Source organism: Rattus norvegicus, chromosome 5 (genome assembly GCF_021556685.1).
Source record: "Rattus norvegicus strain SHRSP/BbbUtx chromosome 5, alternate assembly SHRSP_T2T, whole genome shotgun sequence".
Classification (NCBI taxonomy): domain Eukaryota; kingdom Metazoa; phylum Chordata; class Mammalia; order Rodentia; family Muridae; genus Rattus; species Rattus norvegicus.
This window is the reverse complement of record NC_141538.1, coordinates 103,431,742-103,571,982: the sequence shown is the minus strand read 5'-3', so window position 1 is coordinate 103,571,982 and position 140,241 is coordinate 103,431,742. Positions and strand designations below refer to the sequence as shown.

Genomic DNA, 140,241 nt, shown 5'->3' with positions numbered 1-140,241 from the left:
ATTGAAGAGTTTTGGATTTATAGCATTAGCAGAGATTTCAAGACAGTCTAGTATTGGCTGTGTTCCTTGGGTATTGGTAGTCACTCTTATGCAGATCTACAATGGAAAGGGGCAAATGGAGCCAGGAGAAATACAGAACGTAGAGCTCAGGAGAAAAGGAGTGCAGGGAAAACTAGTGCTGGAGCCAAGACCAGTGGTGGAGATGAAGGTTAATGAAAAGTCTGATGCGGGCTGGAGAGAGGGCTCAGCCGTTAAAGGCTAGGCTCACAACCAAAAATATAAGAAAAGCCTGATGCTAAGTGGAATAAAAGGAGTGGTGGCCTCAGGGCAAGACCGCATCAGCTAAGCTTCCAACTGGGACAAAGGAATTAAGGGAAACCAGAAGCATTGAGGGAACCATCAGCCACAGACAGCTGGAGCAGATGTCATTGAAAGAGGGGCCAAGAGACCAAGGGCTAAAGCTGCGACATTGAAAAATGCAGACCGCCAAGGCACTGCTCTGTTCTCCAGTTCTGATCCGGTCCTGTACAAGGGGTCTAATCAGCCCAGTGTTTGCCTCCCTCCTGGGTAGACCAGAGGCCCTATCTAAAAGCCTTCCTGCCTCAGCTCCCCTCTCCAGGTGGCCAGACAGGAATTCCAGACCTGTGCTATTTCCTGGGACAACGACATAGCAGCTGAGTTTATTGGTCCTGGGGCTGCCACAGTTGGTGTAGCTGGGTCAGGGGCTGGCACTGGCACAGTATTTGGTAGCTTGATTATTGGCTATGCCAGGAACCCGTCTGTCAAGCAGCAGCTCTTCTCCTATGCCATCCTGGGTTTTGCCCTATCTGAGGGCGGAGGGAAGGGGCAAGTTCTGGCCTCAGGAAGCAGGAGAACCTGGCAACTTCAACTACATGTGGTTCTGGCTTTAGATGCAAGGATACAAGAAAGGGGCTGAGAAATCTCCCTCTATGGTGAAGGAAAGCCGCTGAGGCCAGAAATGTGTCCTTTCACGAAGGCCCAGAGAGACCATTATGTAAAGCTGTGAAGGTGAAGCCTTGGAGACACGAAGATATTGGAGATGCCAGATTCAAGGGATACTGTCCGGTAAAGCTGCAGACTGGGTGTGGTACCAGCTCAAGAGGGAGACGTGTGTTGCAGTCAACAAAGCTGAAAGGAGCTAGAGATCTGAAGAGTGCTTTAATATCAGCCGTGGAGATGTGCAACACAGAGTTTGCCCAGCTCGTTTTCAGTCTTGCTTTGGTCCGGTATTTCCTTCCTCACTTGTACGGAGCCATATTGGATTTGGGCCTAGATGCTTTTTGACTGCATGGCTCAAAGTGGCTAGGTGACTCTGGGCTCTTTGGCCACAGATATTCACCCCTAAGATGACTGCCATAAGTCTTAAGATTGTTGGACAAAGCCTCTCCCATGAATTTACGGCACAGGAAGATAACATTCAAGGGATGCCTCAGCTCGAGCAGATGCCAGTTATCTCCTGAGTCAACACCCGGTGTCTCCATCGCCTGACCTCTACTGCCTGACCTCTTTGCCTCCAGCTATCACTGTCTATATCTTCATCTCCCCCTCCTCTGTGTTTCACAAAGGACACTCCCCCTACCTGAAAGCCTTAAAAGTTGTAACGTTCACTCCAATAAACGAGACCTTGACAACAGAACTTTTGCTTGGTCTCCTTCTTCTCTTCATCCCCATTTTGGCCCACAGGTAGAAAGCCTCTTCTGGACCCTGAATAACTGGGTCCCGGCTGGCCGGGACACTCACTATGCTTCCTTTCTTCCCTTTCAGAATGGTAATGTATATACTGTGCCATTTGTATGTTAGAAGTATGTGAACCGTAGTCGTACTTTTCAGGCTCCTTATTTGGGTTCTTATATCTACCACCCTTTCAACCTTTATTCCGCCCTAATCCCTTCCAAACCGCCAGCACTAGGTAGGAGAGAGAGATTAGAACAGAATGGATCTTTTTAGACTATTTCCTGCTGACTAGGGGCATCAAGCTCCCTTGGGCAAGTCCAATCTTCATCATCAGAATAACTCCAACCAGCAAACCAACAAGCAATCCAGCAATTCAGTCATATGGAATAGCAGCAGTGGCAGGGACCGGAAGCAGCAGCAGCACCAGCAGCAGAAGCCAGGACCACCAGCAGCAGGGGAAGCAGTAGCTGCCACAGTCCCTCTTGAGGCTCTCCAGTTTATACCTTCTCAAGAGTTCCCGGAATTCTAAACTATCTGCAGCTGGCAAACATCGCATCCCTTCTAGAGCATGAGACAATCATAGTTAGAGGTTATAGATCTTCTCAATCAGCCCCGTATTCCACACCTGGGATTAAAACAGAACCATAGTCACACAACACAACTGGGTTTTTTACATTGATCTGCTTTTTAATTTTTATTTTACATGGAGTTCACAGTTAAGAGACTGCCCTGAGTCTCAGAAGAGACTTTGGACTTTTAAACTGTTGAGACTGTTACAGACTATGAGATTTTTGAAGTTGGACAGGACGCATTTTGCATTATGTTCTGGCTATAAGACTATGGGAGCAAAGGAGTGGAATGTGGTGGTTTAAATAAGATTGTCCCCCACCCCCCAAGAAGCACTTAATGAAATGTTCAAATTCCTTAGTCATCAGGGAAATGCAAATCAAAACAACTCTGAGGTTCTTTCTTACACCCAGAATGGCTAAGATCAAACAGTTAAGAGATAACATAGCAGACGCTGGCAAGGATGTGGAGCAAGGGGACCACTCCTCCATTGCTGGTGGATAACAAGGGGACCACTCCTCCATTGCTGGTGGATGTGGAGCAAGGGGACCACTCCTCCATTGCTGGAGGATAACAAGGGGACCACTCCTCCATTGCTGGTGGATAACAAGGGGACCACTCCTCCATTGCTGGTGGATAACAAGGGGACCACTCCTCCATTGCTGGTGGATGTGGAGCAAGGGGACCACTCCTCCATTGCTGGAGGATAACAAGGGGACCACTCCTCCATTGCTGGTGGATGTGGAGCAAGGGGAACACTCCTCCATTGCTGGAGGATAACAAGGGGACCACTCCTCCATTGCTGGAGGATAACAAGGGGACCACTCCTCCATTGCTGGAGGATAACAAGGGGACCACTCCTCCATTGCTGGTGGATAACAAGGGGACCACTCCTCCATTGCTGGTGGATGTGGAGCAAGGGGACCACTCCTCCATTGCTGGTGGATAACAAGGGGACCACTCCTCCATTGCTGGTGGATATGAAGCAAGGGGACCACTCCTCCATTGCTGGAGGATAACAAGGGGACCACTCCTCCATTGCTGGTGGATAATAAGGGGACCACTCCTCCATTGCTGGAGGATAACAAGGGGACCACTCCTCCATTGCTGGTGGATAACAAGGGGAACACTCCTCCATTGCTGGTGGATAACAAGGGGAACACTCCTCCATTGCTGGTGGGAGTGCACACTTGTACGACTACTTTGGAAATCAATTTGGCATTTTTTCAGGAAACAGAATAGTTCTACCTCAAGACCCAGTTTACCACTCCTGGGCATATACTCAAAAGATGCTCCAATATCTCACAAAGACACTCGCTCGACTGGTTGGTTTTATTTGTAATAGCCGGAAGCTAGAAACAACCTAGATGTCCCTCAGTGAAGAATGGATACAGAAAATGTGGTATATCTACTCAATGGAGTACTATTCAGCCAAAGACCAAGATATGATGAATTTTGCAGGCAAATGGATGGAACTTGAGAATATTGTCCAGAGTGAGGTAACCCAGTCCCAAAAGGACACGCATGGTATGTATTCCCTTATAAGGGATATTAGCTATAAAATACAGGCACCATGTTACACTCCACGGACCCAAAGAAGCTAAACAACTGAATCTCATTTAGAAGGGGGAATAGCATAGTCATAAGAGGCAAATGAAGGGAGGGAAGAAGGAGGAAGGGGGCAGGGAGGGGAATGGAGGACGCAGGGTCAGTTTTAGGGAAGGAAGGAGAGATGGCCAGACGCCCTGAGAATAAATGGAAATCTGCAGCCGACAGGGTGGGGAGGTAAGGGGCATCTCCAGGATGAGACATGACCTGGGACAAGGGAGGCTCCCAAGAATCAATGGTTTGACCTTAGCTGTGACTCACTACATTGGGAATATGGAACCTGAAGAGGCCATCTCCTGTATCCAGACAAGAACCCCAGTGGAGCAATAGAGACACCAACCCACACTCAAAACTTTCAGCCCTGTTCACAAGGATAAATGCAGGCAAGGGAGAGGAAGCAGAAACTGGGGGAATGGCCACCCAATAACCTGCCCAACTTGAGACCCTTCCCATGGGCAAGGACCAATCCCTAACACTAATAATGGTGCTCTGCTGTGCTTGCAGACAGGAGGAAGTTGTCCTCTGAGAGGCTCCACTTAGCAGCTGACTCAGACAGATGCAGACACCCACAGCCAAACAGAGGACGGTGCTTGGGGACTCTTATGGAAGAATAGGAAGTGTTGTGGGTCCCGAAGGGGACAGGAACCGCACAGGAAGACCAACAGAGTCAACTAACCTGGACCTTTGAGGGTCACAGAGTCTAAACCACCAACCAAAGAACATACAGAGGCTGGACCTTGGCCTTCCCCCACACATGTAGCAGATGGGCAGCTTGACCTTCCTGTGGGTCCGAACAACTCTCCAAAGCTGTTGCCTGTACTGGGATGTGTTCTGCTTTGTCTGGCTTCATCGGAAGAAGCCCCTGACTTCACAGGCCCAGCTCGCTCTCTCTCTCTCTCTCTCTCTCTCTCTCTCTCTCTCTCTCTTTCTCTCTCTCTCTTTCCTTCTCTGCTTTGAGATACGGTCTTATTATATAGCCGCTTATCTGGCCTCAAACTCATAGAAATCCTTTTGCTTAGCATCCCAAGTACTGGGATGACAGTGGCCATGCTGCTTGGCTCTGTATCTCTGTTTGTTGTTTGTTTTGCTTCTTGGCAACCATGAGGTGATCAGTACTCCAACATGCATTCCTGTCATGCTACTTTGTGTTTTCACTGGCCAAAGCAAGATGACCAAGTGATCATGGGCTGGAATCTCTGAAATCAAGAGCCAAAATAAACCTTTTCTCCTTGTAAGTTGATTGTCAGGCTGGAGTGATGGCTCAGCAGTTAAGAGCACTGACTGCTCTTCCAGAGGACCTGAGTTCAATTCCCAGCAACTACATGGTGGCTCACAACCATCTGTAATGAGATCTGATGCCCTCTTCTGGTGTGTCTGAAGATAGCCACAGTTACTTAAATGCATAAAATAAATAAATAAATCTTTAAAAAAAATACGTTGACTGAGACTGATTGTCTCAGTCATTTTGTCAGAGTGACTGAAAGCTGACTACCACAGTGGGAATGGTAAAGAGACTTACAATAGACAAGTTTTCTGTACTTCACTTGGACCAGTCAACGTCAACCAAATAGGCTATCATGACTAACGTGTGTGAAGCATAACTCTAGTGTAGGGTAGAGAGGAAGGAACACATTCTACTGCCTCCTTTGGTACCGCAGTGTGGTCAGGCTCACAAACTAAACAAAGAGAATTACAGCTCAAGGACAGACCGAAATGGAATACTGACAGAGAAATGACATGCAGGAAGGTAGGACAAAAGCAAATAATGGAGACAAGAGAAAGAACAGAGAAGAAAAGGCAGTATTCCAAAATAAAGTCCTAAGTCATCAATGACGACATTAGATATAATCCATTTAAATACATGGACTAAAGGACAGAGAGGTGCATTGTACATAAAAAAATATGACCCAATTATACAGTGTGGTTCTAAGAGATACCTCAAATGTATAAACAAGTTAGTTTAATAAGAGGGATAAGGGATAGTGGGGGTAAGGAATATGGTCAAGCTCTCTCTCTCTTTCTCTCTCTAATACACACACACACACATTAAGCAAATTACACACATACCTACATACACACACATTAAGCAAATTAAAAAATAAACAACTAGAAAAGTCCTATCATCGCCTGCATATTCCTACGACTTCTCAGAGTCCTGTGGACCGTGACTGAGGAGACAAACCTGCAGGAAACAGTCTTAAATCGCAATCTGGGGGTGGGTCTGCATACTTTAAGCGTTTAATTTACTGACGGAGTGTCTTCTATTGCAGAATTGATGAGTGATCCCAAAGAACTCATTGAGGAAAGAAGAGGATCTATCTGTACAGGTGCCTGTTGATTTACTTGATAAAAGGCTTTGAGGCCTTTTAATTATATGCAGCTTGGTGAAATCTTGTCCATATTATGGCCTCATCCCTTGGAAGCTGGACAAGCTTTTGTGCCTACTCAATTCTGTCTGGCAATTACATTTTCCATACAGGTTGTGTCTAGATTTGTGAAAATGAAGCATGGTTCTCCTTTTTGAGGTCCAGGAGGTTTCCCCAGGACCATGTTATATAAACTTTATACTTTTTGTTCCCATGTTCTCTGTAAGATTGTAGCCATGAGTTCAGATCCAGAATGGGTTATGCGATCCAGTTGTAATCTATGAGTCTTTGTGATATGCCTGACAAGTTTGAATTAAAGCTTTTTGAATGCCAAAAAAAAAAAAAAAAGTCCTATCATGCAAGTGTTTACCAGAAATAAGCAGGAAGGCCAGGCACGATGGCATGTGCCTTTAATCTCAGCACTCCGTAGGCAGAGGCAGGCAGGTCTCTGAGCTTGAAGCCAGCCTAGTCTACAGAGGTAATTCTAGGACAGCCAGGACTACACAGAGAAATGCTACCTCTCAAAACAACAATAACAACAACAACAACAACAACACCCAAACAAACAAAGGAAAAAACAAAAAACGTAATCAGAAAGCTGGAGTCAGTGGCCAAAGCCTACTACCCAAGCCGCACAGTGGATTGAGGCAGAAGGACCACAGGCCTGTCTGGGGTGGAAGAGAAGGTTCAAGACTAGCCTGAGCAATTTACTGAGACTGTCTCAAAATAAAAAACGTAGACAAAAGGGCTGAGGATGCAGCTCAGTGGTAGAATGCTTGATTAGCACACGCAAGGCACCAGATTTACTTCCAAGCACCACAACACAAACATATACAGTGATCAAAACAGCCAAATTACTAGATAAGGCAGGTCTCAAAGGGGAACAACAACAGTGAAACACAACAACAATAAGGACAAAGCACACACACACACACACACACACACACACACACACACACCCCGTAAGACAGCCAGGGCTAGGGGGTGAACTGTCTCAAAAACAAAACAACAACCTTGCACCCCCCCTTCCCATGAATCTGATACTATCAACCGGAAATTGTAATTGTTGAATATTTCACTTAATTAAATCATTCCCTTAAAAAATTCCAAATGTCAGTGGTGGTGCTTCTTACTTTCATCGCTTTTCCTAATAAGATTTTAAAATGTATAAAAAAAAATTTTAAAATGGAAAGAATGCTCATGCGCGCAGGGCGGAGGGAGGAATCGCAGCTCCCTCTGCCTGACGCTCCGCTGCAGCCCCCCCCCCCCCCACCGTCGCTCCCCCTTCCCCTTCAGTGCTGCGGTGCTCCCTCAGTGAGGACCTCCAACCTCTTTTGTGAAGCCGCAGCTGAGGATACTCTCAGCTATACAAGAACCCTATGGGAGGAGCGGAGACTGAGAACAACGATCATATTATTTTGAAGGTAGTGGGGCAGGATGGTTCTGTGGTGCAATTTAAGATCCAAGAAGCTTGAACCACTTAGTAAAGCAATGAAAGCCTATTGAGAACGACAAGGTTAGTGAACTCGGCCTCTCAGGTTCCCGTTTGATGGACAGCCAATCAATGAAACAGACACGCCCACTCAGTTGAAGCGGAGGATGAAGACACAACTGACAAGTTCCTGCAGAGGACAGGGGCTGTTTCCTGAAAGTGGAGACTGCTACTTTATTCCAGAATTTCGTTGCTGATCAAGAATCCTTCTCAGCTAGAAAGTAGCAACTTGGTTCCCCACAAATCGGAGTACAGTCCTTTTTATTCTTTCATTTTTCCATTTCTCTCTCCTCTCTCTCTCTCTCTCTCTCTCTCTCTCTCTCTCTCTCTCTCTCTCTCCCTTCCTCCCCGCCCCGTGGGGTGTGTGTGTGTGTGTGTGTCTGTGTGTGTGTCTGTCTGTCTGTCTGTCTGTATACAAAGTGCACATTGAGCCTTAAGGAAAAAAAAGTTGCCAATGTTATCTTTTAGCTGACATCAGATGGAGTGGTATGGGGAAAGTCTTGGTTCTGGGAAAACATCCTTTTGTCATAAACTAAGATCAAAGTGGCGCCTGGAGAGATGGCTCAGGAGTTAGGAAAGAGTACTACTCTTGCAGAGGATTCAAAATCAGTTCCCAGCTCCCACATCAAGCAGCTCACAATGGCCTATAACTGTAGCTCCAAGCTCTGGCCTTAGCAGACACCTACCTTCGTGTGCACAGAGACACACATGTGCAAAAACAAACAATTAAAAATAAAAGGAGGAATGGTCCGTTGAGTATAAGCAGAGCTCAGTGGGAAAGCAATAGGATATTTTATTGAGTTTGAATTGTCTATACTTTTGTTGTTGTTTTGTTTGGTTTGTTTGAGACAGGGTGTTTGTGTGTAGCCCTGGCTGTCCTAGAATTCTCTCTGTAGACCAGACTGGCCTTAAACTCAGAGATCTGTTTGCCTCTGCCTCCAGAGTGCTGAGATTAGAGGTAAATCCCCACCCCACCCCCGGGGAACTGCCTGTACTTTGACCTGAAGGTGAGAAGGCTTCTGCATGTATTCGTGCACACATAGCCTACTGGCTTCTCATGAACTTCTAGAAGGAAGAAGGGAACCTCACAGTATGACTGAATTTCCTGCAGTCAGTATTGTTGGAGTCAGAGTAACTTGTTTTATGTGGGTTTATTCTCTATTTGTTTTAAAATACAGTCTCTTCCTTATATCGCAGGCTGGCCTACAGTTCGTGATCCTACCACCATCCTCAGTGCTGGGATGGTGGACAGAGGCCACAACATATCTGGCTCCAGACGTTATGTTATGAAAGTTTGTAGAACTGGGAATGTAACTGGGTCAGTAGAGTTCCTGTAGAGAAGGCAAATGAAGCCCTGGGTTCCTTTTCTACCACAGCATGAAAAAAGTGCCTGTGTGGCCTTATGCCTGTAATCCCAGCATTTGGGAAGTGGAGGGAAGAGGAAAGATGTTCAAGGTCATCCCTGGTGACATATCAAGTGTGAACAAGTCACCCTGGGTTACATGAGACCTAGTCTCAAAAAATCTAAATTGTGAAATCTAGGCTGACAGTATGAATTGGACTTTTACTTGTGATTTTTATCTCTTTATCGGCACTTACGGCCTAACAGGACAGCAGATCATGGCCCAGTAGTCTCTTCCATCTCTCGAATTCTGTAAGAGGAGTAGAACAAAATAGACACAGCACGGACAAGAAATCCAGACTATTAGAGTGTTTCCTCGCTCCTTTTAAACAAAGAATTCTTCTCATGATCCTATTTTAGGTGTTATGGTCATTTTGCACATGCATGCCTGGAGCCTGCAGGGGTCAGAAGACGGTATCAGACCCCCTGGAACTGGAGCTGCAGACAGCTGTGGGCTGCCAAGCAGGAGCTGGGAACTGAACCTGGGCGCTCACCAGCCCTCCGTGTTCTCTTTACTCAGCGCTTTGATTTCTCACTTAGCAAACTGTGACTCTAACACATATTTGGGAAGTTTCCAGGATTACTATTTCCAAATATGTCCATTCAAATCAGGGTAAAAACGTGGTTCTGTCAAATGAAATGTATTGTAAAATAATAATATATTTCAAACTTATAACATATTCTAGCTAGCCTTTAGATTACTTTTATCTTGCAACATGTTAAAACACTTCTAATATGTGGTAAAAAATTGAAATATATGCTAACTGCTAGGCTGAAACACACACACACTTTGCCTTTAATTAAATATATGGACAATATAAAATTTATATTTTTAGGACTTTTGTTTAAAGTTTATGTATGTGTCTATGTGTCTTCATATGTATGTGTCTGTCATATGTGTGCAGTGCCTGTAGAGGCCAGAAGGTATCGGATTCTCTGGAGCTGGAGTTATAGACACTTGTAAGCTGCCAACGTTGATACTGTGAATTAAACTGGGTTCCCTAGAAAAGAGCAACTGCTCTTAACTGCTTAGCCATCGCTCCAGCTTCCCACACTCTTTAGCAAATGACTGGTACAGATGAAAAACTGTATTTTGATTCAGTTTCTTAATATTATTCACTGGTTCCAACACAGCTATTGAACAGAAGCAGTTTCAATGGCTTTATCAAAGTCTATTACATATGTTATTTGTCTTAGTTGCTGTTCTATTGCTATGAAGAGACACTATGACAATGGCAATTTTTAAAAATATATCTTTATTTATTTTATGTATATAAGTACACTGTAGCTGTCTTCAGACAAACCAGAAGAGGGCATCAGATCTCATTACAGATGGTTGTGAGCCACCATGCGTTTGCTGGGAATTGAACTCAGGACCTCTGGAAGAGCAGTCAGTCTGACAATGGCAACTCTTATAAAAATGGAAAAAAAAAAAAGCATTGAACTTAGGGCTTGCTTACAGTGTCAGAGGGTTAGTCCATCATCACCATGGCAGGGAACGCTGTATGTACTACAGAGTCACTGAGAGCTACATCCTGATCCGCAGGCAGAGAGAGAGAGAGAGAGAGACAGAGAGAGGGAAGAGAGAGAGACAGAGAGACAGAGACACAGAAAGAGTCAGAGACAGCAGACGGGAGAGACAGAGACAGACAGGCAGACAGACAGAACTGAGTCCGACGTGGGCTTTTGAAACCTGGAAAACCACCTCCAGTGACACACTTCCTCTGTCAAGGCCACACCTCCTACCTTGTAGTCCGCCCAGAGTTCCAATCCCTGAAACATTCAAATACAGGAGGCTATGGAGGCCACTCATTCAAACCACCACACTACTTGATTAGTTGTATATGGCTAGGTGTTATTGAGAACCCACCTGAAGGACTGGGGAAATGGCTCAGGGGGGTGACATTCCTGCCACACAGACACAAGGATTTGAATTCAGACCCCTAACACACATGCAAAACAAAACGAAGGTGGGTAAAGTGCATCTGGAATCCCAGTGCTGGGCACACCAAACCAGAGAAGCCCTGCAGGTTATTGGCTAGCTAGCCTAGTTCATGAGCTCCACATTCAGTGAGAAATCCTGTCTCAGAAACTACGGTGGAAGGCACAGTCTTCCATTGTCTCAGTGGGAAAGGCACTTGCTGCCAAGCCAGACAGCCTGAGTTTGAATCCTGGGACCCACTGACTTTCACAGTTGTCTTCTGACTGCAATATGCTGGTGCTCGCAGACACACACACACACACACACACACACACACACACACACACACACACACGGAGAACAATATAGAAAGACACCTGAAGTTGACCTCTGGCCTTCATAAGCCATATGTACCGGAACCCTCCCTCATGAACATGTATGTACATTTGCATATAGTACCCATATGCTCATACACAAAACCCATCTGAAAGTAGAGGAGTTAGAAGAGGCAGGAGAAAGGTAAGAAAGGGGTATGGGATAAAACGGGACCAGTGTGTATAGACATATGAACACGGCACAGTGAAATTCACTTTTGTGTACAGAGAAGAGCATGCTAATTTTAAAATAACGAGGAAAACCTACGCTTTATTATCACAATATAATATGTATTGTTACAATAACAAAAATATGCAAAACTACACAGGCACTCAAGAGGTACCAATACTATATTTAATTGTGGTCCTGGAGGATAGAACCTGTCACTGATACTTTAAAACACAACATTGTGGGTGTACGCGCGCGCACACACACACACACACACACACACACACAAATGTAGGTTTAAGAACCCATCTACTGGGCTATGTAGACGGCTCCGTGGTTATAAGCACGTGCCACTCTTAGAGAGAACTGGAGTTTGATCCTAGCGGTCATATTGTAGATTACAACCGTCTACAACACCAGTTCCTGACACCTGAAACCCTTTCTAACCTCCATGGACCAAGCACACATGTAGTACACATACATGCAGCAAAACTCATACACATTAGAAAATAAATATTTAAATAAAACAGAAATGCCCACCTGTCTGATTATAAATTGCAAAACACCCAAATTAGGTAAGAAATTATAGAGCACCTAAATGAGTTTCACTTAATATTTTTATTTAAAAAATTTTTTTTAAGCTGGCACATGCCTTTGATCCCAGCACTCAGGAGGCAGAGGTAAACAATCTCTTCAAATTCAAGATCTGCTTGGTCTACAGAGTGAGTTCCAGGGCAGTTGAAATCCTGCCTTGGGAAAAAAAAAAAAGACAAAAAATTCTTATTAAAAAAAAAAAAACAAAACAAAAAACCAAACCACTGAGCTGTCTCTCCAGCCCGAGAATGAAAATGTCATTCAGAAAGAAGTGAAGTTGTAGGACCAGTGATATGGCTCCAGGTGAAGGCACTGCCCACTGATGAGTATCTGATCCCTAGCCTCGATTTATGGAAGACGAGACCCCACCCACTCCTGAAAGTTGGCCTCTTTTCTCCACTCATTTGAAATTGTGTCTAGGAGTCATTATAAATGTTCAGCACCCAGGGAGAGTCATAAGTACATTTTCATTCTCACCAAAATTTTCTATGCACATAAGCACCCTCCTACCTACATTCCCACCAGAGTGTTTACTAATTATGATTGCTGACCCGACGCTCACACACTACTTATGACTCTCCCTGGGTGCTGAACATTTATAATGACTCCTAGACACCATTTCAAATGAGTGGAGAAAAGAGGCCAACTTTCAGGAGTGGGTGGGGTCTCGTCTTCCATAAATCGAGGCACACACACAAGGACAATTTAAAAGTAATAAATAAAAACAGATAATCTCTTAAAAATCCGTTGCTGTGTATGGTGATAACATGCCTATAATCCTGGTTTTGGGAGGTAGAGGCTGAAGAATCAGGAATTCAAGCTCATCTTGCCTCTGGGCATAAGGCTAGCCTGGTTTATTTGAGAGCTTGTCATAAAACAAATGATAACAATAAAAATAAAACCTTCCTTCTTTTCCTCCCTCCTTCTTTCCTTCCTTCTTTCCTTCCTTTCTTCCTCCCTTCCTTCCTTCCTTCCTTCCTTCCTTCCTTCCTTCCTTCCCTCTTTTGCCCCAAACTACCCCCCAAACAATGACTCATCAGATCCTCGTCACTCATCGGGCTCAGTGGGCAGTGCCTTTACCTGGAGCCATATCACTCACTGGTCCTACAACTTCACTTCTTTGCGAATACATTTTCATTCTCACCAAAATTTTCTATGCACATAAGCACCCTCCTACCTACATTCCCACCAGAGTGTTTACTAATTATGATTGCTGACCCGACGCTCACACACTACTTATGACTCTCCCTGGGTGCTGAACATTTATAATGACTCCTAGACACCATTGCAATACCACAGAAACTGTCACTGCCCTAAAAATCCTGCATTCCCTGCTCATCCTTTATTTCTATAGCTGTGGACCATCATGGATCTTTCTTTACCGTCTCCAGGGTTGTTCTTTTTAACACCCCCCCCCCAGAACATCACATAGCTGAAATCATGGTATACAGCCCTTAAGATAGGTTTATTGTGCTCTCCTCTTCAAGATGCAATAAACGCTTTGCTGCAGAAGGAAAAAAAAAAAAAGATAGGTTTATTGGGATGATGATGGAGTTCATTGGCCTAGTATTCCTAGTCCCTGGGTTTTGTTCTAATTAAAGAAGGGTCAAGATGCTGCCTTCTTTCACTTCGTAACTGATGTTGGTTTTCTCTGTCTTTTCACTGATTGATAGCTCATTTCTTTTCAGCATTAAATGGCATTCCCTCATGTGGACACAACACAGTTTATTAATCTGGTCACCTAATGAATTTACCTAAGAGGAACAGGGTCTTTCTACTTAGCTGGCTGTCCTGGAACTTACTCTGTAACCAGGCTGGCTCTGAACCCATAGAGATCCATCTGACTCTGCCTCCTAAATGCTGGGAGTGCTGGCGTGTGCCAACACACCCTGAAAAAACATTAAAGATCTAAAAATTACGTAAAGCTCTTTGTGTTCAGCTACAGAAGCTCAGAGGTCTGTGTCCTATGTATCACCAGGCTAAGAAGGCATATCACCAAAATGTACTACAATATGCCGTTCCTTCAGTGAGGGTGACAATGTGCTGTTCCTTCAGTGAGTGGTGACAATATCCTCTACCCTCAGTGAGGGTGACAATGTGCTGTTCCTTCAGTGAGGGGTGACAATGTGCTCTACCCTCAGTGGTCCTACAGGAAAGTTCCCAGGAAAACAACAGAGGTCTACTATTAAGGGACTAAGAACTAGACCAGGCACAGTGGTGCGTGCCTGCCATGCTAGCACTCAGGAGGTGAAGGCAGGAAGATCAGAACTTCCAGGTTATCCCTAGCTGCATCGTAAGTCTAAGGCTACCTTGGGACACGCAGACTTTGTCTCTAAAACAAATATAAAATCACTGGATGGATGACCACAATCTTCCCTGAAAAAAATACTATCTTAATAGCTTTTTAAAGGTTTCCTATGGTTAAAATAGTTGTGTAACTTCGACTCACCATTTTTCAGATTCACCTTACTCAATTCACACATTTTTAATTTGTGTTATCGGAAAACACACGGACTTAGGAGACTTTGGAACAAGAACTTAATGAGAGACGTCATCAGGCTAGCAGACTATGGAGCAGACTGGAAAAAGACTCTACTTCTAAAGCGAATTCTCAAGTATCAACATTAGGAAGCCAGTGAGGACAGGAGAAAGGCTGCAGGAACCAAGGGGGGAAAAGACCGGAGGGAATCATTACTTGCAGCTGTGGGTGGAGGTGAAGGCAAGAAATCGTTAAGTGAAGTTGGACATGGAGAAGCAAGGGAACAAACCCAAAGTCTGAGACGAGAGTGCTCCGATTAATTAATTTTGAGGTATGGTCTTGCTATGCAACCTGGGGTGACCTGCAACTCCATTTGTAGACCAGGCTGACCTTGAACTCACAAAGATCTCCTGCGTTTGCCTCTACAGTGCTGGAATTAAAAGACACGTGCCATTTATACCTGGCCCAGGTTATTAAAAAAAAAACCCACTGGGTCAGCTGCAGAGCTTACACGGCCTTCGTAGTAGCTCCCACAGGTGACCTGGTAACACCTGTTCAGTCTAGCTTCTTTTCAGCCTATCACTGAGCATCTAGACCCCTCCCCACCGTCTCTTAGCCATCCCTCTACAGGCATCTGTCTTCTGATCATTATTGGCCCATCAGCTCAGTGTCAGTCGTAGGCATTGCCTACAAGCTAATCCATTTTAGTTTTTCTCTACCCAAGGGTGAACTTCCAAATTTGTCCTTAAGAGGGAGAAAAGCCTCTCCTACATCTAGGGCATCTCTGACTAACTACTTAGCTGGTTGTTTAAAATAAAGGGCGTTAAACTAATACTGTATTTGCTAACTTCCCATTACAGTCTTGACACGAGATTGACACACCATGCATAATGATGACCCAGTCTGCATCTGTCTTAGACTTTAAAGCCATCTCATAGGAGAGACAGCTTACGCTCATTCCTAACGTGATTAAACCTTAGGATGTATGATTATGATTAAACCTGTTTCTCAAGGATTGTGATAGGTCCCACCTGTGACTTCAACTACGAGTGGTTCTGTACTGCCTGCTCCAGGAAACCGCAGCCGTGGTTTTAAAACATTTTTATTTATTTATTTATTATATATAAGTACACTGTAGTTGTCTTCAGACACACCAGAAGAGGGCATCAGATCTCATTACAGATGGTTGTGAGCCACCATGTGGTTGCTGGGATTTGAACTCAGGACCTCTGGAAGAGCAGTCAGTGCTCTTAACCATTAAGCCATCTCTTCAGCCCTAAAACATTGTTATGACCATCTTACAACCCTACCTTTGTTTCAAAAAGTTATTATAACCATGCATTGTTATGACTACCTTACTGTGTTCTGCTTCTGTGACCCTGACATATATTTTAAGATTTATTTATTTTTTAAAGATTTATTTATTTTATGTATATGAGTACCCTGTAGCTGTTCTCAGACACACCAGAAGAGGGCATCAGATCCCATTACAGATGGTTGTGAGACAACATGTGGTTGCTGGGAATTGAACTCAGGACCTCTGGAAGTCCTAAGCACTGGAACTCAGTGCTCTTAAACACTGAGCCATCTCTTCAGCCCTACTTTATTTTTAGAATAGTATGTATGTATGTATGTATGTATGTATGTATGTATGTATGTATGTATATGTCTGTGTGTGCTTATGTGCATGTGCATGTACATGTGCATGTAGGTGCCTGGACTAGGTCCTCTGGGAGAGCAGCAAGTACTTTTAATCACTGGGCCATATCTATTTCTAATAAATGATTTGTAGAGGGAAAAAAAGTGTTTTTTTTTTTTTTCTTTTTTTTTTTTTTTTCTTTTTTTTCCGGAGCTGGGGACCGAACCCAGGGCCTTGCTAGGGCCTTGCTCCTGCTAGGCAAGCGCTCTACCGCTGAGCTAAATCCCCAACCCCGTTTTGTTTTTTTCTGGAGCTGAGGACCAAACCCAGGGCCCTTGTGCTTGCTAGGCAAACGCTCTACCACTGAGTTAAATCCCCAACCCCCAAAAAAGTGTTTTTAAAGGTCAACTTTTAAGTATATGATGAAAATATAAAATCAAATATGAACATCTTCATTTGGTTTTCTTGTTTCTGCCATGAGGGTTGAATCCCAGGCCTCTTGCCTGCTAAGGCTGCCTTCTAACTTCTGATCCTTCAGCCCAATAATTCTCCACCTTCTAATGCTGGGACCCTTTGGTACAGTTCCTCATTTTGTGATGATCCCCAGTCATAAAATTATTTTCTGGCTGCTGTTTCTTATATGCAGGATATCTGATATGCTATCCCTGTACATGCACCAAACCCACAGGTTGAGAACTGCTGAGGCCTCAACCTATTTGAGAAGCACATACCTCATGTGTCCTATAACCTGTTTCCTTTTCTTTTTTAAAATTTATTTACGTATGAGTGCTTAATTTGCATTTATGCCTGCATGACAGAAGAGAATATTAGATCCCACTATAGATGGTTGTAAGCCAACATGTGGTTGCTGGAAATTGAACTCTGGAAGAGCAACCAGTGCTCTTAACTACAGAGCTACCTCTCCAGCCCCTGACTTGTAAGGAATTAGAGCACTGTCAGGGTTCACCATCTGCCTATTTTTCTTTTTTTTGGTAAAGATATATTTATTATATATGAGTACACTGTAACTGTCTTCAGACACACCAGAAGACGGCATCAGATCTCATTACAGATGGTTGTGAGTCACCATGTGGTTGCTGGGATTTGAACTGAGGACCTCTAGAAGAGCAGTCAGTGCTCTTAATCACCGAGCCATCTCTCCAGTCCCTGTCTACTCTGTTTCACTCAGTAACTCCATCTTGGAAAAAAAAGTTGTTGAGTACCTGCACTGGTGAGGAAGACAGTGTTTGTTCTAAGTAGTTTAAAGACTAGAAGATTGTAAATACTAGGTGTGCTTTTCTGGGTCAGGTCATTTAGGCCCATGAAGAGTTAAACAGAGGGCTGGCTGGTAGAGAGGACCAGCATGTTTGGAGTGGGGTGGGTCTACGGAGATTGGTAGGGATTTGAAGCTGGAATAAGAGAACTAGGCAGTATCTACTTCCGGCATCTTTTCCTAATTACGGGCCGTTCTCATTCTTCTGCAGCCTCCAACCTTCCTGTGCAACCTAGGGCTTGTGAAAATCACAAAAGGGTGTAGTGCAGAGAACAGAAGGGCTGGAAGTTGGCTCGGGCCTCTTTACTCCAAGTGCCTGTGTCTCAGAGCTTACTGCCTCTGAGCCTGCTTTCTCATCTGTAGAATGGGAAGAGTGTAGCTTGGGGCAAACATTGAAGCTTGCCTGTCCTCTCTGGCTAGCTGGTTACAGTTCTAGAAAGTGTATTCCTTCTCCTGTGGGGGAGGAGCAAAGCTTTGCCAGTGACTTAAACACACCCAGCCATTTCCACCCCCTTCTCCCTTTCCCCCTTTCTCTCCTCCCACTTAGATTCAGGATTGTTGTTCCCTGGGACCCTGGCCTTTTGTTCTCTGGAGGCTTAAACCACTACCTGTTTTGCCTTGATATGTTTTGCCTTGATGTAAAAGGTGTTGCCAGTTGTTTCTGATGATTTCTAACTGAAATTGTGAGCTAGTGAGTATATCACATTGCCTCACCACTAATACATCAAGTGCATTTCCACTTTCCTTTTTAAGAAAAATGATTTCCCAGTTATCCCCACTCACAGTACCCATCTCTTTCAGTTGTTGGCATGGCCACTTAGCACTAACACAAGGTATCTTTTCATAGTAATATACACCTTCGTGTGATATCTCTCCCTCTCTATGCCTGTCTCTCTCTTTCAAAGAAGGCTCTGCCTACAGGTTGCTCTCTAGTTTTCTATCCTCTAGGCTGAGTTTTACTGGTGACCTGAATTTAATCGTGGGGCCCACATGGTGGAAAGAGATCCAGGTGTTGTTTCCTGATCTCCATAGGCAGTGCCCCCCCCCCCCAAGTCAACCTGGGGTATCTTTTTAAAAATGCGGATTAGTAGGTGGGGGAGGGGCTGAGCTGTTCACAAGGCCTCAGGTGAAGCCCATGCTATGGTGTCTGACCACGACTGGAGTTCCAAGGCCTTACTTAACAGAGTTGAGAACAATGGGAGGGACACACACACACAAAATGACAGCCAGGTGCTGCTTTGATATTTTTTACTTGGGATTAAAAACTTCCCTTTCTGACCTTTTTCTGCTCTTTCGGGTCCATGATGTAGCTGACCACTGTTTCTGTAATTACTTAAGTTGTGCTCCTCCACCTTTTTTCTTCTCTTCTTAAGAAATCAACATCACACAAAGGGCTCCTTCTGCTCATGTCTGCATTGAAATAGCAAGAATCCAGTTTTAAGTAGTCAGGTTACCCCCCCCCCTTTTTACCATGCAACCTTGGATAGCCCCCAAAGCATACCACCTCAAATACACAGTGAGAAGCTTGAAGACATATCACCAATAATTCCCTTTACTTCTTTTAGCTCCACGTGGAACCCCCTGCACAATGCAGCTCTACTGTGAACCCCCCCTTGCAGGGCATTTAACATTGGGGGTGCCAGACTTCCTTTTAAAGGCATGCAGTATTCCCTTTTTATAAAACCCTCAATGTCTGCCTATTCAAACAAAGCTCTTCTTAGTTCTCAGCTGTCTTTATAAGCATTAGATATTTATACTTACATATTTTAATATTCTTAGTATCTTTAATGTTTTTAGCTTGTTTTATATTTGAAATACCTAATCTTATTCCTGGCTATATACTCAACAGTGCTTCATTCTAAAAAGGGTTATGGAGAGATTCAGTGAGAGATGAAACAACAGATTTATTTTTTAAATACTTAAATATCTTCTAATTTACCTTATACTTATTGGGAACCTGGATATTAATGGATAAATAAAATTAGATAGTTCTGCTACAGTAAAGATCGTAAAATGCCAATCTATATCATAAGGTATATTACAAAATATTAAAAGCATGCACTGGCTAAAAGATTAAAAATAAATTCACTTTTAAATACCCTTTAAGAGTATTTACGTGACGAAATATTTAGGTGTAACACTTCTCACTTGTACCACCTACTACCATACCACTCTTCTACAGAAATAAACATTTAAGTGCAGGGCTAAAATTTAGTTTGGGCCCAGATCCACATCCGAACTAACAAGCTAACTGCGCTTTCTCTGTCATTGTCTTATACCCTTGACGTTTTGCATTCATTAGGATTGCATTTTTTTTTCTTAACGGTTCTCTGTGGTTGAAATATCAGGGAAATAATAAGGCTTTCTCATGCTTCAGTCCCTAGGAAAAGGAGACTGCAAAGCCCTTTCTGCGAGGAGTAAGAGGCCTACAAGGTGCACACCCTGCATCTGCTCCATATTCCAATTTCATCTCTGGGTTTTCGCACAGCTCTTCATTTTTGGGATGATGTAAACCGCGCAGGAGCATTACAGCACTCGCACCATGGAGAAGGATGGGAGAACAAGCACTTGGGCTGCCAGATTCTCTGAAACATGCAGCCGTGGGCTACAGGCCCGGATACCCGCCCCCAAACCGGGTCCACAACAATCGTTTCCTCCCTCCCCGCCTTTTACATACAGTACACATACAAATACACACACGCAGAGCAGCCAGCAGGGGCGGGCCGGGTGCGACCACTGTACCAGCTATGGGGGGGAGGAGGGGGACCGCTCCCGCGCGCCTCTCTCTAGGCCCTTCCCCTCCCTCCTCTTCCACGGCATCTGCTTGCAATTAGCCGTAAGGAGGGGCACCTGAGAGCTCGAGGGGCTTCAGGCCCTCAGTTCCTGAGCCGCGACGCTCTGCGGCGGCAGCGCCACCCGTGCCTGGGCGAGCACTTGGTACGGCCCAGCGCTAGCGGGCGCCGAGCGGGAGCCGCGCGGGAGCGGCGCAGCGACATCGGCGGCAGTGGCGGTGGCGGTTGCAGCTCGGAGCCGTTGAGACGCCTCTGCGGCAGCTGGTGGCGCAGGTGGCCGGCGTGGACGTGGGCAGAAGCGGCCAGCGCGCCCCGCAGCCCCAGCGCCACCGCCCGGCAGGTGAGAGCCGCCCCGCCCCCGCTCGGCGCGGGTGGGAAGCGGGGCGGCCGCGCTCGCAGCCTCCCTCCTCTCCCGCCGCGCCCCTCCCTCGTGGGCTGCGGCCCGTGGGAAAAGCCCTGGGAGCGCTGGGGTGGGAGGCCGGCGGCCGGGTGGCGGGCAGCATCCCTGCCTCAGGTGGCCGCGACCGCAGGCCGGGGCGCTGCTCAGGGCCGAGGCCGCGCTCTGAGGAGGCGCGCAGGCGGCTCCCCCTCCCCCTCGGCGGTCTCCCCTCCCCCTGCCCTCCTCCCCGCGGCCCCTCCCTGGGGTTTGCGCTTTAACCGCCCTCCCTGCTGTCCCTCGCAGGCGCGTCGGGACACCCCGAGGCATCCTCCCCCGCCCGCGGGCCCGCCAGTCCCAGCTCGCGTCGGTGCTCGCATCTACTGATCGCGGCTGCGCTGCTCCCCCTTCTGGTCTTGGGACTCCCGGCGTCGCCCCTCAAACATGACTCGCGATTTCAAACCTGGAGACCTCATCTTCGCCAAGATGAAAGGTTATCCTCATTGGCCAGCTCGAGTAAGTGATTTGTAGCCCCGGTGTAGCGGTGTGGCCGCCTTTCCTGAGGCCTGCTTCCCATCGTTTCTTCTCGGCTTCCTCTCAGTCCTTCCTCTCCTTTTCCCTTTACCGTTACTTGGAACCTTTCATTTTAGTTTTTTTCAGTACTCTTCCCATGCAATTGTAAAATTCTAGGTTTTCCTGCATACATGCCGCGGCGGTTTCCCTGGTTTTCCTGTGGCTTGCTTTTTGAGTCTCTGACAGGTGTTCTATATAGGACTATTTAGGGATTCAGTTAATGTTTCATTGAGGCGAAATCATCAAGTATAATTTTTGTGTTTAAAAAAATGAGTGAAATCATGACATTTTCTTAAATTTTGGAATTTTGAACAAAATACAAAATTTCAACGAAATATGCAAATACGCAAATCACAAGCCTGTCAGATGTAACTAAATTACTTAGTACAGGATTTGCAGTTGGTGATGCACGGGGACCTTTATGTTCACATTCTTTGGCTTATGACCTTGAAGATGTTGTTTTCCATTTTTTGTTCCCCATAGCCAAAGCGGGGAGTAGATCAGACACTGGGTTAACCTAACTGGAGAAGTCCTAAGGACTCAAGATATGACATTAAACACCCAAGCTCCATTTTTAGAAAAAAAAATATGGGGTTTTTTGTTGTTAGTTTATAATGGTGTCAAGGTTCAGAACATGATAGATAAGACTTATAAGAATGTTGATTAGATAAACTCAAAAAAATAGACTGATGTTCTAAAATTGTAATTATTGTTTTTATACAACTTATTTTTTTATTTTTATTTTCAAGACAGAGTTGCTCTGACTGTTCTAGAACTCACTCTGTAGACCAGGCTGGCCTTGAACTCAAAAGATCTACCTGCCTCTGCTTCTGGAGTGCTGGGACTAAAGGTGTGCACAACCACTGCCTGATTGTTTTTTTATGCACATAACTAACTTAATCTTTGAAAGGTATTACTTAAAAATAATAAATTCCATAGTGTTAGCTCTGGCAGCCATGTACGAACACTGATTCAGTCTGCTTCCCCAACTTCCCATCGGCCTCAGGTGTACTTGTTTGGTAGAGCCTTTCTTGGACAGCCCTTAGTCATAAAGCCTTGTCTCTCTATATAATTGGTGTTCTTGTTTTCCTATAGGAAAACTTTTTACTTACTGTTTTGTGTATGCTTTGACTGTTACATATGTTGCAAACGTCTTTTAGGGCAGTGACCTAAAGCTGCCTTTGTTTATCCTGTAGCTCTTAGTTATACAATCATGCACTTGTACAACACTGCATTTCAAACTTAGGTAAGGCCTGCTGGGCTTGGGAAGGTGTGAAGTCCCCCCAGGAGACACTTTATGATTCAAGGTATCCTTATTTTGAGGTGTTAAAAATCAGGGTTATCTGATACTCATATTCAAGAGTTCCGCGCCACAGTGTAGTTAGAGGCCAGGTGGAAATACTTTAGAAGTTTTCTATTTTTCATGGCTGGGGAAAAATGGCTCAGTGGTTAAGAGCACTTGCTGCTCAGTGGACCTAATTTCAGTTCCCAGCACCTATTTGAGACAGCTTACAACTACAGTGATCTGTCTGTGACTTCAGGTCAGTGTCAGCGCCAGTGCCTCCTCGTGTGCACACCCCCTTGTGCAGGTACACACACCTACAGTTAATTAAATAAGCTCTCTTTTATATTATTTTCCTACCTCTTGCAGTATGTTCCAGGTGACTAAGAGTTGGTGCTGGTAAAGGTAAAAATAGCCCTTGGAGAGTCATTTTTCTCTTGATTTAAACAAGTCCTTCCTTGTTTAAAGATTTATTTACTTATTATATATAAGTACACTGTAGCTGTCTTCAGAAGAGGGCATGAGATCTCATTACAGATGGTTGTGAGCCACCATGTGGTTGCTGGAATTTGAACTCCGGATCTCTGAAAGAACAGTCAGTGCTCGTAACCACTGAGCCATCTCTCCAGCCCCAAGTTCTACTTGTGATGAGTTCATTTGGATTGGGATAGGACATTTTTTTCTCCCTCATTTTCTTTTCTTTAGAAGCAGCTGAATTTGGTTTTTATATACTTTAAATTATTACAGAGTGAGTTCCAGGACAGCCACAGTTACACAGAGAAATGCTGTCTCCTATCTCAAAACCTGTCCCCCCAAACTTCAGTCTTAGATATTCTTTATCTTTGCTGTAGAAAATGTAAGAGTATTTAAATATTTAAGCTCTCAGCTGTAAGGGTCACATCACTTATCCAATTATTTTTAACTTCTACAAACTGAAGTAGAATTGTTAATGACACCTAATACTTTTCTTCCTTTCAATGTTCTTACAACATTGGGAAATATGCCTTAAATTTTGGATCCTGTGTGCTTTTATGTTACTTTTTTTCCCTCTTTGTGTATGTTTGCATGGTGTATGCTTGTATATCACGTGTATATGAGTTGCCCAAAAAGGTCAAAAGAGATGGTGGGTTCCCCCATGCCCACTCCAAGAGGCTGAGTTAAGTGACTGTAAGGGGCTTTGAGAACTGAACTCAGATTCTTGGAAGAGTTGCAAGTGCTCTTAACCACTGAGCCATTTCTCTTACCTCATTACTCTTGCTATTTGAACAGCTCTCCTGCAGGACTGCACACCACGTTCAGACTCCTTATGTGAAATGTTTGGTGTCAAATTTGGGTTTTTTTTTTTTTTTTGGTTCTTTTTTTTCGGAGCTGGGGACCGAACCCAGGGCCTTGCGCTTCCTAGGTAAGCGCTCTACCACTGAGCTAAATCCCCAGCCCCCAAATTTGTTTTAAAAAATTAAGTAACTGTGGGATTTAGAAATTGAAGCCAATTACAGTAGGTGTGTTTCAGATTTGCTTCTGGATGATTTTGAGTAGATAACCTTTGTATTTCTCCAGAGAAACAATGATAAAAATTTTAGATACATAGAAGAAAAGGGTCTTGATGTCAGGACAGATTTTGCCACCAAATGAATTCTGGGGAAAAGATCTTACTTTTTAGAACTTGTTTGAGATTGTGGGTTGTAGAGAGACTATCTTGTGTATAGTATGGATATATCACATGTCAATTAAAATACCTAAGGCCTATAGGAAATGGTGGGATAGAAGTGAGGCATCTGGAGGCAGAAAGAATGCTGGGATAGAACATGGGAGGAAGACCTGAGGAAGACAGACACAAGGCACCTGAGTAGAGGTAATCAGCCATGTGGCTGGACAGCGTAGATTAGTAGAGATGGTTATTTTAAATTATTAGCTAGTCAGGGAGCTGGCCTGAGTCGTTATTCTGGGAGCTGGAAGCTGGGAGGAAAATATCGATTGTAAAATGGTTTGATTTTGTATTAGATCCATTTGGGGTGCTTTATTATGAATTCACTCCAGTGTACTAAGGTTTGTAAGATTTAAAAAAAAAATGACTTTTCTTTCTTATAGGTAGATGAAGTTCCTGATGGAGCTGTAAAACCACCCACAAACAAACTACCCATTTTCTTTTTTGGAACCCACGAGACGTAAGTCCTACTGGCTTTAAGCTGAATTACAGTTAACTTGCAGAAGTTAGGTATAAAACAGAAAGCAGATTTTAAGGGGGATGTGACAATGAAATTAAAAACTCATTATTGTTAAGGACAGAGTCTCAGGTAGCCCTGGCTAGCCTGGGATGTTCGTGCAGACTAGGCAGGTCTGAGCTCATAGAGATCAACTTAATTGCCTCTCATGTTTGGAGAGAAAATGCCATGTACCTAGGTTGGAATAAAAAACTTTAAAAACCATTTTTTGGGGCTGGAGAGATGGCTCAGCGGTTAAGAGCACTGACTGCTCTTCCAGAGGTCCTGAGTTCAATTCCCAGCAACCACATGGTGGCTCACAACCATCTGTAATGGGATCTGGTGCCCTCTTCTGGCCTGCAGTCACATATGCAGGCAGAATGCTGTACATAAAATAAAATAAATAAATCTTAAAAAAAAAACATTTTTTGAATCTTAGAATAAGCCTTTTAAGTTTCATTTAAAAATTTTTAGGGGACTGGAGAGAGATGGCTCACTAGTTACGAGCGCTGACTGCTCTTCCAGAGGTCCTGAGTTCAATTCCCAGCAACCACATGGTGGCTCACAACCATCTGTAATGAGATCTGATGCCCTCTTCTGGTTTGTCTGAAGACAACTACAGTGTCTGTTCTGTTACTCCCTGTAGCCCAGGCTGGTCAAATTCAAAGAGCTCTGCCTATCTCTGCCTCCTAAGTGCTGGGATTAACAACACTCCCTCTCCCCAGTCCTCATTCTTTTTTTTTTTTTTTTTTTTTAAGAGAATACTTTATTAGTTTTTGTAATCAAACCCACGTAGATAAGACCTTACATATTTGATACAGTGCGTTACCCCTGTACAAATGGAAAAAACTTAAGTTCAACATTTCTAGACCAATATGGCTGTTAATTTCTGTACAGTGCCAACTCAACACAGTAAACGGGGATACTTTTTTCCAAAGTTGACAGCACAGCTAAAGTTTCCAAAAATTCAAATTATATATCTGTATATATATATTTATATTTATATAAAAAGACCAATAATAGCAGTGTGTTATGCATCAACAGCAGCAACAGCTTTTCCAGGTTCTGCGGTCATCTGAACAAAATTGTAGAGACATCCAGCACACTCCATTAAAAAAAAAAAAAAAAAAAAAAGTAAAAAAACAAAACCCCAGAAAACAGCACAGTTCTGTTACTCTTGTGGTACCTGGCACCATTTTTTTTTTTTTTTTTTAAATTACCCAGCCCTCATTCTTATTTAAAGCACTACATCTTGGGAGAATTAAAGGGAAAGTTGGAGGCAAGGGATGAGGGGTGGGTGTGATAGTTCAAAATATGTTGTGTACATGTATGAAGTTTTCAAAGGTTAAAAAAAAAGTTAAAAATAAGTTTATTTAATGGAATACATGCTTACATGATCAAAAAAGTTAGGCTTGAAATACTCCCAAGATTGATTGATGGCTGAAAGTAGCCAGGCATTGAGTATTCCTGTTGGTAAAATAAGGACTGCCTGCCTGCTGCTGTTTGAGGTTAGCCACACAGATGGTGGGAAGATCAGAAGAGGGAGCCAGACAGTGCCCTTTGTGTGTCTGTGGTGACTACCAGAGCCACCTGACCTGCTGCCCCAGGTGGATGTGCATAGTTAGAGAACTGACTGGCAGAGGTTAATCCTGTGTGCGATCACAGCTGCACATTGAGCTGCTTTGTTTCCCGTCACTACATGAAACTGCTTTGGAGGCTGTCTCAGCTAACTGCCAAAGCTTATATTCTTAGATACCCAGAATTGATCAGCTTCTGTGCACTGTATAATCCACGTGAGTTGGACTTAATGCAACTTCATGTTCAACTGACACATAGCAGAGTTGTGAATAACTCAATTTTCACTGTATTTTTTATTATATGTGTATGAATGCTCTTTCTACATGTATGCCTACATGACAGAAGAGGACATCAGATCTGATGGTTGTGAGCCACCATGTGGTTGCTGGAATTGAATTTGGGACCTCTGGAAGAGCAGTCAGTGCTCTTAACCGCTGAGCCATCTCTCCAGCCCAACACTGTATTTTTTGAACTTTCTTTTCTCATGTATTAATTTTATGTGTTTTGCCTGTGTCTTTGTCTGTGTGAGGGTGTCAGATCTGGAGTAGAGCTCCCAAGTGGGTGCTAGGCATTGAGCCTGGGTCCTCTGACAGAGCGTCCAGCTCTCTCTACCCACTGTCTACTTAGTTATTTTTCACTCTGTGTTCTTAAGAGTGATATAAAAGTGGCAGCATTTGGATTTGGTTTCATTTGTTTCCTGCTCTCTACCCCCTCTCCCCCCCCCCCCCCCAGAGCTGAGGACCGAACCCAGGGCCTTGCGCTTGCTAGGCAAGCGCTCTACCACTGAGCTAAATCCCCAACCCCTGCTCTCTACTTTCTTAACATACACATAATTTGGTAAATTTTCTGAGATGTGATTTATATATATTGCACAATGTTTACACAATTTGATTTTGGTATTTCATTGGATTTTAGTGTAATTGTTCCCTTTTCCACTAAGGTCACTCTCCATTTCCTAGCCATACACAGCCACTAATCTACCATCTGTGTAGTGTAGATTTGCCACTTACGGATATTTTGTGTTAATGATATTGTTTGACATTACATTTTTTTGTTGGTTTGGTTTTGTTGTTGAAGGTTTAAGACTGGGTTTCTCTGTCTGGAAATCACTCTGTAGGCCTGGCAGGCTTCAAACCATAGACATCCACCTGCCCCTGCTTCCTTAGTGCTGGCATTCCATACCTGGCTACATACATTTTTTATTTAGTTAGTTATTATTTATATTTTTGAGATAGGATTTCACACTGTGTAGCCCTGGCCATCCTGGAACTTGCTCTGTAAATCAGGATGGGCTTGAACTCAAAGAAATCCTCCTGCCTACAGAGTGCTGGGATTAAAAGCATGTGCCAACACTGCCTGGCCCATAGTTTTTAAAAAACAGTTTTGGATCTCAGATTGGATTGGTCTTCACAATATTCAGTTTGAGTTGGGTTCACATATATTTTGTATATGAAAATATGACTTTTAAGAAAAGCTCCCTAGATGGTGGAGAGATGGATGGCTCAGTGGTTAAGAGCACTGACTGCTCTCCCAAGAGGTCCTGAGTCAGTTCCCAGCACCTACATGGCAGCCTACAACTGTTTAATCTTGTCCCAGGGAATCTGGCGCCCTCATCAGACAGACATACATGCAGAATACCAATGCATATAAGATAAAAATAAACATTTGGGGAAAAAAAGACATTGTCAGTGTTGGGCTGGGAGTACAATTACTGGTATTTGCCTATAATGCAGGAAGCTATAGGCTCACTCCTAGCACCATACTAATAAAGGTGGTTAATGAAGAAAATGAGTTAACAGGAAAGAAACGGATATGTTTAATTAAAAGGCTTTTAAAGTTAATGATACTTTTATTTCAAAATGGATTTATAATATATTGATCCACAGTGGACACCCCATTTACCTTTAGAAAGACAACATTGCTTTATTACTATTGTTTGGTGATTTTTTTTTTTTTTTTTTTTTTTTGGAGACAGGGTTTCTCTGTGTAATCCTGGTAGGCTAATCTAGAGACCCATCTGCCTCTGCTTGGATTAAAGGCCTGCACTACCACTGAACTTTTTTCTTTTCTTATATCTGATATCCTGACTGCAGTTCCCCCTTCCTTCCTCTCCCCCCAGTCTCTCCCCACCACTCTTCCTCAGGTCCATCCCCTCAGAAAAAAGCAGGCCTCCCAGGTACATCAGCCAAACTTGGCATAACAAGTTACATTTAGACCAGGCACATAATGAAAAGGGTCCTATAAGCAGGCAAGAGTCCCAGATAGCTGCCGCTTCCACAGTTAGAAATCCCACAGAATCATCAAGCTATGCAGCTATGACATATGCAGAAGGCCTGGCCTAACTTTTTCAAAACAATGTTTTTTAATAAGTTATTGATAAAAATAGGTGTATGATGATCCTTCCTGTTCCCAAAATTTGGGAGGGGAATTATTCATTTGAATAAATTTGGATTTTTTCAAAGATGAAAGTCTATTGCAGTGATCAGGAGTTAGATGGGGAAGAAGGAATATGAAAAGTAGTAATTTGGAAAAGTATACTAATTCATAACTGAGTTATATTTGAAGTTTATTTATAGTTCTGGTTGGCCTGGAACTTGCTGTATAAACCAGGCTGATCTTGAATTCACAGTCCCCTGGCTCTGGTTCTGGTGTACTGGTATTAAAGTGCACCAACATTTTTGGCCTTAGATAAAAACTTTTGTGTATGTTCATTTAGAGTGGTGGGAGAGTAGGAAATGGTATTCTCTGAAAAAAAAAAAAACAATTAAAAATTGAGTCAGTTCTCATGTACTCCAGCCTGATTTTGATCTGGATGTATAGGCAGTGGTGACCTTGAATTTCTGATGTTATCTCCAAACTCCTGAGAGTAGCATTACAAGTTCATGCTACCAACCCTTTCCCCACTCTCCCACTCCCCCACCCCCTCCCCAGAAAAAGTTACAGCAGCTTTATTGAGAGATTCATTTCATATAGCTCACCCACTTAAAAGTTTAGAAATTCAGTAGTTTTTGCAGTTGTAGAAAGTAGTGGATACATTAGCACATTACATTATTATCATTTCAAAAGAAATGTACCCATTATGTACCTATTACATAATAACAGGTACCTTCTGTTCAATGTTTTTGCTGTAGCTGAAGCAACCCTTAAAGTACTTTCCCGAATGCTTCATAAAAATGAAACAATTTAATGATTTTTTTGTCACTTAATTTTTTTGTTTAACATGATATTTCAAGATTAATACTGTAGCATATGATAATGCTTCCCTTATTTGTGCCAGCTAATATTTCATTGTATCAATTTACCGTTTTGTGTTTATCACTTGGTAGACAGACATCTAGTTTCCCACTGTTGGCTATCATGAATAACATTGATCTGAGCACTTACACACAATTATTATTATTATTTTTTTTTTCCGGAGCTGGGGACCGAACCCAGGGCCTTGCGCTTGCTAGGCAAGCACTCTACCACTGAGCTAAATCCCCAACCTGCACAATTATTTTTTTGATGATGTTGGATCTAGCCCAGGGCTTTGCATAGCCTAGGCAAGCTCTCTACTACTGAATTACATACAGTCAGCCATTGTGTATGCTTTGTATGCGTAGATGGTTCCACCTATGTAGAAACAGAATTCCTGTTCAAATGACATCTTCTTGTCCAGTCACTGGAGAAACGTTATTGGTACTGGAACTGAATGTAGGACTTGCTGCATTGTAGGCAAGCTTGCTAACAACTGAGCTGTATCCCAGCCATACACTGTCACTCTTAGTATAGCTGTGCTGGTGGGTTGCAGTGATGTCTGTGCAGTTTTTATTTATGTTTCTGTGACTAGTTAGTGATGTTGAGTGTCTTTTGTGTGAATTAAAAAAGATCTTGGTGGGGTTGGAGAGATGATGAATCAGCAGTTAAGAGCACTGGCTGCTTTTTCAGAGGACCTAGGTTTAATTCCCAGCATCCACATGTCACCTTACAACTCCAGTACAAAGGATCTGGCCTCCATGCACAGACATACATGCAGACACAACATTAGTGCACATAAAAATAATCTTAAAATAAAACAAAATTTGGACCATGCCTAATGGGACACAGCTTTAATGTAACACTTGGGAGGCAGAAACAAGCATATCTGTGATTTCTAGGCTAGCTTAATACACATACAGAGTGCCAGGCCAGCCAGTGCTACTTAATGAGACTCTCAAAAGACAAAAACAAAATTTGTTTTGTTTGTGGGGTGGGGAGTGTTGGAGATACTCATCAGTGGTTAAGAGAACAATTGCTCTTCAAGTTACTTTCCACTGCCCACAAGTACATGCGTGTACTACATCTGACATCTTCTCTGGTCTCTGGGCACTGTACTCAGGTATATCCCGCCTCCCCCATATACACAGTACTAATAGAACAGAAGTCTTAATGTTTCGTATGGTTAGTATAAATTACTTAGGTTTATAAAGGTCTTGTTTGGTAGGAGGGCATAGTACTTTAGCTCTGTTACTTTTAAGATATATGAACTGGAAATCAGAACCAGACCAAAGCAAAACCAAGCACTCTTTTTTTTTTAAAGAAGAATTTATTTTATGTGAGTATACTGTAGCTGTCTTCAGACACACCAGAAGAAGGCATCAGATCCCATTACAGATGGTTGTGAGTCACCATGTAGTTGCTGGGATTTGAACTCAGGACCTCTGGAAGAGCAGTCAGTGCTCTTAACCACTGAGCCATCTCTCCAGCAGAAAAACCAAGCACTCTTATCAGACTTTTTTCTATCCCATCAAAGTTGTTCTCACTAATGAGATCACTGGGATTTAAAACTATTCTGTAATTTGAATGAGCTGGGTGTGGCGGGCCACAGGTTTAACCTAAGCACTCGGGAGGTAGAGACAGGCAAATCTCTGAATTTGTGGCCAGCCTGGTCTACAGAGTTCAAGGACAGCCAGGCTACACAGACAAACTGTATCTTAAAAAATAACACACCAAAAACTTTTTTGTTACATTTAATTTAATTGAGTTTGCTTTGCACTTAAATCTTCCCTTTCTCTTACAGTGCTTTTTTAGGACCAAAGGACATATTTCCTTATTCAGAAAATAAGGAAAAGTATGGCAAACCAAATAAACGAAAAGGTTTTAATGAAGGATTGTGGGAGATAGATAACAATCCAAAAGTGAAATTTTCAAGTCAACAGGTGAGTCCTTTTAGAAAATTTATTAATAACACTAGAGTAAAAATATTGTCATTGGAAAGTACATAACTAACTGAAGGACCTTACCAATATTAGGTTGTTGTGTTCTTTTTAGGTTGTTCCTTGACGTTTCTGTCTAAATGGTTATTAATGGAATGTCTAAAGAGATCTCAATAATTTATTTAAACTATTACTGAATTTAAAGCATAAGTACTGTCTTGTTAGATTCAGGGCCCTGAAATTTTTTTATTGTATGTTTGATAGGGGTGGGGACATATGTCATTCTCCATGTGTGTAAGTCAAGTACATCTTTGTGAAGTTAGTTCTCCATTCACCTTTACATGGTTCTGGGATAAAAATCAGGTCAGCAGGCTTGTATCACTGAGCTGAGCCATCTCAATGGACTAATGGTTTTGCAAATTTAAAGCCCTTTAGTTTGTTTTCTTTGCTTTTGGGTTTTTTTTTTTTTTTTCTTTTCCTGGAGCTGCGGACCGAACCCAGAACCCAGGGCCTTCGCTTGCTAGGCAAGCGCTCTACCACTGAGCCAAATCCCCAACCCTCCCCTTCCCCCCCCCCTTTTTTTTTTTTTTACAGATTCATTGAATGGTATTAGAATAGACCTCATTAATTAGATATATAACAGAAGTACTTACATCCTCAATAGGAATTCCACCTATTCTAAAGAGCCTCCTGCCCAGAGCTTTTAATTTATATATGGCATTATATTTTCAGAGTGGTCTGTTTTTACTTGGTTTGTTACATTTCTTTTTCTTTTTCTTTTTTTTTTTTTTTTAAGGCAGGGTTTCTCTGTTGCCCTGGGTGCCCTAGAACTCCCTCTGTAGACTAGGCTGGCTTCAAACTCAGATTCACCCACTCAAATGCTGGGATTAAAGGCATGAATGCATGCCCATGCTCAGCCTGTTTCATTTTTATTTTCTCCTGCTATTGCTAATAGTTTTTGCTGTATTTATTTTGTTTATCTGGGTGTGCATAACGTGTGCATGTGCTACAGTGCGTGTATAGTGGTCAGAGTACAACATCCTGTAGTTGTATTTACTTTTATCATGGTTGGTTTTTGAGTGTGCTTTTAGCAAGTGCTTTTACCTGTTGAGCCATCTTGTGGTCCCCTGATGATACTTTACTAATGTTTTTCTAATTGTGTCTTAGCTTTCTATATTGCCATTTGTACTCTTGAATGTATGAAAGTTCTAGAACTCTTAGATAAGGTGAACCCCTAGAGCAAGGCAATGGTAGGTACATGGACCTAAATTTGAGGCCAGCCTGCTCTATAGAGCAAGTTCCATCACAGCCAAGGCTACACAGGGAAACCCTGTCTGGGCTAGGGTGGAGATGAAAAAAAAAAAACCAAAATTCCTATGTAATGTCACAAGTACCATGCTGTTCTTGGCACTGACAGATGTTCTGTGCAATTGGAATCTTTGATACAGTGTGCAGCCTTGGATGATCTTCATGGTCCTCAGCATGGTGTACTGTTGGAACCGCCACAGTCTTCACCTACAGTGTGATCAAAGTGATGCCTGATGTGTTATTCCCAGGCCTGCACAGGTTGAAGAAACCAGTAATTGATTTTTTCAAATTAATTCAAAACAAATCTGGTCATTGTGATTTAAAACTTTTTGTAGTGTTAATAATATTAAAGATTTTTACATTTTTTTCCCTCCTTTACAAAAGAATAAAAGTTTTTTGGATTTTGTAAACATTTGACTTTTCTGATTAGGTATGTTCAACACTTAAGGTTATAACACTCCTCCAATCCCCATCTTTCTTACTTGGCCGATACCAAGCTCAGGCTGGCCTCAAATTCAGAACTCATCTGCCTCACTCTTCCTGAGAGGTACTCTATCTTGCCAAAACTGACTATTGTAATTTATGGCTTTAAAATTCCTTAAGGTAAGTGTTAACTACATATTCCAGCGTGGCTTATGCCTAGTTCTTTAGCTTAGGATTGCCTCACACTTGCAGGCATCCCACTACATAAAATGCTGGGATTACAGCAGCACCACTCCCTGGTTTAAAACTCTAACAATTCTATGTATTAAATGTCCTTTGCAACAGAAATCGGGGCACTCCCATATCTATCTATACATAACAAGCTTTTGATTTTACATGTGTAGAAAAATTTCAAGTTAGATAAACCATATCTTAAAAAATGAATAATTTATTCTTTATAGGTATCAACCAAACAGTCAAATGCATCATCTGATGTTGAAGCGGAAGAAAAAGAAACTAGTGTTTCAAAGGAAGATACTGATCAGGAAGAAAAAGCCAGCAATGAAGTATGTTTTGTATCTTTTCTGGTGTAAGAAGAAATGAAGAAACTGTATCTATAGATAGTAGTTGATTGAGTATACTGCAAGGGAGGAATAGGCCTTGGGTATCTTAAGTACTGCCTGTGAATTTCACAGTTACTGCAAGAAAGGAATTATAAAGTAAATTAACTGGCAAAGTAGGAGGTAATCTTTAAAATATTTAAAAGTGAATGAAAACATGCTAATTTTCTCAACTACTAAATAGGGTTTATACAGTTTGCATTTTTTTTTTTTTTTTTGGGTTCTTTTTTTCGGAGCTGGGGATCGAACCCAGGGCCTTGCGCTTCCTAGGCAAGCGCTCTACCACTGAGCTAAATCCCCAACCCCTACAGTTTGCATTTTTAAGATGCGTGGATTTAAAAAGTTTTTAATTTCCTGTATGTGTGCTTGTCTACTGAATGCATTCTTGAAGCCTGTGGAGGGCGCTGGACAGACACCCTGGAAATGGAGTTAAAAATGGTGGTGACCCATCATTTGGGTTCTGGAAAGCAAACATGGATCCTCTGTGCTCTTAACCCTTGAACTTTCCCTTTAGCCCTTGGATGGATATTTTATTTAAAATTGTTTTTATAAGCAAATCAGGTATAAGGTTAGTGTTTATTAAATAGTTGTTTAGAGTATTATGGGCTGGAAGTGCTTAAAAAGTATTAAACTGAAATTTTTTAAAGCTAGGCTTATTTCTCCTGTGTTATTCTCTGAGTAGAGATCCATTATAGGCTGCTTGGTCACTGATCTATTGGTTTGAAGAGATACCATGACCAGGGCAACTCAATTTAAAAAAAAAAAATATTTAATTGGGGCTTGCTCATAGTTTCAGAGGTTTAGCTCAGTATCACTATAAGGGAAACATGGTGCTGAAGAGTTCTAGGTCCAGATCTGCAGGCAGCAGGAGTAGAGAGACACTGGATCTAGCTGTGGGCTTTTGAAATCGCCAAGTGCACCCTCAGTGGTGCACTTCCAACAATGCCCCAATTTGTAGTCCTCCTCAGGTAGTACCAGTCCTTGATGACTGAGCACGTACAGATCGGAGCCTATGGAGGCCGCTCTTACTCACACCTGAAAGCAGCAGGCATCCCATAAGGCATCTTTGTCCTGAAGACACTAGTCGTTGCCTTCACTAGGTCAGCGTTAGAGACCTCTCCCAGCACTTTCAGTGAAGCGGGTATTAGGAATTTTTGTTTATGAAAATTTGTTTGTTTCTTGTATAATTTATTCAATTTCTTCTGTGACTTTTTTCTTGTTTTTTTTGTCTGCTGTTTTGCATTTTAGGATGTGACTAAAGCAGCTGACATAACCACTCCAAAAGCTGCCAGGCGAGGAAGAAAGAGAAAGGTAATTTCTTAAATATGGTATAGGAATTTCAAAGGAATTTTATTTAAATTGAGGAAGAACAGAGATATTATTTAGACTTGACCTCTACCCTTTAAGAATTAGAGGGTAAGTTGGTTACTTAGTAAAACATTGGTGATAAAGCTGTGGCACCCTCAAGTTAAGTGAATGATGAAGGGAAAGAAAGTGAACCAGTTTTTACTCCTGTCCACCTGCCTCATCTTCTCTATAAAATGAACAGTACATAATCAAACTGTTGATGATATAATACACGTGAAATCTTTATGGTAAATCTTGACTCCTCAATACTAGCATAGGCTGTTGTCCACTGTGCTAATTCAATGTTATGTGAGACAAGAGGGGCAGCGACAGTTTGGGCCAGGTATTTTGTAGGTTTTTAATTAATGTGAGTTTAGGTTTGTTCACACCTTTTATTATTATACCTAGTTATTATGTCCTAATCATTTGTATGCCAATGATAGAAATTAAGCCAATAACTTAATGTCTTATGAAGTAAAAGAAAACAATTGCAGTTGCTTTTTGTCCCCTGATGTATGTATGAGGGAAATGACCTTATAACTTTAACAGTGTTAAACAATGAGCAAGTAAAGGAGCAGGTCTGGTCATCTGAGGGCACACTCAGGCACAAACAGAAATGCAGAACACGATGATGCATTTCACCACTGATAGGCTTTAAGGCTGAAGGTTAGAGGGAATGTACAATGTTTTCTGAAGAACTGCTGGGGTGGGAGCTCACTGTTTTAAATGCTCTGACTCACGGCAGTGTGATGATGATGATAGGAGACTATTAGGACAATGAGAACAGATCAGTGATAAAGTCAGGATTTTAGAACTGACTGCACTGGCACAGGTAGACTTACTTGCACAGGGAGTAAAGCAGACAAGGCCTCCTGTTAATTTTTTTTTAACCACAATAGGAAAATACAGGAATGACTTATTTTCTTGCTTGTGTTGTACTCTGCAATACAACTGCAGCATTTTGGGGTTTTTTGTTTGTTTGTTTGTTTGTTTTTTTGGCTTGGTCTATTTGTTTTGAGACAGGGTCTCTCTATGTATACCACCAGGCTGTCCTGGGACTTATCATGTTGGCCTTAAACCGACAGAAATCACCTGCCTCTGCTCCCTGAGAGGTGGGCATTAAAGACAATATGCTCAGCCCACACAGTGTTTTACAAACTGAACATTTGTTAGTATTTATAAGAGTATGTATTTACTTTGTCACATTTTGTTAAATTTTATTATTCATAGATTTTGTTATATTAAGGTATTCTAATGGTTGTTGGTAATACTTGAGCCACCACAAACGGCTTACGTAGACAGCACCCTTAATTGGAAAATGTTCAGACTGCTCCCCTCTTCCACAGGCCATTCCCATTCTTAGGAAAATACTGGGATTAGTCAGTTTACAAAAGGCCTCTAGGTCTTCAGGTGGGAAAAGCCAGCGAGGCCTCTTTAAACTAAAAGGTATAAATGATTACCCTTAGAGGAGGGTGTGTTAAAAGCTGAAGTAGACTGAAAACTGAGCTGCTTGGGCCAGTAAGCCAAGGTGCAACTGCAAATACAGAGCGAAACTCCTGTACAAAATGGAGAGTGCTGCTCAAGTGAATCTGGAATGGTAAGAAAGTACAACAGATCCCTGCTGCTGAGGAGAGAGTGTTAGTGGTCAGTCAGGGCAGAAGTAAAGCCACTCAGAATGCTGCTGTAGTGTGAGCCCAAGCCCAATGCAGGCCGAGGCCCTGTCTTTAATTTTCTGAATGCTGAGAGAGGTTTTTTGTTTTGATTTTTAAAAAAGGTACAGATGGAGCTCTCCTGGGTCAACAGGTGAGGGTGCAGCAGGAAGCTGCAGGGAGTAGCATGTGCTGATGGAGAAGTTCTAGTAAGGTGTCCAGAGCTAAGGAAACTGAAGAATGTGATCACACTATGAAGTTTTCATTGCAGACAGCCTTACTTTGGAAGAAGCTGCAGCTAGGAATAGTCAGTTTCTATATTCAAAGCCTAGGGTCTGGAAACTACTAATGACTTGAATATGAACCCACTTTGGAAATCCTAGGACATTTAGGACTTACATTAAATGAACCCTGATGATGGCTGTTGACAGCATGGTTTAGGAGGAAGTCAGTCTTGCTGCCCAGGAAGACTCCTTTGTCCAGGTACCCATTGACTATCACCTGCTGCCAGGTGCTGTGCTGTGCTGGAAATGTACACGCATACAGTGCGGATAGTCATACCTGTGAGTGAAGCCATCAGCACTGGTGGATTAGCAGTCCGTGACTTTTTTTTTTTGACAGCCTCCTCCTGGTCGAAGGTACTATGAATATTGAAATGATATTAAAGGATTTCACATATTATGTAAGTGGCTGATGAAGAAGCATTGGATTTTGAGACATTTGACCCCAATTTTGAAAGAAATCTTAAAAAAACAAAATACTGCATTATACAACAGAACTTTCTGTGCATGGAATAAATCAGTTGATGGGATAGATTTCATTTTGTTTCCTTTTAAGAAATTGCCACAGGTACCCCTACGTTTAGTAACTACCATGCTGATAAGTTGTAGCCATCAACACCAAGGTAAGGCAACCATTATGTCTTACTGAAGGCATAGATGATTTTGATGTATGTGGGGTTTTTTGTGTTAATCAAACCTGGAGCTTTCAACGTGCTTTAAGCTAAGCCTTACCACTGAGTGAACACCCCAAGCTCAGTGTGCTAGCATTTTAAACAAGCAGTGTTTTGTTCTGTGGTGCTGAGGCTTTATCAGTACTTGCTTGCACATGCTAGGCAAGGTCCCAGGCTGAATTCCATGCCCTCCTAATTAAGTGCCCTAAACTGAGATATGTGCATTGTTCTTTTCAGACAATAGCGAGATACACATGTGACTTTGATATACACAGGGGAGCCAAGAGGCTTATTTGCTCCATTGCCTATGACAGTTAAGATGAGGGCTATCAGAGTGACCTAGTAATTGAGTAGGTCATGAAGGGCCTTAGGATTTACCATTAAATTCCAGGGACCCAGGCCTCACCTCAAGTTACTTATTTTGTTAGTGAGATAGAATTTAGAACACTTCAGTAAGTTGAGTTTATAACTGATTGATGCTAAAAAAGAGTGGAACAGAACATAGGAAGATGTCAAGTTGTTCAGGGACTGTATACTTGATGTGGGGATATAGAGCATGTTGGTTTGTGTTCAGAGGAAAAAGTTAAGTACTCTTGGGAATTATAGTGAAGATACCTGTGATTACAGTACAAAAGGGGGAAGAGAGACAACCACTGCTATAAAGGTAAGATGTTAGAGGAGATCAAGAGAATGTTTATAGATGCAGAAGCCAGAATTGAGACAGGATATAGTAAGAGATGAGAGAACCATACCTCTTTGAAATGTTGGCTTGGAAGAAGCATCAAGAGAGATGAGAAGTTATCTAGCTAAGAAAGGGGGGAGTTAACAGTACTGTTCCAGTGCAAAGAGTCCAGAAAGATACTTGATAATTAGTCTACTCAGGAGATTTTAGTTTTGTTTAGGCGTTAAGGACAGAAAAGAAGTAGATTGGAGAATAAATGTTTAATGATAGTTGCGGGTGTATTTTTTGCATTACATACATACAGGGAAACATTTAACTAGCATGAAAAATGATAGTTATGTAAGTAAATGTAAAAGCAATGCTCACTTTGAAGGGGTTGATTTAAGAAGGAAGAGATATATGACTCAGGAAGGGATTTGGAAATCAAGGCAATTCTTTCTGGCTATATTTCCCTTTCCCCATTCTGACTTTGGTTCAATCAATAAATGGATAAAAAGTATGTTAGCTACTCAGGACTTGGAGTAGAAGGTCAAAGGACTAATCATGTATTTGAGATTCCAATCTGAAATACAGAAAATGATTGTATATTTGTGTCTATCCCTCCTATCTTCCTGGTGCTTATCAACTTAGTCTTTGTTGGAGATTGTGAAACAGGTACAGCAGGGCCAGGATTGTGGGCTTGGCAAAGGATATATATGAACGGTGGTTCTCGGATGGGTATGGAAAGAGTTGAAAGGATAGAGTTGAAAAGCAGGGTAACAATGAGAAATAAATCCAGTCTTAACAGGCTTCAGTCAAATAAGTTACTTTAACAGTCAACCTATAATGTGAACATTAAATATATCCATGCATGTATTTCAAATAACTAGTCTTTACCCTGGATAAAATATTTTCATGAGTAAAGGCTTTTACTTAAATGATTTTGCAGTAATAGTCATAAACATGATCCATTGTAGGGCCAATCTTTATTTGATATTAAGTTGATTATTGTACTGTATTATTGATGACTGTTTCACTGTTTATTGGTATCTTCTCAAATGATCCACTGTACTTGTAATTCTTACTTGCTTTCGAATTATTTCCAAATGCAGAAAGGGTAAGTGAATAAGTTCTTTTTGCCCTGGAGCCGATCTGTTTAAACCTATATTTAAAGCACTTCTGACCTATTTATTAGTCATCAGGAAGAAAACCTTTGGCATCTCTGGGGCTTCATGGAAATACAGATGTCTGGCTCTTTAACATGGGGTTGCAGGTTCAGATCTGGAATTAGGGCAGCAGGATCTCATACATTCTTAACCTGAGATCTCCTGAGAAAGTTTATTTTGTTTCTGAGAACAGTCACATAGTAACCTTGACATTGTGCATAAATTCTTAGAGGCAGATATCTTTTTTTATCATCCTGGGCATCATTGATTAAAGGTAGATTGACCTGGGCCTGGAGGCATGACTATAATCACAATAGTTGGGAGGGACTCTCTGAGGCAGGAAAAGATAGTTTTAAGGCTAGTCTGGGTTGTCTACATGGAAAGATGCAAACTTCTGCCCCTCAAATAGCGAAGCGATGCTGTTTCTTGTAACTATGTTGACAATTTTTTTTTTTTACTTATTGAATGTGGTTCTGCATGCTTCTGTGAACATTCTTGCTCTGGTGGTGCATTAATACTGAAGTCCAAGTGGCTGTTTAATGTCCTTACATGCCTCAGTTGACATTCTTCAGTTTTCTTCATACCTTTGCAATTATAACCATTACCACTTATTTCCTGTGTTTTAATTTTATATCTGATTTCTGGTTCTTAATATTTTCCTGAAGGGCTTTAAGTCAGTAATAGCTGATTCTCATTTGGGGCCACTAACTTTTCAGCCTTGTAGTTTTCCATAACACTGCAAGTTTAAAGTTTATAAATAAAAAAGTACTAGCATCAAAGGCCAGTCTCAGTTGAAACATGAAGCAGAGTTAGAAGTGGCAGCGTGAGTTGTTAAAGTATATAATTGCATTATTCAGTTTTCCTGTTGTATCCAAAATGTTAGTCTTATTTTTTCAAATAATTGTTTTAGGTTAGGAAACTTTTGTTCTTTTTTTCGGAGCTGGGGACCGAACCCAGGGCCTTGCGCTTCCTAGGTAAGCGCTCTACCACTGAGCTAAATCCCCAGCCCCAGGAAACTTTTTAAAAGTGGGTGAAAACACTGAGATGATTTAATGTTATTGATCAAAAGTAATAAAAATACAGATTATGCTTTTATGCTTACAATTTTGCTAAATAAGTTAACTTTTTGTGATTCAGGCTGAAAAACAAGTAGACACTGAAGAGGCAGGAGTGGTGACTGCAGCGACCGCTTCCAATGTGAAAGCAAGTCCTAAGAGAGGACGGCCTGCAGGTAGGGTCATTCATGCCTAAGTACTTGTTTGGCCTGTGATTAATACTCCAGTCCATGAAAACACTGTGGGCTCAAATGTTTAGGATAATATTAACAGACATTGATTAAAGACATTACCACTGTGCTACAAGTCTGAGAAAAATGCCATGTAGGCCTCCGGCTATATACAAAAACAGTTTTAAAGGAGAATCGGTTTCTGCTTGTGACTACTATTAAGCTTGAAATAATTGTGGCTTTTGTCTCCAAGTTAAATTAAAATCTCTCCAAATACTTGAAAATTAATCTCCTGAGATTATAAATACTATGACTCGTGGGCTTATTTTACTTTTTTCACTTTCAGATTACCGCATTCTGATATTGCCTTCATAGTTTGTAAATAATACTGAGTTGTTCTTCCTAATACAGAATAAAACACTGAAAATCAACGAGAATATTTTTTTTCCTACATCACAATAGTATCCTTACTGAAAGCTGTAAAGAGGAATAGTCAGATAGGAAAGAAAGATGTATGTACATGTTTTATGGTAAAGATCTTTATGAATGCTAATAAAGTTCCAAAGATGTATAGTACACATTGGTGATGAGTGATACTATACATACATGTCTTCTTTCTCATACAATCCATCCCTACTGCAGTCACTCCCTCTACTCCTCCCACTTTTCAGTCTCTGTCAAACATAGGGACAAAGGGAAATTTTTTGTTAACCACTAAATAGTCACTTTGTTTGTCCCTGGGTCACACTAGTGTTTAGGGTGTATGTATCCTGTAACACTTGTATTCCACATGAGCCTAGCATTCAAGAAAAAAATCGTGCTTTTTTCTAGCTACTGAAGTCAAGATTCCAAAACCAAGAGGCAGACCTAAAGTGGTAAAACAGCCCTGTCCGTCAGAAAGTGACATGTGAGTTTACTTTGAATACAAAATTATTTGAGACCTGTGCATAGTAGAAACTAGTTTGTGTTTTTGAGGTTTTTTTCTTTTGTCTTATATGATACTTGTTTCTGTCACTGTTCTATTCTAAAACTGATGAGAGACTGGAGCAGCATTTGTGTGTAAGGGATTCAGAGTCCGCTCATTTGTGCTTTTTTGTGAACTTAGGCAAAGTTGCTAAAAAAATTTCTGTGCTGATTATATTTGAGTAGTGTCCAGAGACCTACTGTTCTGTGTAATAGGTTCTTTATACTATTTTAAAAATTAATTTTAAGTATTTTTAGAATGATACTTAGTTACCAAAGAAAGTATTGTTTTTCTTCTTATAAATCATTTTTACTACATTTTATTTATTTTGTGTATGTGTGCAAGGCCTATGGTCATTTTAAAGTTTGGCTCCTGGGAATTGAGATCCTGTAATTATGCCTCAATGGCAAGCATCTGTACCTGCTGAGCCATCTCCTAGGCTAGTTATCTTTTTCCACATAGAAAATCTGTTCACCTTGCATTGTTTTGAGAAACTTGTGGGGATATAAATCAGGAAAAGGAGAGACTGTTGTGTTGATTGTGACTTAGGAATGGATCTGTTGTGGTCATGTATGTGCACATGTACACCACAAATGCTCTTAGCGTCTAAGAAAGGTATGAGACCTGAAAGGCACAGTGGTGAACCAGCTGAGGTTAGCCTCAGGAAGTAAACTTTGGTTTTCTAAAAGAGCAAAAAGCACTTTTTCACCACTGAGCCATTTTTCCACACCTGAATTTGAAGGATTATTGATTATTGAAATACTGCTTGAGAGATGGTACTTTTCAACTAAAATAGAACTTTTCAAGAGCTTTTTTTCCAAGCTAATTGTTACAGGTACTCTCAAAGAGGAAAACCACCATCACCACCACCAAAACAAGATTTTTTTGTTTTGTTTTGCAAGACTGTTTACCTTTGGCATTTGCAGCCAGCATGGGTAACATAGTAAACCTTGTCTCTAAAAACAACAAAATGTAGATTTAGTAACAGTCACTAGACTGTAGCAGAGAAAACAGATTTGTGTCACTACTCTGAGTGGCTGCTACTTGATGGCTTGTATGGTGATTTGCTTAATGAAGGTAAACATTTATTTATTTAATGTTTTTCAATCCCTACAAATGACTGACAGGTTTTATTTCTAAAACAAATATTTTTATAAACATCTACAATGCAATTCTACTAAATGGGGTTCTTGGGTTATACTTCAGTGTTGGAATATATGCTAAATAGTTGCAAGAAACATCCAAAAATTGTACATAATGTAAATTCCATCTTATGGATGGCAAACTGTCTAAACTTTTATTTATTTATTTATTTTTGGTTCTTTTTTTCGGAGCTGAGGACCGAACCCAGGGCCTTGCGCTTCCTAGGCAAGCGCTCTACCACTGAGCTAAATCCCCAACCCCTAAACTTTTTTTAAACATAAATTTTGCCATGATTTTTACGGCTGGAATGCTTGTTTAGTAAAGGAGAGAGTGATGGTTTAGCAGTTCATAGCCCTGCTGTCCTTCAGTAGAGCCCAGTTTGGTTCTCAGCACCCACATCCAGCAGCTCACCTCCTCACACCCACGTGAATAAAGACTAGTAATTGTTTCAAAACAGTGTAAATGAATCTTCCACTGTTGCACTCTTAATATAGGGTTATTGATGAAGACAAAAGTAAAAAAAAGGGGCCAGAGGAAAAACCACCCAAAAAGCAGCTTAAAAAGGAGGAAGAAGGCCAAAAGGAAGAAGAGAAGCCAAGAAAAGAACCAGATAAGAAAGAGGGGAAGAAAGAAGTCGAATCTAAACGGAAAAATTTAGCTAAACCAGGGGTTACGTCAACCTCTGATTCAGAAGAAGATGATGATCAAGAAGGTGAAAAGGTAGAAAATTGACATTTCTTTCCTCTTTGTGTATGGAAATCAGCCCACTGGTAAAATGACCTCTCCCCATGTATTTCTGTATGAGGTGTTCATGTTCAGCATATAGTATGTAGAGGCCTAGGGTTGAAGTGTCTCTCAAGCAATTTCCTCATGTGGTGAATCCTGGTGGCAACTTTGATCTGGAGGCCATGTGTATTTGCCTACAATGGCTGAAATTATAGGTGGGCCACCACAATTATGTGTAATCTTTGAGTTTTCGGGATTCAGACTCTGGTCCTCATAACTGCTGAGCCCTCTTCCTCATGCTAATGTATAGACAGATGTCTTGGAACTGGAGATGGCCTTCCCTCCATGTGGGTGTTGGGAACTGAGCCTAAGAGATGTCATCTATTTGGCCCTGTCACATTTATGTTTTCGAGGCTCTCCATGAATATGAAGCTAGATTGGCTGGTTAGCTTATCTACCTGTGTTCCTACCCTCCATCCCTGCCACCCCAAAAACATACTCAACTTTTAGTAGGGGTGCTTGGGATCTGAAGGCAGTTCTTGGACAGGAAGCATTTAAAACACTGAACTATTTCCCTAAATACATTGTAAGTTTGTTTGCTAGATAGTTTAGGTACTTTTTAAAATCTTATTTAGTGAATGTTTAATATTTGTTAAAGGTTTATGGGTTTCTTTATTTTTCCTAATAGAATTCCAATTAAGGCTTGTTTGAAATGTTTTTTTTTTATATTTTGAATTTATCCTGCCCCCTTATAGTTAATTTCTAGAAACTAGATATACTTCCAGTACCCCTGCTATATAAACAATGGTTGTAGATAATCCAGATGACTGGGATCAAAGACAAGAGGTGCATTTATACATTAAACTTTAAATCTTTTCCTATTGTAATTTTTTAGTGAAGTATAACTTTATTTAGATGACATTAAATTTTATTAGCTTTATCTTTTTTGTGGAAAAATACATTTTTTAATAGCCTTGAGTCGTATATTTGGGCTTCTCTGATTATTTTTCAGTATTTTAGAAACCTAGCTTTGTGGAGGGATTTGAGACAGGGTCTAACTATTCATCATTGGCTGACCTGTAACTTGCTTTGCAGACCAGACTGGCTTATCTGCCTTTGCTTACCAAGTGCTGAGATTAAAGGTGTCTGCCACCATGAACTGCTCAAAGCCAAAAACTGTAATTGGCTAGCTTCTCAGCTCACTTCTAAAGGGGAGTAATGGACTCCTATGTACTCAGAAGAGTTAGATCTGTGTTCTTGTTTAAGCAAGCATGGGCTTAAGCTTAGTTGCTTTTTTTCCTACCTACCATAAGTGTAATTAGTCTCAAACCACTAACTTGAGAGTTAACAAATACATCCTCATTCTCAAGCAGAAGAGAAAGGGTGGAAGAAACTTCCAGGCTGCTCACAGGAGGAACATGCTAAAAGGCCAACATGAGAAAGAAGCTGCAGATCGGAAACGCAAGCAGGAGGAACAAATGGAGACTGAGCAGTAAGTATTCTTTTTAGTTTTCAGTCTGCATCCTTTTAAAGAGTAGTGGCCTTTAGCCTCTCACTTTCCAGAGTTGATGAAGCCTTTTGAAGTGAATTCCCATATTAAAAAACCTTACACACGTGCTATTTCATGCTCTATTCACTTTTCAAGAGGATGAAATTCACTGAGGTATCCTCTTGTGAACTGCTTTATAATATAAATGAAAGTACAATTAGGTTTTGTGTAACATGCTAAGCAGAATTATGAAAATATGCTGGTGGTGAAAGAGTGCAACCCCAGTTGGAAACCTGGAAGCCAGTGAGAGTAAACCCACGGCTGACAGGGCACCTTTGACACTCGGATATGTACATTTACCACGAGGATGTTCTTCCTCTTTCCTATACAGTAAATAGTTTATCAGCAAGGAATGGTCACTGCAGTGATTAGACTTCATGTCTCTTACACACTTGTTTTCCTAGTTTATCACTGTCACTTTTTCTCATTTTTAAAGTGTCCTACTCTAAACTTTTGTGGGCTTTTTATTGGTAGTGAGGAGACAGTTACTTATAAACATTTCTCTGCTTCTGTAGCTATTTGGAGGATACAGAGCAATTTAGCTGCTTGAGGAAGTTTTTTTAAGTGATTAAAATGCCAAATTATGGCCACATCTGTAAATGCCATTATTCCTGTCCTTTCTTTCCACTGAATACTGTGACTGTTGTTGCTTTTTAACTTTGTGCTCCCAGAATTCAGACATAAATTAGTGGTTGCCTAGTGAATCTAGCCCAATTCTCTTCAGAATCTCAAGTTATCTTTTTTGTATTTCAGTTTCTTTTGAATGTCCTCCAATGTAACTTTCTCAAATTCTAATATTTGTGTTTTCTTTCCTTCTCCTGTTATTACAAACTTTGTACTTGGACAGTTTTGCTCTGTAAAGCATTTCAGATGCAACTTGTGTGAAATGCATTATGCAAAATAAAGTTTATTGTATTGTATTCCCAGCCAAACAACATGTAATCTACAGTAATAAAAATATATCTCATTTTGGGCTCAAAGCATTAATCCAGTAACTGAAAAGAGAATACGAGTGGAGCATACAAGCGATGAAGATCTTGAGACAGACTCATTGGACTGAATTTTCCCCTCCCCCCTTGATGGAAGAAATGTTCCAGATTCTAAATTGAGGACTTCACTATTAATGGCATTATTAACTGTGTTATGATTGTTAACAAAATATCCTGTAAGGTACACACTACATATTAAGGTTGGCCATCATTCCTGTTTTTTTTTTTAGCCAAGCTTAAAATGAAGCTTTGTGTTTGAAGTTATAACAAACATAGATGAAGTCGGTGGTTGTACATTATTTCATTTAGAAAATATGAAAACTCATTTTGTTTTGAAGATAGGTATTAAACTGAAATAGCTATTACGTTCTTGAAAAATGGGGCAGGTGTGCCCTTCCCTTGACATTCTTTTGTTGTTAAGTTCTTTAGAGTCTTGTTTTTTTTTTTCTTTTTAATCCTGAGAGATTAAACAGTAGACTTGTTAAGTAAAAATATGAAACTGTAACCAAAATTTTAAAATAAAGTTTTTTTTAAAAAAAAAACCTGATTTTTAGGTATTTTTTGTTCTTGTCTATTTTAATTGGTTCATAATAGGCCCTGAATGCCAAGCCAAGGTACTAGAAAGTAAAATTTCTAATTCAAATGGTTATTTTTTTTGTTAATCTTAGTAAAGTGGTACTTGTGGATGTCATTTACCTCGAAAACAATGGCCTCCTCTACAACTTAAAAAAACCCAAAACCAATATAGTGTTAGCTTAAAGCAGGGCTATTTACAATTGGAGCCAATTGATAAGGCCCTTGAGTTACCTGTTCTTTGGAGATGTGGGGTACAACATAACTGGTCTACTTTAATATGCTTTAAAAAAATGTAGTGAAGAAAGTTAATTTAAAATTCATTACAGGTTTGTAGACCATCTTTTGTGGATTATCCAGTGATCCTGAAATTGGAATATTTCATTGTGACTGAAAGACTACCTTAGCATGTTTGAGTTTTTTCTGTATTTATGTTAATGCTATACAGCATTATATGCTTCTAGCAACTAATCAGCGTCCTGTTTTGTAGGCTGATGTATTATTTTTAAGGAACATTTTTTTAAACCTTTACACGGGAATATGGGCATTTGCTAACCTCAGTCACAAAGTTACAGTGTTTTGAAATATTTGTGTTAACATTTGATAGGCAGACTAAAGATGAAGGAAAGAAGCCAGAAGTTAAGAAAGTGGAGAAGAAGCGAGGTTAGTTATTTTACTTTCTAAGACACACAGAATTACACAGAAAGTTACCGAAGCTGGATGAGATGGCACAAGCCTGTAACCCTAGCATCTATGGAAGCACACCCAGTAGAACCTCAAGTTTCAAACCAACCAGGGACACAAAGTGGGATCCTGACTTTAAAAAAACAAAATACAGTAAATTGACACAAAATTTAAAAATGACTTGGAATCCCATTTCGTGTTCTTAGAGCTCACAAACATACTAGATTCTATATTAAATTGCATTTTAAGCAATTAAAATAAACCTGCTAACAGCTTAATACTTATTTGGTGTCAGTTGTGCAGCCCAGCTAAGAGCTGGAGGCTTTTGATAAATACCTTGCAGTTAAATGCATGAGGTGAAACAGCAGTTTAAGAGCTGACTTGTAGGAGTAGAAGCTTATCATCTGAGATCGAACAAATGCAGCATGCTGTAATTGTGTGCTTTTATGCTGCATGTTTGTTCTCCAAACCATATATGAAAATTAGCAGGTAACTTTTACACTATTCCATCTATGAGTTTATTAAAGATTATGAAAGAATTATTATAACACCATTACTTTTATGTGTTTAAATGTACAGAGATATGGTGTGGGGAAAAACTATTTACTGTTTTTCACATATTTCAATTTATAGAAACATCAATGGATTCTCGACTTCAAAGGATACATGCTGAAATTAAAAATTCACTCAAAATTGATAATCTAGTAAGTGTTTAACGTCATTTAAAATACACTGCTTTAACAGCTTTATATATATTCTCACATGACTTAAGTGTATAAGTTTAAGATAAAAGGAACAATACCTGGCCATTTTTGTACCACCGTAAGAGCTTTTAGATCTTCAGAAGTAGAGTACAAGATGCTGTGGTAATTAACAGTTGTGACATTGCTGTTTTGTCATGAAGGATGTGAACAGATGCATTGAGGCACTGGATGAACTCGCTTCACTTCAGGTAACAATGCAACAAGCTCAGAAACACACAGAGATGATCACAACCCTGAAGAAAGTAAGTGCCTGCAAATGTAACGTCTTTTCTCAGTTCACTTTTAAAGGAAGTGTAAATCAACCAGGGAAAATAACTGTGACTGTTGTTTTCTCAGATCCGGCGGTTCAAAGTCAGTCAAGTTATCATGGAGAAGTCTACAATGTTGTATAACAAGTTTAAGAATATGTTTTTGGTTGGTGAAGGGGATTCCGTCATCACCCAAGTGCTAAACAAATCTCTTGCTGAACAAAGACAGCATGAGGAAGCAAATAAAACCAAAGATCAAGGGAAGAAAGGGCCAAACAAAAAGCTAGAAAAGGAACAAACAGGTATGTGGTGATACGGTAAGCTGCTGCTGTCCTGCTTGTCAGTTATTTGCCAGAACTGCTTTTGTAAATGGTTTTGTTAATGTGTTAGAAATGAAGAAGCCTCTACCATTAGTGAAGCAACACTGCATGGTCATTGACTGGAAACAACCATGTGGACGCCATTAGCTCAGAGTACTTGTCTAAGACCTATAAGAAGGTTTAGAGGGGCACTGTGAAGGAAATGTCTAGCAGAAACACTGTTAATGACAGTTTACTTCTGAGGAAAATCAGGATGTTTCCTAGAGAACCAACCAATTCCCTCCTTAATTTGCTTTAGCGAGGGGGCGGGGAAAGTATGTATATATTTTACATACATATTCTTCCCTTGATCTTTGGTTTTATTATATATGCACATGACCAGAATTGCAGCATCCTAGGCAGTTAAAAATGCTTCTTTCTTTCTTATAGCCAATAGCCATTTTGGGCAATGTTTTAATAAAATATATGACTTTTAATTACATGGTTATGTGCTTGTTGATATAAGCTGTACTTTTCTATTGTGCTATAAGAAAATAGTTGGTTAGCAATGGGTAGCATCTAAATAGTCAGGAGGAACAGTGATGACAAATTATCCAAATAGATGGCTGCTGACACCCACCTGTGCTTTGTGATATAAATAAATAATTCACCTGTGTCAGTGAATAAAACTGCCAGGAAGGGAGTTTGGGGTGCATATTAAATTGAGTTGTAGTCAAGATACAATACTGCAGGCTCCAAAGGTGTTGCGTAAAGGGCTGCTTAGTATGTACATGTTGTGGTACATGTCTTTGTATGGCTTTCGTGTCAACCCAAGTACATTAAATGGTTCAGAATGTACCTAAGGATAGAATACCATTATCAGCCTTCCCGATTCAATGTTAAAAAACACTTTAACAGGCTTATACTTATCTTTCAAGACAAAACAACAGCAAAAAAAAAAAAAAAAAAAAAAAAAATCTCATTTATTTGATAGTTTTGTGTTTTTTTAAGAGATGTATTAGTGGGTTTTACAGGAAACTGTCCTCCCCAGTCTTGTCATTTGGATACTTTAAGCATATTGTGCTCTACTATTAAGACAAAATTTGGTTCTCCTAAAGTAAAACAAACAAACCCCAAAACTACATGCTAGTGTCCTACAGAGTTAACGTTGTTCCTCATTGTAGTAAGTCCATTAAAAAATCCTAATTGTGCTGTTGTAGACTTTGAATGGTATGAATTAGTAGTCCATCTTTTCATTGCTGTTTGAAATGGCTCCAACCTAATCACTCATTCAAAGGCTGAATCGTTAGCACCGTGAGGGCCATGCTTTGACTTTTTAAGATAATTCAGTGTACCATTTTGTATTGTAGTAACAGTTTTTCCATTCTAAAGGTACAAAGAGCCTAAATGGAGGATCTGATGCTCAGGAAAGTAATCATCCACAACATAATGGTGACAGTGCGGAAGAAAGCAAAGACAGCCGTGAGGCCGGCAGTAAGACAAAGTAAGGCATGTTATGACAGTCCCGTTGAGTTAAGCCAGAGGCAGGCTGGAGATGGCTCACAGCAAAAGTACTAGCTCTTCCCTGGATTTCTAGCAACCATATAGCCGTCTGTGGCATATACTCAGACATGATAGGAAAATGTAAAGGTTCTTGCTTTGGTGCTGAATTTGGCTTCAAACTCCTGGATTCTAGAGATCATCTTCCTACCTTGGCTTTCGCAACTGCCATCCTACAGAAGTGTACTTTTTATTGTGCTTTGCTCATCATTCACAATAGAGCCCCAAAGTTTATTAGTATTAAGAAAATAATCAGTGTTTATTTTGTATTTCTCCCTGAGACTCAATCATGGTAGTCACACTCTGTCACTGAGCTCTATACCCAGTGATTTTTGTTTTACTCGCCTTTACCCCCAGACTCCTTTTAGACAAGACCTCACTTGTGTATTTTGTGATTGTCTATTTCCCTGACTGTCATGGAAGTTGCATGTAGACTAGGCTAGTCCTAACCCACAGAAATGTCTGCCTCTGGAGTGCTGGAATTAGAGGTGCATGCTACTGCATCATCATTAGCCTTACTAATTTTTAAAAAAGCTTTGAATCAAAAAGGCAGGAGGAAGAACTGGATGTGTTTAGTAGTGCTCTTGGCTAAGGCTCTGTGTTCAGTCCCTATCATCAGAAGACAGAAAGCTACAGAGTGAGAACCCATCTCATCTCCAACACCCCAAAAAGGTTTATTGAGACAAGGTCTCCCTGTATTGTACAGGTTGGCCTTGAACTTGTAGCAGTCCTCCAGCCACAGCTGGCTTGTATATTTATTTATTCAGGAAAATGGATTTAGGTGGGAACACAATGAAGGAAACAATTTTTATGCATCACAAAAGTTAGCACCAGATCTAGAATGTTTCCTAAGATTATCTCACCAGATCTGTGCATTACATTGGTAGCAATTTTGTGATTTTTTTTTCTATTTCTAAATTAAATAGGACACAGATTTAATGCCCTTCTTGCTCAAGAGAAAAACCCCCAAGCCTAGTTGTAATGACTTTCTTTTATCTCCTTTATTTTAGGACACCTGGAGAAGAGAGAGAGGCTGAAGTATCTCTGAAGGAGTCTACCCTAGATAACTAGGTCTGCAGACTTCAGATGTAAAGAGTGTGAGAAGTCTGTTGTGAGTGGCTTCATTTGAAATACTTAGGCTGCTGAAAGGTTTAAAGTTTTATAAGCATAGGTTTTGATGTTTAAGTAGTTGGGGGATAGAAAAACCCTTTATATTTGTGTAAAAGTCAATTATTGCTAATTTTCTGTGTGCAGTATTAACAGCTCCGCCATCTAGTTTGAGTAAGGAAACCTACTTAGAAAGGTTAACCTGCTTTATAGACATGACTGTAGTGAATTTTTGGTTAGTGTGTCAATGTGTAATTAGTAGTAGGGCAGTTACATTTTAAAACTGCTACTTGTATAAATCTTTCCTCTTTTCCCAAATACTGTGCGTTTTGTGCATAGTTTTTACAAATATTGGATTTACCAGACTGTCTTTTCACTGTGTGGGTGTTTTAGAAGTTGAGCATTTTTATGGATGATAAAATGAATGTTACTTCTAAGTACTCACTCCCTTTTATCAACAGTTATAACCTCAGTCCATTGTGCTACATTAGCGTGCCTCTTTGTAATAATGTGTAGTATGACAGCTAGATGCCTATTGGGTTGTTATAGAAGGTACAAATTTGTTTACTTTTGAAAGTAATTTAGTTTTAGGACTGGGATTTCAGTGGTGTTAGAACTAGAGAGAACAGACTGGTTATATATACATATAGGAAGTCCATCTACAATCCTTTATAAAGGTACTAATCACACAAACCTAAAATTAGTTTGTTTTAATCTTATACTCATTAAGGTGTGTTTTTTTTTCTTTCTTTTTTAATTAGAATCAATCCATGATGCTTATAAGTAATAAATAAGGAAATTAACCTAATTGAAGACATGGCCATATTGTAATGGGATTTTTGTTTCTCTATCAAACATAATCAGATGATTACAGAAAAAACAAACATCAGTTGTTCCAAGGTAGTAACCAGATAGTCCATATACACAAACATGGACTATTGCTCTGTTAAATTAAGGCATAACATTTCAAAGATATTCTGAGTAATCAGGTCAGTTGTTGGTCTCTGGTAGGTAGAAAAGTTTATCCTTATGCTTTGAAATTTTGTAGGAAGGTGACTTAATACCAGTGTTTCTGTGCGATACGATTAAATATGTTCTTGATTTCTCAGATAGTTATTTTTACCTATGTAAAACTTTAATTACTCCAATTGGACTTTGCTTTGATAGCTCTTACAATTCACTACTGTTTTGAGCAAGTGCTGTACATTATTTACGCCAGTCTTCTGTTTTGTCCTTAGTACATTTTTAACTTGGACAAAAATTATCCTAGTTAAGCCATAAGTGTCAATGTGTAAATTGTTTTAATTAAAAGGTTTTTCTACCAAACTCTTATTAGTAAATTATTATTACTAAAGGAATGTGGATTTCCTGCTGAGGAAGTAATTGTGTTCTCCTTAGCTCTCATTGAGACCCTATGAGGGGAGACAGGAGCTATGCGATAGTAGTAAGCTCAAGAAAGAACTGTCACTTGCCTCGTGTTGACTTCCCTTTTCTTTCCTAACCACAGGTGTTAGTTTCATCAGTGAGCTACAGAATATCCAACCTCAGAACATTAATGGCACTTCTGAGTTATGAGCCTACTTGGGAGGCTGCCTTGCTCTGACCATGTATGTTCATTTTGGAATAGTCTGTCTGTCAAGCTTATTCACAGACAAGCTATCACTTTCAAAACTAATAACCAAACTTATTTAGACCTTACTTGGTTAAACACTTTCTGAATTAAGCGAACTAGTGCTACAGTGAGATAGCCACCTTTCCCAGTATGCATGTATAGTGTGCATGTATCGTGTGCATGTATGGACACCTATTTTGATTTCTCAGTTGCTTGGATCAATTTCTGATATCGCCCCTAATGAGAATCTGGTGTTAAGCCAGTATGTATAAACAATTTGATCAGAGCTCATCTGACTACATCTGCTACTCTAGTTAGGAATTCAATAGAATAATAGATGTCACCAAGGCCATGTGCGATACACTAAAAATGTTCCTGTCCATTAACTTACCTGAGTAAAGATGCAGGTGAAGACAGATCTGGGCTTCAATGGTCAGAATATGAAAATAGCAAAATTGTAGCTTGAGACCCTTAAGAAATGAGAGTTAACTAAAAAAATATACTTAAATTTAAATTTGTGTCGTGTAATTCTCCAACAAATATTAGAGATGACTGACCCCTGCTGTAAAACTGCAAAGTATAATCATCCTTAAAAGAACTGTGAAGCATAAGCAAGAAGCTTGAGGAAACAGCTATTTTCCATGCAGGTGATGTGCAACTGATAAAACTGTTCCATTCATATTTACCTCTGTCCTTAAAGTGACATATGAAATTTGATATGTTATATTTAAGAGATTGATACTGACATAAAGAAAAACTGAAGTCAGGGACTTTATAGCTTGTAAGTATAAAGGTGAAATTCTTTTGACGTGAGCTAGTTGATATATAAGAAATACCTGCAATAACATGATTAGCCTTTCTTCATTTTCACCATCAGAGAAATGGAAGAAGTAGAATAGCATTCTCAATAAATAAATAAGGATTCCATAGAGTTATGTTTATCTGTCATCCTTGTCTAATAAAATGGGGTAATTGGCATTATACATGCATTAGGTGTAACTTGCTGGAATTTACTTTAGGACAGTATGACCATTAGTACAAGACCCACATGAACCGCCATCTTAATCTTGGGACTGAGTAAAACCATTCATCATGAATGTGTGATGATGAAGCAGAATTCTCAGGGTACTTAACACTGTTCAAAACAAAGTAAGAAACTTAGGCACACTGTAAATTAGCCTTGGCAAGTAGATGGCACCCAGTGTTGCCTACAGCACTAAATGAGAATACTTCTAGACATACCACAAGCAGGAACTTGTCAGCTCCATGTAGTCGCCATAACTGGATTTGTAACATTTACATCCATGAAACGTGCTTCACCTTCTTTTAAACTTCACAATCTTTTAAACAGATGTTTAGGCTTCATTGGTTTATTTATGATAATTGTTCTTAGCCATCCAGAGAAAGGATTTGGCTGAATCTAATTTAAACCTAGGACAGAGAAAGTAATAGTTCAAAGTCTATTTTATATTACTATTATACACATAATTTTCTACCCCAAAAGTTTCCATAAAATATTCTGTTAGATTTGTTTAGAAGTGTTCTTTTTCTATAGCTCAGAATGAGAAGCCTTTGCTATGCTAAGGGGACAGAAGAATGGAGGAGCTGAGCCAGGAAAAAGCTTTTCTTAGCAATTTTGACATGTCCATGGTAATGTAAGTCTGCCATTGTTTTCTCCAGCCATGGCTTTAAATGACAATCAAAACTTGGTGCACCTATCTCTGTGATTCTTTCAAGAAATGAGGCCTCACTTATACTGTGTGACTTAGATTCATTTTGTCATCTCGTGTGCCTAATGTCTGCTTTAAAGATAAAAGCCCAATGTTAAATTGTAACTCTTCTTGATTTTGTGTTGCTTATCAAATAATTTGTTTGTAATTCCTCCTTACTACAGATATTTAAAGGGTCTTTACCTTGGAAGCTTCACAGTAGAAGGAGTAGCTCTTATATCCTTCAAAGATTTCTTTCAATAGACTACCCCAGAGGATGCATTATTAACTGCATTCTTTCATTAGCAAAGTCCACTCAGGGTACAAAATGCATAGGACTCAAGAGAAAAGAATCAGAAGTTGTGTTTCTGACAATGTTTATATATTCAAAACATTTCTACATCTCAGTAACAAACAACTGAAGTAAAAAGCCATAACCCCTTGTAATAAATAATGTAATTTTAACTAAACTGCAGTAGGAAAAATATGTATATATATTTTAGTGGTATTAATTAAAGGTTCCTGGGTCAACATAAGGATAAGCAAGGAATTCCCCTAGTTTGTTGCCTTCGGAATCATAGTGGAGCATTCTGAAGCAAACATCACAAAAGAAACATGGATCCTCTGGTGCAAAGGTGTCATTGTTTGTCACCCATCTGTAGTAAAAAAAAAAAAAAAAAAAAGTATATTATAGCGTTTTTTTAAATGCTTCAACATTGTATAATTTGTGTTCTCTAACAGTGGTTATCAACCTGTGGGTCATGACCCCTTGGAGGCAAAGTTTGAAGGACTCTTTCATAGGGGTCACATAGCAGTTATCTTGCAGATCGGATATTTACATTACGATTCATATCAGTAAACATTGCAGTTATACTTAGCAACAAATTTTATAGTTGGGGGTTACCACATGAAGACGTGTATTAAACGTTTACAGCATTAGAAGGTTGAGAACTACTGTCCTATAAAAATACATAAAGAACATTTTCACTACTGCCTCAACAGACTATACCAACACAGTAGGGACACCAACAAGAAATGCTACAGAACTGTATCTGAGATTTCTTCATAAGGTAAGGAATTGATCTATTAGAAAGCACCACACACTTGCCCAGATAACTGTCCTTAAGTTCTCCTTCAATTACTTTCTATTAGTCCACTCCGTATGCTACAGACCCTGAAGGACTTCCTTAATTTAGTGATGTAATCCAGGGTTGCCTTAACCCTGCCCTTGCCCCAGTTTCCAGTGTTGGGATTATAAACATGTGTCCATATACCCAGATACTTACTTTAAGATGGGGCAAATTTACACATTAGTATAGAATATATGGAGAGTATAACATACAGTGTTCTTTATTAGAGGGACCATATCCATGCTCTTCCAGTAATTTTACAATAAATGTAGCGGATGAATGGAGACATTACCTTATTGTGCCATTAAAATACAGACATGCCTAAATTTGCATTTCATCCCTGCACAGGAGCCATACAATATTATCCTTAATTTAGCAAAGGCTGGTCATTTGGAGAACACAAGGCTTTTAATTGAGATGTGAGGATAAAAATACAGCAGTTGAGGGGTTGGGGATTTAGCTCAGCGGTAGAGCGCTTGCAAGGCCCTGGGTTCGGTCCCCAGCTCCGAAAAAAAGAAAAAAAAATACAGCAGTTGGAGTATAAGATTCACCTGAGATTGTTTCATGCCTCGGAAGCCACACTGGTCACATGAAATCACAATCTCTTAAGTTTCTCTATTTTATTAAGTCTTTTCTGAAAATCTGATCCAGTTTCTGGATTTTCATTTTGGTAACTCATTTCTATCTTCCTAATCTTTTAATACTGTGGTAAGAAACTGAAAGCCAACTAATACTAAAAATAGTAAGAATCAGTTGGGGGACAGTGATGCATTCAAGAGGTCAAGGCAAAAATATCAGGAATCCAAGGTTCAAGTCTGTTTACACAGATGGTTTGAGGAGGACAGTCAGCCCAGGTTGCATGAGAGCCTCAGAATGGATTAAGACCCTGCACATGCAGGCTTACCGTGTGCAGTACCCCCACCTTTTCACTTTTTATCCAGGAGGGAAGGGCTTGCTAAGTTGCCTAGGCCAACATTAAATTCAAACTTTCCTTGCCTTATCCTCATGAGTAATTACAATTACAGGTCCATGTCACAATAACTGCTCAAAACAGAAAAGCTTAATTGGCTTTATGGCTGGAACTGATTTTGTAACAGGCAAGAAGCATGGTTCCTTACAACCTTGAAGTCTGTTCTGACTTCATGTATGTTTCCTTGTGTTAAAATGCCATGTGTACACCTAATGTAAACAAACTCATTAACAGGCATCTGGCTTTGGGTTCAATTTCTTTTTTTTTTTCTTTTTCTATTTTTTTTTTTTTTTTTTTTGGAGCTGGGGACCAAACCCAGGGCCTTGCACTTGCTGGGCAAACTCTACCACTGAGCTAAATCCCCAACCCCCTGGGTTCAATTCTTTATTCAAAACAACATGCTAACTTTAAGCAAACTGCACTGACTAGAACACTGACTCTAGTAGATAAAACACTGAAATCTAAAATTGAAAGATCTCCAGAGTACTAAATACTGTGAAAATCAGAATTTCTTAAAGGAAAAAAAAAAGCGTCACTCACCTAGCTGTATACATCTTACAGACAAAACATTTTCTAGTCCATAGCCAATGCTTCTTGGTAAGAAGGGGATAAAGTGTTCTATCCAAGCAGTCGTCATGATGCACAAGCCTTTTATGAGGAAAATACATGGAGTTATTACAATGCAGTTATACCTGTTCTCTAGGAGCACGGCTCACCTGTCATTTACGCAGGCAGTATTTTACAAAATACCCACTGCTGGGGATGTAACTCAGTAGAGATCTTGTCTGGCTTGCTTACTAATGAGCAATCACCTGCATCACTAAACACTTTCCCCAGACAGCTTGACTATGATTTTGTTTAAATTGAGATACTTAAGAATTCAATCCTCCAGTAAATACTTTCATATACATATATTAGACAAGTCTCTTATTATTATGTAGTTCTGCCTGACTTGGAGATTGATAATGTAGACCAGGCTGTTTCCCAAGTGCTGGGATTATAGGCCTGTACTGGCTGGGTTTGTGTGTCAACTTGACACAAGCTGGAGTTATCACAGAGAAAGGAGCCTCGAAATGCCTCCACGAGATCCAGCTGTAAAGCATTCTTTCAACTAGTGATCAAGGGGGGAGGGCACAGGCCATTGTGAGTGGTGCCGTCCCTGGGTTCTATAAAGAAAGCTGAGCAAGCCAGTAAGTAACATCCCTCCATGGCCTCTGCATCAGCTCCTGCTGCATGCCCTGTGTCAGTTCCAGTCCTGACTCCCTTTGGTGATGAACAGCAATGTGGAAGTGTAAGCTGAATAAACTCTTTCCTCCCCAACTTGCTTCTTGGTCATGTTTGTGCAGGAATAGAAACCCTGACTAAGACAAGGCCCACACTACCATGTCTAGATTTTTCTGGAAAAAAAAAAGTCCCCATTTCCAATTGCATAGAAAGTATATTTGTTGCACCCAAGCTAAGCCACATTAGTAAATTACTTACACTTTTGTACTATTAAAGAGAAAGAAAAGTAGTTCGATGCTGCCAAGCATGATTACCTCAGTTCAACCCTCAGGACTGACAAGGTGCAAAGACAGGCTCCTGCAATAGTCCTCTGTCTACACTCCAGCTGTAGCATGTATCCTCCCCTTCCGACTAAATTTTTTTTTTTTTTTTAAAGACAGCTTTAAGGTAAACTATTCTGAATGGTGTCCCATACCTTATGTCTGTGATGACAACAACATGCTCACAATCTCCCTGGTGACAGTATAAGTAAGGAAAGCCAAGTTTAATATTCAAGTCATTGAATGTGAAGTCTTCCATTCTAGCGGTCTGAAATTTTCCATATCCTCGGTCATGGGACTCTGACCACTCTATTATAGTTCTGTTTTGGGGATGGGCAAGGATAAAGCATTGTTATTAGAACTTGAGCAGGAAAGAAAAGACAGTGCAATTACACACAATCGGGCCTACTAATTAAATGGATGGTTGCCATTTATAGTGGTTAATAATATTGGAGCAGGAACAGTGAATTCAAACCAGTAGCCATCAAACCTAATGACCTGGGTTCACACCGCAAGTCTCCCACCAGCCTTCTCTGCTCCCATGCCATAGCATACACATAGACCCAAATTCTCGAGAAAAGAAATGTCCTCTGCTAGGAGTGGGGAGGGAGGGTTTTCAGGAGGATTAGACACTGAACTTTGCATCTGTGTAATAGTTTTTTTATTCTTTGCATTTTGGATGTTTGTGTTTTAAAACAGGGTCTCATTTTATATATATAGCCCTAGCTGCCCTGGAGCTCACTATGTAGGACAGGCTGGCCTTGAACTTGAAATTCATCTGCCTCTGCTTTCCAACTGCTGGGATTAAAGGTGAGAGCCACCATGCCTGGTTCCTTTTTAAAGTCTGGTCCACTAGGGAAAGATCTGTCTGCCATTGATCTATTATTCTCTCAATAAGGCCAGTTTTTTGGAAGGCTGTATGATGCATGCTACATTAGTCGCTAAATGTGGCTACAATGCCACATTTCATTCATTTTTTGACAACAGGGTTTTTTTTTTTTCTTTTTTAAACAGAAACTTAACATATACTGAGATTAGAGTGTTAGTATTTCTTAGCTTCAAATTCTAGTTATGGTGCTGGGTGGTGGCATCAGTGACGCACGCCTTGGGAAGCAGGGAAGGTGGAGCTCTGTTAGAGGCCAGCTGATTTGTGAGTTCCAGGACAGTCAGTGCTACAGAGAAACCTTGTCTTGAAAAACTGGGGGAAGGCGGGACAAGACGATGGACACAACTCATGGCAAGTGCTGAGCACTATGACCCACAGAAGCTACAGCTCTTTGGAACAAGTGTGAAAACGGCAATCAAACTGGATGAAAGATGGCTGGAACCAGTGCATGGAAGGACATGGTCACTGATGACAAAACAATGTTAACAAAATGCTATTAGAGATGATAGACTTTCATATTCAGATACTCAAACATCACACACATATCCATATGTCTGGGACATGCAGAAAAATACTGAAGAGAATGGTGGCTGCTGGGTGGAAGTAATAAATCTTTAAAACTGAAGAAAGTTACTGAACAGTTATCTGAGAATATCAGTACCTTCGTGGGCCTAATCTTTCTAGAGGCATGAGCCATCCAAAGTTAACAGTTCCTTGAGGTAGGGGGATGGAATCCTTAAACATACATACAGTAAGAGTAATGGAAATACCAATTTAAGAGTTAGAAATAAACTGTCACAGCACACATCTTAGATCTCAGCACTCAGGAGGCAGAGGTAAATGGGTAGGGAAGACATTTGTATAGTTAAGATAGGTACATGTTAACTTGGGAGGCAGACACAGGCCTGGGTGTAGGCCATCAAGGGATATATAGTGAATCCCTTCCTCAAAACAAAACTAAAAACTTTGAAAAGATTTTTGTGAGTAGTACCTGCTCAAGTCTCTGCATTCCGGGTATCTTTTGTCATTGTAAAACGTTCCTTCAAAATAAAAGAAAGCTGACTTGTATAGGTCCTACAAGAAAACAAGATATATAGTGTTTAATCAAAACCTGTTCATAATTCAAATATTCACAACACACCATAAGACCACTCGAATACAAACCAGAAAACTGATATATGGACTTCTTTGATACCACTCAATAAAAACTTGCTTCCTGGACATACACACACAGAGGAGGGAGAGAGATGGCTCTGTTCCAGCTTTATTCTACTGCTATTTTAATCATTACTCTTGATTTTAAAGTGTGTTCTAAGACTTGAGAAAGGGACAGTGAGACGGCCCAGGAGGTAAAGTGACTGCTGACAAGCCTGGGTACCTAGGTTTGATCACTGGGCACTCAAGGTAGAAAGTCACTGTAAAGGTAAATGATCCAGAGCTAGGCATAGCGATGCCTAAGAATAATCCTATTGTTAAGGTGGCTGGGCAAGAAGAATGCTGTGAGTTTGATGTTAGTCTGGGCTACATAGTGAGGTCTGGGCAAGCCTAGGTTACAGTGAGACTCTCCTTTTTAAGATGGATGGATGGATGGATGGATGGATGGATGGATGGATGGATGGATGGATGGATGGATGGGATAGATAAATGCATGCATGCTCTAACTAACTATTGCCTCATTTTGGAAACCAAGTTTGGTATACACTCAGTTTTGTTAATCATACAACACTTGTATAAACCCCCATTAGAAATGACTTGCACAACTTAATGCCTTCTCACATAATTGCTTATTTACAAAGAAAACGCTAGAACAAAAGTAGTTTTCACTAATAATAACTGTTCCTCACGGGGTTGGGGATTTAGCTCAATGGTAGAGCGCTTGCCTAGCAAGCGCAAGGCCCTGAGTTTGGTCCCCAGCTTCGGAAAAAAAAAATTAATAACTGTTCCTCACTATACAAGGAATAGCAGACAGGCAGGTTCAGTAGTACCCACATGCAATCCCAGCACTTGTGAAGTCGAGGCAGAAGAATCACAAATCCCAAGGCAGTGTGGGCTACACTGGAAGACAATGTTTTTGATACTAGATCAGAAAATACTTGTACTGTTTACATGTTTGTTTTAAAAACACAGTTCCATTCTCAAAGCAATTATTAAAAACCCCAAACCCAAGGGTTTATTGGCAAATACTTTTCTACTTTAGAGCTAGAGAGACTTGATTGGCTTCATCAGAGTTATCCAGGCTGTGGCACGTCAACAGTGACATAACAGTCTAGCTCACTGTAAGAGCTGCTACTCACCGGAAAACCAGTCTACGACCGCTAGTGGGGTGCCATGGAACCAACAAAGACATCAACACAGGGCCTTTTACTTTTCTTTGGGGTGCAATGGTGTTAACACACAAAACAGTTTTGGAAAAAGCTAAAAAGTACTGGACATAGGCCATGAGAGCATGAGGCTCATTATAATACTCTCTACAGAGCTGAAATGTTTCCATCAGAAGCCTTACAAAGGAGAACAAAATAAACCCAACAGCCAACAGTACTGTAAAATACAAATGTCAGTGAAATGGTCTTTCTAAGGCTCATAAAGATGTTAGCCTCAGCCGGGTATATACCTTTAATCTCAATATTTAGGAGGCAAAGGCAGGTGGATCTCTGAGTTCAAGGCCAGTTGGTGTACAAACCAAGTCCACGACAGCCAAGACTACTGATAGAGAGAAAACCTGTCTTGAAAAAAACAAAACAAACAACAAAAAGGTAGGCTCAAGCCAGGCTGTGGTGGTACACACCTTTAATTCCAACATTTGAGGTGGTGAGGCACTGAGGTCTCTATGAATTCAAGGTCAGCCTGGTCTACATAGCAAGTTTCAGGACAGCCAAGAATATAGAGAGACCCTGTCTCAAAAAACAAAAAGCCCAGTAACAACAACAAAAAGATGTTAAATTTAGTCAATACTTCATTCATAGGAATCTGCCTTTCTAAATGCTTTTACCATCATAAACATATTTCTAAGACACTGCTGAAGAACAAAAAGCAAAACACATTTCTGAACAGATACATTTCCCACAAGGTCCTGTGCTAGAAGCCTGCTGGTGAGTTAATCACACTGTGATTCATCAAAGCCATCCACAGCTAGCACACTGGGCAAAGAAACAGTGTGGGCTTTGAAGGGGGAAACAAGAATCTGACTCTAGCCTCCACCACTGACTGCTGAACTTGAGCAGCTCAGGATTATGCTTTTTCTTATAAAAATAGTGACAATTCTTTTTAAGGCCAACATATACTAGGCACATGGCAGGTGCTCAATTATCACACTATTATTTTAGTAGAGAACAGAAAGAATAGCCACAGATATGTAAATATTAAGAGAATAAATAGGGGCTAGATAGCTGGGTTAGCAGTTACAAGCACTTACTGCTTTTCCAGAGGAACTGAGTTTCATTCCCAGCACCCTCATAACTGCTCTAACCAAGCTGATAGGTTACTACAAAGAGGGATTCTTCAGATAAAAAAATTTTTTTAAAGATCTCTTTTCCTCTAGCTCTCCTGGAATCTGCTGTGCAGACCAGTGTTACAGGATATTTGATCACACTGTGAACCTGAGACTGTGTCATTTACTGGAAATTACTGGCTGTGTGTGGCTCAGCCCTTAGCACACACCTTTAATCCCAAAGGATGAGGAGGAAGGACTTATTGGCAAATCCTTTTCCATTCTAAAGCCAGAGAGACTTAATTAAATACATCAGAGTTATCCAAATGCACATCAGCAAGGACTTTAACAGTCCAGCTCACTGAGAACTGTGACAGGAAGCCTCCTTGTAAAAGGAAGCAGCCATGTTTGAAAGTGAGTGGCAGACAAAGTGACATATCAGAGAAAGATCTGACAGAATAGGATATGTCTGCCTCTCACAAGGAGGGAAGAAAGGGACAATGCAGAAAAGGAAACAGGTAGATTTCCTGGGAAAGTCTTAAAGAGACAGGTTGAAAAGTATAAGCTAGACACAGTTGAAGGCAGAAAGAGCCATAGAATGACAAGGAGACAGAAGATCAGAACATATTGCTATGAGGTCAGGCACAGCCATTCAGCAGAGGTGGAGAGAGAAACCAGATTGAATCAGTCAACTTAGAGAAGAGTCTGAGGCAAAACAGCAAGCCAGAGATCAGAAAGAACAAGAAAGGATGAACGTGCTCAGTAGCATGTCTCAGAGGCTGCAAAAACACTCTAGGCCTAGACTAGACTACACGGAGGCTAAAGCTTCCAGGACAAGGCTTACAAGAGCAGACAGAGGCCGTGAGTCTCAGAGATGACATTACGTCATTGGGAGAGAGAAAAAAATACTTTTTTTAAAAAAAAGATTTGTTTATTTATTATATATGAGCACACTGTCACTGTCTTCAGCCACACCAGAAGAGGGCATCGGATCCCATTACAGATGGTTGTGAGCCACCATGTGGTTGCTGGGATTTGAACTCAGGACCTGTGGAAGAGCAGTCACTGCTCTTAACCACCGAGCCATCTCTCCAGCCCTAAAAAAATACTTTTACAGACCAGGTTGGTCTTGAAATCAGAGATCTGCCTGCTTCTGCCTCCTGAGTGCTAGAATTAAAGACATGTACCACCAACACCCAGCTCACATTAATTTATTTATAGCTATATCTTCCTTTTTGGTAGTATTAAGAAAGCTTGCAAAAGATCAGTGCTTTCTTCCTTGAGGAAAATATAAATCTATTTCCTTAAAATTCCACTTGTTTCTCTTGAGCACTGCAGTTATCTCCACAAGCACTGACATGGCAGTTCAGTTGAGTTTAGGTATCTTAAAACCATTTCAACACAACCACATGAGATTTGTTTAATCTCTCCATGAGCCATGATGCTCATCTCGACATCAGACTAAAAAGAACAGAACATGGTGGGTCTGTAGGGCAGACACAAACAGCACCAGGACATTCTGATACGCACTACAACAGACACGAAATGCCTGCAACCAAGTTTGGAAATGTGACCATGACTCCCACTCCCATCCCAGATGCATGGTGATATGCTTCTTACCACACTGAAATGCTCGAAACAGGAGCATGGAATGCATGGAGAAGACACACAAATTCACTAATGAAATGTTAGTTAATGGGACTCAAAATCAAAGAACTAAAAATGTACATTGCTGATGGAGCCAGGAGGCTGACTTGATCCTTCTCCAAGTTCTACCTTCATCCTACTTGTTTTAATGTCCTTTTATGGGCCTGTAGAGATGCCCTCTCCTTAGTGGGCAAGGAAACCCAGGGTCCTCTGCCAAGGCTGCACCACAAAAAAGAACCAGAGCAATCCTTTCCTGTCTTGAGATTCAGCAGCATCAGGTGGTTCTGTTAGCTTAGGTAAACCCTCAATTTTAAACATGTTTTGGGCAGCCTGCCCGAAGCTCCTCTTCAAGAATACGGAGGCATCTGTCTCACTGGGGGTGCCAGTACCAGGAAGCAACGGGAAAGATCAACTCTGTGCCACCTCCTGTCTGATATCGGCCCTGTACTTTTCAGCCCTACAAGCAGTGAATAACAGGTGCAAATGACCAAGGCTCTTGGCCAATCCCAAACTTTTCCTGGAGGTAGTAAAGGTGGACTGAAATTTTCACAGCATTTTAAACAGAAGAGAATGGAGAACACCACCAAAGCAACAATAAGGCTGAGGCTATAACTCAGTTCAAAGTGCTTACTTGGTTTAATCCCTACGACCAACAAATGAGTGAATAAGGAAGTTACAGTGCTACTTCATTGTGACTGTGAGAAAAGGGAAAAGAGCGACCGGTTACAGCCAGATGGCCAGCAGTAGCTCAGAAGGGTGGTGTCATTACAGCTGTAAATGGTGGGAAGTGAGAATGAACAGACTCCTGCCTCGGAAGGCTCTATGGATGGCGGATGGAGAGACAAGTGCGGCACACAGACAGTAAGGACACTCATTCAACACTCACTTAAGGAGCAGTCACTGTCTCCGTTTCTATTACTCCCTTGTTTTTTTAAGGAGGAAGAGGAGGTCATCTTACTTTGCTGATGTGTTCGGGGGCCTGGTCTGGGGCATTGCTGAATTCTCCACCAATCTGGAGGTCACTGACACAGCAAATTGAGTCTCTCAGTTCCGTGAGCTTCTGACTGCCCAATACCAACACTGTCTGGTATGGCTTGTGTTCTCTGTGCTAAAGGCAAACAGGAAATAAGTGCCCATTGAAAAACCAGTTAACACAAATCCCACCAAGACCTTATAAAGTCACTGATTTTCTTCTTCTTTTCTTTTGGTCCTGGAACTCACTCTGTAGACCAAACTACCCTCAAATTCAAGCAATCCACCTGCCTCTGCCTCCAGAGTGATGAGATTAAAGGTGCAGTTGCCAGGCATAATTTCTTAATTTGACCTATCCTTTAGGGTTGGAGTCAGGGTTCAGTAGTAAACAGCACTTGCCTAGTATGTACAGGAGTACTGAAAACAAACAAATCACATTTAGAAGTCGACACTTACATATCACTGAAGATAGCAATCTACATCCTAACCCAAGCTATAAACCCCCAAAACTTCTTAAAAACTGGCGGTTTGAGATACCAAGCAATGCACTTAAGTAATACCAAGATGCTTCATAAAAGCCTATGTAAGTGCAAACTATGTGTATACATAAACTATGGGATTAGTTCCACAGACACACCTCTGTGAAGAAGCAAAAACATATAAAAGCTAACACTTGCTTAGCATGTGCAAAGCTTGGCCTTCAATTCTCACCTGTAAAAGAAGGGGAGGAGTAAGGATATATACATGTAAAGCTAGAATAATTTTATTAGGAACTTCTAAGAAATTACTGGCTTGAATGAGAAATGTCCCCAAGGGTCTCTAGCATTTGAGAGCTTGGTCCTAATTGCTGGTTCTGTTAAGAGAGGTAGTAGGTGTGGCTTTGAGGAGGAAATGTGTCACTGACGATGTTTGTACATTTATTTTTACAGAGTACGTACATGACTGCAGTTGTCTGGAGGCCAGAAAAGGATGTTGCATTCTCTGGTGCCAGAGGGACAGGTGGTTGTGAGACACCTGATATGTGTGTGCTGGGCACCGAACTTCCTCTGCTAGAGTAGTTAGTACGTACTCTGAACTGCTGAGCCATCTCTCCAGCCCCAAGCCTCTCTGCTTCTGGTTTGTTGTCTGAGATGTGAGCCCTCAGCTTCAGGAGCCATGTCTGCTCCCTGTTGCCTCTGCTTCTCTGATACAGAAGCTAATCTAGCCAGCCCTTCCGTGAACTGTGAACTGTCTCCATCACAGTTGCTGCCTCACAGCAATACACAAGAAACACTGGCATCCTTGTGACGTATTTGTAACAAAAAGGAACGTCTCTAGCATCTCAACTGATGAACAAAGTTCATTCCACTCCTCTACCAGCAAACTATTTAGCAAAAACAACCAATAAACAAAAACTCATTAATTCACAGAATGAGAATCTAGGAAGTGTATGCATACTTTCAGTTGCTTCTAGTACAAAACCAGCTACACATTCCAGTGTCACAAATGTAATACTCATTGGTAAAAAGATGTAAATTTAACTTTTGGAATTGTTGAAACATTTTTTAAAGGTTAACTTATTATATATAAGTACACTGTAGCTATCTTTAAATACACCAGGAGAGGACATAAGATCTTATTACAGATTGTTGTGAGCTACCATGTGGTTGCTGGGATTTGAACTCAGAACCTCTGGAAGAACAGTCAGTGCTCTTAACCACTGAGCCATCTCTCCAGTCCAGAACATTTCTTATTAAAACAAAGGACTCACAAATACATCTTCTTGTCTTAAAAAATACGATGTCAGACTGTATATGCCAATATTTAGTTTGAAGCCTGAGATAGGACTTCAAATATTAAATGCTTTGTCAAAGGTCCTTTTAGGGACTTGTGGGGTCATAGTGATAAAGTACTTCCCTAGGAGGCATGCTTGGGGTCCTAGGTTCTATCCTTAATACTCAAAGTTACTTAGCCATGAAAACCAGAAGGTTTCACCACTGACCTTATTAAATATAACCGGATATAAGATGTTCACAGATAGGATAGACTCTCCTTCTTCAATCATGTCTGCTGGATTTTCAGGTTTTTTTCCTAGTGCATGAGATTCCTGGAGAAAGAAAACAAGACCTTGAAATCAGCCACTGTAACGCAGTTAAGAGGCAACATAACAGAGCCATCATTGAGGACTCCAGTCAACCTTGGTCTGAGGTCTAATTCAAAGTGAAGAATGGCTGATTGGATTGACTCTGACTGACTGACTGACTGACTATCTGTCTGTCTGTCTGTCTGTCTCTCTTTCTCTGCCCCCTCCCCCCCATTTCATTTTTTGAGATAGGATTTCTCTGTATAACCTTGACTGTTCTGGAATTAGTTCTGTAGATAAGGCTGGCCTCACTCTCAGAGACCCACCTGCCTTTGCTTCCTGGATGGTGAGGGCGAACAGTTACTCTCTTTATGCTCTGTCTTACCTACTGTAGTAACAGAAAATACTTTACAGCACTGTTCCTGAAAATGTGTATATAAAACATGTAATCCCAGCACTCAGAGGCATGGTCAGGCTGATCTCTGTGAGCTCTCTCTTGCCAGCCTGGTTTACATGGTGACTTCCAGGACAGGCAGAACTAAACAGTGTCTTGAAGGAAAAGAGTTATTAGAGCTGGCAGAGGCTTAGCAGGTAAAGAGCCTGCTGAAAAGCCTGGCAGCCTGTGTTCCTGACCCCAGAGACCTGTACAGGGAAGGAGAGAAGTGTAAGTTGTAGCCGCTATGCATATACATGTACACCCCGCCCAACAGTCTCACACACTCTCTCAATAATGTTAGTAAGAAATCTAATATGGTAACTAACTATTCCTACAAGCAAAGTCTAAACTCACACACAAATACAAGTCTACTGAATAAGTGTGGAGGTTTGTAAATGGTTGGCCCATGGAAAATGGCACTATTAGGAGGTATAGCCTTGTTAGAGGAAGTGTGTCACTATGGAGGCAGGACTTTGTGGTCTCATAAATATGTTCAAATTTGGCCAGTGTGATCCAGACTCTCATCCCTGGCTGCCTGCAGATCAAGATATAGAACTCTTGGCTCTTTCAGCACAAAGTTTGTCCACTCATTGTCATGCTTCCTACCATGGTGATAAACCGCTGAAATTGTAAGCCAGCCCCAATTAGATGTTTTCCTTTATAAGAGTTGCCTCGGTCATGGTCTCTTCACAGCAATAACACCCTAACTAAGACAAGAAGCAAATAAAATGAGATGCTAAGCCAGCTATTATAAGCATGGCCAATTAACTAATTGAAACCAGTTCCTTTAACTATAGGAAATCAGCTTCCTCAACTGATTTAACAGCAGATTTCTCAGCAGAAAAAAAGACAAGAAATAAGTCAGAAACACTTCAAACCACGGAAGAAAATCATTACCCAGAACTCTGTCAAGATCTGGCAAGACTGTACTCCCTAGGGACGGAGAGGAGATGAGGACAGGCACAGGCAGCACCTGCAGCAGCAGACCCTCAGACTGAAGGCGCACAGATCCGTAAGCACTGAGAAGATACTTTCAATATATGCAGAAAAGGAAGGAGGTGGGAATCAAATATGCAGGACAAAATCAGAATCTAAACAAGGAGATAACAGGAAAACAGGGGAACAAATACAGCCAAAGAGCTGAATACGACAAGCAAGCCCTTTCTCCCCAGTAACTAGTATGGTTGTACATAGAGGACACTTTCTTATTGAAAGGCTGACAGACGATTACAAAAACTTTATTCAGCTTTGTTATCTACAGGAGACTCATTTTAGATATAAAGATACAAATAGGCTGAAAGTAAAAGGGGAGATGATACTGTAACAAAAGCAAACTGCTGTAGGCTCTTTTACTCTCCGACAAAACAGACTTTACATTAAGATGAGTCTAAGGGTATTTGCATGCTGATAAATGTTGCCAAACACAGTGAACATACAATTACAGACATACACTGAACAAAAAGATCCTAAAAGTGCAGAGGAACACTCTATAGGACAGACCACCAATTTCAAGGAACTAAAATCATACAAAGTATCTCCGATCACCAATAAAACTAGAAATCAGTAACAAGGCAAGCTCAAAATCCCAAATGCTTGGTAATCTTAGAAATATAATAGTACAGCTCTACATGGTGGCATGTGTCTGCTACCCTGTCACAAGTGGGGGCAGGGAAGACTGGGGCAGGAAGATTTCAAAGCCTGTGCTATCCAGAGACCCTTCCCAAAACCAAAATGGGCTGGAGAGGTGGCTCAGAGGCTAAGATATGTACTGCTCTTGCAGAGGACTGGGGTTTGGCTTGCAGCACTCAAGTAGGGCAGCTCACAAGTGCCTACAGTTCTAGCTCCTCTAGTCCAATGCCCTCTCTGGCCTCCAAGGGCACAGCACTCATATTCATAAAGCCACACAACGTACATATACACACAAATACAATAAAAACACAACACTAAACAAAAAACCCTTTTTTAAAACAACCAGTGAGTCATCGAAAAAATACACAGAGGAAGTCAGAAGACATTGTGAGGCCTAGATATACTTAAAAGACAGAAGAGCTATGGTAAAAAGGCAATTTATATCTGGAAACATTTACATATAAAATAACTGTGTTAAGTAATAACAAAAAGAACAAACCAATTCCAAAGTTAGCAGAAAAGAGGAAATAATATAAGGTAGAAAAAACAAAATAGAAAAGTTAACAAAAGCAATATTTTGAGTGAGTATATCTGTGGCAGTGTCAGATTCCTTGGAGGTTGTGATCTTCCCCACGTGGGTGCTGGTTTCCAAACTCAGATCCTTGGGAAAAGTAAAGGAGGGCTTCTAACCACTGAACCACTGGTTCAGCACAAAAGTTAATTCTTTAAAAACACTGAGTTACTAAAATCAGAAGTAAAAGCAGGGGCTGTAAAGATGGCTCAGTGGGGGAAGGCACTGTTGCTGACAGCTGACAGCTGACAGCTGACAGCCTCACTGCAGCAAACGCCAGCTAAGCAGAAAGGCAGCTAAGCAGAAAGGGCGTTTCTAGAAGGTGCTAAAAAGGTGGCCAATTCTATGCTAAAGTCTTTGGGTTCAGGTGACTGGGCAACTATATGTCTTAATTATTTCACTGTATGTGATGAGATCGAGATGGTGATTCCAGTGAGACATCCCATTCCTCACAGGTGGAAGTCTAACCCGTAACACAGTGTGCAAGCACTCAGCCCAGACAAAATCTGTCTCTCTGTTCCTTCCTGACTGACTGCTCACAAAAGGGATCATGTGGCCCTCAATGCTGCCCCCTAGGATGAAACATAGGCAGGAGGGAGGGAGATGGGACAGAGATGGATGGATGGAATCTTTAAACCACTGATTTAGCCACATATAACTCATCTTGTCACCCTTTTCTGAAATTGCTGTTTCTAAAGTATCTTATTATCTTTATATCAGCCTACGCTAGAGAAATATTGAATCGCTCCCATGTATTATTATTCTGTATCATTTTGAATGGCAGTGGGGTGGTACAGGCCTTTAACCCCAGCACTGAGAAGATGGAGGCGGGCTGATCTCTCAATTCAAGATCAGTCTGCAAAGTTCCAGGCTAGCCAGAGCTACACAGTGAGGCCCTGAGGTCTTAATAAAACACACACACACACACACACACACACACACACACACACACACAATATCTATGTAATTCTGAAACCATGCTTTTGGGGGGCAAGGATGCCTTGTACTCCATCTGGTTGCTATGTACAACAGAATGAAGGCTAACCATTTTACATCATATATTAAAATTGACTCAAACTGAGGCTAGAAAAATGGTTCAACAGTTAAGAGTGTTTGCTGCTGGGGTTGGGGATTTAGCTCAGTGGTAGAGCGCTTTCCCCAGCTCCGGAAGAAAAAAAAGAAAAAAGAAAAAAGAAAAAAAAAAAGAGTGTTTGCTGCTTTTGTAGAGGACCATGGTTTGGTTTCCAATAACTATATAAGGGTTCAATTCACAACCATCTTTAAAACTCCAGTTCTAGGGGAACCAGCATCCTTTTCTGGACTCCGTGGGAAACCAGGCATACACGTGCTGTAAAGACCTACATTCAGGCAAATACCCAAACATAAAAGTTTAAATAATAAAATAAAAATAAATCAAAATGAATCAAAGAGCTAACCTACAAACTAAAGCGCTAACACTCTACAGAAAAATCAAAGGACAATCTTCACAGTACTGGGTTAGGTACTATTTCTTAAATATTCCAAAAGTCAGTGAACAAAGAAAAATTGATATTCTTGATCTCATCAAAGTTTAATGCCTAGCAATATCAAAAGAGTGAAAAAGACAATCTGCAGAAGGAGAGAATATATTTTCAAGGCAAAAATATGGCAAAGTTGTAGCACTCAGAATACCCAATAATGAGACAAGGTACTTTAATTGTAAAGAATTACAATAGATGTTTTTCAAAGAAGATATACAACCATTACTAATTAAATAAAAAGATGCTTAGCACCATTAGCCACTAGGGAAATACAAATCAAAATTATAAAATAAGTAGTAGGGTTATTCTAAACAAACAATGTATGAATTGAAAAAGATCTGGAGAAATGTAAGCTTCCCCAATCACTAATGGGAACAGAAAATGCAGCTTTTTATGGAAGACAGCAGTGTTAAGACAGAGTCACAAAAACAGAACCCAAACATTTATACTCCAGTATCAGTAATTCATAATAATCAAAAGACTCAAAGAACTAAAAAGTCAACAGCATATTAACAAATAAAACATGGAGTATATGCAACAAAAGATTTCATTTGGCCATAGAATAAAGTTCTAACACATGCTAAAACATGGATGAACCTTTAAACTTTATGTTAAAGGAGACATACAAAAAGAAACACACCTTAAATCCCAGCACTTGGGAGGCAGAGGCAGGCAGATCTCTGAATTCAAGGCCAGCCTGGTCTACAGAGTTAGTTCCAGGACAGTCAAAGCTATACTGAAAAACGCTGTCTCAAGAAAAGCAAAAGAGAAAGAAAAATATTATGTAGGTTCACTCACGTGACATATATAGAATAGCAATTTCATACAGACAGAACGCAGACTAGAGGTCACCAGGAAAAGAGAATAAGTCATTCCTTATTGGGTACAAAGTTTGTGTTGGGATAATAAAAATGTCCTGGAAATAATGAACAGTAAACATCATGGTGAATGTACCTAATAGTTGGTCAGTCGACTTTTTTTTTTTTTTTTTTTTTTTTGAGACAGTATCTCATTGTGTGGCCCTGGCTAGCCTAGAACTTGCTACAAGCTTGGTTTCAAACTCAGAAATCTGTCCACCTTTACCTCTCGAATGCTGGGATTTAAAGGTACCATGCCTTGTTTTAAAATTTCTTTAAAACATTTTTTTGTGTTACATTGTTTTTCCTTTTCTTTTCTTTTTTAATATATATTGGTACTTTGCCACCAAGTATGTCCTTGTATCATGTACATGTAATGCCTGCAGAGGCCAGAAGAGGATATCTACTCCCCCTACACCCCATCCCGAACTGGAGTTATAAACCACTGTTAGGCACCATGTGGCTGGGTACTGGGAATCAAATCTGTGTACTTTGGTAGAGCAGTCCATTTGAGCCATCACTATAGCCTCAAATATTTACTACATCTTGTGTGTGCGTCTGTGCATGTGTGCATGTGTGCAAGAACATGCCACAGTGAGAGTGGGGAAGCAAGAGGGTGACTTTTGAAGATTAGTTCTTTTTCACTCCCATGTGGGTTCTGGGGAGCTGATAAATTGTGGGGCTCAGTGGCAGGCATTCTGACTACAGAGCTATCTTGCCAGCCCCAGTATCACTTTACTGAGCTCTTGAAATAGGCAAAAATGTTTTCATTTTACTAATTTTTAACATATTTTTTATTTTCATAAATGATCCTAGGTTTCATTAGGGTATTTTCAACAAAGTTAATGTATAGTGTACTTTGAGTATGTTCCACCCCCATATCCTACCCTCCCAGGGGCTGGCTATGTAGACAAGGCTAGAGTGGAACTTGCAGGGACATCTTCAGAGTCCATCTTCAGAGTGCTCAGATTACAGACATGCACAACCATGACCAGCCAACGTGGTATTTGTTATGTAATTCTACTACATGGTGAAAGGTGGAAGCCGACAGCTGCCCTTGGGCATTATCATGTGCCCAGAAGAGTGGCATGTAACTGTTTCTGAACTATCATGTCTCCTACCACCGCATTCTTTAACACCTGTCACTTTCACTTGGCGTTTCACTCATGAAGCAATAGATTAAGAGTATGGTTTTAAAAGCTGGGTGTGGTAGTGTATGCCTTTAGTTCCAGCACTCAGGAGATAGAGGCAGGTGACTTTGAGAATTCAAGGTTAGCCTGGTCTACATAACAAGTTCCAAAATCTGACCCCTGCCTCCCAAAAATATATGATAATAAAATCAGGAACAGAACATAGAGTTCCAGGAACAGGGTGGTAGACAGGTGTAAATTTGGTCTACCGCCAACAGTGAGACTGAACTAAAGGGAAAAGTCAGGCAGAGAGCCGAAGGAGTCAGAAGAGTGGTCCCTTCAGTTCTGTGGGTAAGACTCTGTCACTAACAGTCAATGACATACTCAGGGAGGGGTGGAAAGGCAAGACTTACCATTTCATAAGCAAACGTTTCTTGTCTACAGGCACGATCTATCGTGATGTTTTCTTCCCGATAGTCTAAGAGCCCCTTCCTCACACTGACAGAGACATAGGGAGATAAAATGGTCAGCATGCTCTCTACAATCGTTACTTAAATATCTTTTTAAATTATTTTAAATGTGTGAATGCCTGCATGCATGTCTGCACCACCTGTGCTTGGTGCCTATAGGGCAGAAGACAACCCTGGATTCCTCGGAACCTGAGTTACAGAGTTGCAAGCTTCTATGTGGGTACCAGGTCCTGAGTCTAGAGAGGCAGGTGCAGCTAAAAACTGAGCTCTCCATCTCTAAGCTTTAGCATACAGGGGCTGGGAATCAAACCCAACCTTCATATATGCTAGGCAAGCACTCTACTACTGAGCTATGCTAACAGCCCCAATCGTTTAACTTCTCATTTTAAACTTCCTTTAGACTTAAATTACAAAAATAACATCAAGAGTATACTCCTAAAAAAAGATGTATATATTTAAAAAAAAAAAAAAAAAAAAAAAACAGGGTTGGGGATTTAGCTCAGTGGTAGAGCGCTTGCCTAGCAAGCGCAAGGCCCTAGGTTCAGTCCCCAGCTCCGGGGGGTGTGGGGGGTGGGGGGGTGGGGAAGAGTATATTCCTTATATCTCTCCCCAAGCTTTCCTCTTCCTAATGTCTTCTATGATCACAAAATCATGAAGAGAAATTAACATCAGCACAATAATTATTAGCTACAGATGTTTTCCACATCACACACAATTTTTAATTTAGAGCTTTTTTTTTCCTGTTCCAGATTTCTATCTAGGATTCTGCAGTGCACTGACTATTTTCCCTTGGTCTCTTTAAGCCTGTTAGATCCCTTCATGATCCTGACACTGCAGAAGAGTGTAATTGATTCAATTTACAGAATGCCCATTAAGTTGGGTGACCAGTTTAAATGAGATTGGAGTAAAGAGCATCTTGAGATGATTGCCTACAAGACTGATGACCTTCTGGCGCGCCCATCTCTGGAATCTAGGGTTAATGAGTCCCCGGTACTAAGGATGTTAGCCTCAGTTCAGTTCTGTCTGCCAAGGGGCTCAACTAGAAACAGCACTATTTTATTTTCTCTGAAATGGATAAAGATTTGGAGGGAGGTACTTTTGAGACCATGCAAACACAGCTTCTTCATGCAGGAATTTTAGCACCCATTTGACATCCCCAACACCATTTACTATGGTATGTACTTAACGGTGTTCCTCCCCACCACAGAAGTTCTATAGTCAAATAACCTGTCCCTACTCCCTTGCTCATTTCTAGTCATACAAATTCCACTCACTCATTTTATTCCATGGGTTAAAATCTATTATTTTGTTGCTCAAATAGTCATAAATTGCTCCAAACATGCAATAGGCTGTGATCTTTTATTTTTGATAGGGAAGTAGGGCATGCACTTCTTGGTTTGTGGAACCACAGACACCCAAAATTCATTTTCTACTTTTCCTATCCAAACCTTGGCATTAACATTTAAGGAACCTGAGTTCCTTCTCTAGAGTGGGGTTTATGTTACTTTAAACTAAGGTCTCAGGTAGCCCAATCTGGGCTTGAACTCACTGAATTCTTGATACTCTTGCCTCTATATCCCAAGCGTTGGGTTACAGATTACACCATCATGCCCAGCTTGGGAGACAGATTTTGTCTATCTGTTTCACCAGTATCTAGGCACAGCGTGTTATCAGCAGAGTTACTGCTTCTAAGCCTTTCAGCTGAGATAGGCAGGCAGGATGGATGGATGTTAAACCATGCATGCACAAACACCTATTATTGTTGGTGTGCTTGTTGTGCATTTAAGATATGGATACTTGGGGCTGAAGAGATGGCTCAGTGGTTAAGAGCACTGACTGCTCTTCCAGAGGTCCTGAGTTCAAATCCCAGTAACCACATGGTGGCTCACAACCATCTGTAATGAGATCGGATACCCGTTTCTGGTATGTCTGAAGACAGCTACCGTGTACTTATATAATAAATAAATAAATAAATCTTAAAAAAAAAAGATATGGATACTTTTATGTACATGTGGTACAGGCGTGTATGTGTGGATACACGTTTGTGTATGGAGGCCAGAAGTTGACAAAGGGGGTCTTTATCACGCTTCTTTTTTTTCCCCCCGGAGCCGAACCCAGGGCCTTGCGCTTGCTGGGCAAGCGCTCTACCACTGAGCTAAATCCCCAACCCCACGCTTAATTCTTTTAATTATTAATTAATTAATCACGACAGGGTCTTATATAGCTCTGCTAGCCTGGAACTTATAGGCCATGCTGGCCTTGAACTTGGAGATCTTCTACCTGTTACTACACTTCAAGGCACATAACACACCTGACTATACCTTGTTATTATTTTAAAATTTTATTTTGTGAGTATGGGTACTTTTGCCTATATGCATGTCTGTATACCACCTGAGTGCCTGGTGCTCATGGAAGCCAAAAGTGAGCATTAGCTCTCCAAGAATGAAATTACAGATGACTGTGAAGCACCATGGAAGTGCTGGGAATCGAACGCAGTCCTCTGGAAGAGCAGCCAATGTTCTAAACCCAAGCCACCCCTCTACTGTATTGCTCTCAAGAGCCCATGTCTCTGCTTCACGCACCCCAGGATGTGCACCGCTGCCTCTTAATATGGGTGCTAGGGACCCAATTCAGTCTTCATGCAAGCACTTTCCTGGCTGAGCCATCTCTGAAGCCTTCTATTTGGATAATTCAAATCCCAAAAACCCAAGTGCAAGACTCATAGTGTTCAACTTCTCTGTGCAAGTGAGGAGATGGCTCAGAGGACTGGCAACTGTTCTTTATTCAAGTGCAGTAATTGTGTACATCAGCTTCCCAGCTGCTACCTACAGTCTGATAAACACTAATAGGTGAGAAGGGCCTTTTCCTTCAGCCTTACATCATCACCACCATGCAGACTCAGAGCAGCTCTCTGCATCCTCCTTGGTGTTGTGTACATTTGTAAAACACATGGGCTCTCTTGCTGCTTTTTTGTATTCTACTTTAGGTTTATGTACTCAAACGTAGGCATACATGTCCTTTGTTGGTGTGTGTGTGTGTGTGTGTGTGTGTGTGTGTGTGTGTAAGGCAAAGAGCAATTTTTTGGTGATGTTCCTCGGGAGCTATCCATTTTTTAAGTTTTATTTTATTTTTTTTAGTTTTCTGAGACACGGTTTCTCTAGATCATCCAGGAGCTCACTATATAGACTAGGCTGGCCCGAAACTCACAAAGATCTCCCTGCCTCTGCCTCAGAAGTATGGGATTCAAGGCATGTACCACCTTCACCCTGCTTAGTTTATTTTTATTTCTGATGAAGTCTCACTAGCCCGGGGTGGCCTAACACTCACGGTCTCTGTCTTAACCTCTCAAGTGCAGCATTACAGATGTAAGCCACCCCATTCAACTTGCAAAATATTTGTTTTATCTTAAACACATCCATATAGGTGAGTACTCAATATATTATGGGAGGTCCACACAGTGGGTAATGAGGCTGTGATGAAGGATGAGTCAGTGGTTTCCAAGATGTACTTGTGAGTGAAGAAAGCAAAGCCACCATGGTAACCTTGGAAGGAGGTAAGCTGGGTACAGTTCACCAGCTCATATCTGCAAACACACGTTTTAACCTGTTCTGTAAAGATGAACCTTTACAGTTGAAAAAGTTTTCTTTTGCCAACTGGCACTCGTTAAATGTATAAATACAGGAGAGAACGTGTATTGTATGTAGCACTTGAGGGAAGGTTTTGCTTCCTAGTAACAAGCTAGTGAAGCAGAGTCCTAAAGTGCACAGCTGCCTGTGTCAGTACCCAGCTCCTTCGCTGCACCGAGCACCCAGTGGCTTCCTCCCACCACTTCCCTCAATAGCTTTTTCTGGCACATGGACTTCTACCAAAGCAACATCACTGCCACTCAGTGAAACACAGGCAGGCCCTCTCTTAATGGCACTGGGTCTAAGTCTAGGGGAAGAAAGGATCTCTTCCAGCACTCTCAGTCCCAGGGTGGGAGGCTCCTTCTATCTGCTCTACCACTTAGTCATATTCCCTTTGTAGTTTCTGTCAGTGCCTTACTGTTCTGATCCTTCCTGAAAGTTTGTTTGTTTAGTTGTTTTTGAAATTGCTAAGTTATATGAATAACCCAGGCTGTACAGGAACTTCCCTCGTCTCAAACTTACAGTGATCTTCCTGCCTCTCATACCTAAGTACTGAGATTACAGGCGTGAACTACTATGCCCAGCCATAAAATTAACAGTCCTTTAGATTAAACTTCCTCCATCAAAGTGACTCAGGTTTAGCCTCTAGATTGGACTGACTGCCATAGGAGATAAAATGCACAAGCGTCCACTGATTTGGACAAACACTAAACAAATGCTGGAGAGATTGGCTATCTGCAGGGGTCAGTGGGTAGGAAATGAGGGACTGGGAACAGCTTAGTAGGGACCAAACGTGTAGCATTCTCGACTCCTCACTGCTGTGGCCGTACTTCTTGTTTTTACGTCCTAAGATGGTCAGAGGGGGTCAAAGTCAGTGCCTTGTGCCTTGTGCAAGCTCAGCAAGTTTTGCCACCAACTACATCTTTATTTGGGGGTCTTATAAGACAGGGTCCAAAATTCCATCGTCCAGGCAATGGTCCTTCCGCCTCAGCCTCTCAGAACTAGAGGGGGTGTAATTGTGGTCCACATACAATATATTTTTACTTTTTTAAAGGTAAATTACTGGTTCATATCCCTTCCCCTCATTTTCCTGTGGGGTGTTTTTGTCTGCTTCTGCCACGTAAACATTCTATCCATTTCTTTTCACTTTCTGTGAGTTTAAGTTCCACTCAGATCTATCTTGCAGCCGATCTCAGTCTCTTCCTGCAGTAAATTCTCTTCGGAGCCTCATTTCTTCCTGTTCTTTGTGGTATTTGGATTGGTTTACAAGATTCCTATTTCAATGGTGCTTTTCTTCTGTCACTCTAACAAAGGCTAAAGTTTTACTTTTCCACAAAATCCAAGGTTTGATTTACTTTAGTTTTTACACTTCTTTGTTTACTATGTGGACTCGAGTATGTGACCTCATGCTATGGACGTAGGGAGGTCAGAGGATTTATGGGGAGCTGGTTCTCTTACCTTTACAATAAGGACTCCAGGAACTGAACTAAGGTTGTTAGGTCTAGTGGCAAATGTATCTCGGTGGCTCAAAATCTACTTTTAAAACATTCCCAGGGTTGGGGATTTAGCTCAGTGGTAGAGTGCTTGCCTAGCAAGCGCAAGGCCCTGGGTTCGGTCCCCAGCTCCGAAAAAAAGAAAAGAAAAAAAAACAAAAAACAAAACAAAAAAAAAAAAAAAACATTCCCAGTTTGGGTGACAGTTATGAATTTTACAGTTTTGTGGCTCTTTCTTCCAGAACTCACCTAGTTTATTTCCTTTACCCTTTAAATGGTGGTCGAAGCAGGAAACAGTGCTTTCCAAGCCACACCAGTGAGGAGGACAGGTATAAGGTTTGAGGGAACAGAGTTCACCGCTAACATGGGCGGTATTAACAACTCCCTCACAGCCTGCAGGAATTAACACCTGTCTTGAGGAAATACTGGGAGCTGCAGAGACGAAAGAGGCACACGGATCTATCTGAGTCCAGGCCAGCTTGGTCCTCTCAGAGAAACCCTGTCTCCAAAACAAAACAAGGGGAAAGAAGAAAGAGAAAGAACGAGCCAAAGCAATCTTTAACAAAAATCTTAAATATTAAAGTTCTTTAGCTTGTTATGATAAAAGGGATGGCGCACAGCAGGAGCCAACTCCTAACATTTGTCTTCTCTCCCTCTTCAATGCCTGACAAAGTTTCTTCATTAGAAAAGAAAGCCAGGGGGCTGGAGGGATGGCTCAGTGGTTAAGAGCACTGACTGCTCTTCCAGAGGTCCTGAGTTCAAATCCCAGCAACCACATGGTGGCTCACAACCACCTGTAATGAGATCTGGTGCCTTCTTATGGCCTGCAGGCATACATGCAGGCAGAACACTGTATACATTAATAAATATATATTTCTAAAAAAAAAATTGGACTTCTATTATTTTGATTTAATTTTTTCTTCTTTAATAATTTATTGTTATTATTATATTTAAGAAGGATATATTATTTTATTATTATATGTGAGACAGGATCTCACATTTAATTCAAGCCGGCCTGGAACTTTGTCTGGCCTTGAATTCATGGTAATTTGTTTAGATCAGCCTTCCTGAGTGCTTAGCCACCACCCCAAGATTAGGAATTCGTTCCCAGCCACAACTGGTTCCTTACCACAGGTATTTTGAGAATGACTATCCGAGTATTTGGCTTGCATTCCAAATCAAAGTAGATAAAGTCTACATTAAAAAATAAATGCAAATTCAAATATGTATTGGGATTTAGGGCTTCTGTGTTCTTAAATGTCTTTCTTTAGATATAAGACTATCATCTGATTATGTAGAATGGCACTTTTGAAGCTACATACTAATGGGTAAATTATCACCCACAACTGTATCCCACACTCACAGAGCTAAAGAAAGCATGTCCAAATGTTTAAAACAACAGCAATCACTCATCAATCCTCGTGGAACTCACTACGTAGATAAGACTAACCTCTAACTTACAACTTTTCTGACTCAGCCTCCTGAGTGCTGGGACTACAGCCAAAAGCCAGTACATTAAGCCAATGGTTGAACTTAAGTGGTAGAGATGTGGAGAACAATACAATACTTTCCAAAGTAAAATATTCAGTGTTCAGATAAATAGGAGAAGGGCTAACTTTGGTTTAGTGGGAGGTCGTGCTTCACCTCCAGCACCAAAACAAATAGCACATAACAAAACGAAATCATACCATAAAGTCACTAGGTCGGTGTTCTCTGGGATGACTTCTGGGTCTTCATCTTCACCGAGGCATCTCAATTTATCAAGGCTTAGAAAGAGGGAGGGGTTGGAAAAGGGAAAAAGGAAAAGCCACGTTTTATCATCAGCCATGCATTTTTCAAGAGCGGGTCAGAGCTTGTCCTAAATACATCATTGAATAATTAAGTCTTATGAAATCCAGCAGGTGGCTCAAAGGAGGCCAGAATTCAAGACAATGGTTTTTGTGCCAATGTTATACTGAAAAGAATCTATGTTCATCTGAGGACAGCCAGTACTGCCAATAGAAGAAGGACCATTACAAAGTAGTTTTATAATTTTTCCCCCAGGGAAGGAACTTTTGGGGAAATTTTAATAATAACATATTCATGAGGACCGCTAGAGGCCACGGTTAATAAAGGTTTTAAACCCAGCTCTGTTAAGTCTCCATCCTTACGTGCTTCCATTGTCCAAATATCAGTGACAGATAGACGCTGTTACTTCAACAAGCACCTTAAAGACCAGAGAATAGAAATCTTTTGTGCAGTTGTAGTGTACCGTTACTAGATCCACCCTCAGAAAAGTGCTTTTGGACCCTAGGACCTCTTCCGGCCTTCCGGAAGGTTAAGGGTCCTCGGGAAGCGCAGGGACGAGGCTGCGCCCTGCCGGATCCACGCAGAGTCCCCAAGGCCGCACACTCACCCGCACACGACCCTCAGCTCTGCCGCCGCCTCCAGACTGCAACCCAGATCCTCAGCTACCGCAGCATCCTCAAAGCCGTTGTTGGATGCCTCTCCGTCCGTCGGCTGCGCGGCTGCCTGCGGTTCGTTCAGCGACAAATCCTGGGCTCCTAGTCGACCGCGCCACAACTCCCCAAAAGCGCCGACGTGGAACACGCGCGTGTGCAACTCGGGAAGCTCGTACTCTGGAAAGCTGCTGTGGCTCCCACTGGGGACTGGGTGCTGTGGGCCACCCGCACCGCCGCCCTGCGGGTCCTCCGCCATGTCAGCCAGGATCCCTTCCGGCAAAAGCTGGCTAGCAGGCGTCGCGGGGCGTGACGGGATTTGTAGTTTCGCGGGGCTCCCGGGCGGCAGGCGGTTGTGTGAGCTGTGCTTCAGAAACTACATCTCCCGGCAGGCTGGCTACGGCCTGGGCGAGGCTCGGTCGCTGTGGGCAGGGCTGGGTGCATTGTTCTCTTGGCTTGTCCGAGGGCGGTGCCGCTTGCTGGGTGCGGAGCTGACCTGGCACTGTGACCCACAATTACCTAAAGACTCAATCACTGGGCCTTCTCTCAGAGTTTCCTCAAATCTGGTTCGTAGGGGCGGGACTTTTGCCCACTGGTGTTGCTAACTGCTCTGCTGTTCCTCCTGTGCTGTTCCTCCTATCCTAGAGCTACAGAGTCCTGGAGGACAAGGACCAGGGGCACTGAGATTGATTCGTCCAGAATCTTCTGAAAGGCCCGTGCGTGTTTGTATGCATGCTTTGCTGTATACCTGCACGAGCTTTTCGAACGTCGGCTGTGCCTTACACACTATTCATGATGTATATTTTGAAAAGTCACCCACCACTTTTCCGGGAAAGAGCCATATGTGACTGTTAAAGTAGTAGACCGGTAAACTAGGAAATGGAAGTAGCTTGAAATCCAGTGGGCCTAGATGCTTCTGAAGCTTTGCTATTGCTCAGCTGTTCCAAAGATCATAGCAGGGTGTGCTGAACAATCCTTGGCTTGTATGACTGTTCTGTAACACATGTTGTATAAATTCACCCATTTGAGCTATTCCTTTAGTGGCTTTTGTTATAGTCACAATTGGGCAACCTTTGGTTTGAGAACATTTTCACCACTCCTGAAAAATCAGTCTGTTGCCTTTAGTTATGACTTAAAACCTTTCCAATTTTAGCCAACAATTCACAGACTCTTCGTCTGTAAAGGTTTGCTACCTGAGATTTTTGAAATAGGATCTATGTAGAACAGGCTAGCCTTGAATTTACTGCCTACTTCTGCCTCCTGAGTCCTGGAATTAACAGTTTGTTGCATCACACGCAGTTTATTCTTTGCATTTAAGATACATGGGATCGGGGTTGGGGATTTAGCTCAGTGGTAGAGCACTTGCCTAGCAAGCTCAAGGCCCTGGGTTCGGTCCCCAGCTCCGGAAAAAAAAAAAAGAAAAAGAAAAAAAAGAAGATACATGGGATCAAATATGACCATTGCAATGGGTTTCTGTAATATTGTACAGTATTTCATGTTGCAGCAGATTTCGGTGCTTTATTCCTTTTTTGGTTGAGTTAAATTGCAACGCATGGATATTATACGTTTTATTTATTAAAACTGTCATTGGAAGGGCTGGGACGCAGCTCAACTGATTGAATATTGGGCTCAAGTGCATGAAGTCCTGGGATCAATAATCCCAGCACTTGCAAGGGAGAGCAAAAGGATCAGAAGTTTAAGGTCACACAGCTTCAGAGAGTGTTTTGAAGCAAGCCTAGGGTACATAAATCCCTGTCTCCAAAACAAGCAGGACTGGAGAGATGGCTCAGAGGCTAAAGAGCACTGGCTACCTTCTAGAGGACCCAGGTTCAGTTCCTAGCAACCACATAGCAGTTCTTTTTTTTTTTTTTTTTTTTTTTTTTTTTTTTTTTTTTTTGGTTCTTTTCTTCGGAGCTGGGGAGAAGTGGGGGCTGCTTCTGGAAAAAAATAAAAATGCCCAGAGCATCATGGGAAATATGCCCAGGCTTTGACAAGTATCTGAAAAAAGAAAGAGGTGCAGAAAGTGAGGACATGACAGCTCCAAAAAGATGGTTGAGAAGAAAGAAGGCTTTCCTTGTAGATTTGAAGAAGAGTAGAGCTGAGGGCACCTCGAAGAGTCCAGAGCAGGGAGAGAAAGTAGTAAACATGACCAACAGACTGACGAGAGCCATAAGAAGAGGGTGGTACCAGGTGGGGTGCTGGCTACTTTTATAGAACATTTCCTTAATTAGTGATTGTTGGGGAATGGCCCAGTCCATAGAGTGTGAGTGTGTGTGTGTGTGTGTGTGTGTGTGTGTGTGTGTGTGTGTGTGGTCACCCCTGGTTTACTGGTTATGAGTTCTATAAAAAAGCAAGCTGAGCAAACTGTGGGGAGTGAGCCAGTAAGAAGCACCCTTCCATGGCTTCTGTATCAGCTCCTGCCTCTGGGTTCCTTCCGGGCTTGCATTCTTTTCCTGACTTCTTTTGCAGATGACCAAGTTGCTTTGGTCATGGTGTTTTATCACAGCAATAATAACCCTAAGACACAGGGGAAGAACAAAAGCGGACAGACAAAAGAATATGGGCAAAGGAGACCAAGGCACAGGGGAAATGGTAGGGCCTGTAGGAATGAGAAGTTTAGGATAGGGTTCAGGGTGAGAGGGGCCTGGATGTCAGCACGTACTCAGTTACAGATACCTTGAGACCCTGAGAGGGCCTGAAGGCCAGTCTGTGCTTTGGTATTCTAATAAGCCCCACAGTAAGCTGTTTGTCCTGAGTTCCTTTTAGACTTACAGAAAGAAGTCCCTGATTTAAATTTGAACTGATCCAGTTTGAACTAAACTGGCCAGGAGAAGCAGCCACCACCCTCTATTGTTCTTTCCTTCCTGTTTTGAGGGTGAGGGGCATTCTTTAGTCCCTCCCTGTGCTAACCTGTTGGCAGGGCCTAGTTGGCAAAGGTTTTCCAAGATGGCTACCCCATTTCACATTCCTCTTAGCAGCACAAGAGGGTTCCAATTTCCATAACCTTTCCAACACAATGCCATCTGAATTTATCATCTCCATCTTAGCAAGTGTGAAACAGCACCTCATTGCTCCTTTCATTTGCATTTACCTAATGGCTAACAGCATTCATCCAGCAAAGTTTTGTATGGTTTTGTCACTGGGAGATACAGTGCCTTTTCATAGGCTTAGTCTCTTAGAGTAAAGAATTTAAAAATGGAGTCAGAATGAAACTCGAAAGCAATTGTCAATTCCCCAAACTCCAAAAGGCAGTCTAAATCAGAAATAAGCTCAAATTGGACCGTAAGAAGGTCTCTGGCAACTAGATAAAATCCAGCATTCCTCAGGAACTTTTGAAGCCATTTCTGTCTGCCAAAGGAGTCACCAAAGGAGTCATTTCCCTTACTTCTGACAATAGGACATCTGGCTCTCCAATTAGCATATACCAGTGTCAGCTATCAGTACATCAAGGTCCACGCTACTCTTCAGGCTCCCTTACTTAGACATTTCTCCGCTTCTTGACTCTTCCTCCCCACAGCTACTCTCCCTACTACTTTGCTAGTCTCATGCTTTCTCTAGACTTCTGCTCCTGGAGTTATCACCATGTTTTCTCTGTTCTCTATGCTCTGCTATTCTCCCTTCTACCGAAGATAGCCCTGACCCTGTCTAGTTGCTGGTCTTGTTCAGTCTACTTTCTCTGCTCTGAACTCCTGAAGGGAAAATTATACAGATTTGGGGTTTAAAAATATGGAGTTGGAAGAGTGTGTTTCAGGGTTCACAGACTCAGGACTAAACACTGTGAAAAGCAAGTCCAGGCAGCCCCGCCCTGCTGCTAGAACTAACAGACCATAAAAGGAAAGGAATGCAGAACAGACCAGGAGTACTGGATCTGACTCACAGGCCACCTGGCAGGAAGAGATAAGCCCCCAGCCCCCGACATCCAGGACGCCTCAAACCTGCCAATGTGTGTAGCTATACCTTATTACCTCATCATGTGAAATAGCCAATCATATGTGAACATGTCTATGTGCCTCGTCTGAATCCACCAATCCCCGTAACTATGCATCTGCTTCTGTACGCCCGCTCCTGCTTCCCCAAACCCTATAAAAGCCCCATGCTGGAGCTGCTGGGCACGCAAGTCCTCCGAAGAGACTGTGTGCCTGCAGGTACCTGTGTTTTCCAATAAACCCTCTTGCTGATTGCATCCGGGTGGACTCGGCTCGGTCATTGGGCGCTTGGGACTCCTCCTGAGGGAAAGGTCCTCTCCGGAGGTCTTTCATTATGGGGGCTCGTCCGGGATTCGGAGATCCTCCGCCCAGAGATCACCGACCACTCACCGGGAGGTAAGCCGGCCGGCGTTTGTCTTGTCTGTTGTGTCTTGACCTGTGAATGATCGATCAATAGGCTCAGATCTGGGGACTATCTGGGAGAGCCAGAGAAGGAGCTGACAAGCTCGGACTTCTCCCCCGCAGCCCTGGAAGACGTTCCAAGGGTGGTTGGAGGAGAGGGAGATCCGGATCCGTGGCACCTCCGTCCGTTTTCGGAGGGATCCGTACCCTTGATGACTCCGTCGGAATTTTATTGGAGTAGAGGATCCAAGACCCTCGCTGACTCCGTCTGACTTTTTGGTTTCAGTTTGGTACCGAAGCCGCACGGCGCGTCTGTCTGTTACTTGTTTGACTGTTGGAATTGTTTGTCTTCTTTGTGACCTGACTGTGGTTTTCTGGACGTGTTGGTGTCTGTTGTTTGGTTCTGTTTCTGTGTTTGGTATCCCAGAAGTAACTAAGGTTAAGCTGCAGTTTGGGCCAGGTACTGAAAATACCAGGCATCTGTGGAAATTGGTTATAGGATGCTTTGTTTTGGTCTTGTTTCTCTGGTTTGTTTTCTGTGATATTGTCGAGTGTCTTTTTACTTTTGTTTCGTGTTTGAATTTGGACTGACAACTGTGTTTAAAATCTTGGACCGTGTTTGAAATCATGAAACTGTTTGCTTTGTTCGTCGAAGAGTTTTACTTGGTCCCCTTAACACTTAGTGAGTAAGAAACTTAATTTTGTGGACCCCGATCTAGTGGCGGTGTGTTGGTTGATAGCCAAAGTCAATTTTTAAAACATAGTGTTTTATCTGTGCTTGTGCTCGCAGCCAGCTGTGATGAACTGGGAAAGATAAGGAAAACAAGAACAAGAAAGGAATTTCTGACATTTGCTCACAGAAGGAGAGTGCTCATTAAGAGAAGTTCTTTAAGGAAGCCTGCCTTATCTGCTGGCCTTATTCCAAGGGAGGAGTCAGTCTCCAGCATTAAATTACTTTTCTCGTTGGTCATCATTAACATGGAGAGTGCCTTTGATCCTATTCCCACAGCAGCCAGTTCCTGCCCCTGTGGTCAAAATGCCCCAGGTTGGGGGACAAAAAGAGCCCCTAAAATAGTTTCAAAGAATCTTCAACAAACTGTGAAAAACTTTGTTTTGCCAGTCAAGATTTAGAATTCAGGCTTTGGCGGTGGCCAAGGTCAGGATTAATGTTTTCTTTTCCATGGGCCTTTAAACCCAGTGAGACAGTTTGGTAAAGGGCTACTACTAAGGTCCTGATACCCCCGAGTGAACTGGTTACGATTCTTTTGTCAGCCACCTGGCATCTAGCACCCAGGTTCTAACCATCTCTCCATCCTTTTGTTAGCCTAGTGTCATTTGGAGGCTGGTTCTCTTGAGAGGCAAAGCCACAGAGCTGACACTGAAGAGAGAGATACTCCTTGAGGGAAAATCTAAGTCTAGAGAGATAGTCGATAACAGATCTGCTGCCTCTCTGCTTGCCTTTCTGTTTCATAGACAAAGCTTGTGCTTATTTGTACAATGGCCTTTTTGTCCCAAGAGAACCTCCTGGTTTAGCTGTGTGACTAAATGCTGTTTGCCCTCTTCAGTAGACCTCTATTCTCAAGATTCTCTTGTTTTCTCACCATCCCATTTGAGATGCTTGTTAGTAACTGTTACAGGTCTTCTTTACCACTGAGGAAAGACGGAATCCTACTGGAGGCCAGAAAGAATGTTCCAGACATGGATGGAAGGCCCTCACTTCTGCCTGTTGGATTCAATACGCCTAAAGGTAGGGAGTGCCAGGTCTGCCGCGCAGCTCCAGGGGTGGGTCTCTGAGGGGCTGGAAAATGCCCCACCAATCTGGCTAAGATAAGGAAAGGATATGAAGAGAAAGTTACAGAAATTTAAAGGGTTAAGCTAAGTTGCTGAGAGTTAGTATAAGTTACAGAGAAAGTAAGGTTAAAAGAGAAAAGAGGTAAAAAGAGCAGGAAGCTAGGAAAGAAGAAGTTAGAGAGCTAAAGAGAGATAAAAGACGAGAGAGGAACATATACTGGCCACAGTAGTTAGGGAACCTAGGAAGATAGTACCTGGCAACAGAAGAGAATTCCTGGCTAAAGATCAGTGTGCCTAATGCAAAGAAAAGGACACTGGGTCAGGGACTGCCCAAGAAAGAACAAGAGGGGCCACTGGAGAGCTTCTTGGTCCTAGAGTGCTGGCTATGTACAGAGATAGAAGGGAAGTGTGGATACAGGGACCCAATGCTCTGTGCTCCTATGCCCCCACAGTGGGCCAATATCCAAAGACCTTGAGTGCAAGGGGCTACTGGCAACAAACAATACTTATGGACTGCCCGAAGAACAGTGGACCTTGGCGTGGGCCGGGTAACCCACTAGTTCATAGTCATCCCTGACTGCCCCTATCCCTTGCTCATGAGAAAATTGCTCTCCAAAATGGCTTGCGTGGGCTGAAATGGCTGGGTGAGGCCATGTGTATGCATATCTGCAGACTGTGAATGTGGAGCTTAATGCACCAGTACCTGATGCTGGGAGATGTGTGGCTTAGTGCATTTCTGCCTGGAACACATCACTCCTGCCAGCCGGGCACTAACAATTATCACCCAATCCAGGACTTAAACTGTGATAGAGTGGCTGATGTCTTGCCTTTGAATAGAGTGTCCCAAAAGATGGGACCACTGGTCAGCTGCCATGGACTAGATTCTCCACCTGTTGAGGGCAATCTGGTCACCTTGCTGCCCAATCCTGACCTGGAGCCACTGTAACATGAGTGTCAAGCACTGGCAGAAGCCCATGGGTGGAGGAAACAGACGGGAACAGTTCTCTTCATGAATGAAGCACATCAGCACTGCAGATGCCTTTACCATCTCTTGGATGCCCTGGTGAAGCCAACAACTGCAAGAGATGGCCTCGATAGTCATCAAGAAGATACTGGAAGAAATCTTCCCCCAGTCTGGAATGCCCAAGGTAATCTGGTCAGACAACGGCCCTACTTTCGTTGCCAAGGTAAGCCAGGGTGTGGCCAAGTATTTAGAGGTTGATTGGAAATTACATTGTATCTACAGACCTCAAAGTTCAGGACAGGTAGAGTAAATAAATAAAACTCTAAAAGAGACCCTGACCAAATTAAATTGACCATGGAGACTGGCGCAGACTGGGTGACACTCCTTCCCTCTTGCTCTCTTCAGAGCAAGAAATACTCCTTCCAGATTCAGCCTTACCCACTTTGAGATCTTATATGGGGCCTCAGCTCCTCCCTGACTGTATTAGATGATGTTATTGAACCAACATGTCATAGTAATAATGATTTGTATGCCAGGCTAAAAGACCTACAGGTGATACAGAAAGAAATCTGCTCACAGCTGACAGCAGCCTATGCCCCGGGGACCCCCAAGACATCTCATAAGTTCCAGGTCAGAGATTGCAGCTACATACAATGACACGGAGCCCAGACACTGGGGCCTTGCTGGAAAGGACCATACCTGGTGCTGCTGACCACCCTGACAGCCATCAAGTCTCAGCCCTCACCAGCCGCGTACTAGCTGTTGGGGCTGAGAGCTGGGACCTAGAGGGACACTCAGATCTTCAAAAAGCTCCCTAGACTTGCACATCAGATAAGTGGATACATCAGAGACTGACTGGGAGGTTGCTATAATGCTCACTTGAGAAGTGTGCTTTAGAAACAAGAATTTCATGTTTGCCCTGGGTTCCATCGAGATAGGTGTGGGAATAGGCTTGATCCCTATTGCAAATGATGTAACATTGCATATGTTAGTACTCCTAACAGTTCTTGGGACTGTGCCTCAGGGATCACAACCTGTATAAGTTTAGAAGTTCTAAAAGACAGTCATGACCTTGGTGTATAGGTTCAGATAGTGTCCAGATTGGAATCCTGATGCTAAAGACTTAGTAAGTCACAAAAAAGGAGTTGAGAATTACTTAGGGCTAAGGCTGTCTAGGTGCTGTTGCAATGCAAGGCTTATAGAGAATTCAGAACTGCCATTGACTCAGATATAAAAAGAGTGAGAGACTTTTTAGCTGACCTCCAATAATACCTAACCTCCCTCTCAGAGGTAGTCCTTCAAAATAGGAAAAGATTAGACCTGATATTCCTTAAAGAAGGAGTCTGTGTGCTACACTGAAAGAAGAATGTTGCTTCTATGCAGACCATTCAGGAGTAATTAAAGACTCCATGAATAAACTTAAAGAAAGGTTAGACAAAAGGCAGACAGAGAAGCGCATCAGGGATGGTTCGAGAGCTGGTTTAGTAGATCTCCTTGGATGACTACTCTGATATCTTCCCTTATGGGACCCTTCTTAGTTTTGCTTCTGCTTCTGATTATAGGTCCATGTGTGTTAAAGAAACTAGTTAATAGGTTTGACTCCTACAAAAAGATAGAGACGCTCAACAAGGTTGGTTTGAGTCTTGGTTCACTCAGTCTCCCTGGATGACTACCCTACTCTCTGCTATATGGCTGAGCCATTACTAATAATTTTCTTGGTTTTAGTTTTTGGACCCTGCGTGACAAACAGGTTAATTGCTTTTGTTAAAAATCGAGTGAGTGCTGTGCGGTTGATGGTTCTGAGACTACAGTACCAGTCAGTTAGGACAACTGGTGAGACCAAATACGAGACTTGATATCAAAATTCTAAGATTAGAATTACTTAATAGAAGAAGAGGGGAATGAAGGGAAAATTATACAGATTTGGGGTTTAAAAATATGGAGTTGGAAGAGTGTGTTTCAGGGTTCACAGACTCAGGACTAAACACTGTGAAAAGCAAGTCCAGGCAGCCCCGCCCTGCTGCTAGAACTAACAGACCATAAAAGGAAAGGAATGCAGAACAGACCAGGAGTACTAGATCTGACTCACAGGCCACCTGGCAGGAAGAGATAAGCCCCCAGCCCCCGACATCCAGGACGCCTCAAACCTGCCAATGTGTGTAGCTATACCTTATTACCTCATCATGTGAAATAGCCAATCATATGTGAACATGTCTATGTGCCTCGTCTGAATCCACCAATCCCCGTAACTATGCATCTGCTTCTGTACGCCCGCTCCTGCTTCCCCAAACCCTATAAAAGCCCCATGCTGGAGCTGCTGGGCGCGCAAGTCCTCCGAAGAGACTGTGTGCCTGCAGGTACCTGTGTTTTCCAATAAACCCTCTTGCTGATTGCATCCGGGTGGACTCGGCTCAGTCATTGGGCGCTTGGGACTCCTCCTGAGGGAAAGGTCCTCTCCGGGGGTCTTTCACTCCTTCAGCTGCTTCTGGCTGAAGGGAAGCTGCAGACCAAACCTGGACTTCTGCTGACTGTGAAAACTGGAATGCAGATCATGCAGAAAAGCTCACATACCTTAGGTGGCAAAAAGTTTCTTCATTAGAAAAGAAAACCAGGAGGGGGTTGGGGATTTAGCTCAGTGGTAGAGCGCTTGCCTAGCAAGCACAAGGCCCTGGGTTTGGTCCCCAGCTCCAGGGGAAAAAAAAAGAAAGAAAAGAAAGAAAACCAGGGGGTTGGAGAGATGACTCAGTGGTTGGGAGCATTGACTGCTCTTCTAGAGGTCCTGAGTTCAAATCCCAGAAACCACAAGGTGGCTCACAACCCTCTGTAATGGGAATCTGATGCCCTCTTCTGGCGTGTCTGAAGACAATGACGGTGTACTTATATATAATAAATAAATAAATCTTTTTAAAAAAGAGAAAAGATCTTTCAAGGGGATATTCCCATTCTGTTTCGTTGTTGATTTTCTTGTTTGAGACAGGGTTTCCCTACACAAATAGGATATGCTGGAGATCTTGTTTCTTAAAAGCAGGGCATGAACCAGGCATGGTGGAACATACCTTTAATCTCAGGGTCTGTAAGACTTGGTCCAGATCTCTCAACAGAGGGAGCTCTCACTCCAGATATACTTTTCAAGTAGAATTCTTTAATATTATCTGAAGGTACAGTAATATTTGTTTCAGAAATAGGGACCAGAGAAGTGGACAAAAGTGGGTGAGGGCAGGGTCAGAATGAGAAATGTCGGATGTCCTGGGCCCTGTCAATGTTTGCCCCCTGCTGAGCCTTGCTGATGCATGTGGAAGCCTTTTGTTCCTAACAAAGGAGCATCCTGACCTTTCCGTTTGACGCCTGGGCGGTAACATCCTTGAATCAATTCCTGTTTTTTGTTCCTGAGGGCATAAACCCGTTTTCCACTACTTCCTGGAATTTTCCACCTGGTGGACTTTGGGTATATATTCTGTGAACCTCAGTAAAGCTTTGACATTCTTGTAACATGAATGACCCGAGTATGTGTTTTTTCTTACACCTCACAGGCCTACACCTGGTTCTCGGTACTGTGGCAGCATGGGCGCCATCAGAGAAAAGCAGGGGAAAGTGTCACTTCAAGGTTCCTATTGGGAAGCTGCACCTTGAGAAGCTGCCGAGAAGATTGATGATGAACATCACTGGAAACTCCACATGTTCACCAGATGGGTTTAGTCAGTTGCTGTCCCTTCCTAGGAAGAGGCAGCAAAGACATCTTCTGGCCATATGGCCTTATGGTAAAGAGGGTTGTGAAGCCTGGCAGTAGGACCAGATGATACCAGAACGAGGTGGGAAGAGCCCCACTTCCAGGATAGCTTTAGTCCCTATAGTTCTTTGATCTAGCCTTTATCCTTAACTTGGAAGGAGGGACAAAAAAAAAAACAAAAAAACAAAAAAAAAAAAACCAAAAAACAAAAAAAAAACCCCACAAAACAAATAAACCCAACCTCATGACCTCATATTTGTGGCTATTGGAACCAACCACTGTGTTGTGATCACGGTGTGGAATTCAGAGTCAGCAGTTCTGAGTACTGGCACAAGGCAAGAAGGTCATGGAATGTTATCTGGCTCTTGATTTTCTAACTCTTATATTGTGGAGAGTTCTTGGGGCCACATCTAGAAATTTGGCAAGAATTTGACATTGGGCAAGGACAGGAAAGTAGGCTCAAGATGAGTACAGCTGAGGACTGTGTTCATTGTATCTTGATGGGTCTTGTTAGGACTCTGAATACAGTAATCGTGGGACCTTTGTTTATGCTTTGTTTGTTTGTAAACTACTTTGTTTATGCCATAGGACTGACCACATTCTTTGTATGTACCTAGAATGATAGAAAAGCAGACTGGGAAAAAAATAAACTCACTTCAGTCTCAGCATTGGCTGGAGTCATGTTATCGTTGCATTTTTTGTTTTTTTTTGTTTTTTTCTTTTTTTTTTCTCTTTTGGAGCTGGGGACTGAACACTTGCTAGGCAAGCGTTCTACCACTGAGCTAAATCCCCAACCCTGGAGTCATGTTATAATGTCTAATTAACTTTTTATTTTCAATCCCCACTCCCTCCCTTGAAATCCTGTAGACTGAGTGAGCTGGCTTGGTCATTTTATCAAAGAAAAGACCAACAGGTGAATGAGACTAGATACCCATGAGCCCTCTAAGTTTGCCTGTGAGCTTTCTCAATTATAATGGTCTCAAACAAGACAACCACATTCCACTCAACTGTGGTGGTGGCACACACCTTTATCTCAGCACTCAGGAGGCAGGGGCAGGCAGATCTTTGGATTTGAGGCCAGCCTGGCCTACAGAGTGAGTTCTGGAATAGCCAGGGGTACACTGAGAAACCCTGTCTCAAACCAAAATGACAAAATCAAACCAAAACAAATAAGACAGCTGTATTACCTACTGCAAGTGTCAGGGAATATCAGTGAAGAGGGACAGAGGAATGTAAGGGCAAGTCAGAACAGGAACTCAAGCAGTGCAGGATTCTAGAGGCATGAGCTGAGGCCATGGAGGAGTTCTGTTTACTGACTTTCTCAAGGCTTGCTCATCTTGTGTTCTTATAGATTTCAGGACCACCATCTCAAGGGCCCTCCACCATGCATCACCTTTTAAGAAAGTATCTCATAAGCTTGTCTGTTTAAAGCCCAGATAGTCTGGAGGCTGGATATTTTCTTAGTTGAGGTTCCCTCCCCTCAGATGACTAAAGTTTATGTACACTTGGCCAAAAAAGAAAAAAAAAGTCAGTGTGGTTGTGAACTATCATGTTTTACGCATGACCTGAACTTTCGGCTGGTGTGATTATTAGCAGAAGGCCTGCCACAAGATGGGACCCTTGACCATTCTAGTATGGTTGGAGTTGAGTATGGGAACTAGTTAGGAAAAAAAATTAGATCAGTGAGAGGGGGTGAGGGAGATGGGAATTAAGGACCCTAGGGGCTTTCACCAGCCTTACACCCACCTGCCTCAGGTCAAGCTAGGCCAGGTTCCAGCTTCCTGCCTTAGGTGGAGGCTAGGCCAGGTTCCATTCTCCACCCCCAGGAGCATTCTTGAGTAGAAAATTCTCAGAATGTACTGACTGATGTTTGCTGGCCAATAGATTTAAAGGTTAATACTCCTAGCCATTAAGTTTGAAGTGTAACCTTGCTGATGCAACCTGTGCCCCTAAAAAGTATAAAAACTGCTTGTAATAGACATTTAGGGTCACCTTCCAGTCACTCGCCTTGAGGACTAATTGAAGTAGATCCCAACTCCAGCTTTGGACCAGCCTCCATCTTAAGAGAAAAACAAAAGCCTGAGAACCTGACCTGCAGCTGAGTACCAGGGAGGACCCCATGGCTTGTTCTTGGCCCGCCCCCCAGAGTTACTCCCTAACAACAGTTAATCAAAGATTAGTCTGATTGTTTCAGGTTACATTCAGACCATTTGTGGTTGTTCATGGTTTTGCTTCAGAACACCCACCTGTGGGCTAACGGTAGTCATTCTTAGGTACTGGCCAGACTGGGTACCCCACCACCACCACTTACTCCCATTCCCTATCAAAGCTAGTCCTGCTGAGGGTACAAGGCTGCCTCACTTTCCGGTCCTGCTGTGTGAGGATTGGGTTGGAGGAGAGCCCAACCCTGAGCTTGTAATAAAGAGACCCTAATGTGATTATATCCTTGGTGGTCTTTTGGGGTTCAAGAACAATTCCTGGCACAACGGTAGAAGACACCCACACTTTCTTCTGACTTTCATGAGTGTCTGTATGCATGCTCTGCACGTATATACATTCAGGCACACACACATGCATAAAGACATACACATGTGTATGTCCCTTTTTTAAAAAGGTTATCTAAAACAATTCTCTGGCAAAGCACCGTTCAAGTAACTTTCTCATACACCTCTAAACATCAGGTAACTACTCTTAAGTTTATATTTTCTTCTGCTGTTGTTATACTTGAGGATACAAAATGGAAACACATTGGCTTGGCATTTCTCCTGAAGCCAGAAGGGCATCTACTTTATGCCAAAGAGTAGTAGAGTCTATGGGAAGAGAATTGTGTCGACAGGAAGCCAGCAAAGACAGGAAGCCAGCAAAGAGCCCAGGGTTGTGAAGGCAGGTTAGCAGAGTAGTAATGGCCATCTCTGTGAGAAACCAGAAAAAAGCCACCCAGAAGCCTGGTATTAGTTATAAGGAATTCTAACCAGCAGGTGGGAAACCTGACTCCAGGATTCTCCTCTCTTCTGAGCAATGTTTCTCTTACAGCTTGGATAACTAAATAGATAGATATTTGCATAATGATTCTATTTTCTAAATTGTCCTAAAATATCTTCACAGTTCTTTGTTCTCTTACCACAGACATCTCAGCTCCATGGCTATATAAAAATAGGAATAGCTTTGACAAGAATCGTGCCCAACTTATTGTAAGACATTGAGATTTTAGATTAGCAGGGACAGGGAGAAAATGTGGTTAAAATTGCATAATCATAGAAAAATCAGAAAATAGTCTAGTTCTACTAAGTTATAGGGATGTTGATTCTCTCTCTCTCTCTCTCTCTCTCTCTCTCTCTCTCTCTCTCTGTGTGTGTGTGTGTGTGTGTGTGTGTGTGTGTGTTTGTTTCATTCTCAAATCCAGAGAGCTCTTGGGCGGGTGCAGTCTGCTGGGAGCCAAACTGGTTTAACAACGCTCTTGCACCCACAGTCCTGGGCTTACTGGGTTTGTTCTCTCATATTCTCCTCCCCGGCAATCTTCTGCTCTTATACAACATGGAATCCCTTACTGAATACTGACCCCTTGGTATCGAACTTTGCAGACTCTATAAAAGAGAGAAATAAAACCCTTTTAATTGACTAGTCCATTGTGTTCCCATGGGTTGGTGGTCTATCTTTATATGGCTGTCAGCCAGTAGCATTCAAATCTTTTATTTCACTACCATAATATCTGATTGTCAGACTCATGTCTCTCTGAATTAGACAATTCCCTGTTTGTTCCTAAGTTCATCCCTAAACTCCCTTGGTTTGACAGATGCTGCCCATGGGCTACTTACAATGTACTAACTTATGTTTTTGACCTGAATGTGGGACAATGATGCTATCAGCCTTGAAGAAGTAGGTGGGAAGCTGAAGCAAAACCAGACAATGGGACTCAAATTGTAGGCTCAGAAATAGGGGCCAGGTAATAGGGTAGAAGAGACAGGTTATAATCACTGTTGTCGGGTGTGACCCACAGATATTGTGTTTACTGTCTATGAAAAAGTGTGACCCTGTGTTCTCAACTGTTAGCTGGGGCAGGTGGCATCAGACTAGCAGGATATGTAAATATTTGTTATTTACTCAGCTGTCCCAAATCAAAGGCAAGCTCCCATGGTAAGGTCATGTAGTCCCCAATGCCAACCAAATAAATAAGGAGTGTTGCTTTTGCATCATGGCTAAGACTAGGGCAGAAAGATCGATATCGACATCGACACAGAAGCAGGGATGGGCACAGATCGGAGGTAAAGAAAGAACCAAGTGGCATGGTAGTGGCAGGGAAGTTAGGTTAAGTTAGAGGCTAACTAGAAACTGCCCAAGCAAAAGGCCAACAGCCTAAAACTATACAGAGAGACTCAGCATGTTGTTATTCTTTTTAAACTTCAGTCAGGACCCAGAAAGCCCTGCAATACAGCGTGTCAGTAAGCAGCTGTATTTTTAGCCTTAGGTTGATACCATAAGAAGTCTGTCATTCAATACTTACTGTAGGAGTTTCATTGGTGGCAGAAAACATTATAGAAATGCTCAATTCCAACGTAAAGGCGACTACATACATTTGAACATTTGTCTCTCTTTTGATCCCTTAGAGGTATACTGAGTTTGTTGGTGTGTTCTTCTGTATATGTGAAAATGTTTTGCTATCTAAAATGATACCCTATCTAGTTGAGATTTTCCGTGAAAAACCTGCTGTACTGTCTTAGAGATCGAACCTATTTTTTTTTAATTGGGCAGTGTTTTATTTTCCTTTACAATTTAATATATGCTTCTTGATGACTGCACATGGAGTAAGGCTGATTGGTAGTTCAGAAAAATCACAGCGATGGTGTTTTCCTGACACTGTAGCCTTCCATAGTGAGTGGAATGACTTGTATGATGTCACTGTCAAACCAGCAAGACTGCATTTATGCACCCATCATTTTCAGGATTGTTGGTAACTTGAGCATACGTTCCCCAAATGACCTTGCCTCCTTGTGTCACAAGGCCCAGCTCGCTTACATTCACTTCAATGACTGTCCCTTTGGTGATCACACCCAGGGTTGTATATAATAATGGGGAGGAGGGATTCTTTTTCACACCGAGTATAGGCAGGCAAAAGGTAGCTTTCAGCTCAGGGTGTGTGACATGGGCTTTTTTGAAAAGTAGACCCATTGGCCTAATGAACCTTTCATATTTAGGTGGTTTTCTTGTAAAACCATCACCAACAAAGCAGACTTTTGTAACCATTCTCTTCCATGCCTTCTTTTTTCTTTTTCCTGTTCGAATAACTTTCAATACTTCTGTTTCTCCTTGGGCACGAACTTTGGGTAGAGGGACCTCCCATTTTCCCGCCTTTTCTTTCTGCTTCTGCTTAATCATGTTGGAAAGTACTTTTGCTCTTGACTGCCCCTCTCTGTCCAGCAGGTAGGCAGGGACTGCTCCCTGTGGAGTCTTCTCCTCATCCTTCTGCTTGGTGTTTCTCTTCTCGTGCATCTTAATGGTCTTTTTCATTTGTATTTTCTCGGCATGGCGCTGTTTATGGTAGAGCTTAGCCTTCAGGCCAATCATTTTTTTTTTTTGCTTTCTTTGAACGTTCATGGGCTTCCCGACCTTCTTTCTTTCTCTTTTTCTCATGGTAGTCCAAACGATATCCATATCGTTTTCGGTGCAATTCAATATATTCATTCTGTGGCATGATGACAGCCTCGAGGCAGCGGTCCTCGACCTCCCGGGTTCTAAAAACTTTTTTTTTTTTCGGAGCTGGGGACTGAACCCAGGGCCTTGTGGTTGCTAGGCAAGCGCTCTACCACTGAGCTAAATCCCCAACCCCCTCTAAAAACTTCTTAATCCCAGTGTTATCACTGGCCCACGAGCCTGCTTCACTCAGGTCAGAACAGGAAAGGGTCGAACCTATTTTTTAATTAATTAATTATTTCATATGCCAAACTCACATTTTTAAAAAGATTTATTTATTTATTATATATAAGTATACTGTAGCTGTCTTCAGACACACCAGAAGAGGGCATCAGATCCCATTACAGATGGTTGTGAGCCACCATGTGGTTACTGGGAATTGAACTCAGAACCTCTGAAAGAGCAGTCAGTGCTCTTAACCTCAGAGCCCCCAAACACACATTTTAAGTTTCTTTTATTTGCAAAGTATTCTGGGATATGGACAAAAATGAAGTGTGGTCTGTAATGCTAACAGACATCGGGTTGTATGACGTACATAATAATTGTATTACCTAAGAAGGTACAATGGAGGAAGTTACATAAAAATTTGGATATCAGGACCCATACTTGTAATCTCAACACTTGGGAGTCTGAGGCAGGAGAATCACTGTGAATTTAGGCTACTCTGGACTACATAGTGAATTCTAGCCTGGCCAATAGAATAAGAACCTGTCTCAGAAAACTGAAAAAAAAAAAGTCATAAGAAATAAAGCATGGGGCATTATGTGAGATTTTAGAAGGAGAAGGTTCAGGGGTAACTTTGCAGGAGAGAGGTCATGTGGTCTGAGTTCGAGTCCAGCCAGGGGAAACCGTTAAGCACACCAAGATAGAAAAGTACTGCATATGTAACGACATTTTATTCACCAGCTTGGTTTCGATAGTCAAGACATGACAGGAAGTGGCTTGTGCCAGAACTTGGGAAGCTGGGACAGAATTGAGAACCCAAGGTCTAATAAGCTCAAGGCCAGCTTAGGCTAAACAATGTGTATGCGAGACCCTGCCTTAAAAAAAAAGTAAAGTCATATTCTCATCAATAAAAAATTCACAATTTCTATCCTACCCATAACGAAAATGTGCTTTCTCACTCCAAAGGCTTATCATTTTCCATAATAACTTCAACAATATGCCCAAGGCCTTATCTCTCTTTACTACCTGTTCAAGAGGGGGCTTGATATAATGGTTCTCAGTAATATTGGCTCACAAAACCAAGAAGTACTGTAGAATCTTTTGGTCTCCCCAATCCAATGGCAGTCTACCATGAGTAAAGCTTCCAAGTTCTCTTTTCTTCAGTCTGCTGCTCATCACGACAGCGGCCTGCCCCTTATATGACTCATCTCTGTATTACTGTAAAAAAGTGTGAGTACTGGCTGCTATTCCCGGGAACTCAGGTTTGATTCCCAGTATGGCGGCTCACAGCCATCTCTAACTTCAGTCCTCGGGGTTCCGACACTCTCTTCTGGTCTCCACGGGCACTGAACATACAAAACGCAAAGGCATACATAGGTGGGAAACACCCACACATATTGAAGAAAAAAGAGGACGCTTTACTCAAAGATACAGTTTTACAGGTTCCGGTCTACTGCCAGGTGCTTTTGGGGACCTCTAACGAGGCAGAGCATCGCGGTCGGAGGAAGTGGCTGAGGAAACTGACCTTCCTGGCAACTGGGAAGCGAAGGAGGGAAAAAGACCAGTGTCCTACAATCCTCTTCAACAGTGTGCCCCCAGTAACTTCTGATTTCTTCAGCGCCTTGTTTTTGTTTCCATGGGGTACGTTCTAACCCTTCTTTTTAATTCCTTTGAAAGTTTTTCCACATCATTCTCGTTGAGGTCATTACTACAGATTAATTTTTGTGTGTGTGTGCGTCACTTGTTTCTGCCCTAGGACTTGTTCATCTTACATACTTTGATGAAATCAGGAAGTCAGTCCAAGATTTAAAAATAAAATTCAATAAACAGAGAGAGAGAGTTGCTAAAGAAGGTCCAAACTGAAATGATGGCAGACGACAAACTTGGTAAGCCAAATAAAAAGGCTCAGTGGAACGCTTTCCCAAGAGAATGGCTCCTGTGGAAAACAGTGTTGGGTGGGACGACAAGTTGGATCATTCAGTAAAGATCAACTTTAAAAATATGAGCAGAATATGGGCGAGCCTCAATACACTGTATATAGACACAACCCTTGAATTATGGACATAGAAGGAGAATTCCGGGTTGGGGATTTAGCTCAGCAGTAGAGCGCTTGCCTAGCAAGTGCAAGACCCTGGGTTTGGTCCCCAGCTCCGGGGGAAAAAAAAAAAAGAAGAAGAAGAATTCCATACTGAAAGCATAAAGAATATTTTCAGGGGTTGGGGATTTAGCTCAGTGGTAGAGTGCTTGCCTAGCAAGTGCAAGGCCCTGGGTTCGGTCCCCAGCTCCGAAAAAAAGAAAAAAGAAAAAAGAAAAAGAAAAAGAAGAAGAAGAAGAAGAAAAAAGAATATTTTCAAGTCAAGTGTGGTGGGGCACACCTTTAATTCCAGGACTCAGGAGACAGAGGCAGGCAGACCTCTGTGCTTTAGAGGTCAGCCTCATCTGAACTGTGAGTCCAGGACAACTAGGGCTACACAGAAAAGCCCTGTCTTGAAAAACAAAGGAAGAAAGAAAGAATATTTTCAATAAAATTATAGAAGAACAAATTTCCAAACCCATGCAAGTAGAAGAGGGATACATAATACCAAATAAAGATGATAAAAGAAACTCAGCACGACATACTGTAGTTGCAACCCTGAAAACATAAAAAGAAAACAAGCATTGAAAGCTGAAAGAAAAGTCAAGTCACTTATAAAGGCAGAGCCACCAGAATAACCAGGTTGTTCAATATAAACTTTAAAATATTATTTTAATATTTTAATTTAATATTTTGTTTAATGTTATTTTAAATATTATTTAAATTATTATCCAAGAATGCGAAATGCTTAGATATGAATGTAATGAATAAGTGTAAGAAGTACACACTGAAACTAAAGTATCACTGACAGGAATTACAGATATACTTTGGAGATAAATATATAATGGGCCATTTTCCTCCTGGCCCCAAGCTCCCAGAATAACAACTCAGACTCAAAATATATTTATAAATACCTAGGCCATATAGCTAGGCTCATTCCCCGACTAGCTAATAATTTAAAATAACCCATTTATACTAACCTACATTCTGCCACATGGCTGTCAGTTTCCCTCTGATCATGTGCCATGTGTCTGCCCTCCTCACATCTTCCCATTGACTCTTTCCACACTTGGCTCCATCCCGGCATGCTTTCTGCCTAAGGTTGTCCCACCTGCTATTCTACCCTTTCCTATAGGCCGTAGGTTCTTAAATTGACAGGTGATGCAGCCATACAATACACAAGACATTCTCTCTACAGATATGTATATGTTCAGACTGGATAGTCTTCTTGTTCTGTTTGAGTGTATTTGTGTTTACATATGTGGGATATGTGTGTTTGTATGTGGAAGCCTGAAGCTGATATTGGCAGTCTCCCCCTTATTTACTGAGTCTCTCCATTGAACAGGAGCTCACTGCCATACTAACAGTCTAGCTGGTCAGTTTGCTCCAGGGATTTCTGTCTGTCTCCTGAGTGTTATAAATACGGTGGGCCACCATGTCACTCAGTATGGTGGATCGAAATTCTAGTCCATGACGACAGGAGACAGGCTTGGTCTGGGCTTGTGGGAAGGAATGAGCATAGGGCAATGTGAGAGAAGGTTTTGGGGGTGATGAGATATTCCATGTTTGTTTGTTTGTTTTTGTTTTTTCAAGACAGGGTCTCCCCATGTAGTCCTGGCTGTTCTGGCATTCACTGTGTAGATCTAATAGACTAGAACTCACCAAGATCTTTCCACCCCCGCCCCGCCCCCGCCCCCGCCTCCGCCCCCGCCCCCACCTCCGCCTCCGCCCCCGCCTCCGCCTCTGAGAGCTGGGGTTAAAAGCATGGACCACCATACCCAACAAACATTCAATATCTTGATTTTGGTTGTAATTACAAGATTGTATGTTTAAGATGACATGTCATAGTATATAAATTATACCTTAGTAAAACTACTTTCAGGGAAGAGACAGTCGTACCTTAGCTAGAAGGAATAATTTCATTTCTGTAAAATAAAGTACCTTATATAGCACTTTTGGAATGAGGGAAAAAGAAAGAAAAAAGGAAGAAAAACAGGCCTTATCTTTATTAGTATGCAGAGTAAAATTCTACAGGATGCACTGGGAAGAAAGAGACGTGTTGAGATAGCAGAAGAGGCTGGCCGTGGGAATACAAACCTGTAATCCCAGCTCTGGGGAGGTGGAGGCAGGGGCCAGCAGTTTGAGGCTAGTTAGGGATACATAAGACTGCCTTAGAAACTAAACCAAACCTGGACAAAATCAGAAAGATAGAATGGCACAAAACCCACAAAGAGACTTAGCAGGAGTTGCTAGGCACGCCCCTCCACATTTGGAAGGAGCCCCAGGGGAGCATTCATGTCAGTGGGAATAAGCTGTATTCAGGCCTAGGTTGTCTTGGGAGGGAAGCCATTTTCCTGACAAGATTATCATTTAGAATTCTCCTGAACTAGGTAGCTCTGTCACTTGATAGTCACGCCCGTGAGAGTATCTTACTGGTTGTCTTGACACCTGAGAGGACTCTTTTTATTTACTATATATAAGAACACTGTAGCTGTCTCCAGACATACCAGAAGAGGGCATCGGTTGCTGGGATTTGAACTCAGGATCTCTGGAAAGAACAGTCAGTGCTCTTAACCACTGAGCCATCTCTCCAGCCCACCTGAGAGAACCCTTAAGTCAGGGAAAACAGGATGGTCAGTTCCTCCTTCACAAACTCCAAATAAAACAACCAGTGAGCTAAAAGCACGAGCTAGCAATTACCAGAATTTGGTTTTCTCTACTTACTTGAAGACATAAGGCAGGTCCCAGGTGGAGATCTTGGATCTCACAGCCAAGATCAGTTGTCCTGGTATCCAATCTCAGCTCCTGCTGGTTCCAGGCAAGGATGAGGTGTGCACAGGATGAAACAGATGCTTATCAAATAAATACTGTTTCCTCCGTCCTGAGGGGCCATTTAGTACAGGATGTGGTTTGTGGCCTGAGTAAAGCACTGAGTGGTTATGGGTTGGATCTCTCTCCTCCTCTCTCCTCTAATCATTGGCTTTAATTACGGAGGATAATAACCGCCGTGGTGAGCTACTGTGAGATTTGAGGAGCAGGCATGTAGCACCTAGCACAAGTCTTGTACTGAGCGAGTGCGTAGGGAATAGTGAATGTTATCTGCAACAGATCTGAAATATCATATGTTGACTATTAAGTAGTAAACATCACATGTACACAGCGAACAAATGAACAGCGACCTGTGGGCCTCTATAGAGAGAAGCTGTTGCCATTACAGGACTAACCCCGAGAGGGTTGAGAAAGAGTCTCCTGCCTTCACTGGGAAAGCAAAGGGAGCTCTCCTGTGAGGGGCCACAATGGCTAGTGTCTGCTCTCACATCCATTCCACTCCCTGAGGAGGCTACTGCTCCGGGTTCTCTTACTCAAGCTCCCTTGCTGGCTGGCTCCTAGTTGAACCGGCCAGTGTGGGCTCTGGCAGTTTCTCGTTGAGCAGGAGGAGAGAGTTTCGGCATCTCTCTCTGGCTGCTTCTCAGTATCCATGCTTCGTCTTTGGCAGTACCAGCATCCCTCCAGAATTATACATCTAGGCTACCCCTTGATAGTCTTTATTGCTTTATTATAGGCCCCGGCACTGGTTTCAGTGGTGGGAATAATCGTGGCCATCTCTGCTTAGTAGCTCCTTCCATAATTCTTCCCTGCCTGGGGCGGTAATGACTTTCTTCTGTTACAGATCTGCAGACAACACAGTCCTTTCTGTGTTCCATTCAGCCTGTTTCTGTAATCCATATGGTGGCCCCTTCCTCCTTCCTTAGAGTCTATGATGGGACCAGCTGAGACAGGTACAATTTTCTGTCAAGATTGTGACTCAGGTGTCTCCAAAGAGGTCGCAAATGTGCCCATTAGTGAATGACAGCTGTGATTATATGGCACTATCACTGGGTAGCAAGGATCTAAAAAGGTATGAACATCTCTCCAGGGAAGCATTCTAGGGCTAGGACTTTGGGGGATAGAATTGTGGTGCTGTTTTCTGCCTTTCCTTTTGCCGTCTCTGGACGCCACCCATACACCGGCTCAGGGAGGACAAGGCAAAGTCTGGAATAGGGGTCCACAGTCCAAATTTCCTTTGAGGCATCAGATTCTGGTGTTCAACAGGACTGAAGGAGAAAGGAGATCCTGGTCCAGTATAGAGCGAGTGCCAGGTGTGTGTGTGTGGTGGTGGTGGGAGGTCTTTAAGAATCCCAGTGTTACAGCTCCTTTAGGAGAAGGCCTTCCCTGTGCCCATCTTTAATGAAGCAACTCTTGGTTTGTTCTTATCTTAGTTTGTTCTCAGTCTTTGTTCGTATTTCTTTATTGGGAATGGCGTTTCGAAGGCACATGCATTTGCTCAAGGATTATATAACTTTGGGGAAGGGCCTGGGAATATCCAGGAAGGGGAGGTCACTGGCTACTGGCTGAAGGCCAAGGCTACTGAGATACCTTATTAGTGTGGAGAGACAGTCTTAAGTACTGTGCTATGTGACTGACTGCTTGTGGTCCCCTAGTTGAGGGGTATGGTTATGTTTTCCAAAGTAGTTGTGTAGACAGGCTGTAGGATGGTGTCATTATGCAGCAAGGCGGGTCCAGGATAAGGTGACGCCTTTCATTGGATGAGAAGGAAGAGTAGGCGGGGAAAGGTCTGGTATGGGAGAAGATTCAAGATGAAGAGGATGAAGGAGTATGATTCCAGGTGGTCTGGGTTAATTTATCTTAGCTGGGCGGTCTCTATCTTCATTACCTGGCAGTGAACTTATTCTGTGTATGTATTGTGGATTGGGAATTTAACATGTAAATCTAATTGCTGAACTACAAGTTTCTGGAACTTTGATTTACTGGACTAAAGAGGACAGTGTGTGAAAGAAATGGGCGACAGGCGGTTGTAGCATGTGGATCTGCTTCTGTTTTCCTTGTGGAATGAGAACGTGCAGGGCCCACAGAACGAGGTGTGTGTGTGTGTGTGTGTGTGTGTGTGTGTGTGTGTGTGTGTGTGTGTGTGTGATACATAGTAACTACCACCTAGGGGGACCATGTGGAGAGGGCAGCTAAAAGGGAGACAGCCAGGAGGAAGTGGCTTGGTGTCGAACAAACGTTTTGGGCAAGAATCCACTGTAAAGTTAAGATTATCAGCCTAGGAGTTAGAAAGTTTTATTTTCTAAGAGGGGACCAGCGCCATGTTGAGTCACACGATGTTTCAAGCACTGGAACCTTAAACAACAAAAACAAAGAAGTTGCCTAGGCTTGCAGGCTGTAGGTCTCCTGCTGTGAGAAGTACTGACTGCTCAGAGAGTTAGAGATTAAAAACTGCTTGCTTCTTTAACAAAAGTTGTTTGGAAAATGATTTAATTTAGGTTTGGTTTAATTGCTTTAAAGATAGTAGAAAGAATTAATGCTCTATTTCTCATATTCTTTCTAACGTGGGATTCACAGGAATTCTGGGTTAAAATCCTGGTTAGACAAGCTGCCTGCTTCTTAATGACAGGTACTAATGGGATTATGATTAAGTTTATCTTTATAGTTAGAAGAGAGTACAGAGTTTACCCGAATCACGTGGGGATTTTCACCTTCGATTCGGAACTAAGATAGGGAAAATTAGTCACTGACTCCAAGTAGAGAGTGGTGATATTTACAAGTTAATAAGGTTATTAAAAATAGAAGTCTGTACATCAGGCAGAGTGGATTCAGACATGTATTATGGAAGTTATTAATAAATAAAAATCTGATATTCCAGGTAGAGCTTGACAGATTGATATATATTTTGGGCTAAAGCCCTGGTTTGATAAATTACTTACTTCTTATTGGTATTGGAATTGATAGAAGATGTTTAATTTGTTTTATGAATTACCCTGCTAAAAGCCATATGGCTCATTGACGTCAGCTAGCGAGGGTTTGTGGTTATTTTTGATATTTACCACAACAGGAAGCTCAGGTTCTTAACGTGGGCTCCACGGGAATTTTGGGTTAATTTCCTGATAAGACAGGTTAGAGAAGCCTAACAGGCTCACACACTGTTGTTTAGCTTACTTCTTTTTTAAAAATGGTTTTAATTTTCATAATGGCTGTGATTTTGAGTCTTGTTATATTATTCCTCTGGGAGAGAGTATAAGATACAAGCTTTTCTGGTTACAGACTAAAGAGCACAGTATTTTGGGAGAAAGGTTTTGTCTTTGTATATTTAAAAAGGGTGATTAGACTCTGGATACCTTCCAGAGTCATATGGATCAGATTTGATAGAGGGAGACCATCTAAAAAACTAGATTCAAGAGAATGAAACAAAAAAATTATCTTGATGATGCTAAAACTTTTGTCTTGAGAATTATATTTTTCAGAATGTGCCTGCTTGGATTCCTGATCTCAAGGACTTTCAACTGGGTCCAGTCAAGACAGACACACCAGGCTACAACATTTGCTCCATTTTCCATACCTCCTACACCCCAAAGATATCTCAAAGCCCACGTGCAGCTTGAAGAAGTTATTGAAGAGTCATTGCCCCAATTCCCTGGACTTTGGGGGGCTGAAGGTGGTTTATTCTAAGGTTGTTTTTAATGAGGAATTTAGAAATGGTCATAATTTAACTGGGTGGAATTAGCTAGATTGATTTGTACAGCCATTATTTCATTTGGTAACTAAGCTAAAGTTATATCTTTACATTGGTATAGCACTTCTTACAAAAATTTTAAAAGTACAAGGTTTGGACCCAGTCCTTCTATTGATGCTGTTACAAACTTCTGAGTTGATTAAACATAGGAATTAGGGGCCAAATAACAAATTCATGGCTTCTAGTTCACCATTAGGGTGTTTTTAAAATATTCTCATCAGAAATAGCTGAGAATTGTTAATGGACAGCAGTCCAGATTATTTTATATAGGTAGATGGTTTTCAAAAACATCAGCAATCCACAAAATATGGCATTTAAAGTTATATATCTTTTGTTGAGACATATCTGTTCCTAACAGTTGCCATTTGGTGGATTTAATGAAGAAATTGAACATCTCTACCTCCAGGTGAGGTAACACTTCCTGGCTAGGCAGCCCCTGGGCAAAAACTGCCTATTTCACCTACAAACTAAAACTGTCCAAAAAGGGACACATTATGCAGAATAGTCAACTGATAATCTTTGCTGAGCCAGAATTATAAGCCCATCAAAATTTCTGCATTTCAAAATTCTGTCAGTTGATCCTGGGCCTGAAGGCTGGAGATGTTCTCTCACATGTTGCTAACAGGGGACTGTGCTAGTAGAAATTTGTCTCTGTAACTGTAAGGCTCGAAATGAGTCTTAATTAACTACCAGGAGATCCTCCAAGTGAGACACGAGAACGGAGTTCAGTGCAAACGCAAGAGTTTTGTTTTCCAGCGCGTGGGGGCCAACCTTCAATCAGCCCCTCCTGGCGAGTGACTAGAAGGTGACCCCAATTGGCTATTACGAGCAGTTTTTATAATTTTGGGGGACACAGGTTACATCAGCAAGGTTACAGTTCAACCATATTGGCTAAGCATATTGACCTTTAAACTATTAGGTAGCAAGCATAGAGTTCGACTTGCATTCGAACTCTATCTGGGACCTGTCAGTTGACTATCAGTCAGTACATTCTGCAGTTTTTCAAGAATGTCCCTGCTCCTCCTGAGAACTGTGGGTGGAGAATGGAACTTAGCCTAGCCTTGACCCAAGGCAGGAGGCTGGCACTTGGCCTAATCTTGATCTGAGGTGGTGGGTGTAAGCCTGGCAAAAGCCCCTAGGGTCCTTCTCAGGAACCCCATAACATACCTACTTTCTACCAGGCCAAGCTTCTTAATAGCTCTTACATTTCAGTCTTTCACAACCTGTCTCAGTTCTGGAAGCTGTGTTAGGTTTCCTATGTTTATAGATATTGGGTCATTCTTAGATTTCTGATGGAGTTGAAGACTAATTAGTCTCATAGCCTACCCAAGCTAATTAACCTTGAGAAAATATAGTCATCTAGATGGTTTTCAATGGTAATAGCTGTGCATAGCTTATATTTGATGAAAAAAGCTTTTCTTTTTTTTTTTTTTTAAAGTAGGCAGAAAGGGTGATGTGTAGGATGATGCCATTATGCAGTAAGGCAGGCCCAGAATAAGGTGAAGCCTGTCATTGGATGAGAAGGGAGGGTAGGTGGGGAAAGGTCTGGGGTGGGAGAGGATTCAAGACGGAGACGATGGAGGAAGATGATTCCGATCCAGGTGGTCTGGGTCAATTTTATCTTGTCTAGGTGGGCAGTTCCTATCTTTATTAATTGACAGTGAATTTATTCTGTGGGTGTACTGTGGACTGAGTATTTAACATATAAATCCGGTTGTTGGGTTACAGTTTGTTGAGTCTTTATGTTACCTGGTAGCTGGGACCAGAGTTCAGGGCTGGCCAGGGGGACTAGCAATGGGAGCAGAGAGACCACTGGGTAGAAGATAGCTAGGCTAACGTGGTGTGGTGCCACACTGGAACCAGCCGCCGCTGAGATAAATTAATGTTAGCTCTAAACGGCCCTATGGTGCCAAAGCTAAAACCAGGGAGCGACTGCCGGGTCCAAGAGTACCAGGGGCCCAGCATGGAGTGGTGATGCGCGGGAACCTGTCGTGTTATTTTTTAATTACACAGCAACAGGGGACTCTACTTCTGCCATCTCAGATCTCTGAGATTCTAGGAGTTTGAGCATGTTCCGCCTCACGTGGTACAGTCCACCAAGATTGTAAGGAAGGCGGCCTGGGTCATCATTGAGAAGTACTACCGGTGCCTGCGTAATGACTTCCACACCAATAGCGCATGTGCAAGGAAATCACCATCATCCCCAGCAAGAAACTTCAGAACAAGATAGCCGGCTATGTCACGCATCTGATGAAGTAGATTCAGAGAGGTCCTGCGAGCGGTGTCTCTATCAAGTTGCAAGAGAGGGAGAGATGGGGGAGGGGGGGAGAGGAGAGATAATTATTGAGGTCTCAGCCCTAGATCAGGAGATCTCTGAGGTAGATCCTGACACCAAGAAATGCTGAAGCTTCTGGACTTTGGCGGTCTCTCTAATCTCCAGCTCAGTCAGCCTACGGGTGGGATGAATTTCAAAACACCACGTGGAGCTACCTAATCTGTTATGCCATATTTTCAATAAACCTGGTGCGGGGGGGCGGGCACGCTTCCTTTTATCAATTCCTGTCTCTTTGTTTCGTACCTGAGCAGAGACCAGACCTGAGATTAAGCTGCCTAAACACCATTGCGCCACTAAAACTCTTCGTGCTCACTAATACTTTTCCTGGAAATATTAGAAATACGGCTGGTAATGTGAAGAAGAAATACCAAAAGCCCAAGTGGCAGAGAGATAGCAAATGATAATAAATCCGAGTGGGAAGAGAGGCCCTGAGCATTAGAAGAAATCCAAATAAGACACGCCAAGACATTAAAGCTTGACCACACAACTTTGTAAGGGAGTCAGGGAGGCCTTTGTGGTGGTTTGAACGACTATGGTGCCACAGGCTCATGTGCTTGACCGCTTGGTCTGCAGTTGGCGGCTGTTTGGAGAGGATTGGGAAGTGTGGCAATATCGGAAGAAGTTATGTCAAGTCACGGGGGCAGGCTCCGAGGTGTCAATACGCCTGAGGTATTCTGATTTGGCCCTCTCTGCCTCCTACTTGCCCATCAAGACGTGGGCTCGCAGCTGTTCCTGCCTCCGTGTCTGTGAATTCATTCCGATGTTGTGGATTTAACCTCTGAAACCATAAGTACTTTTCCTAGAGGTTGCCTTGGCCATGGTGTTTTGCCATAACAATAGATCAGTAACTAGGACGACCTTAGTACCAGAGAGACATTTTCTCTCCCTCAGTGATACAGACATAGGCCAGATTAGAGGAGATGAAACGTAGATAAAGGCAGGGTTATTATGAGGCAACTCTTGGGAGGGATCCCTAATCTCACAGGTGGAGGCCCGTGAAGTCACACATCTAGGCTAAAGCAAGGGAGTTTTATAGAGTTTAGGTGGGGAGTGATGATGTGCCAGCTAGGAGCTGGGATTGTGCCCACACATGGCCAAAACCTGAGCCCCTGGGCGGGCACTGGGTCGCTGGAAGGGTGGAGACAGGGAGTGATGACGTGTTAGCCCCCCCCCCCCCGGAGTTTTCTCCAAGTTGGCAGGGAAGTTTTCTCTGGGCAGGGTTGAGGGAAGAAGGGAAGATGGGGTTTCCCAGCTTGTGTGAGTGGGTGGGAGGTGGGGGAGTAAGGATAAGTGGGGGTTCCAGCCTAACAGTACCTGCTTTGTGTCTTTTTTCTTCCAAGGGGAAGAAAAGGAACAAATTTCAATGAGGTGAATAGGGACTTGGGGTGTAGTTCACTGGTAGAGCTCAAGTTTAGCCTGTGTGCGTTCCTGGGTTCAAGTTCCAACACCCCCACAATAAAACTCAGAGACAAAAAGTAAATAAGCATTACTATATATTTATTAGCATTACTATATATATTACTATATATATTTAGGGCCATACTGTTTAGTAGGGAGAGTCTGCCGTTTCCGTGGTGTAATAGTAAGGGTGCTGGAGAGATTATAGCAAGGTTGAAGAGGTAGGTAGCACCTGTTGACATTACAGGGAGTTGCCAGAGATGACCACTCAGACACAGACTGGGACCACATCCAAGTGTTCGGGAACCTGGGTCTAACCTCAAGTGTTCAGAACATGTGGTTTTTAAAGGCAGAAACTATATCCTGGTGTTCTGCGGTTTAAACCTGAAATGGCCACAGCAAGAATACAAGCTGGAGGAGCCCCTGCAGTGTCCCTCCCTGTCACATACAAACCACATCGAAGGCCCTGCACTCAGTGGCTGAGAGTTTTGTCTTTGTTTTTAACCTTACAGGGCTTTGCTTATATATGTGGTTTCTGGTTTTGTGTTTTATGGGATTTTTCTCTGTGTGCATCTCTGTACATGTTTCTCGTGCTCTTTCTTTTTTTCCTATTTTGTTCTATTCCACTTTGTTTTTATTTTATCATCATTATTAAATATAAGTTATTATTAGACATGAAAATAATAACATAAGAGGTTTATAATAAGGGTGCTTTATTAAACATAATTAGCCCAACAGGGTAGGTTTCATAAATATGAAGAACGTAAAATTGAAAGAGAAAGCAGTAGTGAGCTCAGGTTTTCAGGGTGTGCAGCAAACATGTGGTAAACAGCCTCCGAATGACAGCTGCCCTTAGACAACAGTAGCAAAAATAGTATGCGGAAGTCAACTGCCACAGAGAACAAGCCAGAAAAGCAGCTCGTTTCACAGAACATCCAAAGAGAAATGGGGCCAGGGAGATGGCTCAGTGGGTGTGCTGGCTACCCTCAAGCTAGGGTTACCTGAAAGGGAACCTCAGTTGAGGGAATGCCTCCAGAGATCTGGCTTTGGGGCATTTTCTTAATTAGTGATTGTTGATGGGGTAGGGCCCAGCCCATCTAGGGTTCTATAACGAGCAAGCCACGTGGAGCAAGCCAGTAAGCAGCATTCCTCGATGGCCTCTGTGTCAGCTCTGCCTCCAGGCTCCTACCCTGTTCGGAGTTCCTGTCCAAAGTTCCTTCAGTGATGAACAGTGATATGGAAATGTAAGCCATATAAACACTTTCCTCCCCAACTTGCTTTTTGGTCATAGTGTTTTGTTGTAGTGTTAAAAACCTTAACTAAAACAGTGGTGAAGGTACTTGCTACCAACCTGTGGACTTAAGTTTGATTCTTAGGACCCAATGGTGGATAGAGAATAGACACCTACGAGCTGTCCTCTGACTTCCACACATGCACACACGCTCGCACGTGCGCATAAACACACACACACACACACACACACACACACACACACACACACACACACACACTGGTTGTTACTCTTCTAACTACTTATCAATTTAAGTATAATAACCCTATATTTAATTGCATATTACAATCATAAACATTTTTCACACCATCCTTTCAAAAAGAAATTCCCTAGTTTCTTATAATCATAATCAATTTTTGTCGCTTGTAAATCTCTCTGTGTCTCTCTGTTTCTGTCTGTGTGTCTGTGTCTGTGTCTGTCTGTCTCTCTCTCCCTCTCTCCCTCTCTGTCTCTGTCTCTCTCTGTCTCTGTCTCTGTCTCTGTCTCTCTCTCTCTCTCTCTCTCTCTCTCTCTCTATTAGTGGAGTTGTTAGGGTCAAAGCCTTGACCTTAAATTAAAATCCTTAAGAGGCTGTATTTGACCACTTGTCCTTCAATAGAGCAATCAAGGAGTCAGACAGAGAAAGATTTATTCAGTCTTCCCACTGTTATTCCCATAGGTGCAAGGAGAAAGCATGGACCCGAATCATGACCAAATTAATTAATGTTAGCAATTGACTAAATAAGCCTTTTCTTTATTTGTGTTCCTAAATTTGTCTCTCCTTAAAGGTGGAGTTCAAGAGATCAACACTGGACATGGGTAAGATAAGGGTTTTCATAACTCAGGAGTAGGGGGTTTCCAAATGGGGGTTTGGCAGGTAAAATAGGTGGAGTTACAGAAACAGAACATACGCATAACAAATTGGTCATAACAACCTCCTGAAACAAAGATATGTTTGCAAGGTGGTCATAACAAGGTGATTATAATAACCTGGTGAGACAAAGGCATGGTTGGTGTTTCCTGGAACAGGCAGTACAGAACCATTTATAGTTACAGTTACAGGAGGGGTGTAGCCCAATCCTTGAGAAACAGGTTTAATCAGAATGAACCTAATTTATTCTTAATATCAGATGATTTTTAAGCCTAGGATAGAGGCAGGCTGACTATCGGTCACACTGGGAAGAGGAACACACAAGGGACTAGAGTGACTCTCAAAACATGAACGTTAGGTTAAATAAAGGGCAAGAGGTATGTAAAATCAAGCAGTTGGTTCAAGATGGAGTCTAGCTCTGGTTCCTCTTCCAGAGTGGTCTGACAAGTTCTCCGAGCTGTGTGAACTCTCTTCTTGGGAGACAAGCTCTGCCTCTGGCTGGCTCCAGGGTCACAGTCTATTTCTTCTCCCAGCATGACAGTCAAGGAAATGTCAATCTTGGGTGACCAGAGTGTATGTTTGTGTGGGGGGTGTCCATGTCTCAGGAGTCTGATAGCCAAACAAGGAAGGAGCACAACATGTCTCCTTGGAACATTTCTCCTTCCAGACAGTTACTGCTCTGGGACACAACACTGGACCTTGGGCATGAGAGGCAAATTCTATAGCATTGTGATAACCCCTAGGCTTACTAGTCATCTGAATTATCTTCTTTTAACGTGATGAGTTGTTAGGCTTGAAGCAATGTAATGTGTGTGTAGAATCTGTTTTTGCTCTCAAGTATTAACTCCTCACTTGGGCACACAAATTAACTAAAAGGAGGAGGCAAGCTGGGGCTGGAGAGATGGCTCAGCACTGACTGCTCTTCCAGAGGACCAGGTTCGATTCCTAGCAACCACATGGCTGCTCACAACCTTCTGTAACTCCAGTTCCAAGGGGGATCCTGTCTTCTGGACTCTACAGGCACTCTGTATGCATATATATACAGACATACAAAAAGCAGGCAAAAACTTAAAAGCAAATAAATCTAAAAAATGAAAAATGAATGAGAAGAGGAAAAGGAGGAGAAGGAGGAGGAAGGGAAAGGGAGAAGGAGAAAGAGGAGGAGGAGGAGGAGGAGGAGGAGGAGGAGGAGGAGGAGAAGAAGAAGAAGAAGAAGAAGAAGAAGAAGAAGAAGAAGAAGAAGAAGAAGAAGAAGAAGAAGAAGAAGAAGTAGAAGAGGGAGAAGGAGAATGAGAATGAGAAGACAACAAGAAACCTGGAATTTCTGCATAGATCTCTGCCTACATTGTGGGCCAGTTCTCTGGTTGAAAGCACACAGGCACACAGATTTCTTTTTACCCTGAAGCCTAGGAAGAGCAACACCTGCAAGGATAACAATCTTCCCTCCAGATAGGGTCAGTTCCCCTGAGGGCAAGCCTACCTGCTGATATGGAAGCAATCACCCCCATAGGAACTGAGTTGATGGCAACCAGCAGATTAACAAATTTCCTGACCTTGCACTATAAGGTGGACAGGACTGAAGGACAAAGTGTGGGTTGCCCTGGTGCTGTTTGTATTCTGATGTTAATTCTGCTTCCTCAAGAGGAGCTGCCCTGTCGAGGAGTGGATCACATACTCAGGTGATTTCAGGTGAACCTTCTACCCATTTCAACTGGTCAAATAAAGGATAGAACATGTGATTGGGCAGTGGAATGGAAAGGTGGGATTGGAGGTCTTAGAGAGTGGAAGAAGGAAGGGGAAGGACAGAGGAAGAGGAGGTGGAAGGAAGCTGAAGCAGAACCACATAGCCTGGAGGAGCCACAAGTATCAAGAGATCTCATAGCTGGGAAGTAGAGTAATGTAGTGGTGTATCTGCCCAATCTGGGTGTGCAGCTTATAAATATGATAACTGAGTTGTGTGTTTTTGCATGGGTTTATTGGGGTTGGAGATTTGCTGCAACAAGAAAAAGTAAAGAGAAACTTGAAGATAGTTTGGACTTTTATTCAGAGAAAAACCTCTAGTGTGGGAATTGGAGCCCACCATCTACTTACAGGCTGGCATCTGCATAAGGCCGGAAGTGGGAGAGATGAGAAGCCAACTGGAAAATGCATGTTGGGCTCATGATTGGCCATTGCTAGTAACCAGAGGCGAGCAGGAGATGGAGACCATCGGGTGCCGGGTAGGCATTTCACTTGGCAGGCTGTTCCTTGCTTAAAGCACATGTCAGTACCCCTAAGACTTGGGCTGGCTAGACCCTGTTATTTTTTCTTCTTCCTGATGTGGCCATGTGTAATAAATCTGTTTCTGGTTTTCATCATTAACTATCTCTTTGATATCCTGAGGTCTGATGGCTGAGCCTAGCCTCTTGCAGTTGCTGGGGCCCTGGCTTTTACTGTAAAAACTCTGGTAATTGTAAAATTACACAGAATTGTGTATCCTGTTGGAGCTGGAACAAACTCAATGTTGTATTTCAAAACTAGGATGTGTTGCATACCAGCAGTGAACATACCTGGTTGGTTTCCCATAAACCATACCAGGAGTATATTTCCTTAGAGGTAGATCTGAGTTGGGGATTTCCAAACTATGTCAGCAATCCTTGGTTTGCTGTCTGTCTGTCTGGATATATGCATGCATGCATGCATGTATGTACGCATTGTGCATATATGTGTGTATGTATATAGCACTGAGAATTGGATCCCAGACTTTGTGCATGCCAAGCAAGCACATCATCCCTAAACTGTTTTCCCAACTCAAGTTTTAGTTTAAGGCAAGATATTAGATGTGGGATGGCCTTAGACTTAGACTGTAGCCCAGGCAGTCCCTTACAATCCTCTCGGCTCACACTGCTCAGTAGCTAGGATTATAAACCTGCACCAGCAGGACCAATTCTGATAGCTTTTCCCTCAAAATATTTCCTAGTTTCATCTTGTTTATTTGTTTGTTTGTTTGTTTGTTTGTTTGTTTGAGACAAGGTCTCACTATGTAAACTTGGCAGGCCTGGAACTCAGAGACCCACATACCTCTGCCTCCTGAGTTCTGGGATTAAAGGCATGCACACCTGGCCCCTAATTTCATTCTCAATACATACCAGATAAAGAAAATCACTCTGTCTAGATTCATGGATATTTTTGTGAAGAGGAATTCTCAAGTTCAGCAGCCCCCAGAAGCAGGAAAAGTTCAGAACCTCCCTCTCCCCACCCCTTAGAGTGTGGGCAGTGCACATGATTGCAAAGAACAGACATATCTTTCTGGGGACAGCCTGATGGGTAAGGGCTGCACCTTAAATTTAATCTTGCCGGTTGGCTGCCTGTGACTGACACTCAGGGCTGTGATTGGCTGAGACTCCACTATTTGTGACAAAAATAGACTTAAGTTAGGTTTTCAGATTCCCTAGTAAACTATGTTCCAGTTTGCTACGGTAGGAGTTCAAAGTATAGAGGCAGCCTCAGGCCAAATTTAGTTAACTCAATTTCACATTATAAAAACATCCATGAACGTCGAATATCGAGTACAGCCTGAGGTGAGCTCGCCAATAGCCAGTTAGTACATACAAAATCTCCATGGGGCAGCAGCCAGCTACAGTGATCATTTATGCATGGACGTTGTTCCAAAATACAAAGGTAAAGCCGCTCTAATGTGCTTCATTAATAGGCGAGCTTGGAGGGTTCCAAAGAGACAAGCAGCTTGTAAGTCCCGCTGGCAAGTCGGAAGCATCCTTAAATATCTCCAAGCTAAAATAAATGAGGGTGGTGGTACCTTTATAAAACGGAGCAGCTACCTGCCAAGCCCTGAAAGCATTGTTAAATTGCATTCCTTACTGACTTTAGTGTGGGGAAGGAGGGAGCAGATTCTTATGGGCATAAAAATCATCAGATCTTACTATAAAAGCCTATATTCAACAAAACTTGAAAATCTGCAGGAAATGGACAATTTCCTAGACAGATACCAGGTACCGAAGTTAAATCAGGAACAGATAAACCAGTTAAACAACCCCATACCTCCTAAGGAAATAGAAGCAGTCATTAAAGGTCTCCCAACCAAAAAGAGCCCAGGTCCAGACGGGTTTAGTGCAGAATTCTATCAAACCTTCATAGAAGACCTCATACCAATATTATCCAAACTATTCCACAAAATTGAAACAGATGGAGCACTACCGAATTCCTTCTATGAAGCCACAATTACTCTTATACCTAAACCACACAAAGACCCAACAAAGAAAGAGAACTTCAGACCAATTTCCCTTATGAATATCGACGCAAAAATACTCAATAAAATTCTGGCAAACCGAATACAAGAGCACATCAAAAAAAAAAAAAGAATCATTTTTATCATTTTAACATCTGTCATTGTTTGTTTGTTTTTTGTTTTCAAAACCAAAAGCCACCAGGGCAATGTTTGTTTTCCCAAATGCCACTTTAAGAAAGGAAAGCCTAAAAGGTCTTCAACAGAAAAGAGAAAAGGTTTAAGCTGATGCACAAGACTAGAAAGAAGATATCCAGCATGACTTGATACACACTGAACTATGTAATGGCCCAATTTGAGTACCACCTTCCTAAAGCTCACTGTGTCTGTACCACCAACTAATGGCAGAGAAGTCAAGGCAAACGGCTGCTGTTCAGTGTCCCATCATGCTTAGGAGACTTCCAAACTGGGAAAGGAGCAAGAACAGCTGTTTCTGAGGATGGTGGCTTAGAGGGAACATATTTCACAAGGCTTATTAAATGGTACTTGCTAACACACATAAAATTCACATATGGAAAAATGTGCTAAGTTCAGTGGCTCACACCATAATCCCAATACCCAGAGGATTGCTACAGGCTCAGGCTGGTCTGCGCTACATAGTAAATTCCAGGGCTGCACACGGTGCCAGAAGTCAAGATCACGGGTCTGTCTTTTTCCTTCTTTCCTTTTCGTTTTTCTTTCTCCTTTGTTTTTTTCAAGACAGGATTTCTCTGTGTAGCCCTGACTATTCTGGAACTCGCTCTGTAGATCAGGCTGGCCTCAGACTCAGAGATCTGCCTGCCCCTGCCTGTCAGTTTTCCCTCACTTTTGGGGACAAGCCCTCTCATCTAGAGCTGGCCCATTTGGTTAGTCTGACTGGCCACCAAGCCTCCACCATCTTCTTTTTTATGTGGGTGTTGAGGATCTAAACCCAGACCCATTTCCCTGGTTCCAAGAACTGTACTTTAAAAAGAAATGGAAAAAAAAAATAAGGATTTAGGTAAGGACCTTTTTTTCCTTGTGGGAGAAAACAAAAGCAGATTGGTGGGGGTGGTGGGTCATGTTTTTGTGATGCTCTGGCCATTCAGCTGAGCAAATGTTCCCTACTTCCTGCCCCACCCCCAAGAAAATGGCCCAAATCTAGGCTTTTGCTATTTTAATGTTTTCTGTCAGGACCTGAAGGAAGTGTACTGGAACCTGTAGCAGAGCAAGATGCAATCTCTGTGTCCGGTAGCTCTAGAGATTTTTCTCCTTTGCTTTTTACACATTCACTCAGATCTCAACTGGCCTGTCAGGGGGAGTCCATTAGCGCAAGACTAATGTTCTACTGCTGATCATCTACGTTTTTCAGAACTTCTTGTAACATGCAGTGTTGTTTTCGTCCTAGCTTTTAAAAAGCCAACGGGAAAGAACATCATTCAATTAGTTGGACCCTGACGTTCAAAGTCTGAACTAGGGGAAGTTTCCTGCTAGCAGAGGGCACAGCGGCTGAGACAATCTTTTATTTATTTATTTATTTCCTCATTTCCTCATTTACTTATTTCATGCATGTGTGTACACTGTCACTGTCTTCAGACACACCAGAAGAGGGCATCAGATGCTTGCTGGTCCTGTGTGTGGAGACTCAAGCTGGACAAGGGCTGTCACCGGACTCTTCGGCAGAATCCTAGCTCCCGGAGAAGCAGAGGCCCAAGGATAGGACGTCCAAGGCTCAGCTACCTCAATGTCTTGAGCACAGTTTGCCAGAAACATGAGTAGACACTTTTATGGCTTTCCACAATATCACGATTTATTAAATGGCAAATTCGTTTTTTAAAAAGATTTATTTATTTATGTATTTATGTATTTATGTATTTATGTATTTGTTTGTTTAACTGTTACTATCTTCAGACACACCAGAAGAGGGCATCAGATCTCATTACAGATGGTTGTGAGCCACCATGTGGTTGCTGGGATTTGAACTCAGTACCTCTGGGAAGAACAGTCAGTGCTCTTAACCACTGAGCTACCTCTCCAGCACAGAAGCTAGCTGTTAAGAACAGATTTTTTTTTAATTTTTAAAAAAATTTTTATTAGATATATTTCTTTACTTACATTTCAAATGTTATTCCCCTTCCTGGTTTCCTGTCCATGAGCCTCCATCCCCTTCCCCCCCTCCCCCAACAGGTATTCCCCCTATACATTCCCCTTATTGCCCCCCCCATATTCCCCTGCACTGGGGGTCCAACCTTGGCAGGACCAAGGGCTTCCCCTTCCACCGGTGCCCTTGGCCTATTCTCTGCTACATATGCAGTTGGAGCCCCATAGTCTTTGGGTAGTGGTTTAGTCCCTGGAAGCTCTGGTTGGTTGGCATTGTTGTTGTTGTTGTTTTTTTTTAAGATTTATTTATTTATTATATATAAGTACGCTGTAGCTGTCTTCAGACACACCAGAAGAGGGCATCAGACATCATCACAGATGGTTGTGAGCCACCATGTGGTTGCTGGGAATTGAACTCAGGACCTCTGGAAGAGCAGTCAGTGCTCTTAACCACTGAGCCATCTCTCCAGCCCGGCATTGTTGTTTTTATGGGGTTGCAAGCTCCTTTAATTCTTTCAATCCTTCCTCTAATTCCCCCCAAGGGGGTCCTATTCTCAGTTCAGTGGTTTGCTACTAGCATTGACCTCTTTATTGGACATGCTCTGGATGTGTCTCTCAGGAGAGATCTATACCCGGTCCCTTTCAGCATGCTTTTTTTTTTTACCTTCATCAATCTTATCTAGTTTTGGTGGCTGTATATATGTGGGCCACATGTGGGGCAGGCTCTGAATGGCCATTCCTTTAGTTGCTGCTCTAAACTTTGCTTCCATATTCCCTCCTATGGATATTTTTTTTCCCCTTTTAAGAAGGACTGGGAGCATCTGCATTTTGCTCATCCTTCCTCTTGAGCTTCCTGTGGTCTGTGGATTGCATCTTGGGTAATTTTTTTTAAATTTTATTTATTTATTTATTATATATGAGTACACTGTAGCTGTCTTCAGACACACCAGAAGAGGGCATCAGATCTCATTACAGATGGTTGTGAGCCACCATGTGGTTGCTGGGATTTGAACTCAGGACCTCTGGAAGAGCAGTCAGTACTCTTAACCACTGAGCCATCTCTCCATCTCTTCGGGTAATTTGAGCTTTTGGGCTAATATCCACTTATCAATGAGTGCATACCAAGTGTGTTTTTCTGTGATTGAGTTACCTCACTCAGGATGACATTTTCTAAAAAACAGATTCTTTTATACCAGTCCATGTTACCACTATTAACTTTCAAAGGTTAATTTACAATATTAACTTTCACATTTTACACAGTAATTATATCTGTATATTTACATGTGTGTAGGTTATATATGGTGGCTATGGAATTAAAGAGGCCACAGTAGAGTTCAAGGAGGCATTGATTGTTTGTTTGTTTTTGAAGCCTTCTAGAAGGCGGAGACAGAACACGGATACAGATGTAAAAGAATGACTACGGGAGATTAAATAAGATGCTACGGATCCAGCGTTGGAAGTGAGCAGAGCTGAGCTGCAGCACCGTGGGGGTAAGCTAGCCACAGAGTCCCTTTGGGGGCCAGAGGAGACTCTGGGGAAGAGGTGCAGGATCGCAGAGGTGAGGTGCACAACCAGGTCTGCAGGATGAATGAACAGATGGACTGATACGAAATATAATCGGACTGAGTGGGCTGGGTCAAACACTGGGGACTGAATTGAGCTGAAGCCCCAGGCATAGCTGGAAATTCTCTGCCTGTCTATCTCTTGAGGTACATGGCTGTGGTCTTAAAGAAGACCCTCTTGTCTTCCCTGGGTGGTCAAAAGCTTTACCTCAGACTCTGATAAGTACAAAGAGACTCCATGCCTCTCTCTTCGACTTTCTTTCCCAAACCTAACACCTGGGAGAGGTAATTTTAAGGAATTGGTCCTGTGGGTGCCCTCCTTCTTTGTTGCTGGTCTCTCTGCCTCTAACCCAGAACCTGTGCTGTCCTCTGATGACTTTCCCAGGTCCTCTGAGACCCTTGTCTGTCTCTTCCAGGAATTTTGGAGCTAGGTCAGAGGTTCCTCTGGGTTTCGGTCTGTTCCTTTGCCTGTGGGATGCAGGGACTGGAAGAGAACCTGGGGGTGCTAACTCCCCTTCCCTCGCTCCCCTTCCTCTATGCCTGCTTGAGTCACCACACTTCAGAATGGCTACTGCAGTCTCACTTGCCTGAATACGCACCCTGCTTATTGCCTTCTTTGTAAAGTACTACGCCCTGCGAGTGATGATCTACCTAGGAAGTTAGTCTTCTATTTCAAACTGTCTAGCTACAACAGTACTAACCAGACAATGGCAGTCAGTGGCTTGAAAATGGTACCTTGGACTTTAAAATTCTTAGAGACTTATGTAAGTTCATTCAGGGCAATGACATAGCTGAGATTCCTTACATATGCCCCCCCCCACCCCCGTCTACAACCAACCCTCTCTGTGTATCAATATTGAGTCACCTTCCAAACCCTGCTCAGAGGCAAAGCACCCACACTTCCGTAGTGACGTTTTCTTCTGGAAGACCAGCTCTGACCCCACTGACTATGCTTGTTAGATCAGGGTTGACAGAGACAAACAGAACACCTGAAAGGCTGTGTGGTCTCTCCAGTGAGACTGTGTTTACATGGTGTGGGGGTCTTACAGTATGGGAAAGAGGGGTTTGGGGATGGAAGATTCCATTTGCAGGTTAGTTCACCTGCAGTCTGGAAATGGCAGAGACCAGCAGGCTTGGTGTGTGGCTCTTCTTACCAGAATATTCCACAGGTGTCATCAGTCACATCAACTTTCCTGTGCAGAGCGGCTCAGTCCACCTGAGGCTTTTAGGTAATTAGCTCTCCAACGCTCCCTCCAGTGCTCCCTCCGGTGCTCCCTCCCTCCCGTATTTCCCTTGAGCTGCCTTCAATTACTCATCCTTACCCCATCAGAACTGCCTCTTTGCTCCTCTTCCCCTAGTCCTCTGGTGCCACTCACTCACCAAAACTACCTGAACTCCTTTTCCTCTGTGGCATCACACAGAGCCAGATTTCTCCTCTCCTCCCCTCCAGCACTCACTTCTTACTACTCTTCCCTTCCTCTCATTGTTTTTCCTCTGCCATTGGCTCAGAATCCAAACCTCTCAGATTTCTAGGACCCTTCCATTATCCAGGTTACTGGGTCTAATTCACACACACACACACACACACACACACACACACACACACACACACACACACACACACACCACGCCTCATCTCTCCTGGATCAATTCATGTCTGGGTTCTTCTGTTATCCCCCCTGGTTCACCAAGGCATTCCAGCACATCGTACACTCTTACAGTTTAACATTCCTGTTGCAGGGTATTTGATCACACCGTGAACCCAGAGATTGTGTTATTTTCTGGAAAGACTTGTTTTTCATTGTGGTGTAGCTCAGCCTTAGCACACACCTTTAATCTAAGAGCTTCCTGTTTGAGTACTGTAACCAGGATTAAATAAACTCAACCATAGGTCAAGAGGCAGAGCAAGCAACCAGTTGGAAGGAAGAGAACATACTACTATTAAAAATCAAAAAATCGGGCTGGAGAGATGGCTCAGCGGTTAAGAGCACTGACTGCTCTTCCAGAGGTCCTGAGTTCAAATCCCAGCAACCATATGGTGGCTCACAACCATCTGTAATAAGATCTGATGCCCTCTTCTGGTGTGTCTGAAGACAGCTACAGTGTACTCACATACATAAAATAAATAAATAAATAAATAAATAAATAAATAAATAAATAAAAATAAAAAAAAATCACAGAGAGTAAGAGAGAGTCAGGAGGACAGATAGAGACACACAGGAAGTAAAAGGGAGGGGATTGAGTTTGAAGGAATGATTTTGAGATAGCTTGAGAGAGAGGCATTCCTGCTGGGATGTAAGCTGAGGAGGAAGGGCAGCTGGGTGTTTTCTCTGCTTCTCAAAGTTCCTGAGTCTTCATTGGTAAAATTGAGATTTGGTTTTAAAACAAACAAAAAAACATGTTACAGGACATTTATGTTGCTTAAAAAAAATCAAAGCTTGGGGTTGGGGATTTAGCTCAGTGGTAGAGCGCTTGCCTAGGAATCGCAAGGCCCTGGGTTCGGTCCCCAGCTCCGGAAAAAAAAAGAACCCCCCCCCCCAAAAAAAAATCAAAGCTCGAATCTGGACTTTGGCATTGTTTTGTTTGTTTGTTTTGTTTTGTTTGTTTGTTTCAGACTCTCTCCATTCCTAGGATCCCCACTGTCACCCTGCTGGGAATGCGGTTGTCCCCTCCAGCAATCCTAAATAGTATTACTATCTTAACTCCCGCACTCACTTCCTCACCTGCAGACCCAGGGTGTGGAAAAGGCTTCCCTTAAGGCAGTGAACTAAGGTCTAAGAAATCACCTAGAGCGCCATGAAAAACCAGCCTTTCCACATATAACAACCTTAGATCAGAATTCAAAGGCAGGAAATCTATGTTTACACACTCAGTCAAGCATCTCCTAATCCTCCCCACACATTAGGAAAATGCCCCCCACACTTGAGACTGGCCTTTAGACTCCCCAAAGGTACCTTATTAGAGTAGCCCTTAAAAGCTTTAATAAAGGAGGTCTTTAATAATAATAACTAGAAAGCAAGCACAGAAAAGATCAGGTTAAATACCAATAAATTACAACCACATCCATGACTTAAACATACCTTGCTTAAGTATGTTCAGGAGGAACAGTGGGTCAAACCTTGTCCTGATCCATGAACTCTACTGGGACACTAGCTAGCATGTACCATTAAGGGACACTGAGGATTGGACAGTTGTTAAACCCTTGAGTGGAGGCTAGCTATTCCAGACATTAACTCTGAGGATTCCTAACACCTAACTGGGCTGGTTAGCTTTTTGTCAACTTGACACAAGCTAGAGTTATCCAGTAAAAGAAAGCTCAATTGAGAAAATGCTCTCATCTGATTGTTCTGTTGGCAAGCCTGTGGAATATTTTGGTAAGCGATTGTTGTGGGAGAGCCCAGGTCACTGTGGGGCTGTGCAACCTCTGGGTAAGTGCTCTTGGGCTGTATGAGAAGAAGGCAGAGCACACCGTGGGGAGCAAGTCAGCATAAGTCACATTCCTCCAAGGCCGGTGACTTAGTTCCTGCCTTCAGGTTCCTGACTTGAGCTCCTGCCCTGACTTCCTCTCATGGTGGACTGTAAGCTTTAAACTGAAATAAACCTTCTCCTCCACAAGTTGCTTTCGGTCTTGGTGTTATCATAGAAACAGAAAGCAAACTAGAACACTAACCTTTTGGGTCTAGACAAAGAAGATGCTGCTGCCAGACTCAGAAGGCCTCACAGACATTGCTGTCAGTAAGGAGGAACCTAGAATAAACATCACAGCTGCAGGTCAGTCAATTCCTTTCCTTTTAGACCCATTCATCCTTAACTGAATACTCAGGACAAATGGCTTCATCCTTTGTCTTTTTTGTGGAGACGGATGGCCTTACCTCCCAACCCCTTAAACCCCAGCCTCTTTCCTGTGTCTGAAGACATGTGAATTTTATTCACTATCCTGTCTCCAATTTTTGGATGAGACGTTCTATTCTCCACTGATACTGCCTTCTCTGTTTACCTACACACAACCCACATATGCAAACAGAGACCAGGAAGTTGGGGGTGGTGGGGTGGGGTGGGGTGGTGAGGTGGTGGTGGTGGGGTGGGGTGGTGGTGGTGGGGTGGGGTGCGGTGGTGGGGGTGGGGTGGGGGTGGGGGGGTGGTGGGGGTGGGGGTGGGGTGGGGTGGGGTGGGGTGGGGTGTGGTGGGGGTGGGGGTGGGGTGGGGTGGGGATGGGGTGGGGTGGGGTGGGGTGGGGAGGGGTGGGGGTGGGGGTGGGGCAGAGACGGAGCCCATGAAGATGCCAGGGATTCAGACTCTGGAGACCGGCATCAGAGTGCAGATCTAACTTTATCGTTTATTACACAAGCTTATATATAGTTTTTTAGCCAGTTAGGGTATGTTTATGTGTACGGGTCTTACTGGGAAAAGTGAGGTAGAGACTGGTCTGACACATTGTGAAATTCTCTGCCCCAGAATGACGCTTGAGAGGCCACTGGTACTGGCAAGTCAATTGAGAGGCACCCCAAGTGAGTTTCCATTCTGGAGAAAGGTACTGCTCCTCACACAGAGTCCACGAGTCACATAGTTAGGAGACCTCTGGGTAAGCAAAAGGTATAGAGTCAGTTAAAGGAAGGGAGTTCTCTGGGATTACTGGAAAAGTTTCATTAATGCCTGTCATGGAACCATTTTAAAAGTCCAACATTTCTGGGGTCCACATTGTCAATTAATCCAATTAGAAAAATCACCTGTTACTTCTTTGGTTAGCATAACAAAGTCCAGTGACCAAGTGGTTTCATTTAGGCAGAATCCCACCAAGCCCTCTGTAAGAGAGTATACACCATTAAAGGCTACCTTTAGGGTGGAATTAACTAGAATTTCCCCCATCACTGGATTATCACTGTATATCACAGAAAATCTGGAATCCCAAGTCACAGAGAGTACAATCAGTGCATTTTCCACCACTGTCCATAAAAGGAGAGTAGCACGTGTCTGCGAGTTGCCTGTTATGATGGCATACATGAACAAGAATAGGATATAGGGTCCCGTCTCTGCCCCTGCAGGGGACATTCTGTAGGCTTGGTTTAGGAGAGCTCCCCCATTTCACTGGGTGGGGGTGTGGAGTTAAGGGCCTCATCCTTGCTGTGGTTGGGAGAGTGCTGCTCTGTAGATGACAACAGTCTCTCTTCTCCATCAGACTCACTCAGTGAAAGGTTCTGCAACATGGTCCCCAGTAGCTCCACTGGTTCCACCTGGGCCATAGGTGGCGCATGGCTTGATGGATGTGCCAGGAACCCAGATGGATTTCTCAACTCCTCTGGGAGAAACACAAACAAACCCTTGTCCCATGGTTAGCATCGGGGCTGAGGTCCCTCCCAGGTGTTGGTTGAGAGATCCTTCCAGTAAACCAAGGGCAGAGGGGTGATGTAGGGCAGCTTTTAGGCAGGAGATAGGCCTTGTTTGTCAAAGTTTTAAAAATTAAGTGTAAATAAGGCATCTGCAAATTTGTCTTGAGGTCTTAGCCCTACAACCCCCTCTTTATTTGCTTTTTGAGGGAGGAGTAGGCTCCTTAAATGATGTTTTGTCTTTAGAGCCATGAAGCATTTTGGTGGAGTGACTTGTTTTTTATTTTCTGTAGAAAGAGGCAGTTTTGTTATTGGCATATGTAGGCCCATTGTCTGTTTTTACAGCAAAGGGCACACCCATCATTAACATTGCTATTTTTATAGCTGTAATGACCATTTTTGTATGTTGGAGGAATCCTGTCATGCTAAAGCTGTAAGAGGAGCAGGTATCAACATTTGTATGTATGTATTTGAGGCAGCTGAATTTTGGAATGTGTCCTGTGTACTTGCCACAGGGCATTTGGCCTCAGGCCACAGGGGTTTACTCCATTTGGCTGGAGGGGTCCCAAGGGCAGTAACGTCCACAAGCCTTGCAAGTTGGTACACAATGCTTGGATGAGGCTGATGTTGATTGGGGAAGCATCTTGTGTAGGGAAATGGCTGACTTGTGGACTGGAGAGTGAAGGGCTCCAGCCTGATGCAGTTGTGAGGTGGGGAAGGATGTCACCAGGCGCTCTGATTCCTCATTGCACAGCGTGAGGCATCTAGGGAGGTTAAGGTGAGACCAAACCTGGTGTATATAAAACGGTTCAGAGTGTATCTCAGTCAAGGTGCTCAGTGATGGCTGGATATAAGGGCCCATCGGCAGCTCTGAGAGAAGCTAAGGGGAAGGATTTAGTCATGTTTGCTGTATATTGACTATCACTAAATACGTTAATAGGGTCGGTCTGACCAATTTTTGAACAATTTTTTCCAATTGCACGGACTCCATGAAAGCTTGCTTAAGGCTTTCTGTTTTCCTGGGGGTCAACAGTATACCCAAATGCAGACTTAGAGGCGTCTGTAAAGTCAATGGCTGCTTTAGGGATAGGCTTTTTAAAAAAAAAATTGGTGGCATACAGACATGTCTATCATGGGCAAAATGGAAAGGAGTTTATGCCTTGGAAAATTATTGTCTAATTTTTTTGATAGTTTATTGAAAACACCTGGGCTGGTGGGCGGGAGCTCAGGCACCAGACCAGAAGGTCCTGGGAAAGGGGCAGTACCACCATTTGGGGAAATCTGTTAAGGACTGTAAGGGCCACTTCACCTTAAGAGCTGTAAGAAAAATACCATCTATAGATGGTGTCATTGTGGGTGCAGAGGAGTAAGCAAGATGAATCCAATAGAGGATCCTGTCAGGTTGAAAAAGCTCCATCCAGCAGGGAGGCCTTTGATAAGGAAAACCAGCCCATCTCCCCCATCCCATCCTGGAGCTCTAGAGTAGGGTCAGATTTGCAAAGGCAGGCCTGTTGAAGGCTCTCATTGACTCTTTTGAGGCCTTTTTTAGCCTCTGAGGTGATCATGACACCATTTTTTGTCTTTTTGGGCCCCCTTAAGAGCTGAAAAAGGGGGACTAACTGCCCAGATGTGATAGGCTCACTAGGTCAGATCCAGGCCAAATTTCCCAGAGAGGTTTGCATAGATGCTAGAGGAATAGGTACAGGAAAGGTGAGGTGAAGCTTTTGAGGCTAATAATATTATCTGTGGTAGTATGATCTGGAAATAGACAAGACTCCCATCTTTGTGACTTTGTTGCTTTTGCAAGTCGGCAGCAACAGCAGTTTGTTTTTTGTTTTTGTTTTTTTTGTTGTTGTTGTTGTTGTTGTTTTTGGTTTTTTGTTTTGTTTTGTTTTTTTAGCTGCTCAGGGTTAACATAGCCAATAAGAATACCATCCAAGGGTAACTGGAGAGATGGCTCAGTGGTTAAGAGCACTGACTGCTCTTCCAGAGGTCCTGAGCTCTATTCCCAGCAACCACATGGTGGCTTACAACCATCTGTAATGGGATCTGATGCCCTCTTCTGGTGTGTCTGAAGACAGTGACAGTGGACTCATATACATGAAATAAGTCTTTTTTTTTTTTTTTTTTTTTTAGGAGCTGGGGACCGAACCCAGGGCCTCACGCTTGCTAGGCAAGCGCTCTACCACTGAGCTAAATCCCCAAACCCCAAAATAAGTCTTTTTTTAAAAAAAATCCTCCAATACATGGATGGCAAAGCAATTATTTATTACAGATCGCCAGGCCTCCCACACATGCCTGGAAGATAATAGAGCTATTTTTTATTTCCTGAGGCAGCACCTTCCATAGATAACACTGTATGGGTGTCTGATGATTGATTGCTGGTACTGAGAATGTAAATTACCCCTCATTTTCTTCATGTAGGAGTATGGAGAAGAAGAAATCTTTAATATCTATAGTTATTCTGTATCAGGTCTTTGGTATAGCTGACAATGCAGGGAAGCCTGGTTGAGTGACTGGTTGCATCAATTGCTCTTAAATTATGTAACAATTTAAAATTTTAAAACTTTCTGATGACATAAATTGGTGAATTTTAAGGGCTTGTTGGGGGGGGGGTTCTGTATGCCGTACTTGTAATTGTTTTTGTTTTGTATTTTTACAAGTTTTAATAATTTAATATATTTGTCGCCCCCTACAGGCCATTGCTCCACCCACTGGGGCATCAAGAGTTTTAAGTGAGTTTGAGGGGGAATTGGAACCCTGTGGCGGCAACAGCCACTAGAATTGGGGGTGCTGTGTATCCAGTTTATCCTGGACTATGTAGTCATCATAAAAGACCTTATTGTCTGTTGTAACCATGTCCTCAAGTACATCTCTGTCCCATAAGTTATTTGGCAGGTTTGATTAAGACCAAAGGTCGGATGGCTCCTAGACTACCATCCTTCCCTTGCCAAGTTATGGGCCAGGCAGTCGGCCAGGACTGAGGCCTTTTAACTAGGCCTGGGACAGGTTCTAAGGAGGCAGGTTTGTTCTGCCCTATTGCCCATGATACCTCCAAATACCTTTCAATTTAAGCCTCATCTGGGCCTGATTTTGCCCTATGGGAAGAGTTCACATGACAGGGTCCACCTTTTGTTTTCTCTTACTGTCAGTGCTGGGGCCCACTCTGTTGGGAGTTTGAAGGCTGGCCATTTTTAGTTTTCTTGGATTGACAATCCTTTCCCAATGAAATTATTTTTTACATTTAGGGCATACTGAAAGCGACCTTTTTTTCCCTGTTTTTTTTTTTTTTTAAATTGGGACATCACCTAGAAAAATGGCCTTGGCCCCCGCAGCACCAGTACGCTTTTCCTTATTAGTGCCATCCTTGGCTTGCAAATGGACACCGAAAGCCACCGCCAAGCCTTCAGCGTTGCCTGAGCAAGTGCCTATGTCTTTGGTAGCATTTATCTAGTCCTCTAGCTCTCTACTCCTTATGGGAACGACTGCTTTATGGGCTTCTGAGCTTCCGTAGTGGCTCCTTCCCAAATCAATTCCTTAGCAAGGGCCTCTGTCGCTGCATGATGGCTTATGCAGTGGTTAACTGCTGTACTCAGAAAGCAAAATCAGCAACGGACTCTGAGGGCTTTTGGTTCATTTACCAAGAGACACTGTTGCTCCTTTTGTTACCTTTTTCACAGCTCACATCACACATAGCATCACCTGATAAAAATAATTAGGAGGGCCCCCGAATATGTACGGTTGGAGAAGCACAGTTCCTTTAACCTGCAAGGAATCTGGTGGCAGCTGGGTGCCCGATCTAAACTACCATTACCCAGCACTACCCCCCTGTCGCAGAACGCAGACTTCCATTGAGGGAGTTGGACCCCAGATAGGATAGCTCTCATAATGGTTTTCTGAGATGTTCAAAGTGGCGCCATGGATTTGAACATTTGTTCTACAAAGGGAGAATGTGGTCCATCCTCCGCCACAGCTTTCCTAAACTTTTGTAATGTCTCTAGAGAGTAGGGATCCTTCTTAAGCAGGGGAAGATTTCTCCCTTGCATTGGGTGGAGGACTATGGGAAATGCAGCTGCAGGAGGTTGCTGTGCAGACAGAGCAAGTAGCCACTGTGCTGGCCACTGCCCCAGCCTTGGCTCACTGGTATTCCGGAGCCATGTCAGACCACACACTGTGTACAGTGGATCAGACTCTTTAAGCAGTTGCAGGAGCCCGTGGTGCCTAGCGCTCCATTTCACTTCTCCCTCCACTGGGTTGATCTCCACATCTCTGACACCCTTATAAGGATTCTTCTCACCCTGATGTCTCTTTTTCACTCTCACAGCCCATTAAACTCATGATTTGGGACACTGAAAATTTCTCGAGGACCATACATCATTCTCCTATAAAAACTACTCTAAAGATCACCGTCCTGGTTAGGATTGCTATTGATGCGATGAAACACTGTGACCAAAGCCAACTGGGGAGGAAAGGAATTATTTGGTTTACACTTCCATATCACTGTTCATCATCAAAACAAGTCAGCACAGAAACTCAAGCACGGTAGGATCCTGGAGGCAGGAACAGAGGTGGAGGCCAAGGAGGGGTGCTGCTTACTGACTTGTTCCCTCTGGCTTGCTCAGTCTGCTTTATAAAAGACCCCAGGATCCACAGCCCCAGGTTGCCCACCTATTATGGACTGAGCCCTCCCCTATCAATCACTAATTAAGGCTTGCCTATACCTGGAAGCATTTTTTTTATTTGAAGTTTCCTCCTCAGGGATCACTTTAGCCTGTATCAAGTTGACACAAAACTGTCCAACATGATCATCAACTTTCCCAACTGGTACAATATTCGTCTCCTTGTCAGAACATTGTAGAACCTCCAACTAACCATGAACAAACTTCTCCATTCCAACTTCCTCTACAATACACCCATTTTGGCTTTCAATCATGCTCTGCCATACCTGGGCATACTTGAAGCAGGGAAAGACCTGAATTCTTCCTTAGAAGTCACACCAGCCTGGGGGGTTGGGGATTTGGCTCAGTGGTAGAGCCCTTACCTAGGAAGCGCAAGGTCCTGGGTTCGGTCCCCAGCCCCGGAAAAAAAAAAAAAAGAAGTCACACCAGCCAAACCAATGTGATTATTGACCAGCTGTTCTGAGAGAATTCTTTTGGTGGGTCACAATGTTTTTTAGAAATATTCCTTGAGACCCTGACATAGCTGTCTCCTGAGAGGCTCAGCCAGAGCATGACAAATACAGAGGTGAATGCTAGCAGCAAACCATTGAACTGAGAATGGGGTCCCCACTGGAGGAGTTAGAGAAAGGATTGAAGGAGCTGAAGGGGCTTGCAACCCCACAAGAACAATAATGCCAACCAACCAGAGCTCCCAGGGACTAAACCACTACCCAAAGAGTACACGTGGACAGACTCATGGTTCCAGCTGCATATGGAGCAGAGGATCCTTGTCGGGTACCAATGGGAGGAGAAACCCTTGGTCCTGCCAAGGCTGGACCCCCCCCCCCCCCCAGTGTAGGGGAATGTCAGGGCGGGGAGGTGGGAAGGAGGGGAGGGAGAACACCCTCATAGAAGATGGGGGAGGGGGGACTGGATAGGGGGTTTATGGATGGGAAACCAGAAGGAAAGGGGATAACATTGGAAATGCAAATAAAAAATATCCAATAAAAAATTATAAAAAAAGGACTATTCCTTAATTTTGTTTTGTTGTTTTTGGTGGTGGTGGTGGTGGTGGTGTGTGCGTGTGCCAGGGGAGTGTCTTTGTATCTGTACATGTGTATAAGTACACTCGTGCCATGGAACATGTGTGGATGTCAGAAGAACTTTCTGGGGCTGGCTTCCTTCTTTCCTCCGTGAGCTTTGGGGACTGAATTCTGGTTTGTGCAGCAAGCACTTTTACCCCTGAGCCATTTCACTGGCCTGGACTACTTCTTTTTTTTTTTTTTTTTTATTTTATTTTATTTTTTTTATTATCTTGAGTATTTCTTATATACATTTCAAGTGTTATTCCCTTTCCCGGTTTCCGGACAGACATCACCCTCCCCCCTCCCCTTCCTTGTGGGTGTTCCCCTCCCAAACCTCCCCCCATTGCCACCCTCCCCGCATAGTCTAGTTCACTGGGGGTTCAGTCTTAGCAGGACCCAGGGCTTCCCCTTCCACTGGTGCTCTTACTAGGATATTCATTGCTACCTATGGGGACAGAGTCCAGGGTCAGTCCATGTATAGTCTTTAGGTAGTGGCTTAGTCCCTGGAAGCTCTGGTTGCTTGACATTGTTGTACTTTTGGGGTCTCGAGCACCTTCAAGCTCTTCCAGTTCTTTCTCTGATTCCTTCAACGGGGGACCTATTCTCAGTTCAGTGGTTTGCTGCTGGCATTCGCCTCTGTATTTGCTGTATTCTGGCTGTGTCTCTCAGGAGCGATCTACATCCGGCTCCTGTCGGCCTGCACTTCTTTGCTTCATCCATCTTGTCTAATTGGGTGGCTGTATATGTATGGGCCACCTGTGGGGCAGGCTCTGAATGGGTGTTCCTTCAGTCTCTGTTTTAATCTTTGCCTCTACCTTCCCTGCCAAGGGTATTCTTTTTCCTCATTTAAAGAAGGAGTGAAGCATTCACATTTTGATCATCCATCTTGAGTTTCCTTTGTTCTAGGGATCTAGGGTAATTCAAGCATTTGGGCTAATAGCCACTTATCAATGAGTGCATACCATGTATGTCTTTCTGTGAGTGGGTTAGCTCACTCAGGATGATATTTTCCAGTTCCAACCATTTGCCTACGAATTTCATAAACTCGTTGTTTTTGATAGCTGAGTAATATTCCATTGTGTAGATGTACCACATTTTCTGTATCCATTCCTCTGTTGAAGGGCATCTGGGTTCTTTCCAGTTTCTGGCTATTATAAATAAGGCTGCGATGAACATAGTGGAGCACGTGTCTCTTTTATATGTTGAGGCATCTTTTGGGTATATGCCCAAGAGAGGTATGGCTGGATCCTCAGGCAGTTCAATGTCCAATTTTCTGAGGAACCTCCAGACTGATTTCCAGAATGGTTTTACCAGTCTGCAATCCCACCAACAATGGAGGAGTGTTCCTCTTTCTCCACATCCTCGCCAGCATCTGCTGTCACCTGAGTTTTTGATCTTAGCCATTCTCACTGGTGTGAGGTGAAATCTCAGGGTTGTTTTGATTTGCATTTCCCTTATGACTAAAGATGTTGAACATTTCTTTAGGTGTTTCTCAGCCATTCGGCATTCCTCAGCTGTGAATTCTTTGTTCAGCTCTGAACCCCATTTTTTAATAGGGTTATTTGTTTCCCTGCGGTCTAACTTCTTGAGTTCTTTGTATATTTTGGATATAAGGCCTCTATCTGTTATAGGATTGGTAAAGATCTTTTCCCAATCTGTTGGTTGTCGTTTTGTCCTAACCACAGTGTCCTTTGCCTTACAGAAGCTTTGCAGTTTTATGAGATCCCAGTTGTCGATTCTTGATCTTAGAGCATAAGCCATTGGTGTTTTGTTCAGGAAATTTTTTCCAGTGCCCATGTGTTCCAGATGCTTCCCTAGTTTTTCTTCTATTAGTTTGAGTGTGTCTGGTTTGATGTGGAGGTCCTTGATCCACTTGGACTTAAGCTTTGTACAGGGTGATAAGCATGGATCGATCTGCATTCTTCTGCATGTTGCCCTCCAGTTGAACCAGCACCATTTGCTGAAAATGCTATCTTTTTTCCATTGGATGGTTTTGGCTCCTTTGTCAAAAATCAAGTGACCATAGGTGTGGGGGTTCATTTCTGGGTCTTCAATTCTATTCCATTGGTCTATCTGTCTGTCTCTGTACCAATACCATGCAGTTTTTATCACTATTGCTCTGTAATACTGCTTGAGTTCAGGGATAGTGATTCCCCCTGAAGTCCTCTTATTGTTGAGGATAGCTTTAGCTATCCTGGGTTTTTTGTTATTCCAGATGAATTTGCAAATTGTTCTGTCTAACTCTTTGAAGAATTGGATTGGTATTTTGATGGGGATTGCATTGAATCTGTAGATTGCTTTTGGTAAAATGGCCATTTTTACTATATTAATCCTGCCAATCCATGAGCATGGGAGATCTTTCCATCTCCTGAGGTCTTCTTCAATTTCTTTCCTCAGTGTCTTGAAGTTCTTATTGTACAGATCTTTTACTTGCTTGGTTAAAGTCACACCGAGGTACTTTATATTATTTGGGTCTATTATGAAGGGTGTCGTTTCCCTAATTTCTTTCTCGGCTTGTTTCTCTTTTGTATAGAGGAAGGCAACTGATTTATTTGAGTTAATTTTATACCCAGCCACTTTGCTGAAGTTGTTTATCAGCTTTAGTAGTTCTCTGGTGGAACTTTTGGGATCACTTAAATATACTATCATGTCGTCTGCAAATAGTGATATTTTGACCTCTTCTTTTCTGATCTGTATCCCCTTGATCTCCTTTTGTTGTCTGATTGCTCTGGCTAGAACTTCAAGAACTATATTGAATAAGTAGGGAGAGAGTGGGCAGCCTTGTCTAGTCCCTGATTTTAGTGGGATTGCTTCAAGTTTCTCTCCATTTAGTTTAATGTTAGCAACTGGTTTGCTGTATATGGCTTTTACTATGTTTAGGTATGGGCCTTGAATACCTATTCTTTCCAGGACTTTTATCATGAAGGGGTGTTGAATTTTGTCAAATGCTTTCTCAGCATCTAATGAAATGATCATGTGGTTCTGTTCTTTCAGTTTGTTTATATGATGGATCACGTTGATGGTTTTCCTTATATTAAACCATCCCTGCATGCCTGGGATGAAGCCTACTTGATCATGGTGGATGATTGTTTTGATGTGCTCTTGAATTCGGTTTGCCAGAATTTTATTGAGTAGTTTTGCGTCGATATTCATAAGGGAAATTGGTCTGAAGTTCTCTTTCTTTGTTGGGTCTTTGTGTGGTTTAGGTATAAGAGTAATTGTGGCTTCATAGAAGGAATTCGGTAGGGCTCCATCTGTTTCGATTTTGTGGAATAGTTTGGATAATATTGGTATAAGGTCTTCTATGAAGGTTTGATAGAATTCTGCACTAAACCCGTCTGGACCTGGGCTCTTTTTGGTTGGGAGACCTTTAATGACTGCTTCTATTTCCTTAGGAGTTATGGGGTTGTTTAACTGGTTTATCTGTTCCTGATTTAACTTCGCTACCTGGTATCTGTCTAGGAAATTGTCCATTTCCTGAAGATTTTCAAGTTTTGTTGAATATAGGTTTTTATAGTAAGATCTGATGATTTTTTGAATTTCCTCTGAATCTGTTGTTATGTCTCCCTTTTAATTTCTGATTTTGTTAATTTGGACGCACTCTCTGTGTCCTCTCGTTAGTCTGGCTAAGGGTTTATCTATCTTGTTGATTTTCTCAAAGAACCAACTTTTGGTTCTGTTGATTCTTTCTATGGTCCTTTTTGTTTCTACTTGGTTGATTTCAGCTCTGAGTTTGATTATTTCCTGCCTTCTACTCCTCCTGGGTGTATCTGCTTCTTTTTGTTCTAGAGCTTTTAGGTGTGCTGTCAAGCTGCTGACATATGCTCTTTCCTGTTTCTTTCTGCAGGCACTCAGCGCTATGAGTTTTCCTCTTAGCACAGCTTTCATTGTGTCCCATAAGTTTGGGTATGTTGTACCTTCATTTTCATTAAATTCTAAAAAGTTTTTAATTTCTTTCTTTATTTCTTCCTTGACCAGGTTATCATTGAGTAGAGCATTGTTCAATTTCCACGTATATGTGGGCATTCTTCCCTTATTGTTATTGAAGACCAGTTTTAGGCCGTGGTGGTCCGATAGCACGCATGGGATTATTTCTATCTTTCTGTACCTGTTGAGGCCCGTTTTTTGACCAATTATATGGTCAATTTTGGAGAAAGTACCATGAGGAGCTGAGAAGAAGGTATATCCTTTTGCTTTAGGATAGAATGTTCTATAAATATCCGTTAAGTCCATTTGGCTCATGACTTCTCTTAGTCTGTCTACATCTCTGTTTAATTTCTGTTTCCATGATCTGTCCATTGATGAGAGTGGGGTGTTGAAATCTCCCACTATTATTGTGTGAGGTGCAATGTGTGTTTTGAGCTTTAGTAAGGTTTCTTTTACGTATGTAGGTGCCCTTGTATTTGGGGCATAGATATTTAGGATTGAGAGTTCATCTTGGTGGATTTTTCCTTTGATGAATATGAAGTGTCCTTCCTTATCTTTTTTGATGACTTTTAGTTGAAAATTGATTTTATTTGATATTAGAATGGCTACTCCAGCTTGCTTCTTCTGACCATTTGCTTGGAAAATTGTTTTCCAGCCTTTCACTCTGAGGTAATGTCTGTCTTTGTCTCTGAGGTGTGTTTCCTGTAGGCAGCAGAATGCAGGGTCCTCGTTGCGTATCCAGTTTGTTAATCTATGTCTTTTTATTGGGGAGTTGAGGCCATTGATATTGAGAGATATTAAGGAATAGTGATTATTGCTTCCCGTTATATTCATATTTGGAAGTGAGGTTATGTTTGTGTGCTTTCATTCTCTTTGTTTTGTTGCCAAGATGATTAGTTTCTTGCTTCTAGGGTATAGCTTGCCTCCTTATGTTGGGCTTTACCCTTTATTATCCTTTGTAGTGCTTGACTTGTAGAAAGATATTGTGTAAATTTGGTTTTGTCATGGAATATCTTGGTTTCTCCATCTATGTTAATTGAGAGTTTTGCAGGATACAGTAACCTGGGCTGGCATTTGTGTTCTCTTAGGGTCTGTATGACATCTGTCCAGGCTCTTCTGGCCTTCATAGTTTCTGGCGAAAAGTCTGGTGTGATTCTGATAGGTCTGCCTTTATATGTTACTTGACCTTTTTCCCTTACTGCTTTTAATATTCTTTCTTTATTTTGTGCGTTTGGTGTTTTGACAATTATGTGACGGGAGGTGTTTCTTTTCTGGTCCAATCTATTTGGAGTTCTGTAGGCTTCTTGTATGCCTATGGGTATCTCTTTTTTTAGGTTAGGGAAGTTTTCTTCTATGATTTTGTTGAAGATATTTACTGGTCCTTTGAGCTGGGAGTCTTCACTCTCTTCTATACCTATTATCCTTAGGTTTGATCTTCTCATTGAGTCCTGGATTTCCTGTATGTTTTGGACCAGTAGCTTTTTCCGCTTTACATTATCTTTGACAGTTGAGTCAATGATTTCTATGGAATCTTCTGCTCCCGAGATTCTCTCTTCCATCTCTTGAATTCTGTTGGTGAAGCTTGTATCTACAGCTCCTTGTCTTTTCTTTTGATTTTCTATGTCCAGGGTTGTTTCCATGTGTTCTTTCTTGATTGCTTCTATTTCCATTTTTAATTCCTTCAACTGTTTGATTGTGTTTTCCTGGAATTCTTTCAGGGATTTTTGCGATTCCTCTCTGTAGGCTTCTACTTGTTCTCTAAGGGAGTTCTTTATGTCTTTCTTGAAGTCCTCCAGCATCATGATCAAATATGATTTTGAAACTAGGTCTTGCTTTTCTGGTGTGTTTGGATATTCCGTGTTTGCTTTGGTGGGAGAATTGGGCTCCGATGATGCCATGTAGTCTTGGTTTCTGTTGCTTGGGTTCCTGCGCTTGCCTCTCGCCATCAGATTATCTCTAGTGTTACTTTGTTCTGCTATTTCTGACAGTGGCTAGACTGTCCTATAACCTGTGTGTCAGGAGTGCTGTAGACCTGTTTTCCTGTTTTCTTTCAGCCTGTTATGGGGACAGAGTGTTCTGCTTTCGGGCATGTAGTTTTTCCTCTCTACAGGTCTTCAGCTGTTCCTGTGGGCCTGTGTCCTGAGTTCACCAGGCAGGTTTCCTGCAGGGGAAAAGTTGGTCCTACCTGTGGTTCCAAGGCTCAAGTTTGCTCGTGGGGTACTGCCCAAGTCCTCTCCGCTGTGGCAGCAACCGGGAAAATCTGTGCCGCTCCTTCCGGGAGCCTCCGTGCACCAGGGTTTCAGATGACGTTTGGTGTTCTCCCCTGGCGCCTGGATGTGCACAGAGTGCAGTCTCTTCTGGTTTCCCAGGCGTGTCTGCCTTTCTGAAGGTTCAGCTCTCCCTCCCACGGGATTTGGGTGCAGAGAACTGTTTATCCGGTCTGTTTCCTTCAGGTTCCGGCAGTGTCTCAGGCGCAGGGGTCCTGCCGCTCCCGGGCCCTCCCCTACGGGAACCCAGAGGCCTTATACAGTTGCCTCTTGGGCCAGGGATGTGGGCAGGGGTGGGCAGTGTTGGTGGTCTCCTCCGCTCTGCAGCCTCAGGAGTGCCCACCTGATCAGGCGGTGAGGTCTCTCTCCCACGGGGTTTGGGAGCAGAGAGCTGCTGCGGTCCGGGATCCGCCGGTGTGGGACTTCCGGTCCTGGACTACTTCTTACACTGGACCACGGTATGACAGTTTGCCGAATTCCATCTGTGGGGATAATTTATTATGCCAGGGCCTTAGCTGGTATTCCTGTGCCTTCGATGCCTCGGGCACTTTAAAGACCCACCCTTTGACTAGTCTGCTCCCTTCCACAGTGCAAGCGTTTTAAGAACCTATTGCTTAGGACACAGCCAATCAAACCTCTTCTCTTCTCATCTACTTCTGCTGAATATGTGTCCTCACTGCCTTTTAGCTCTGATTCTTCTCTTGTCTTCTTGACACAGGTCTTGCCAGATAGCCCGGACTTCCTTTGAATTCTCCGACGTTCTACCTCAGTTTCTCTTTTTCTTTTTCTTTTTTTTTTTTTCGGAGCTGGGGACCGAACCCAGGGCCTTGTGCTTGCTAGGCAAGCGCTCTACCACTGAGCTAAATCCCCAACCCCTCTACCTCAGCTTCTCAAGTAGGTGAATGACAGGTGTGCTTGTTTCTTTTCTGCTGCTCTGACAGAACAACCTAAGAAGTCAACTTAGGAAATAAAGGGTTTATTTTGGCTTATAGTCCTGGAGGAGAGCAGTCATTTGTTATGGGGAGGCAAGTCTGTAGGAAGGTGAGGTAGTCAGGAAGCAGGGCCAGGTTATAAAAATACTGGCCCTATCTTCTCATGATATATTTTCTCCAGCAAGGTCCTTCCCCACCCACACCCACACCCCAGACAGGGTTTCGCTGTATAGCCCTGACTGGTGACTGGAGACTCACCGTGTAGATCAGGCTGCCCTTGAACTCACAAGAGATCTGCTTGCCTCTGTGTCCCCTGTGCTGGGATCAAAGGTGTGTGCCACCACTGCCCAGCAAACTATAGATAAAACTATTAGCTTTATCTTCTAATAGTTCTATAACCTACTAAGAGGTACCATTAGCTGGAGACCAAATGTTCAAACACATAAGCCTATGGGAGACATTTCATGTTTAAATTATGATGAGTATGTGCTGCTACCTGTAGCTTCCTAATGGTTTTTCCAATCTTGCGTTTGTCAGGTAATCATGGCTACCACTGGCTACCATCATACTGGTTATACCACTTAGAGACCTGAAAACAAAAGCTATTTCCTCTGTCAGTGAAATCACTGGATTTCCCAATTATAGACGTAGGCAAACTGGCTATTTGTAGCGTGGGTACAGAGTTAGTCTTTGTAGAGTTTATGCATTGTTAATGCCTTGGCCCCAGTTCAGACCAAATGAATCACTCTGGAGGCAGGCACCAGGATTTTGAAAGAGTTTCCCAGACAATTCTTTGTGTGGCCAAAGTGGCAAAGTGGTGACTTACATCCTGTCAGCACCTTGCTACTATCTGGCTCAGGGATGAGCTTTTCTTAATCGTTTGGATGCAGAACATAATGGTGGGACACATCTGGGGACTTGCTCTCACCAGTGAAATCCCGGGTTCTGTGTTTTGTTGCATGACCGCCCATGGGATACAACTATTTTCCTGTCCTTTGCCCATTTAGAGAAAGCCATCCATATACCTCTTCCACAGATGTCTGTTCACTAATTTTATCATCAATGCTTCTTCCAAGTCCCTGGTCATCTAGCCAAACCAGTGGCTACAGCCATGAATACAGATGTAACCATACATCTGGCCATTTTCCTCTTACCAAGGGTGATGGTTTGTATATGCTCTGCCCGGGGAGTGGCGCTACTGGGAGGTGTGGCCTTGTTGGAGTAGGTGTGTCACTGTGGGTGTGGGCTTTAAGACCCTCATCCTAGCTTCCTGGAAGCCAGTCTTCTCCTAGCGGCCTTCAGATGAAGATGTAGAACTCTCAG

At 42.4% G+C, this 140,241-nt stretch overlaps 3 protein-coding genes, 2 long non-coding RNA genes and 2 pseudogenes across 19 annotated transcripts; 3 read left to right on the top strand and 4 right to left on the bottom strand.

Moving 5' to 3' along the window:
• Positions 1-443: 443 nt before the first annotated feature.
• LOC148005880 (ATP synthase F(0) complex subunit C1, mitochondrial pseudogene) lies at positions 444-6,153 on the top strand (annotated as a pseudogene).
• A 12,659-nt stretch (positions 6,154-18,812) lies between these two features.
• Positions 18,813-21,077, bottom strand: Psip1l (PC4 and SRSF1 interacting protein 1 like). The gene is made up of 2 exons (XM_087551825.1): positions 20,430-21,077; positions 18,813-18,989 (listed from the first exon to the last, which is right to left on the bottom strand). Exon 1 carries the CDS (start codon positions 21,075-21,077, stop codon positions 20,448-20,450), a length of 630 nt encoding a protein of 209 aa, XP_087407951.1. The 3' UTR covers positions 18,813-18,989; positions 20,430-20,447.
• Psip1 (PC4 and SRSF1 interacting protein 1) lies at positions 20,568-52,838 on the top strand. Of its 9 annotated transcripts, none has more exons than XR_015619709.1 (16): positions 20,568-20,711; positions 21,054-21,263; positions 24,691-24,767; positions 31,420-31,558; positions 33,748-33,852; positions 35,155-35,217; positions 40,819-40,912; positions 41,738-41,813; positions 43,508-43,733; positions 45,113-45,231; positions 46,270-47,513; positions 48,168-48,238; positions 48,439-48,540; positions 48,635-48,848; positions 50,238-50,349; positions 51,416-52,838. XR_015619709.1 is itself a non-coding variant. In NM_175765.3 (16 exon segments), coding segments are annotated over 15 exon segments (1,587 nt in total). In that variant the 5' UTR covers positions 20,568-20,711; positions 21,054-21,191; the 3' UTR covers positions 51,477-52,838.
• LOC148005879 (uncharacterized) lies at positions 32,349-53,967 on the bottom strand. Of its 2 annotated transcripts, none has more exons than XR_015620284.1 (3): positions 53,516-53,967; positions 37,464-37,543; positions 32,349-33,070 (listed from the first exon to the last, which is right to left on the bottom strand). It is a non-coding gene; the product is annotated as an uncharacterized LOC148005879 (long non-coding RNA). The 2 variants fall into 2 exon arrangements; XR_015620285.1 differs by lacking the exon at positions 32,349-33,070 and adding an exon at positions 48,337-48,548 and having other exon boundaries at positions 35,364-37,543; positions 53,516-53,613.
• A 1,226-nt stretch (positions 53,968-55,193) lies between these two features.
• On the bottom strand, positions 55,194-81,929 carry Snapc3 (small nuclear RNA activating complex, polypeptide 3). 6 transcript variants are annotated; one of them, XM_087549770.1, is made up of 10 exons: positions 81,599-81,929; positions 80,892-80,969; positions 79,453-79,702; positions 74,028-74,112; positions 67,391-67,495; positions 65,396-65,545; positions 60,355-60,437; positions 58,633-58,797; positions 57,474-57,581; positions 55,194-55,489 (listed from the first exon to the last, which is right to left on the bottom strand). In XM_087549770.1, exons 4-10 carry the CDS (start codon positions 74,028-74,030, stop codon positions 55,342-55,344), a joined length of 762 nt encoding a protein of 253 aa, XP_087405896.1. In that variant the 5' UTR covers positions 74,031-74,112; positions 79,453-79,702; positions 80,892-80,969; positions 81,599-81,929; the 3' UTR covers positions 55,194-55,341. The 6 variants fall into 6 exon arrangements, with proteins under 6 accessions (XP_087405896.1, XP_087405897.1, NP_001013230.1 ...); XM_087549771.1 differs by having other exon boundaries at positions 79,453-79,635; NM_001013212.1 differs by lacking the exon at positions 79,453-79,702 and having other exon boundaries at positions 81,599-81,916.
• A 3,823-nt stretch (positions 81,930-85,752) lies between these two features.
• On the top strand, positions 85,753-93,142 carry LOC148005878 (uncharacterized). The gene is made up of 3 exons (XR_015620283.1): positions 85,753-85,786; positions 87,607-87,716; positions 92,255-93,142. It is a non-coding gene; the product is annotated as an uncharacterized LOC148005878 (long non-coding RNA).
• A 4,194-nt stretch (positions 93,143-97,336) lies between these two features.
• Nsa2-ps12 (NSA2 ribosome biogenesis factor, pseudogene 12) lies at positions 97,337-98,156 on the bottom strand (annotated as a pseudogene).
• Positions 98,157-140,241: the final 42,085 nt, after the last annotated feature.

Excerpts from the sequence above, each read along its gene's own strand:
- Psip1l (XM_087551825.1), bottom strand. The coding sequence starts at position 21,077 with ATGCCTCGGGGTGTCCCGACGCGCCTGCGAGGGACAGCAGGGAGGGCG.
- Psip1 (XM_087549040.1), top strand. The coding sequence starts at position 21,192 with ATGACTCGCGATTTCAAACCTGGAGACCTCATCTTCGCCAAGATGAAA. Across the intron at positions 24,768-31,419 it reads TTTTTTGGAACCCACGAGAC|TGCTTTTTTAGGACCAAAGG; the intron begins GTAAGTCCTACT and ends TTTCTCTTACAG. Across the intron at positions 35,218-40,818 it reads GGCGAGGAAGAAAGAGAAAG|GCTGAAAAACAAGTAGACAC; the intron begins GTAATTTCTTAA and ends TTTGTGATTCAG.
- Snapc3 (NM_001013212.1), bottom strand. The coding sequence starts at position 81,900 with ATGGCGGAGGACCCGCAGGGCGGCGGTGCGGGTGGCCCACAGCACCCA. Across the intron at positions 80,970-81,598 it reads GAGCTGAGGGTCGTGTGCGG|CCTTGATAAATTGAGATGCC; the intron begins GTGAGTGTGCGG and ends CCTCTTTCTAAG. Across the intron at positions 55,490-57,473 it reads TGTAAGATGTATACAGCTAG|ATGGGTGACAAACAATGACA; the intron begins GTGAGTGACGCT and ends TTTTTACTACAG.